Source organism: Uranotaenia lowii, chromosome 2 (genome assembly GCF_029784155.1).
Source record: "Uranotaenia lowii strain MFRU-FL chromosome 2, ASM2978415v1, whole genome shotgun sequence".
NCBI lineage: Eukaryota > Metazoa > Arthropoda > Insecta > Diptera > Culicidae > Uranotaenia > Uranotaenia lowii.
This window is the reverse complement of record NC_073692.1, coordinates 325,472,821-325,607,429: the sequence shown is the minus strand read 5'-3', so window position 1 is coordinate 325,607,429 and position 134,609 is coordinate 325,472,821. Positions and strand designations below refer to the sequence as shown.

Here is a 134,609-nt window from a genome sequence, read left to right as displayed (position 1 = left end):
TTATACATCGGATTGTGACGAAAATTTGCACATAAGTGTTTTGAGAGACGAGCAATCGATTCAAGAATCAAGAGGTGGTATGAAAAACCCCTAGCAATTGCTTTTGCTAAACTAAATCGAGCATTCGAGCAGTCGCAGAAAGCAATTGCTTCGGTTGATATGAATAAAGTTTTTTCTGACAGCTGTTTTCTCAGTCAGGAGCTTTTACTTTTAGAACAAGCTAGTTCGGTATGAATAAAGCCCAAATCTGAAGCAATCGCTCGAGAAATCTCCTAGCAATTACTTTATTTTCTAAGCATGCTTGGTAGCAGACTTTTCCAATAAACAAATTCTTCAACAACGTCATGAATTTATAAAATTAGCAATATTACACATACAATTTAAAAAGGCATTTTCAACATAGATAAAGAACAGTTGAAGTGATAACCCAATTTTTTTCATATTCCTGTTGTTGTATGAAATGATTCGTCTAAGATGAAACAAAACAAATCAATTAGTAAATATTTCAAATTAAAAAATCCGGCTACAGTGGAGGAAGTCCCAATCGGCTTGAAGTTGGAAGAAAGTTGTAATAATTTTAAACATAATTCAGATCTCCCAAATTCATATGATTTTTTTATAATTCAAAGATAAAAAAAAACATCTAAGTTAAGATGCGCGCCTATTGCCTATTTTTTTTATATATCGGATTATCCCGATCCGAAAACGTGTGGGAGAGCTTATGATAAATGTTAAAAAGCTAGGCCAATTTTTGTTTGACAATATTCAATTTTCTTTAAACATCAACATGCGAGCATGTATTGACTTTAATTTTTCCGCTCGTTCTTACACCCACCACCCGCACCGTCGATTTCATGGCTATTTTAGCCGTACTTTTCTATTTTTTGATCGTCTTCTTTCATTTTACTTTAGAAAATTTCAGATTCTGCTGGTTGGATAGCTCTTTTTTTCGAAGCAAAAGCTATGTTCTAAGACTTTAGTACACATCTGCTAAGCCAACGTTTATTCATACCAAACTAAGCAAATGCTTTGGGCTTTTGCTTTGCTTGATTTCGAGCAAAGTAAAAGCTACCGAAGCAATTGCTAAACCTTATTCATACCACTAAAGGTGTTAAAGTTATGAACAGAGGTCGGCCAAAGGGGTCTTCCATATAAACTATTCAATGTTTTTTGCGTTATTGGCGTTATTTTACATCGGATTGGGTAGAAAATTTTCACATAGGAGTTTTGGGTGACGGAAAATCAATTCCAGGTATTAAATTTTGGGTCAGGGGTCGGCCAAAGGAGTTGTCCATATCAACCGTTTAATGTTTTTGAGATATTGACGTTATTCTACATTGGATTAAGATGAAAATTTTCACATAGGAGGATTTTTTGTGCGACGCTCCATTGCTTTCAGATTTCAAATTTTGGGTCAGGGGTCGGCAAAAGGGGTCGTACAAATTATATGTTCACTTTTCTGCGATATTGTCTGTACTATGCATAGGATTTGAATGAAAATTGGCACATGCGAGTTTTACAGTAAAGGTACATTATTTCAGGTGTCAAGTTTTGGATCGTGATCTAAGAAAGGAGTCATCTATGTTAGTTGTTCACTGTTTTTATGATATTGATGTGGTTATTAGACTGAGTCGATTTGGGGTCATTTTCGAATTTCTCAAACCCTGGGGTCTCAAAAGCTTCGTTTTGGTCCAAAACTCATCCATGATTTTTTGCAGAATTTTTAAGTAATGTTTACATGAGTAAATTTGAATTTTTAGGTTTGTATGGGAAAATTGAATATTTTGTACTGAAAAATCAACATAAGTTTTGTTTCTTCTGTGGAACCGAGCCAGCTGATGGTTTTTGTGCCAATTTATAAATCTCTTACAGGAAATTTTCCGCTGAACAACTTTGTCGAAGACCGTAAATTCGTATCATATTAGACAAAAAAGTTATTAGCTGTTTAACAGGGGTATGTCTTTTGGCATTGATAAACAATAAATTCAATTGACACCACTGCTTGTGCCCCGCGAAGTATTGCGTGAAAAGTAGTCATGCAATACCTCGCAAGGCACACAACAGTGGTGTCTATTGAATTTATTGTTTATCAATGCCAAAAGACATACCTCTGTTGAACAGCTAATAACTTTTTTGTCTAATAAGATACAAATTTATGGTCTTCGACAAAGTTGTTCAACGGAAAATTTCCTGTAAGAAATTTATAAATTGGCACAAAAACCATCAGCTGGCTCGGTTTCACAGAAGAAACAAAACTTATGTTGATTTTTCAGTACAAAATATTCAATTTTCCCATACAAACCTAAAAATTCAAATTTACTCATGTAAACATTACTTAAAAATTCTGCAAAAAATCATGGATGAGTTTTGGACCAAAACGAAGCTTTTGAGACCCCAGGGTTTGAGAAATTCGAAAATGACCCCAAATCGACTCAGTCTAGTGGTTATGCATTGGATTGAGATGAAAATCTGCAGATGGGGGTTATAAAATATGAGCAATTGATCCCAGGAAGCATGTTCCAGGTCACGGGTCGGTAAAAGGGGTCGTCTTTATTAACTGTACACTGTTTTGAAGTAACTAACGTTATTGAAAGAGGTGAAAGAGGTCGTCCACAACAAAATTGTATTAAAAACCCATTCAACTTCTTGATTAGAATTTCAACTTGAAGTACAAGAAAAAGTGGCGACTTTAAACACTGTTGAATGTTTTACACAATATTGTCAAAAAAATGCATCAGATTAAATACTCTGAACTCATCTTGACGCATTAATGATTGAAAGCGAAACGAAGTTCGTACGGGATCAGCTAGTTTTTTTTTTATAAAATCTTGAACTATTGTTTGGAATCTTTATCGATAATATGAATTTCTCATAACTGCCTTATCTGAGACTATTGTTTAAACTACGCCTGCAACTGTTTTAGAAACTCACTAATAATACAACATTTCTTTGCAACCAAGTTTCAAGGTGAAATTTATTGCAATCATATTCAATTCTCAATGAATAACAACTGAGTGGTCGAATTTCTTTGCGTTATAGGAAAATTTTACAAAAAAAATAAATGATGAATTAAGGATTACAGTGAAGTAGTTCTAAGTTATTAATACAAACATAATGCAATTTACCGGAAAAGGGCAGATAAAATGAAGTATTTCTAGTGCAAGTCGCTGAAGTGCGAAAGAGGGCTCTGACTACGCCATCCGGACCAACCTTGGACGAAATTCTTCGTGCAGGAAAAGCACCAGATGAAATTACAATACAATTTAAGTTTTACCTAGATAAAAATTTAACAATGTTTTTGGATTTTGAAGTCAGAGCTTATTGACCCATGTGAACTGTGGGCAAAATTGCCAGATAAATAAGGAACGCAAGTTTTTCATTTTCAGGGATGCAAACAAGTTTTGGCCATGTTAGTGTAAAACAGGCATGTCAAACTGGGGGTTTGCGGGCCGCATGCGGCCCGTGGCCTTGGTCAATGCGGCCCGCAAAGCCCCGTCTTGAATTGTCACAAAAAAAACTCCACTGATTTTTATGTAAAATATTACTGCAAAAAACTTAAATTGAATGTAACGTTTTCAACTTAATGCAAATGTCTTTCGATGTTAAAATTTCCTCTCAGAAAATCACGCATAATATTGTTGCTCTGAACCACAGTTTGAGGTGTAAGATTGTGTGTAAACATTCATAGCGTAAACAACATAAATATCTTAATTTTGGTTCAATTATTTTGGCTTACCGAAGGAACAACAGACATATTGTGATATTTTTTAAATTGAGAATGTACGTAAGCGTGAATATCAACATTATTCATTGTAAAAAAGCACATCCTAAGTAATCAAAAATTTTCCGTGATTGAATTTGTAGCTCTGAATAATTTAATTTCAGTGACCACTTGTCTAACGTTCAGTTAATTTTGCGGTAAGTGTGTTGGTTGCACTGGAATTGAAGAAAAACATATCCCACCGCTGGAGTCTTCTTATTGTCTCAAGACCTATCTAAAGACGTGAGTATAAACAGCATACATTTTTAATAACACTAGTTAACAATATTTTTAATAAGTAAGTTGAGAGTCATTTTTAATACCATATCGTTCACTGAATCAAAAAAATCCGATGATGATGATGATTAGAGCAGTTTTTGAAATACTGTAAAATGAAAAAAATAATTATGTTTTTTTTTAATATCTGCAGCTTCTGTTCATAAAATTATCTTTTTTTCTATTATCTGACCAATAAACTGCTCTTCGCAGATAGTTTTTGACTACTTTCGAGATAGCACGCTCCAAAGTTTCTTTGTTGTGCGATTTTCCATAGACTTTTTGGGAAGTAGTAGTGTTTGTCTGTTCAAAAAAGTATGAAGATAACATTGTAAAAATCGCCAATTTTCGACATTTTTGGAAGACATTGGACACGAATTCGATTGTGTTCCCTACTACACAGAAGTACGCTGGCTTTCCTGTCACAAAATATTAAAAAGATGTTTTTTTGCTACGAGAGGAAATAATATTATTTTTGGAAATGAAAGATGAACCTATTGAACATTTTCAAGCAGACGACTGGGTTCAGGATTTGGCATTTGCTGTTGATCTCACTGGCCACCTGCAAGATTTGAACTTAAAACTTCAAGGAAAAGAAAGAAATATCATAACTGCTTGTGATGATGTAGAAACTTTCAAGCGAAGTACCGTTTATGGATCAACCAAATTTCCAAAGAAAACTTTGTGCACTTCTCTATGTGTCAAGAACTGAAAAGATCAAATGAGGCTGCATCATTTGGTAAATACGTACTTCACCTAGAATCGATACTAGATGCATTCAAAAGCCGTTTTCGATACTTTAATTCATACGTGCAAGATTTTTCATTGTTTTTATCTCCATTTTCGTTTGCTCCTGAAACTGCTGCTGATATTTTGCAACTAGAGTTGATAGAGCTGCAGTGCGATTCTTTATTAAAAGCGAAATACATTGAAGTGGCTGTACCAAAATTTTACAGCTATTTGCCTGAACGCTACGTTGAGTTACGGAAGTTTGTTGCCAGAATTCTAGCTATGTTTGCAAGTACCTATCTATGTGAGTAGTTTCTAACCATAATGAAAGCTACAATAACTCCTCATCGTTCGAGATTATCTGATATAAATTTATCATCAGTAATGAAAGTGTCAGTGACAAATAAACTTCAACCTGATATTTATAAACTAGTATCTCAGAAAAGATGTCAAGCATCAGGACAATAGATATTACAATATAAGAATGTTAAGAATTAAAAACTTTAACACAAAATTTCATTCCAAGTTTACTTATAACTACATTCTATTGTATTGTATCTAATCTCCGCGAAACTAATATGTTATGTTTTCTAACTGATTTTGGCTGCGGCCCTCTACGTCATAAAAATTTTTCAATGCGGCCCGCACACCTAAACGAGTTTGACATGCCTGGTGTAAAACGAAGAAATAAAAGAAGAAAAAAAAAATCCCATTAAATATCTAGTAACGTCCAAAACATTTTTGTAAAGGCAAAAAGCATCTTCCTCAGTTTAAAATGTTGCTGAATGATCTATTGCGGTATAGACTCTGAGCATTTTACTCCACTATTTCTGCAATTACCTATACAAAATATTTTCATGCAACCATTTTTTTTTTGTTTTGAAAGATACCGGTTTTCCGATTTTTTTTTAACAAACTAAAAAGATCTGATTTTGTTCTTTTCAAATGCCGAAATACCGGATTTCCAAAAAAAAACCGTAAAACCGACCACCCTACAGTGGCTTAGCCCCAAGTAATGTTGATTTTTCAGAACTAAATAAATATTCCATTTTTCCATACAAACTAAAAAGTTAGGATTTTCCCTTATAAACGTTACTTTATATTCAGAAAAAAAAATCGTTTATGAGTTTTGAATCAAAACAAAGCTTTAAAGACCTCAGGCCCTGAAAGATAAAAAAATTAACCTAAATTTACTCATTCCGTTCAAGTACCCCAGTGACAGTTCAACGCTTATGTTGCTCCAGTTAACAATTAAACTTCAATAAATGACACTTCAGAGTTATGTAATGAGAGAACATGAACATCGTTTTATTCAAATCATTCGCTCATAATTGTCACCGTTCATCAGCATTACACGATCTTGGCACATTTAAATCGATGATCTGTGTCAAATGAGGCGTGATCTGCAAGATGCATGCACTGCTGCATCGCTTTTTTTCCTACTGCTAACGACGGATACCCGTTGGCCATCTGATAAACATCCGATAATATACAGTGACACACACTTGAAATCAAGATAGAAGGAAGGAACGGCGCAATGAGAGATGCTGCCAAAGATGACATACCTCAGCTATGTAGTTCAACACGGCATGGAATGACGCAGAGTAGTGTCGTGGCCAAGATGTTATTATTTATCGGCCAAGAAAAGTCTGGCAGACAAAGTTTAACCTATATATGGGTCCACCTTCTTCCCGGTCCCCGGTTCATGGTGCCACATGGAATCCGTACCAGGCTACATCATAGATACGTGAAGGGCTGCGGAATCATTTCTAGCTGCAGTTTTTTCATCATGTAGCATCATGATCATCTGTAGACCCATTCTCGATATTGGACGGGGTCCTTTGGAAATGGCAAAGGCGAGAAAACTTGTTTCCCCCCACTCGGCGGGCCATTTCAAATGTATAACTTTCCAAAGGGGTTCTGCGATGTTGGGCTACTGAACATCTTCAAATGATCTACCGCTTCCATCGTTAGATGGAAAAATGTAAGAGAAAAATAATCTAGTGTATAATGTGAACGCACTTAAGACGCTCGTTGAGGAAGATTGCAACCTAGTTTTCTAAATTCAGCGTAGCATATTTCTAAATGGTAATTTTTTCAAACTTTATCTCTTCCGTATATTTCCCATGGGCTTTTAGCGTGTAGGTACCAAGGCATGATATACTTTTCAATGCGGGTCCTGACCCAGACGTTTTCATTGATTTATTTATCAAATCCCACTTGCTCGCTTCTCTTTTGGATTTGGCGGCTGCAAGTGCTAATATCTTTCGAATGCGTTCCGACTAAAGTGTGAAATTCCTGCGGCACTCTTGAAGTTGAAGTTTAGTTTGCAATCAATTCTGAAGCCAGGGCAATGTATCCAAACCGTTCCAAGTGTGCCTTTAGGACCAGTTTTTCCGCTCGATTAAGGCCAATCGTTGTGGGACGACCTGGCTGGCTGATGGTTGGTAGTTTCCTTTCATTAAAATCCAGTTGAAAGTAGGTTCGGGCTTGCAGTTGGCCCAGGCAAGATGCAGATTAGAAGCGGGAATTTCGCGAAGACGACGACGACGGTTTAGAATAGGCTGCGGAAAACTGGCTATACAGCGAACAGGGATGGTTTCGTTTTCAACGAGCGTCTTCATACAGAGGTTCTGCTTAATGTAAAGGATCAGAAATGCCGGTTTCCAGTGAAAGTTGTTAAATGATTTCCAGATAGTAAAAGTGAAGTTTATTTAGTTGAATGAGGTTCCCATACAGGTTTATCAAGGCAGTAAATAGTCGTGAAACCTAAATTTTTCATATTGAATATTCCAAAAGTGTAGCTGAGCTGAAATACTGAACCAACTAAATATCAAAAATAAAAACACCATTTTGGAATTGTCCTTTGTCTTATATCAAACGTAAACCATTATAGTAATTTTGAAAGGGTTTAAAAATCTGAGCTTATAACAAAGTGAAAAATATGGTGATTTTTAATCAAGAACTTTAGTGCATTTAATCAAATATCGCAATTAGAGATGTTTATTTTTTTTATTTATGTTTTTATTTATAAATTTGGGGTAAAATGGAATAAAATTTTCAATGCAACACAAAAAATCAAATGTACGAAAAGTTATTACAAATGAATGCGATTTATTTCAAATCGATTGAATATAATGGGACTGATGTACAACACTAGACCGCATATCAAGGCTCCTCTAGAAAAAAAATTACTTTATTTATGATTGTGTTAAAATTTTATTTTATTTATCATGCCTTTTGGAACACAAGCATTTGAATAACTTTTCACGGTCTTCGTACTTGAAAATGCTAGATAGTTGTCCAATAATAAATTGGAAGGTTCAAATCGGCAACCGATGGCAGTGTAATCGCTTAACGAAAAATCTGCCAGAGTATCCTGTCTGTTTATCTGTGTTTCTATATCATTAGGTCAATTCGAATCAAAAATTAGTTTTTTTTTACAATGAAATATTTTGTCGACTCAAAAAAAATATAACGTCTAAATTTGAATAATTTACAGTAATAACCAGATTTTGAAAAAGAGATTTTCAAAATAGGTAGACTTAAGAAAAATATCTCCCATTTACATTTAATACAATTGAAGAATTACCAGGTTCATTGCTGTCACTTAAACTATTAAATTTATTGTGACGAGTTTTATAAATATGCATTTACTAAATAAATTCATGTATACTTAACCTTCCAAAGCTGTTCACAAAATATCCGTTTCGAATTCATTGTGTACGTAGTTTATTCTAGTTTCTAAATATTCTAAAATGAAGTGAATTTGTTCTACCAGGTTGTCTGTAGTTGGTTACGTATGAAAAAAGTCCCAAAAAACAATTTTATTTTTAAATTGCATATAATTTCTGACAACTTTGCAATATTTGAGTGCTTTTTCGATTTCTAGAATTATCAAGAATACAGCTATCCGACGATGTATGAATATGTGGGGGTCCAATGAACATTTTGACCGTTATTCCGGATTTTCCGGTAGAAAAAAAATCTAACTCAAATTAAAGACATCCAATTTTGTCTTTGCTTCACTGTATTTCATTTTTCAATGAACCGATTTTCTAAACTCAAATTTTAGTTTTTTTTTTCGTTCATTTGATTATCATTTTAATAGAACATATTTGTTCTCTAAAAAATCTCAGTTCTTCTGTATATTGGAATGATGATTAAGATGCTTTGAATCTGCGCTTCGGATCATATTGACCCGAACGGCTTTGGAGGGTTAAATATTTAATAATTTTATCCGGATCAATATCGGGTATTTTTGAAACTTGTCACTTTTCGATAGTCATTATTTTAATTTGTGTTAGTTTATAAATGCTTTATTGTTTGTCTCCTTTTTTTAAAAAAAAAATCCAACATAAAAAAGGCTGTAGTTGTTCAAATTGGACCAATCGGTATTAGTTACTCTATTGACTTCCCATTCAAATTTCAGTCTAAGATTTGAAATTCTAATTGTAATATTTTCAACTGACCGAAGTTTTTTACTACTGAATGAAGTACTTTTATTTTACAGTTGTTCTCTACTGAAGTAAATATCCTGAATTCAGCTTATGATTTTTCGATTCATTATATTTTTTTTATCAGAAAAACTGAGTTCTTTTGTTGTTTCTTCAGTAACTAAAGTTGAGTTTCATGATTTTTATGACTTTTGAGAACTCGAGATCTTTGTTCAAGGTACTAAACTAATTTGGAGTCCTTATCCTTATTTTTTTGACATATAATTTCTATTTTGAATTTATTTTATCAAATGAGACCCCTGGAGTCAAAACGAATTAAAGTGTAGGGGAGAGTGGGGATACTTGATCCCCTTTTCTTATTTTCACCATATCTTTTTGGAAAAATTTAGCAACTCGTCGTCTTTGACATTTTCTGACAGCTTGTAACTTCAAGTTTCTATGCTCCAAAAATAAGAACGATACTTGAACTCGTTGATGAACAAGAAGCATTTTCGTGGGAGTAAAAAAATTGCGATTTTTCTGAAGTTAGGGGAGACTTGATCCCTTTTTGAAGGAGACTTGATCTTTTATTCAGGAAGCCCTAATCCTTGTATAAAAATCAAACAAAACCCCAACATAGAATGTTAATTGACTATTTTGGTCATGTTTGTTCTCATTTCACAATTTATAGCAGACATAAGAAGAAAATTCTATAAGTTCGTCTCGACGCTAATAACATTGCATACTTAAAGGCGCTATTTTTTATAATTAAGAGAAAATTAATTATTTTTGCTCTTTTCTGCAGACAATTGTTTGATAAATATTAGTTTTTGGATAAATATTAGTAATTTCGTAATCACCAATCATAACGATCAATTCAGAAGAAGAATATGCCCTTTGGAAGGGGGATCAATTGTACCCAATTCTAGGGGATCAATTGTACCCATAGCCAACATTTTAAAAACTTTTTCTGAAAAAAGTCGAGAGTTTTCTATTACTTTGAAAATATGGCATTATGAAGTTCATTTTACGCTCGAACGATTGATACATTGGAACAAATATTTTTTTCATAATTTTCCCATGTAAGGAACATTTCAAAGTGATGAAAAAAGATCTTCAAGTTACATTTTGTGAAATTTTTCAAACAAAGTTCAATTACTCAAACAATTATTTTGTTAAATTTTTTTAAACTAGAAGCATTGTTATTTTGCTCATTTTGGCACATTTTTCTAGAACATTTGATCTTTGTAAGACATTCCAGTTTCGAGATATAGCTAAGGAATCAAGTATCCCTCATTCTCCCCTATAGAAGCTACATAATTCGTAGAAATACGCTATTTTGCCAATTCCATACATTTTTTTTTTAATTTTCTTAGCGTAAAATTATGTAAAAAATTTCAAAAAATCTGATGAAATCACTTAAAAGATATTCAGATATGAAAAGTTGTTAGGCATTATTATCTCAAAATTGATCTTACTATACCCCTTTGGATCTGAGGACTGTAAATGTATCTCTGGTCACATTTAGAAGAGCAATTTGACCAAATAATCTGTTTTTTTATCTGATGAAAATTATTAATAATATAAAATTTTAAAAATTTGAAATCTCATTATCGTTGGCTTAGAAGACAAGAATGCTATCCTCTTGGCCACGATCTGCTGGCATGGCATGGGTTCGATTTCCATCTTGGTATTGGGTGTTAAATGTCAATCTTAAGTTGTCCACGATTATTCAGTCTGAAGTGTATGTCTCTTTTTTAATATTAGGTTCTGAATTCTAAAACTCTTACAAATATCTGTATCTCCATGGATTTTATTATTAATTATTATGTTTTTTTTTTTTAATTTTGTTTTCTAAGTCTGAAATCGCCATTCTACTTGTAAATTGTAAAAACGGAAACATTTCTTCTGTTTTCGATCAAGCACAAACCTGGTAATCAATAATGGAGTTGAAAAATTTAAAAAAAAAAATCTGTGAATTTTTTCTAACCCAGATAATTCTAGTTTACAATAGAGGTATAAGATAAATTTATGAATTTAACTAGCTGACCCGGTGTGCTTTGCTACACCCCCAAAAATTATTGAAATTTGTGTTAATTTGTTATTTAAATTTCCTTTTATTTGCAATAAAATTTTAATTCAATGTCAGAATCATTCAAATGTTTTTCCAAAATAAAATTGTAACCTTTTTTTTATTTTTAAATCTTAATTTTTTTTTTAAATCCGTGTTCGAATCTTTTTTATGACTCTGGGTTTCTTTGCTTCAAAAGTTTATTGCTTATGCCAACATATTTTTTATATATGGAATCTTCATTGTCCAGTCACGGGACACTTTTTTGACCTATTCGTTCTCGAATCAATATACAAATTGTGAGAGTGACCCCTCCCCCATTCCTTTATCTTTAATGGAAGGAAAGGGGGGTCTTGTAACATCAGAACATACCCTCTCATGACACTACCTTCATGAATTGTTCGTTTGCTTCATTAGTTGTCAAGTTATGCTATAAAATTTGTATCGGAGTCCCACTTCCAATCTATCTTCTACCTGGAAGGAGGGGATCAAGGTCAAACATTTCGTGTATTTAAATACACTCCCATGCCAAATTCTGTTCCATTTGATCGTTTGTATGATTGTTTCCATGTCATATTTGGTTTTATTTGTTAGATAAGTTCTTGGTTTGTGAAAAACAATCGAATGTGAGCTCCCGTCTTCCCTAACTGTATCTCCAATTGAAGGAAAAAGAAGTCTCAAATAAGCAAATAACCATTTAACGTATCCAAATGCTTTCCCATTCCAAAGTTGTTTCCATTAGCTCTATTAGTTCTCGAGTTAGCCTCCATCTCCTTCCTACCACCCCAATGGAAGAAGGCAGTAGTACCAAATATTCACAGAAATATACCTTGGGCCTAAATACTCTCCTAAGCCAAATTTCGTTCCATCTGCTGGGTAAGTTCCCAAGATGTAAGAAATTGTATGGGAGCACTCTCCTCTCTTAAGATTTTTTCTTACTTAAAGAACGGAGGTTTCTCAAAATATCATAGAAACATTTTTCGTAATCAAATACCTTTCCTCGCCAAATATGATTCCATTCGCTTGATTATTTGCCCAGTAATGCTGAAAATAGGAAAGAACCCCCCTCCCAACTTTCTCTCTTCTCACTGGAAGGAAGGAGGGGTACCAAATATTCATAGAACTATTAATCGTACCCAAATACCTTTCCAAGCCAAATTTGGTGCCATTTGCTCGAAAAGTTTTAAAGTTATGCAGTGACAAAGAGGTTAAACCCCCTCCCCCCCTCCCTTTTCCTGTATCTCAACTGGATGGAAGAAGGGGTCTGAAATAGTCATAGAACCATTTCTCGCATTCCACTACCCTCCCATGCCAAATTTGGTTCCATAAGCTTGATTAGTTTTCCAGTTATGTTAAAAATTATAAGGTTGGGCCCTCCCTCCTTCGTATCTTACCAGTGGAAAGAGGGAGGGGTACCAAACCATCATAGAAACATTCTTCGTACCAAAATACACTCCAATGCCAAATTTGGTTCCATTTGCATGATCAGTTCTCGAGTTATGAAGACTTATCATTTTTATTTATATGGCCCCTCCCCCCCTTCCACGAAGAGGGAGGGGTCCCAAACTATTATAGGAACCTTCCCCGGCCTCTAATACATCCATCTGCCAAGTTTCGTGCAAATCGGTTCAGTAGTTTCCGAGTCTATAGGGAACAGACAGACAGACAGACAGACAGAAAGACAGACAGACAGACAAAAATTCATTTTTATATATACCTATAGATTTAACATTAAACAGCTCTAATCAGAGCTTTCATTTTTGATAACTTGCTTTATTTTCCCGCACTGTTTGCACGTGATGAACAATTTTTATTAGAAGATATCAGAAACTATCTTCTACGGAGTTGGCACATGAAAAAAATGAGAAAAAGCTGTCTGTTTAATTTACAAAAAAAATATATCGATTAGGTTTTTTGCTATAATATATCAATTTTTCAAGGTGATGGATAATTTTAGAGAAACATGAGGATCAAAGAATCAAATTTCTCAAAAAAGATACAACGGCTCACAGAGTTATCGATTTTTTATTGCCAACTTTAATGTACAATTTCGAAAAAAAAAGTGGGAGGTTTTAAACTCTTTTATGATTTTTTGTTTGATTTAATGCCAAAATAAGACAAGGTCATTAAGATTAACTTAGGATTTACACCCATAGAAGAGGTTGAAAAAATTAAATGCCTATTTTGCAAATCTATATGCCAAAAATGCGCTGAAAAGTGTACTGTGCCAAAGATGATATGATTGGAAAAGCACAACTGGCATAAAGACTCGAGCTCCCAAGCAAAATGATGTATGACCACTACATTCCATCGAAACATGCATAACATTTTATGGGATTTTATCCTATTGGATAATTCTTCCCAAAAAATGAGGTAGGAATCGAACTCACTGCAATGTCTCATCTCAGCTTGCCAGTCCGATATCTTACCCAGTGCACCATCTGAGTCAGTTAGCAAACGACCGCCGATTACAAAAAAAAAAAACGCACTGCATTGGCTATCTGCCGCTTGGCCGGTGGTTTTTGTTTCATCCTCTTTTGTCTTTGAGGAAAAGGGATTAGCATGGAAGGGAAACGGATTTTTGCAATCGATTGGAAACAAAGACAGTTTCTTTTTTGTAATACCGGTTTACATACACACAGCGCTTGCTAAATCATTGGACAATATTCTTACTGGCTAATTGTTTCCATCCTGCTTAGGATATGGAGTATGTTTTATTTAGTTTCTTTCAAACAAATGCAATGCGATTGCGCTGGGTGGAAGATGCCAGTTTTTAGAAAGCTTGTTAATGCCGGTCCGGCATAGAATCTCATAGCGATAATTCCACCTACGAGGAAAAAACCTCCGATCAAAAACATTCTTAAAGTATACTGAATCTAATTCACGAGTGATCTTTTTTTTTCACAAGTGCACTCTTTTTGATGTAATTTTAGTCTTCTCTCAAAAAGCGAGTAGACATAAATTGTTTTGCTATAATTTTACATTCCGTGATGTAAAAATGAAGCGGTTAGTGAAATTGATATAGCAAACAATTTAAAATTACTTCTCTTTGTTAGAAGGTGTATGAGAATTTCAAACTTGTGCTATTTGTGTTCGTTTTTGTACGAGAATCCAAAAAAGATCGAATCAGTTTGCGATAGTTCGGCAAGAAAATCGATGGTGGAAAAAGCCCAGAAAACAAAATTCCATATGGAAATTGGAAGAACATTTGGTAAATAACGTTATGTTAGTGAAAGATGTGGAACTTAATTATTATTTTTGTTTTAACAGATTTACGCAGTGTAGTGGAACCATGATTATCCGAAAAGAAATGTCAACCATTCGAACAAACTGATGACGACGCTGTCGAAAAAAGGCAGTAGTAGTCACGTCATTCTGATGGTGGATGGTTATGCTTCGTTTCGAAAATAAATGAATTTAGTAAAAGTTATCTGAGTGTTTTAATTATTAAAATAGGTCTCATTTACATCTTTTTTGCATGAAATTTACCACAGCTCCCAAAAACGTCCAATAACCGAGCGTGTCCAAATATGGTTCATGCCCTGACTACTCGGATAAGTGGGGTTTAAGCTCTAAATAGGAATCTCTGAAGAAATTTTCTAACTACTTTTACAAAAGTTTTTTGCACTCATCAAAAGAATTTATCTAGATTACTAAAAAAAACGTTTCAGAAATAAGTTCGCAGAATAAATCATTCATAACATAATAAGTTAACCTAATTTTTACACATCACACACTTGGTTTAACATGCAGTGAGCGCTGATGTGGTCGTACTGGGTTCGATTCCCGGTATCGGCAAGAAAAACTTTTGGGATCGAATCCCATAAGTTGCCGACAGGTAAGATGTGTTTCATTGTATAAATAATCATATATTTAAGAGGGAATGCATCTGAGGTTAACCTGAAGAGACTATACACTATTGCAAGCGGAGTGGATTGCCAACCATTGTAGGTCTCTGAAGGTTGGATGCCTTCCCTCGACGAACCATCGGCCGTGGAAGCCTGAGAAGCAATTCGAAAGCCAAGCCACACAGACATAGGCTGGACCTTGCTACCGATGGGGGAACCATACATACATACATACATACATCACACACTTGGTTTAACATACTGTCAAAAGTTCCTCACCTGAAGCGACTCCTGGAATGGAGTGACTCGAATATCGTCACAAAACGCGCGGCACAGAATCAGGGCCAGAAACTGTTAAAAATTGAGTTTCAAAATTTATTCTTATATGTTTTATTCCTAGAAATATTTCAGAAGGCTTCGAAATTCTAAATCCAATGAAGCATTCTGCGGTTATTCTGCAAGATGAAAAAAAAAATACTGAAAGCATAACTATTCTAAATAGCCAACATGTCAAAAAACCTAATTTATTCCTAACTACAAAATGTATTTCTGAGCTGGACAATGGCTGATGGGAAGATTTAAGACGCACATCGAATCTTGAGCATTCAATCTTGACACCGTCATAGTCACGTTGGATTTCTAAAATTTCTTAAAACTAGCAATAACCAGTTGTAATTAAAAAGAAATTTCGGATAAAATATAAAAAATACAGCATTAAACTTTAAACGTCTATATTTCGTAAATGTCATTTTGTTCTCCTTCATTTCGATCGGTCTGTCGCGCCAGGGTTACCTGCACGCCTATTTATTCTTTCTTAACCTTAAATAAATCAGCTGACTTTCGAGTTGAGTTGACTTTGTATCTGTGTCTGTCTGTGTTTGTGCTCTATTTCTGTGATCAGCAATTTTTTATTTCTTGATAACTATTCATAGTATTGTTTGAGCGTACAGTGTGTTTTTGTGTAATTGCAGTTAAGCATTCATTTAACTATTTAAACTTTTATCCATGGACTGGGTTGGGGTGTATGCTGCATCTTTAATTGAGTTCGATAATAATCTGAACTTATTCTGGTTGGTTCTACACTTCGTTTAAATTATACGGAAATAGAACTACTTGTCTTTACCAACAGGATCTGCTACCAAATTCTCTAAGATCGTTAAAACAACGGAGATTTAAAGATATGTCGTTATTGATTCGCTAAAGTAAAAACCCAAATGTCTAACATACACAATATTTTCATGGACATACAATAACAAGCTACCAACATGCATTTGGGTCGATAAGTGGGCAACTTTTCAAAAGTTTCCCATTTTGTATGGAGTTCTATATACAGTGAATGCAAACATAAATAAACAGTTGAAGAAAGATCGATAAAATCATAGAAAAAGTCACCTAGCACAGAGATCACACTTATTCAGTTTTCAGGTTAGAAAACTTTCACCTAATCAGTTCCACTTGTTCACAAGAATCAGTGACTTAAATTTTTCACAATTTTTGCTCTAGGGTTTGGCATTTCTTACTCTGTATTGGTAGTTTAGCATTTAACGTTATTCAGTGTTTCGTTCGAGGAGAATAAATGCTTATTTTTTCTGTTTTCCCGAAACAGGTATTGTATGTTGAGTTATTATTACCTTACAATGCTACTCACTACAGACAAGTGGGAGTTTGCTAAATAGTTGTTGATTGTTGAATAATGAACCACTTTCAAATATCTGTCATAGGTTTTGAAGCCAACTGTATTGCGATGCGGTTAAGCTCATGATTTTTTCTTGATCGCAATCCGCACCTCGTTTATCAGGATATCACCTTAATAAAAGCACCATTTGGAACAGTTCGAACTTAACCATACAAGAAGTATTCTGTTATTTATTGAAAACAAAAACTTAATCTAAGCATGGAACTAAAGATTTATCTTATCGCACAGACAAACAAAACTGGGTTTGACTATTTAACTTCTGGTATACTGAAGAAAACTGGCTTCGAGCTAGGGTTTTGATGGTGTTTCCTGACGATGAGCTTTCCATTTGTTTACTTTTCCGTCTTCGAACGTGTTTTGACCACCTTATCCGGCTTCTTGGAACGAGGTAATGTAGTGCAGCTGGCGGACATTTTTTCCTGGAAAAGAAAAATTATTTTAGTTGTTTCGATTGATTTTGATGCGAACAATAAGGAAGGTATATTATTCACAAAAACTTTTACAGTTTCATTCAATAAATGGAGCTACGTTTCTTTGAGCCATGCTTAATATTAGATACCAAGACTGTTTGAATTTTTATTCGGCTTTGGAAGATTTAGATGAAATACATGAATTATGATATCATATTCTGTATGGATGTATTACAAAAGATGCCTTTTGAATTTGTCACGTTAATGAAAAAAAATTTGATCTACAACGATAATCGTTGCTTAAATAATGCGCCTCAGATATAATAACAAACAGTTAGAAACATAAAATGATCAAACAAGTTGAATTCAATGGTTGTTGATCGACTACAATTCCTTATTCGAAACTCTAGATATTAACTCTTGTACAGTCGAGCTGTGATCGGAAAATTATTCTTCTAAAAAAAAAGAGAAGTAAAACAAGAACATGGGAACCAGTTTACTTTACAATGTTTCCAAAACATGATCAAAAATAATTTCATTTATAATATCTTTATTTGAAACGGATCAACAAAAATAATTTTGAAAAATGATTAAAATTGACAAACGTTGACGAAAAATGACATTAAAAAATGTTTATTTTTAACAACAAGTGAAGAAAAAATTTGGGAAAAAATCCGTTCAATTTAGGCAAAGTGGGACAAAGTGTTCGGACGTGTTGCCAGAATCGAGTGTAGTCGGTACATATGTACCATACATATGTACCTAAGTTAAAAAATTTTGAACTAAATAACATCAATTTAAAATGTGCTGTCGATCACCTCAACGTCCCTTTCGAGTAAGAATAACAGTATTGTTGATATTTGTAATTTTATGATCGAAAAAAAAAACGATAAAAAAGCAAGTTACAAGAAAAATTTATTGACGGTTTTAGACTAGCTTTTTGCATTTTCAAAATTTGATTTTCATGGACCTTAACTGTTAGTTCAAAACGAAAGTATCAAGAGATTATTCATCAGAATCGGACGAAAATTGTAGAAATTATAATAACTTTACTATAGCAGTTATGTTTGCATTTATAAATTCTACAGATTACAACTATTAGCTATTACTTGGGAAAAATAGAACATGAGGGTGGTCAGCAAGTTTCCATTTTTAAATTCCCGTTTTTTTCTCGGTTGTTCGATTGATATTTTATGATCATCCCAGTTTTAAAATACACAAATTAAAATGTTTATCAGGGTTTTTATTTAACTAAACTAAGACATTTTTTAAAAGTGTGAGAAGACTTGAAATTTTTAGTTATTCGAACTTCAAATTGAAAGGTTATTCAGATAACGAAGCTGGATGTTGGGATTAAAATGCAAAGGAGTAGGAAAATAATTGAAGCCCTTAGGATGGAGAAATGGATGATGTGCCAAAATTTCAATTTTGAGTTAAGTACATATACCAATCGATTCTTCATATCTAAATCTATATCTGGTGCAAAACTTATATTTTTCAAAATTTTGTCAACACTTTTCGATTGCATTAAAACTATAATGTAACAATTAAAAATTAGATTATCGCGTACTGAATTTGACAATTGAGCTCTGGTTTCTAAATTCTGAAATTTGAAATATAATCATCAACGATAAATTTCGGCTGAATTACGAATCTATACTCAAATCAAAACTTAACTTTAAGTTTGGATTATGATTTTAATTTTTATTTCTTATGCTTAGCTCTAGTTCAGCAATTAACTAGATATTCTAATTTAAGAATTTTCTCAGCAATTTAGAAAACAGAATCCGCTGAATCTTATTCCTTCTAAAATTTTGTTTCGATTCTCGTCTGGAATGCTGTGTCATGTTTTTAATTATATTATTTTAATATTTTTAGAGCCTGAGTTCTGGGTGCTTGATTCTGGACATGGCATGTTAACACATTGCGGATCAAATACGAAATATCTCGTTTTTTCCGCTCGTCGCAAGTGTGCTACACTTAGAAGCATAACTCAAAAGTTATCCATTAATTCATTCAACTTTCTTCGACAAAATTTAACACATCACTTGATATAAGTTTGTGGAATTTGGTTCAACGATTTCTAAGATATAGAGAGCCAAATTTCTGTGTTTTTCGGCTATGATATTTTCGCGGTCCCTAAGGTGTTAATACTGTTAATCTGGATTTTGAGTCTGAATTTGCAATCCACACTGAAAAAAATGCAGGTATATCGTAGATTGAATTTTAAATTTTAAGTCTTGATTCAAATTTTGAAAATTCTTCAAAGGCTTCAATTTGCTTTTCCATTTCGATGTTTTTATTGTGATAAACGCGCAAAAAGTTTAATAGAATCACACCAAAATTATGTGATTTGTCCTACCTTTTGTGCATTCATTGATGAATTATGTATGTATGGCCATTCATTTTAAATTTTTCTGTTTTTTCGCATTTTTCTCCTCTCAGAGCAAGGCCGTGCGATTTTTGATGAATTGTTCCCTCTATTACCACAATTAAAAACAGTCAAAATTAAGAAAATTTACAATAAAAATTCTCCAAATATATTGGAACTGGAACACTTTAGAGCACTACAATATATGCACTAAACTCAAAAATCACGATTTTCAAGATAATTTTTTCTATGGAATTTGGAATTCGATTTTATACCACTTTTGAGAAAATATTTATAATATGATACCAATGAACCTTAGAATTCAATAGGTTTATTTAGGGGAAAATGACCCATATAGAATTTTCCTGGTTTTGATTTGAAATTCCAGTTTTTTCCCGGTTTTCCCGGTCCCATTTTCAATTCCTTGTTTTTTCCCCGATTTTCCCGGTTCGCTGGTCACCCTGAATCAAACGCGCTCCAGGCAACAATTGATCTTTGAATTATCAGGAGTTCACATGCCAAATTAAAGCTTCATGGTAAATTAAAATTAAAAAAGGCAAAGATCGACTCCAAAATCGTCGATAAATTAACCGGTTCTTCGATCATAAAATCACAAAAAACAACAATATTGTTAATCGTACACAAAAGTTAATATTAGACGATTAATAGCTAATTTATCCACTTCAATTATGAGAAAAAGAAAGAAGGGTGAAACATTTTAACACACAAGTTTTTTTTTTCTTTTAGTAAAATTTTATATTTGAAGCAAAAATCAAAACTGTTCTATTTTTTTCTATTTTCAGTTTTATGTTTAGCGCCCGATTTTACAATTAAAATGTGGGTCGATCAATTAAGTTCACGATTTCTTTGAAATTCTGTAAACTAAAGATCTAACAAACCTAAATGAAAAACAAAAACTGATTTTGATTTTGAATCATTTTGTTATCCTCCATTAAATCAAGGGTAAAATCTTCTGGCAGGATATTCTAGTTTCAGAGATACTAGGCCTTAAATAATTAAATTTGAATATTTAAAAACAATTGAATAGATAACATTTTAACTACTTCTGACATCACTAAAGAAAGTGTTTGAGTATTTGATAATAAAGATTAATTTTATGGCTTAAAACAACTACCTACAAAATTTCATAAAAATTCCCGATTTTAACAGAACAGTTTGAAAAAAAAAGGAAATATTAAATTGCTTTTTCCTCTAAAGTTGAAATTACTCGTCGCAGAACAATATTTTTGAAAACATACTATAACTTTAGCAAAAATTGCACATGTGAATTTTTGCGAGTTTACAAAAGTTATCAAAAAAAATTTAGTATTAGGGTTCTACTCCCCCAACCAGCTTGTCAATCTGTCGAGGCAAATCGAGATATGTTCATTAGACCGCTGTAGAGTGTCCATTTCCCGGGCATTTTTCCGTTCCCGGGAATCGGGAAATCTGATGGCCTGTTTCCCGGGAATTCCCGGGATCCCGGGAAATGTTCAAAAACATGTAAAATATATGCACTTTGATTCAAATATAGCATACAAACCCATAATTCGTTCAGAATTTACACTGTATAATGTTTTTTTTCTTATTTTTAATCAAATTAATCAAACTGTTTTCAACAATGATAAATTAAAAACAGTCAAATTAACTATAAATTAACCTGAATTATTCAAATGAAGAATTCATTCATGCAGGGGGATCGGGAATTCCCGAATTTTTCAAATTCCCGGGAATGTGTTGGGACAGACACTCTATGCTGCATGCTTTGTATGAAAATTTCAAATATATACATTTTTACACCTCCCATAACACTTTTTGGATGATTTAATGCCACACATAGTAATAAAAATTTTGGAAGGGATTCATTCAGTCCAGAATTAGCGTAACGAATTTTAATTTTGTATAGAAATTTGTATGGGATAACAAAATTTTTCATTCAAAAATCGCCAGAGATGTACTGAATGTTCTAAAAAAAATATATTTTTGGATTTTAAAAATTTCTTAATTCTGGTAGTACAACTTTTACCCCAGTAAAGATATTCAATGCAATATAAAAAAAATCAAAATGTATTTTTTATTTAAGCGATCTTGACTGCTCATTTTAAAGCTGTTTAACCGTAGGATAACAATAAAAAATTGCAAAAAACTGCTTTGCATAGCCATAGCGTGCATAGCGTGAAAAAATCATTACAAAAATTTTACGTAAGGAATGTTACATTGATAATTCGTTATAGCCATACGAAACCATAATACGCAGGTCTTTTTTTTCTCACTACCTATCCGTTGATTATTTTTAATGTTTTGTTATTTATCTTTGAATGTCTTTGAATTAATAAAAAAAAATACTGGTTCAACAAAATTTATAGACAATCAATTCAAACAAACATGCCGCCAAAAACACTAAATCACATCATTGTAAAGATAGTCTCAATTTTCGCATTTTATCATAACAATCTTTTTAATTGAGAAATTTATAAAAACAAAAACGGAAAGTGGCGCGTTGTGACACCACGATTTAAATCCAACATATTTCGAAAATGACTTTATCAAGAAAAATCTTTAAAATTCAATACGAGGCGCTTTAAATAATGAACTTCTAGACAGTTATTTTCAGTGATAGACACAACCAACTCTAAATTTTACAAACGATTTACCAAAAAATCATAAAACTTTATCGCTTACCGCTGAAATGAGCTTTTAGGTTAGTTTACAACGTAATTGTCGTTAAACAGTTTTGCACCAATTCTAGTAGTATAGAATGATTTTTTTTTTAAATTTTCATGATTTTCAGGTCAAAAACATAAAAAAAATTATGGAACCTTGTGCCAACCTGATCTTTCACTTTTTTTTAATCGAAATTCAGATTATATATTGTTTCTTCGATTGTGAAAATTTATTGCAGATTATTGTTACCCCGAATATGCATTAAATAATATTTTCTATATCTAATCGTTAAAGACATTACATCTGTTGTTTTGTATAAATTGTGCTCTTCAATTCAATTTAAGTTTTACTTTGAAAGTGCTTTGCGTTGAAGCAGGGATGTCACAATTTTAAAATTTCCAAGCTATTTTTGAAAAAAAAAACCTGTCAATTTCTCAAGGAATAAAAATCGGAAAATCTTACAAGGGGGGGAGGGGGGTTTTGAAAAATCTGACTTTGTCTAACCTGGAGGGAGGGTGGCTTGAAAATTACATACAAATTTTCTTACAATATTGAATCGCGTTGCGCTAATTCAGGAATCAACAAGGCCGGATTAAAGGGGGGGCAAAAGAGGCAATTGCCCCGGGCCCCCCGGCTCAGGGGCCCCCCCGAGGGAAAAAAGTTTCAACATTACTTAAATCATACTACTTCAATTTCTTAAAATCAAAACTAGAAAATCGGAATGAAAACTTGAAATATAAGAATTAAAGGGGCCCCCGTAAAATAATTTCTTGAATATTTTTTCTCAAACATAAGTTGAGGCCCCCCTAAAGTTAGCAGTGAAGGAGATCTCCCGCATTTTGCGGACTGAGAATATCAAAATCTTGGTATTGAATTTCAAAATTTTCAACCCAAAATCTGGACAAAAATAATGTAAACCGAATTCGAAAAAAACGACGTTTGAAGCAAAACATCATAAATTTTCATTTTTTTTGTTCATCCAAACATGTCAGTCAGGATATTCTGTACAGAATAGGTAAAATGAAGAAAAATATCTTCACATTTTCATAACATACAAACGTCTTGCACGATAATAATATTTATTATTATGTTAACTTTCCAAGTAATGGTCACGGCACTAAAATAGCAGCTAATTTTTCCAAAATTGGCTCACAGTGCTGAGGGAAAAGGGAAGCTTTATTTGAGAATTTTACCAGGGCAGTATCCGGGTTGATACCGAATATTTTTATAACTTTTTACTTTTCAATTATTACTAATGAAATTTTCGTTGGTTTATAAATTCCAAACCGTTTTCTCTACCAATTTTTGAAAATAAAATTTAAAAAAAAACTATAGTTGGACCAATTAGTTTCTTTATTAAATTTCCATCACTGACCATACTGACTGGATACTCGATTTCGTTTTCTGGATAATTGTTCCAACAGTACGCAATATCGATTCCAGAGTGCGCATCGATCGATTTGAAGAAATGCTATCCCAGTTAAGAAATGCCACCCAGCTTTTAAAAAAACTGGCAATTTCTACGATAAAATCGAGCTAAACAGGTACATTTTTCCTACAGGGAATTTTTTGTCACATTTTTCAGGTTCGCCACCTGCCGTCGGTATTGCGAACCTACAAAATATGACAAAATAAATTAGACAGAAAATGGTTGAATTTTTGTTCTAAGTGTCATGTCAGTGTGATCAGTGTTTCCATCCCAATTTCTGTCTTAGACTTGAAATTCGTACTTAAACACTTTTAACTTAGGCTGGAACAAATATCTATTTCTTCTTTTGTCTCCCCCCCCCCCCCCCCCTTCGAAATTTCCAAAATCCGGAAGGGGAGAATAAATAAAGTTTGAAGTATTTTAAGTAAATTTCAAACAAAAATTCAAATATCCGAAAGATTACAAGACCAAGAAACTAATTTTGGAAGATGGAAGTTAATTCACATTTTGTATTCTTGATTTTATTTAATTTTTCGATAAAAAAATACTTGATTTATAGGTTTTATGCAATAATATAGATATGCAATTTGGTTGCATTCAAGCTTTCGTGCAATTTATTCCAATTTATTTGTTTTTCGCATTATTTTTGATTGCCCCCCCCCTCGCGATGTTCCAACTCCGAGTGACAAAAGAAGGATTTGAAATTTGTTCCGGCCTTATTTAACAAAAGTAAATATCCTGAACTCAGCATATCATTTTCCAAATATTCATTTTCAAATTATCATAAAAACGACCTCATAGTTTAGTTGCTTATATCATTGAGTGATTCTCTTTACATGAATATTTCTATGTCTTTAATATTCTCTTTTTCCAGATTCAATCCATTGAGATTTTCAAGTATTGTGTTTATTATTCAGTTACTCAGGAGATCAGTTTAATAATTTTTCTGAATTTTGAGAACTCAAGATCTTTGTTTAAGGAACTAAACTCATTTGATTCCTTATCTGACTTTTTTTTAATGATAATTGATTCTCTGTTTAAACATTTAATCCCTATTCAGATTATTTCTTTCAAATAATCAATTTTGCACTTTTACCCCTCTGGCTTTGAGGGCATCGAATAAAACTTGTGTCACATTTGGAATAACAATTTTATAACATTTTTTTATCTGATTAGAATCATATTCTGAAACATCTCATGGTAATGTTTTTTTTTGTTCCAAATATATAAAATTAAAATACAAATTTGGTGCAATTTTTACTTTGGCTCTGATTGTAACTTTGAATCTCTTTTTTTTTTAAATTGCATTGATATTTTTTTCTTTAAACTTAACTTGAAATTATGATTGGAATATAAATATTTTGTTTTCATGTTGAATTTTTCTATGTTTCTAATCTTCATGATACAATTTTTGTTTGAATAAACCAGAAACTATCGTCTACGCAGACAACATGGCTATTTAAGACAATATACTTAACTCATCTTTAAATCGTTTACACGTTTAAAATGTTTTGTATTCTCTTGGGTAGCATTTGAAAAAAAACATAAGGGCCCCCCGAGAAAAAATTGCCCCGGGCCCCCCGATGGCCTAATCCGGCCCTGGGAATCAACCAAATCATCTCAAATTTTACACTGATGCTTGGTGACCCAAAAGAAATCAAAATAACATATGGGAGCAAAAAGTCATATTTTTTTTTGCAGCGGTCTAATGTTCATTGTTAAGGCTATGATCATTTAGTATCCGGGCAGTTACAAACGATTGTATTTTAAAAACTATTCATTTGATCGAAAAACTTTCTATGGAAGAAATGAAGGTGTTAATATGACATTTAATATAAAAATATAAAAAAAAATATTTATCAATGATTTCAAGAAATAATCTTACTTTTTCATAAAATCTCTTTTTTATCTTTGCACACTTTTTTAAGTCATGTATTGATCTATTATTTTTACCACAGAAGTAAAACCTTTGCAAAATCATGATATTTTACACAAACTCACCTGGTAAAAGCATTTGGAATCTGGTTGGAACCTTTTCATGAGTAGGCATCTCGAAAAATTTGATCTCTTAAATCCGGTTTTAACATAAATTTCTTCGTCCATCAGGACACATCTGTCACTTTGCGTAAAAACCGGTTGCACACATTGCAATCTAAGGAACTGTTCACTATAAGTTATTTACTTGGTATCTACTAATCAGACAACACTTTTTGACTGACGGAAATGAGTTAATTGCATTATCTAAGGGGTCTGCATTCAGTTATTCCCAATAACCATAGACTTTTTACCATATTTAAGATCAAGGGTTTCATTCCGATGCTTGATTTGAACTTCGTGTGGATTCTAGAGTGGCTCCTAATACTTCTTAACCATTCGGTCCAAAAAAGAATCAGAAAAAAATCAACAGTTTATGAGTTTTCAAGTCGACAATGAAGAATTTTCGAGGCGCAAAATGCGTAAAAGTAGCAAATTTGTGCAAAATTATTTTTACCATGTCTTTTTGCATCGTAAATATCTCAAACACACATTAACTTAAAAATCTGGCAAATATAGGCGAGATAGTCCTTTTCATAACCAACACAACGCTGCTAAAGTTTTGTATATCCGTGCTCTAATAACGTAGTTATCACCGAAACAAAGTGCCCGGATACTAAATGATCATAGCCTTATAACGTGAAAGATATGGACTTTAGGCTCTTAAGATAATCAGATGAATTTATCTACTTTAAATTTTCTATTTTCTGCCCAAATTTATTAGGGATCGGAGATTGATCTTTGCGGACGAAAATCCTGGAAAAAAAATTGGTACAGGGCTAAATATAAGAACTTTGAAATTACCAGATGCCATAGTTTCGCAAAAAATATTTTTAGTTGAATTGTCTTTTTCTTCATGTTTTTTGTAGGTTTTGTCGTAATTTCTCGATCCATTCTGAAAAGATTTCAGGATTTTTCGGGATCCTCCTTCGAAGATCCAAGGTTTGCCGTTTTTTGGAGGATGTTGGAGAAATCGCTTTCTTAAAGTATGTACAAGGAACCGTCTTCTCAGCCATTCTAGAGGATTCTGGGGGTACGGACTGTTTGTCTGTTCTGAGGATGCTTTCACTTTAAGATTAGTCAAACGAATGAGCCCAATCGAGCTGGGGGAGTATTTTTCGTTCAGAACCTTTTCCCCATTGAATGCATATGGATGATCTGTTCTATTGAAAAACTTATATTTTACGCCCTCTTCTATATTCCCTACAGGTTTCAAAAGCGACTCCGAAAAAAGCTTCAAACCTGAATCCGCGTACTTAAATCTCAATTTTTTAAATGTAAAGACAACATGTAAACTTTAACCAAAAATACTTTTTTAACACCATGTATTTCTAAATTTGAACACCCCAATGTTCATTAATCGCCAAAACTCTTCAATAACACTTTCAACCGTAAAACACAAATATGATTTTTATCAAAATTCAACTTAAAGTCCAAAGCAGATTAAAATAAGCACTGGAGGATTCGCATTCTTATCCGATAAGTTTTGCCAATCCGCAATAACAATACATAAACTAAGTGATGAATTGGATATGAAAAGCAATATCATATCAGGTGCAACGATACTATCGAAATGATAAATGAATGAAAAGTAAAAATAAAATAAAGCGAATTAAGCATCAACCACTCAATTTGTAATCACAGGAAGTTGCTCGGGTAAAAGTTTTAAAACTAAAACACAAAACGATCGAACTAAACAAACACATGAAAAACTATATGGAAAGAAAATCAGAAATTTTCTACGTACAACTGAGGCAAGACTCCAAAACAAAAAACTGAAGAAATATCCTGGTTACAACGGCCTTGAATCACCCACATCAATCGAGGGTCTACAACTTGAGAGGCGCAAATTGCAACATGATTTGCACTTGTTAACAGGGGTTCTCAGGTTAAGATTTGGCAGGGAACTGTGGAATTCGGTTGTGATTCTTAGATGACCAATTAAATTTCAGTTTCCTTAGGAAGACCGGAATCGACGGATCGGTTTCCGGTGCTAGAGCTAGACGCCGATGATGAATGATCATGTTTGAACATTCCAGTAATCGAACTCATCAGTTTATTCGATTTCGTCTTTTTATCCTTTTCCTGAGCTGGAACATCAGGGATTGAAGGCTTTTTGGGCCTTGGAGGAGCCGATACCGATGGGGTTTGCTTTGTGACCCTTTCGGGGGGTTTTGGAACGACCGTTGGCTCCAATGTTGGAATTATGGGTTCAATTTTCGAAGCTACAGGAACGGGAGGTGCCTTTCGTTTTCCATGAGATATTGGTTTCTTAGAATCATCCGTATGGACGCTGCTAGCTTCAGAGTTTGCCAACGAAGTAGTGGAAGCTGTCAAATTAGAAAGTGATACGTGAATTTCTCCAGCTGGTGTTAAAGGTACAAGAGCATCCTTTTGAGTTTCCAAATCTGATGGCGAGTCAACTACAAAAATTGGCTCAAGTGTTCCAACATTGTGTGATGATTTGTCCTCTGAAATATGCAGTTTACTTTCCAGAAAAGTTGCGTCTTCTGAAATATGTAATTTTTCTTCCAGAAAAGATGTGTTTTGAGCTTTTGATTCAATGTCAAAATTATCAGTAATTGATTCTGGAATTATATCTGGAACTTCCTCATTGATTTTGTTTTCCGAAATACTCGCATTTTCTTGAGAAACATTGGAGTCAACTACATTTTCTTTATCTAGAAGTGTTTCATCTTCTAACTCTTGGAACTGATCTTCTCCTACAATAGCTACATTTTCCGATAGACTTCCATCAACTTCGAGTTCCATAAATTCATCGTCGTCACTAGCGACTGATATGGTATCTCGGAATAAATCTTCGGAGAAGCTATTCTCCGACTGTTCCTGTTGCTCAGTTTTTGGGTTCTTTATAGAACTAACTTCATCCGAAATCTTTGCTACATCATGAGCTTCAATGACTGGTGAGATTAAAGGAACCGAAGCAGTTTGATTTTGTTCATGAATCTTCTCCACAGGTTTTTCCTCCAGCACTTCAATCGTCTTTTCACTGTCATGCTTGCTCTCGGGTTCATCTTTTTTCTGAGATTCCATCCACTGCAGAAACAGCTCATATTTTTCATCGATTTCCGGTAGCCCAGAAAGAGACCCCGTTCTTTGGGGTGTATAAATTGACGCAGGAGGGCCCTTGGTATCGAAAACATGACTTCCCTGGGTGATAGCTGGCAGAGGGCTTGGAGGTATTTCGTACAAAGTAGCCGATCCACCAACTCCACCGCCAAACTGAGAACCACTGCCCCCGTTGGCATTGTAGACAATTCCCGAGGAACCGTCATAGAAGACATCGTCGTAGTCCTCCTGTAGGGTGATTTTGCGTTTCGTTGCAATCAGTCAGACACAGGAACACAAAATAAAATAAAACAAAACTGCTATCGTAAGGTGCACGTAGAATCATAATGGTGTAAATTTTATTCAATATCACTAAACAACAACTAGATATTCTAAAATAACTCGATTGCTAGTTTTAACTTGACACGATCACTTTTTACTTAAAACTTAAATGAATCATTTGAGGATCCCTGTTGGAAGCGCGTGTACTTGGGATATTTAAGGGAAGTTAAAAACACTATCCTCGGATCAGCTGAAAAAAACTGAACATTCAAGAATTTTAAGTTATTGGATCTTAAAACAAAAAAAACATGCAACAAGTGAAAATACTGGTGCATGAATTCTACGTTTTTTGTAACACAAATAAAATCTAAACCGAAATAAAGTTCAAGGTTAACACATTAACGACCGCGGAGAAATTTGAGCCAAGAAACACTGAAATTCGTCATTCTATATTTGTCAATTTGCTGCACTAAATTTACCAAGCTTAATATCTTTGAGTTACCGAAAGTGTTGTCGTTATGCTCAATTTTGTAGAATAGAGTTTGATTATTACATTTAAAACATTTGAGTTATACTTCTAAAACTAGCAAATTCGCGGCAAGCGAAAAACAAGAATTCCCGTATTTGGTCCGCTATGTGTTAACTTCTTAAATACTGCTTTCACACAACTTTAATACTTCATTTTTTAATCAAACTGATTTAAGTTGAATGTTTGAAATTCGTATTTCAGGTCCTTTAAAGGGCGAACATGAAAGTATTGCTACACATTCAACTTTTTTACCATTGGGTAATAATCAACCAAATTTTACACACTTTCTCATTAATGTGTATTATTTACATGCTGTCAAACTCGAAGTCGTGTCGTGTCAACGAAAAGGGAGGTGAACCATCGCGAGTCGAGAGAACTTATTCGTTCCTGACCTGTCACACCGGCAGTTGGGAAAAATGTTGAACATTCACCATTCCATCGTCTCCAGAGTGTTCAAGCGGTTCCAGGAACGGTTGACGTTGGACCACGGCAAAGGAGCTGGAAGAAAACCGGTACCAAAGAACAAAAAGATGGAGGGAAAGGTGAAGCGGATGATTGAAGCAAATCCCAACGTCTCAAGCCGTGATTTGGCTTAAAAGATCAGCAGAGCTACGTCCAGAATGCAAAGAAGAAAGCTGGACTACATACATACATACAAGGTACAGAACTTCCCGAACCGCGATGAGCGGCAACAATCGACAGGCACGGAAGCTCTACGAGAAAATGCTGACAAAATATGGCTACTGTGTGATGGACGACGGAAGGTAAATAAAAGCCTATTTTAAGAAAATTACGGGGTTGGAGTTTTTCACCGGCAAGAGCAAGTTCGATGTGGACGACAAATTTAAGAAGAAAATTTCGAAGTTCGCCTCCAAACATCTCGTTTGGCAGACCATCTACTCTTGCGGACTGAGGAGTGTGACTTTCGTGACGAATGGGCACAGTAAATGGCGAGATCTACAAATCTGAGTGCCTCGAGAAGCGCCTTTTTCGTTCTTGCAGCAGCACGACGAAGCTTCGCTATTTTGGCAAGATTTGGCATTCTGTCCATTTTGTTCCAAAGACATGAACCCGCCAAACTATCTGGAGCTGCGCCCGGTGGAGCAGTACTGGGCAATAATGAAGCGTAAATTTTGGAAGAGCAAGAAGACAGTCATAGACAAGAAGGACATGTTAAGAAAATGGGAAAAAAAACTGAAAAACTGGTACCGGATGACACCGTAAAGACTTTGATGGAGAACATCAAGCGAAAATGCGTTCAATTTTACACTCAAGGCTCTATCGAATAACTTTTCTTTTGATTTTTTATGTAAATATATGTAGCTATAAAATTACTCTAAAATTTTGGTTTGATTCTAAACATTATAAGAAAATTAGCATGACATTTTCGATGTCGCAATAATTTCGTGTTCGCCCTCTACTCCACGAGAACTAGGCAATCAAAAATCAGAAACTCTATCTCTTTCCTAAATAATGAATTTTTAAACCGTGTCACATTGAATGACTTATTTTCAACGGTTTAGAAAATTAATTAGACCTTTAGGTTATCGAATCTATGTAAAACAGCGAACCAAAATACTGCTAAAGGTCTCCCTTTTTCCATACTTAAGTAAAAGCAAAACATTATTTAGTAGCTTAGCTTAGCTTGATTAACTACTCTTGCCCACATTAAATCATTAAACCCGAAATTCATGTATAAAAAAAATGAAGGTATGCATTACTTATACGAAAATCAAATTATGATAACAATCTCTTCGAGTCCCACGCATGAATGCCGAACAAAAATTGGTGTTTTGGCGAAACAAAAATTCTGGCATTCTTAATTCATGAAAAATTGGGTCTTTTTTACATTTTAATTGAGCAAAATCAAATAACTTTACTAATCTTATCATATTTTTTCAACCTTAACTTAGAAATCCAAAATTTATATTGACATCAAAAATCAAAATTTTGGAAACACATACAAAATTTAAAAAAAAATTATGAAATTTGTGAATATTCCCAAAATTCTGGATTCTGTGACTCAGATTCTGTGACGAAAATTTGCTCATAGTTCTATGAAATTACAGATTGTGATTTCGTGAACTTTGATTCCACGATCTCTAGCGAGGCTCAGTAGAACAAGTAACGCCAATGGTTGCTACTCCTTGATTACCGAGGCCATCAATTTTGTTCTGAGTTCAAATGAATGATTTTTAGGATTAGCAGCTCTATTACAATGCACAAAACCCATGTTTCTCCCTTTTAACGTCAATAACGGCGTCGGTCACGTTCTAGTAGTCAATGGCAAAACATTATCGAAAAGACTTTAAACAGATTACACTTTAAATGCCAAACTCTGTGAAGCCTGTTTGAATAAATATAAATATAATTGAAAAGGACGAATGCGCCAGATGTAAAGAAATCAGGTTATTAGCCGACTGTATAGTACGTTCAAAGACCTACATTTTGATTCTTAAAAGTTATCTGCAGGATATTTGGTTTTCAAGAAATAAAGAAAACAAAATAATATTTTTGTTTCGAGCCTATGGGCTGTTGAACTTCGACCTCTTTTTCCTCGAAACAGTGATGTGTTTATTATTCATTACCGAAATACCGATTTGTTCTCTTTTTCTATCCATTATATCTTGAAGGTAATTTTGGTTAAAAGCAAAAGCCTTCCGGAAATGGGTACGGGTAGTAATGAGCGCGTAATGACGAGGCTCGGACATTTGGACAAAGATCGTCAGGCCGAAGTATTAGGAAAGAAAGTATCAGGATTGATTTGTCAATCGTTGCACAGCTAAGCAAATGATTTTTGCTTTAATGCAGTGTTTTAATGATTTTACTGAATTCGCTCGATTTTTTTTCATCGAGTGTACTCATACATGCTTGGTCAATAAGATCCAAAAGTTCAAGTGTTCGAAAATAGTGACATCAAAATTCAAAAAATCATTAAAAGCGAAGAATGCCACAATGTGCTAAATTTCTGGCAAAAAAAAAAATTAAAAACATAAATTTTCCTAATAGTTGCACGGGAAAACTTGATGTCGTGGTCCGATTTTTTCCAATGGTTGCACATCTTCAAAACCTTCAAAGAGCTCAGCCACCATACACAGCAAAAAATTTCTATAAGTATACGGAATCTAAAACACGAGTGATCTATTTTTTCACAAGTGTAATTATAAAAAGATGTTATTTTCCACTCCTTTTGATGTAATTTTAGTCTTTTTTTCGAAAAGCGAATAAAAAAAATTGTTTAGGTATAATTTTACATTCCGTGATGTAAAAATATAGCGGCCAATGAAATTTATATCACGAGAAGTGTAAAATTATTTCTGTTTAATTTAAATTCAACGCCAATCGAGTCATTTTTCGGAAACCGAGTGTCTTCGTACCAAGACGAAGCTCCATCATCTCTATGGTAAAAGTGGTAGGTTTTTAAATTAAAAAACAAACGAATGATGTTATTGAAATTGATTATTTGTTTCTCGATTACAACGACGGCAGATTTTAAAGTGGTGGGGATCCGAAATTTGATTGCCAGGAGAGGAATTTGCCTGAACAATCCGAAGCATTTGTAAGCAAAAACCATCCTGACCCGACAGTGATATATGGATCCGGACCATGACAGTCCGGAACGGAATTTCCTTCGGTCCCCCAGTGACGCTGACCGGTTAGAATATCAGCAGAATGCCCCAGCCTGGCGGTGCTCGTGATGGTGGGTGTACTTTGTTTTTCTTCACTATGGAAGTTTTTTTTTAAATAAATGTTTATCAGTACATATTTAGTAAACTAGTGTAATTTTTCTTTTCAAAAGGCTCCTTATATCTCAATATTCCATGAAAATGCAAGTATCCCGGAAAAAATCTAAAATTTTACATCGCCGTTTATTTTTAAACGACAATAAGCTGTTCCCTTTCCGTGCATAACTTTTGGTCTAAATTTACACGCCCCAATGCATGTTATGATGTTGTAATTTTAGATTATAAACGATGTTCCGTTTTCGTGCATCGTTTTCAATCTAAAATTACACAAATTTTTCTTGCTGTGTATGGTCTAAGGTATTTGTTAAGGAAGCTTATAATGAGAACTTCATGTTCATAAGTTATTGTATTTGGAGCCGGCCCATTTTGAAAGGAGTGCAACTAATGCACAATGAGACATTTTGAACCCAAAATTCCAAAAATGTCGAAGCTGTCGGTTTGAGGGCCTGGAATAGACTTATTTTAGGTGAGTTTTTTTTTTTCAGAAATTCTAATTTGCCGTCGAATTTGAACAGAGCCATCTGAGTGGAGTGTTATTCTACCTCATTTACCCAGTATTGAGCTTTTTGCTTTATTGAAATTCCATAAAACGAACTTAAAGGTTCTTTAACATCTTCAAATTTTTAAAAGGGACTATAAACAGATTAAAAGATAAAAGGACGCGATCTATATTGCCTTTATATACCCCTATGAAGAAAATGTCATTTAATAAAACAATTGTGTTAGGTCTCACTTGGAAGTTGATCGATTTTTACGAAATGAATATTAATTTAAATCTTAAGAATGCACCGAATGTTTCAGATCGTCCAACTTTATTCTTAAGATATGCAGATTTGTTTTGTTGTTTTCTTCGAGTTTTTTCGGCAAAATTAAAACGAAATTACTTGTCAGTTGGTTCAAACGTTTCGAGCTACTTTTGGCGTTTCGTTCCTCCTCAGTGGATCTTTAAATTAAATTTATTAATTGTATAATTCCAATTTTACAAGAACTAATTATCTTACTTTATCTAGCGATCGTTGAACTGTTATTCGCTGTCGGTTGTTTATTTTTGATGTTATGTTTAAATTGATCTGTCAGTGTCTTGATCTTTGGTAAAATGGAGTTGTATGCTGATTTGAAATTAATTGGATTTTTTCTGTTTGTTAACAACGTCGTTGTCGCCCTATTTTTAATGCGAAACATTTCTACACAGATTCTGGTGATGTACTTCGAGACTTTTTTCCAAAATTTTGGTAATTTTAAAATAAAAAACATGACCGTACTCGATACTATGTTGTGCATATCCAGTTCCTCCTTTTTTTTGTTTTTAACATCGTTTACGTTAACATCGGAGGCTTCCATACAATTTTTATTGCAAAATTCGACAACTATTCGAGCAAATGGAGCCAGATTGGCTTGGGAGGATATTTGAATATGGGAAAAGGTTCTATGCTTGTTTGAAACTCCTCCAGATTAGTATTGGGAGGATAGGAAAAGGGGAGGGGACTCTACAAATTTCTACAATACTCGATAACTGATCAGTCGAAGGGAATCAAATTTGCCATGCGAGGATATTTGGGTGAACGAAATGCTCCCAAGATGGTTTGAAGCTCTTCTACCTTTCATTAGAGAAACATAATAGGGGAGGGGGCTACCATACAATTTTTTACATGACTAGTGTACTGCCCCTACTTTCATAACAGTCCCATATGCAAAAACGAGCAAGCGAGAAAATCAGCTGTTTCTGTTTTGGAAAACATCTTTAAATTCTGATCACAACTTTCAACATAAATGAAATTCGTTTAATGGTATGTGTTCTAGGTTGTCATAATAAATCATAAGACCTGAAATTTTCGAAATTGGGCCATTGGTAAGGTCGGGAGCTTAATTTTTATTTGTTATGGGGCTGTTATGCGGGTATATTCGAGACCTTTTCAAATCTACTCGCATAACAGTCCCATACAGAATATGTTTTGCTCACCAAGCTACTTTCTTAGACTTCAATTCGATCTTTTTTTATCTTCTAAATAAAGAATCAAAAAAAGGAACGAACTTTTGGAAAAATTTCGTTGTAAGTGGACTCTTATCATGATTTTTAGTTGAAATTTCTTACTTTCTTTTAAGCCTGCTTTCGAAAATTATTGTGCATAATTGGCATCAAGTGTGTTAAAACTTTTCGAAACTACTTAGAGCGATAAATCAATGATTATTTTACCGAAAGAAACATTGTAAAGTAGCTGTATCCGTGGTATTTCACATATGGGACTGTTATGCGGGTATATTTCATATGGGACAGTCACGAGTTGATATTTTTTTCGAAATTTCTAGAACAAAGTCTCTTTTTTTATTGTTTTATATTGAAATCTTATGTTCAAAATGACGAACTGTCAGGCTAGATGAAAAATGACGAGAATTCATATGGGACTGTTATGCGAGTAGGGGCAGTGTAATAATCGAACAATTGGAACTAAATTTGGCATGAGAGGATATTTGGATACGAAAAAGGCTCAATGGTTGTTTGAGACCCCTCCCTGATCCCAATAAACAAAAAGGAAGAGAAGAGCGGGCCACCACAGTTTTTTCAAATACGTCAAAAGTTAATCAGTCGAAGGGCACCGAATCTTGTATGGGATTGTATTTTGATACGAGTAATGTTTCTATAATTTTTTGGGACTCTTCCCTTCTCCCATAAAGTGAGATAGGAAAAGGAGACGGGAGCCTCATACATTTTAATTACATATCTTTAAAATTAGTCATACGAAAGAAACCAACTTTAGTAGGGGAGGGTTTTTGGGTTGGAGAAATGTTTCTATGCTTATTCGGGGACCCTCCAGTGGGGGGATGGATAGGGAAGAGGGGGCTTCTCATACATTTTTTGCCTAACTCGATATCATTTTAAACAACTGGGGTCAAGTATATGAAGTTCTTATTTAGGCTCCTCCTTTCTATTCAGGGGGTAGCTTGAAAAGGGGGTGGGGTGCATCCATACTTTTTTTAATACCTCGAGAAATAATCGAGTAAATTTTGCAAAGAAGGGATTCGGGTACGAGAAACGTTTTCTTGATTACTAAACAGGGGGATTCTCATATGTTATTTTCAATGACTTGGAAAGTGATCAAGCAAATAGATTCAAATTTGGCTTGGAAGAGAAATTTTATACCAGAAAAACATTAATTGACGCATAATTCAGGACCTATGAATAATAAATACAGAGTCTTAATTTGAGATACAAAATAATGAATATTTAAGTAAACAAAAATTAATCTCTTTTGTTAAATTTCCAGCAATTTTGGGAGGTGTAGCAAAGCACACCGGGTTAGCTAGAGTCATATAAAATATGATATTTTGCTAAACAGAAAATACTTCCAGTTGTGCACTTTTTGCTGTTTTGTTGATTATTTCTGTTTTATGTTCGTTTAGGCGCTCAGTATTGCACTGGTAGTGAACTGAGCGCGGAAGTTGGCAATTTCTGAGAATGTCCAATGTTGCTTGTGTCCTCACCAATACTATCGTGAATTCCGACAAGTCATGCTTCCCGATATCAACCAATTGTATGGGAGCGAAAACAAATATCAGCAGTAATCGATTTTTGACAGCTTGATGTTTACAGTTGGCACTGCCGATTTCACGTGAACAAACGATAGTTTAGTGCTCAACTCGATTTTGTTTGGTTCAGTACAACACTGAGCGAGTGGTGAAAACAAATACGGTAATATTTAGTCATTCGTCCGATTTGTCTGCTAAAGTTATCATACAAACTCAGAAATTTATTAAATCACGAAATGGGTGGGAAGGAGTGGTAGAATGAGGAAACTCACACTCTTGCTGCACACATATACAAGAGGTCTGTTGGGCACACATCAACGGTTTTTATATGCAGCAAAACCAAAATTTAGCTAAAATTTCGCATTTTGCGTGAATGTATGCGCATTTTTCCAAAAATAAATCATTTGGTATATTTTGGATCATCTGCTAAAAAGTGGACATAATTTAGTACAGGCATGTCAAACTGGCGGTTCACGGGCCGCATGCGCATGCGGCCCGCGTAGCCCCGTCTTAAATTATCACAAAATTCCCTACTACACAGAAGTAAGCTGGCTTTCCTGCCACAAAATATTAAAAAAAAAATTTTGCTACGAGAGGAAATAATATTATTTTTGGAAATGAAAGATTTTTAATGCGGCCCGCACACTTAAACGAGTTTGACATGCCTGATTTAGTAGATATTTAAAAGAAGATTAGTCCGGAAACAAGCAAATTTAAAAAAAAACCCCATCTATGTAAGGCACTAGGAACGGTTGCCCCAGATTCTTTGTAGGCAGACTCTGGTCTATCTTATGGAGTTTTCAATCAATTTCATCCTACTTAAAAGCTTCCGTCGTAAAATTTAGCAATAAACTGGTTTAGCAATATTTGGTCTGCCTCCACTGAAATTGATCGAATCCATCATAAAATCTTCATTTTTTTAGCGAACCTCACTCATAATCCGAAATTTATCTTACAAAAAAGAACACAAATATTCTGGCTTCCATATAATGTGCTGTACTACAGAAATCTTTCAATAGTTTTCTTGAATTACGCCAAAAAAATTACTTTCTTCCGTCGAGTCGTATTCATTTTACATGGAGCCGTCACTTTTGTTTGCCCAACGGCTTACTTATACTAATGCACTGTGCAAATGCCCTACTGCACTCATAAACCAGACTACTCCAATGATGAGCTTCCTTGTAGGTGGAATTATCGGTATAAGATTCTATGCCTGATCGGCATTAACAAGCTTTCTAATAACTGGCATTGTCCTCCCAGCGCAATCGCATTGCATATGTCTGAAAGAAACACAATAAAACATATCCCATATCCTATAACAAGGCGAAGCAGGACCCTATCTACGGCAAAAAACCACCAGCCGAGCTGTGCTTGTGAATGTTTCTAGTATCCCATTCTCCCCCCATTCCACTCATATTCTCATCCTTCTTCCATCAAAGACAAACAAGCAAGAAAAAAAACATCGGCCAAATGGCAGACGGCCTATCGGCGGTACTCGACGGTAATCGGCGGTGGCAGAAAGGCTATGATAATAAACTTCGTTTGTTAACTGACTTAGATGGTGCACTGGGTAAGATATGCCGTACTGGCAAGCCGAGTTCGATCTTCACTATATTTTATTTTTTAGGATGAATTATCCAATAGGATGAAAATCCCTTAGAATAGAATGTTTACTTTGTTTCGCTGCATGCATCATTTTGCTAGGGAGCTCGAGTATGTATACCAGTAATGCTTTCCACTTATATATTTTTTGGTAAAGTACACTTTTGAGCGAATTTTCGGCACAGATATATGCTCAATAGGCATTGGATTTTTGGAAATTCTCCTATGGGTGTGTTATTCATTTGAGCGATAACTCGAATCTTTATGAACATTAACTGTAGCCATTACTCTGAGCCTCAGGACATGCTTATTTGCAAGAATTTAGTTATTTTAGCCGTTTTGATAAAAACCAAATTTATTATTTCGTTTAAATTTTGCTCTGATCAGTGTGCTGATAGAACATTCTTCCGTATTTATTTTCATAAATAAAAGTCAGTTTAATTTGGCGTAGTTTCTCAAAAAATGCGAAAAACAGTTTGACAAGTTATTTACACATGGATATAGAAAATTCTTTTAAAACTTCATAAATTTTTAGCTGTATCTCGTTTAAAATTTCAATGGTGATCGTATCAAGTTAAAACACAGCATTGCCTACACTACATATAAGAAAAGAATGTAAAAAGACTCACCTCACGCGTTTTGGATTTCACCCTCGGTCGGGCCGCAGTATTACTCATCGAAGCCGTTCGACTCAATCCGGGCTCGGCACTTGAATATCCTGAACTGATATCGTCTGAGGAACGAATGTAGCTAAAATGAAGAAATTTGTTTTAATAATTTAGCTATTTCGTTAAAGGGATGAAGAATCTAAAAGGAGAGGGGGCAGGGTCTTGGAAAACCTACTTGTAGGGCGGCGGCGGTGGCTGGTGGTGGTGTGGTGTCCCCGCCAGTTCCACCTCGGGAAAGTACATGTCCATGTGGCGACCACCGGAAGAGGACCGGGCGCTCTTGGAACGCAACACCCGCTGGGATGGGCGCTGGGACGACGACGCTGAGGACATCATCAACTCCTCGATTTCCTCCTGGGTGCGGTGAGTGTCCGGTTCCGAGAGGTCGCTCAGGCTGTAGCTTTTGCGTAGCGTCTGCACCAAACCGCCTCCACCCTGCCACGCACCCACGCAACGGTCAGAATGGGCGGAGTAGACAGGCAGCCAGGCAGGCAGTGTGATGGGTGAGTGAGAGTGAGATACAGAAGGCGACAAAGAACCAAAGAGTTACACGGGTTGAGATCCACCGAATCCACAGTGGCAAGGGTTGGAAATCAACGGACGAGCAGCAGACAAAATGATTCGATCGATTTCGGACGAGGTAACAAAAGAAACAAAAATAAATAGAATTAAGCTCAGTAAATAACGGCTGCAGAAGCTATTCCTGTTTCTTGACTTCAAGGTTTTCTAAAAGGGTTTAATAGGCGATTGAGTTTTATACAAAGCTGAATAGCTGGCATTTGATCGGAAGAGTATGATAGAAAGTTGTGCGTGAAATAAATTATTGAAATGAAAACAATAAGTTAGTATGGGAAGAATAAAATAAATAACAAAATGAATACATACCAACAAATGGTGAAATAAGATCAGGAACACATCAAGTCAGGGTAACTTAAATTACAGTATGTGCAGGGCTTTCGAAACGATTTTGGTAGGCCAATTTCACATCAACTTAACAAGTTTTCAAATCCTTCAATCGAAAATAACCTAACAAACACTAAGTTTCTCATAAATTCCAGTTAAATTGGTATTTTTATTAATTTCATGAATAAAATAGTGTAAAACTGACAAAAGTAATCTAGATTTGAAAAATTAAGTACGCAATAGATTCACTAAACGCTGGTATTCATAATTAAACATTACATAGACAAACAACATGTTTTTCTCCAAAACGTTGCATAAAACAAAATACAGTACTTGTTCGTTAATCGGAAGCTGTGGGAACCGAAGGGTGCATCCGACTACCGGAAACGTCCGATTACCGAGGGTGTCTTGACAGAAACATTATTTTGGTCAAATTTTTTGTCTCAAAACACTATTTGGCATTATAATTGATGTGTTATTGAAGGTTGAGTAATAAGTAGTGAGAAAAACTGTATCGAAAGAGTTTTAAGAGCTGTATTAATCGATTAACGAACAGGAAAAATTCCGATTTATGAAATATTCTAAAAAAAACTTGAATTATAGCAATTATTTGGGTGGCCAGCGGGTATCCATTTTCAAATTCCCGGTTTTTACCCGGCTTTCCCGATTGAGATTTAATGGATTTCTCTGTTTCAAAATGCGAATGAATATGTATAACAGGTTTTTTCACCAAGAATGAAGTAATTTTTGAGCAAGTTGAACGTAAAAGTGTGAGTGGACTTAATTTTTTTGGTTTTATCTTGAAACTCAAAGGTTATTCATAATAATACGTAAAAAAAAAATAATTTTAGTTGTCCTAACCTTAACCGAGAATTGTTACTTTCTTTTCAGTCTTTCAGAAAATCTTCGCCTATTATAAGGGAAAATGTGTATTTTTAATATTTACATGAGATAAACTATAGTTTTGATAAAATTTCAAGTTGAAATACTGAATTTTTCTATAGAAATTTTGCTTCTGATTTCTGAAATTTGAAACATTATCATGCGCGATGAATTTCGTATTGAATGACCGATCTTTAAATCAACTCAATTTCAAGTTTGGATTCATTATTAAAATTTCATTTTTAATTTCAGACGCTTATTTTATTTTCGATTAAGAAATCAAGTTTTATTCTATAGCTTGGCTACTGATTGATATTCCAGTATTTTTTCTCAAAAAGTTTTTGAAACAGATCCCGATGAACCATATTCATGCTAAGCAATCTAAAAAAGCAAAAGGTTGTCATATTGAATACTGAATCATGTCTTTTATTGGATACCTATAAATTTTATTTTAGAATACGCTGAGTTCTTTATGTCTGAATAGATTTACCTGATTTCTGGTAAATATATCTTAATTTTTAGTCTGAATTTTCATCCCTATCATAAAAATTCAAGTTTTTTTTCGATTTTAAAATATAAAATCCTACTCCTACTGGTTTAATTGAAAAATGAATACAGCAATCACACATAAACTTGCTAGTTTGTTACATCTTCTGCCTTCTGTGCGTTAACTGATCAACCAAATAAATTGGTGGCATCTTGTTTTACTTTTTTGTTTCCGGCATTTTTCTGGCATGGGACAAAATGAGAAGAAAATATTTTCGAAACCAAACAGGGTAAGTACCGTTATGTTTTTTTGTTAGAAATTTGATGTTTGATTTTTAAACTTATGTTCTGATAGTTTCTGACAATAAGTAGTGTGTTAGCACATATAACACAAACAAAAAATTACATTTTTTAAACTATTTTATCAATGAAATGAAAACTTGAAGTATCTATTTTATTTTCGTAGTATCCTGTTATGTATGTATCATGATGATTGTTTTTGAATTTTGATAAAGGTACCGTAAGCTCAGTTGAAAACAGCTGAAATTAAGTAAAGTCACGTTATAAATTTCTTAAAGTTAAATTTATTAAAAAACAGCATTGGATTATAAAATCTTTGTAAAAATAGCTTTTCAGAAAACTAATTGACCGAATTAGGACGAATAACTGAATTCATATCTCTTTTTCAACGTTCTATTAATATTCAATTTCCGTCAAATTTGTTCGATATTTTGACGCAGACTCTTCAAAATAATTCCCTCAGTTTAAATGTGTTTGTTAGATTTCTATAAATTTTTCAAGTAGGGGAGAATGGGGATACTTGATCCTCTCTTCTTATTTTCATCATATCTTTTTGGGAAAATTTGGCATTTCATCGTCTTTTGCTTTTTATTTATTTTTTTATTTTAACTTTTTCAGACAGTGCCTAAATTCAAGTTTATATGTTCCAAAAATTAAAACGATACATGAACTCGTAGATGATCTAGAAGAATTTACGTGAGACTTAAAAAATTGTGATACTTTTTTAATTACAGGAGACTTGATCCTTTACTAAAGGAGACTAGATCCTTGATCCTTAATTCGAAAAGGCCGTTGGCTATTTTTCGCCATATTTGTTCTCAAATCACAGTTTGTAAGTGTCCGACAAAGAGAATTCTATAAGTTTGTCTGCTACGCTAGAATCATTGCATACTTTAAGGCGCAATGTTTCTAGTTTTTAGATAAATATAGTATTTTCAATTCTATTTGAAGATAATTACTGTATAAACTAGGATTATCAGATCTTCTGGAAAGGATCGATTCCCCAGATCGATTCAGCTGAATGGTTCCAGGATCGATCCACCTGAAAAATCGAAGCAAAAGGATCGAACTCTGCAAGATCGATCTTTTAAATTTTTGTTAAGAGTGCTGCATGAGGGCTGCTTTATGCTAAAGTAAATAGTGAAAAACTATAGGAAAGCTGGTACATTTCAACATCAAATGTATGAGCAATAAAAAATGTGTTTTCAAATTCAACTTAATTATATTCAACTTATCGTGACTTTGGTTGAATATATATAAAGCTTGCCAGATTACCCAGTTTTTTAGGGTTTGTCCGGATATTTAATACAAAATTAAGGAAAAATTCGGTCCGGTTCGGTTGCCCGGTTTCTTTGAAATAGTCCAGATTTATTTACTCTATTTGCCAAACCAAAAAAAGAACAATTGAGCATTTTTTGAGAAAGTTTTATAAAAAAAAACATGAAAGATTTTTTGGAAACCTTAAACACGATTTAACATCTGCTGATAAGTTTTGACGAACAAATTTTGAAGTTCTTTTTTTATTTTTGTTGAGTTATTCCTGGATTTTGACCAAATTTGCCCAGATATGGCCCGGATTTTCGGTTGACAATTTTGAAATCCAGTGCTCGGTTTTTGCCAGGTTTTAAGATAAAACAGCCCGGATTTCTCCAGCGGATACGAGCTGAAAAAGTTCTGGCAACCTTAGTGTATATGACATATCAAAAACAGAATAAATATTTGCATTTTTCCATACGACATACTTTCAAGTCTAAATTATAAGCAAGTTAGATAAGAATAAGTCTTAATGTTGTAATTTTACTGATCAAAACAATTCTATCATTTTAAGTTAGTTCATTTGCTCATGATAATGCTTATTTTGAAAAGCCTCCGGATTTTTATTTACGCTGGTGTTTTTAATACCATCAACTCAACAGGTCATGGCACAAAAGTATTTGGAAGGCTAAATTTCAATTCTTAGAGCATCCAAATTTTCAAGTATAGTTTTCATCAATAGTAGAAGCAATATTAAAATATTAATTTCAGGAATGTTAATATTCAAATTTGAATGCTTAATTTTTCAACAAATGATTTTTTTTTATTGTGGTCTCATTTAAATGCTGAACAGCCTTCTGCCGAGTTTCAACTATAAGACAAGGTTGCCGAAAAAATTCTGCGACGGTTTTCTGTGATGCTGTTATCATGAAATTTATAGAAAAAGTTAAGCAAATATTCACAAATTTAATAGTATTTTAATAACGTCATTGGAAAAATAAAATATACATACAAATGCAATAATATCTCATGAATAGATTAAACATATCAGGTTAATAGTGATATCAAAATAAATAATTTTAAAAGTATTTACAAAATGCAGAAATTCTATAACTTCTGTAAAAATTTGCAGTATTCTGCTATCTCTGACACAGATTCTGTGACGAAAATTTGGCAAAATTCTTGGAGATTTCAGATTATTCTGTGATTTCGGCTATGAGACTTGAAAGTATCGATAAGAAGTTGGATCTTGAGCTTAGTAAAATACTACAGAATATTGAAGCTTAATTCAAGGCTGAATAAGCTTTCAAGTGACCGTTCTATGGGACCTTCGATTACTTGAGTTTTTGATAAAAGTTCTGGTGTACCTCAAGAATATAGAGGTAAAACGCTACCTATTAGTAGGTCTCGATTTTATTGGCATGGAAACACCAATAACGAAGCAGTCTTTAGGATGGTACAAACCGATTTAAAAGGTTTTTCCACGGCTAAAGAATCGATTCAAAAAATCAGAAATTTGAGTTCAAAAGATCGATCTAGCAAAGATCGATCCAAGATCGACCAATCCTAGTATAAACATTAGTTATAAGAAATTTAATGATAACCAATGATCACAGTGTATTCAAAAGAAAAATATGACTTTTTTAACTCTAGGGATCAACTACTATACCCATGACATACATTTTGGAAAACTTCTCCTTAAAAAAAATTGAGAGTTTACTATTGCTTTTAAAATACGGCATTATGAAGATCATATTATACTCTAACGATTGAGATATTGGAATAAATATTTTTATCATAATTTTGTCGTGTGAGAAACATTTTGAAGTGGTAATAAAAGATTTTAAAATCACATTTTGTTAAATCTTTTAAACAAAGTTCAATAACTCTAAAAATAAAATGTTTAAAATTTGTTGAGATAGAAGCATTGTTGTAGCTCCTGATGCAGATTCGAACATCATTAATTCTGAATTAATGACCATAAAATAATTCTAGTTATAAGATAGATGTTAAGGTTAAATCTTAGGTTTCGAGATGTGGATGCAATCGAAAACATGTCTGATTTCAACGTATGAATTTACATCAGAACTAAAAAGTCGCAGCAATTCCATTTTTTTTTTTAATTTCCTGTTACCTATATCTTTATTCAGGTTTTAGTGGTATATTTTTCCAGATATTCGTAAAGAAAGTTCAGAACGGTACTTTTCTTTTAATTAATTAGCTCTATTAAAATTAACTACCAAGACATAACGTATTAAAACTTGCGAAAAGTTTATCTAATTTAAAAACTTTTTTTTACATTCACAGCAGTGCACAATATGCGTGAGCTAAGAAATAGTTTATGATCGAGAAATTTTTCTACGACGAATCTTTGCTCGACAAATGTAAAGGGTGATACGGTCAAAATTTGGTCAATATCAACTTGACGTATTTCTTTCAATTTTGCATTTAAAAAACCTGAACACCCCTCATTTTGAAGGTGTGTGTTTGAGTAGAATGTTACTCCTATTTTGATTTTGGAATTCACTCTTCAGTTGTCAAAATGCCGTCCAAGAAAGAAGAGCAGCGTATCATCCCGGAGGCTGTACACGACGATGCTGACGAAGTTTGACTGCGTGGTAATGGACGACGAAACCTACGTCAAAGCCGACTACAAGCAGCTTCCGGGACAGGAGTTTTATACGGCAAAAGGAAAGGGGAAAGGTAGCAGATATTTTAAAGCACATGAAACTGTCAAAGTTCGCGAAGAAATATTTGGTTTGGCAAGCTATCTGTACCTGTGGCTTGAAAAGCAGCATTTTCATAGCTTCCGGGACTGTTAACCAAGAAATTTACGTGAAAGAGTGTTTGAATAAACGTTTGCTGCCTTTCCTGAAGAAACACTGTTGTTCCGTACTGTTTTGGCAGGATTTGGCATCTTGCCATTACGGTAAAAAGGCCATGGAGTGGTACGCCGCCAACAACATGCAGGTGATTCCCAAGGACAAGAATCCTCCCAACACTCCAGAGCTCCGCCCTATTGAGAAATAATGGGCTATTGTCAAGCGGAACCTAAAGAAGACCAAAAAACTGCTAAGGGCGAGCTGTAGTTCTAGGCAAACTGGCTTTCTGCGGCGAAGAAGGTGGACAAGGTGGAAATCTGATGGCAGGGGTTAAGCGTAAGGCCCGGCAATTCGGATTTGGAAAGCGGAAGCCTAACTGAATATTTTTCCTAAATTTTATACTAATTAAACTTGAAAAAGAAAATTAATTTGATTTTTTAAATAAACGATTTCACCGATTTACACGCGTTTTCCCTTGACCAAATTTTGACCGTATCACCCTTTATGCGCTGAAATCAAAAATCTTTATTTTCAATTAAATTCCCGACTATTCCCGGCATTTTACTGATGAATATAATATCCCGACATTTTCCCGCTCTTGCTTCACAATCCTGAAATAAACGACCATGGATTGTAAAGTTTCAGTGAAAAAGTTTCGTCATGATGAAATGAAGAAATGTATGGGAAAAAATAACCCATAAATAATTTTCCCGGTTTTGATTTGAAATTCCAGTTTTTCCCGGTTTTTTCCGGTCGCATTTTCAATTCCCGGTTTTTTCCCGATTTTCCCGATTCGCTGGCCACCCTGTTTCAACAAAACATCCAATTATTGAGTAAAATTTGCTTTAGAATCGGCTCCCAAAAACGTCCGATAACCGAGCGTGTCCGATCAAAAAGCGTCCGATTAACGAGTGAGTACTGTAGTTGTGAATTGGATGGAATTATGGATTTCTGAGGATGGCTGAAATTCAGTAAGCCGAAACGTAAAAACAACCGTACTAGTAGTTTTGTCGTAAATCATCGAAAAATATCAATTCAAGAAGACCACAAGAAATTGCGGTGTTTAAAACCAAATAAGGTTTCTCAAAAGCAAAACAACAATTTATTCGTCATGTTGTTATGAAGATTGATGAACTTTTTTTTTTGTTTTTGTGAGGATGGCTGAAATTCAGAAAGCCGAAACGTAAAAAACAGCAGTTTCATTTTTCGTCGTGAATCACCGAAAAATATCAATTGAAGAAAACCACAAGAAAATGACATAAATAGATCTTGAACCTTAAAACCTTAAATTGATGGAAACATTTCATGAAATTGTCATCGAGCACTCAAGAGTAACCACAATAATTCTTAATAATCAAATCAAACAAACACAAATCGGCTAAAACAAAAAAGGATTTTATTGTTAACTGATTCTAGTCTAAAACATTCATTCATTCATCCTCATACATATTTGGACAGTTCGCGAAATGGGGGTTAACATAAACGGGCAAAAAAAATGTCATGATGTGCATTTTTTTCTCTACTTTGGCTGATTCTTGTTAAAATAAATGTGCGTGTGATTTTTTGTTTCCAATTTCAATTGTGCTTCATTGTGATGGCTGCTGATGGCTTTCATGTAGATTTTATGATGTTAAAGCACGCTCTAGTTAGAGGGATTCGCTACATGGCAGTTGTTGGTAGTTGCGCTGAATATATAATCGAAAAAGTCCTTTTTAAATAGTCTTTATTTTTTTTAGGTTCTAATGATAAATTTGTACGAATCAGCATTGTTACTTTTCGGTTTTTGGTAGATATCGAGGCTAGTGTTGTCACGTTTCTTAGCTACTAACACTTGGAGGTATTCTAAAGGATGGTGTTTTCATGATGGATTCGTTCCTAGTTTCTTTTACACAAAAACTGACAGTACAATACAATCTCTAAAAATGCCAAACTAATACGTAAGGTTATCCTGAACTGAAGCTTCATTGCTCAATGGAACGAGTATTCTGAAAAGTTTCAAGATGAAATTATTTTACTGTTTTGATGTTGATTTGGTTATTGTTAGCTCGATCAAAACGTTTACAAATAAACGAATAGAAATCTGAACCTATTTTCACATTCTGGCCAGACACGGGTACACAAATTGAGTAAAGAAACTTAAAAAAAAACCTAGCTTAAATTTGTTAGTTGCGCATGACACGTAAGTAACGAAGCTAATCAGTTCTTGGTATTTAAAAAATAAACTTGAGCACTTCAACTATTTTGGAGAAAAGTAAGAAACTTGTCCTGTCATGAATCTTGATTCCTTATTCCCCATCAACGTCCATCGAGTCCGAGTCCTTCCGGATTTTTTTACGACCTCGGGTAGTCGCAGCAGGTTTTGAGGTCACACCAGTAGTAGTTTTTCGAGCAGCGCGTGTATTACTGCTGGCGGTACTGCCACTACTACTACTGGCAGTGCTGCCAGCAGTAGTTCTCCGTTTGGTAACCACCCTAGATTTAACGGAACCATCGTCGGTTTCGACCGAGCTTTCCTTATCGAAATCGGCTGCCAGCGCAGAATCAATGGCGTCCGTCGCTAGTGACAATTGATTCTGCTCAATGGCGGCCTGAGCCTCGGCCAGCATCTGCTCTTCCTCTTCCGAATCGATTTCGTAAATTATACTATGGTTAGCAAGAGTGTTAGCGCGACCAGAGCTAGCGACCTTATTCAGGGCAGAATCGGCCGAATGCGAACGCCGAACTCTGGAGGATCCCCTCGAGGGACCATCGACCTGACTACCACTTCCTGAACCCTCCTCGGAATGATCCCGCAGGAACAGAGGGTGCCGCGAATCGCTACCGGCAGCAGCCGATACGAGTATGTTATCCGAATGGCTTTTGGGCATTAGACTCGGCAGTGCAGATGGATTGTTAAAAGCCTTCAAAAGCGAGCACAGGTGGATACAGTTACATGTGTTGGGAGTTTTTTGATTGAACATTTTGCCAATGGAAATGAAACGAAAAGAAAAACACACAAATCCAAAGATGTTAGGTTGACTTAAGTCTAATTTTGATTTCACTGCAAACTAAATCGGTATCTGACAATTGTGCTGCTCAGAATCAAGAAAAAAGTGGTTGTTGTACATATTTGAAAAATAAAACGAAACTCAAAAATTGAAATTAGTAAAAAAAAAATTAAGTTAAAAAAAAACTCAACGATTGATGAGCGTGATATGAGGTCAGATGAGTGATGATTTTGTTTCAGATAGAGGCGACAGGCAACAATTGCAGAACACAAGGAGAGATTTCAAGGGACAGAACATACCTTGATTGCTGTCTGCATAATCACGTTGGTGGCATAGTTGACACCCTTGGATCCGAGCTGAAGAACGGCTGTGTAGCCTTTCTCTTTGGCCTGATTGATGTAGTCATCGATTTCCTGCGAAAATTGAGAGTATTGATTAGTGAAAAAAAACGCAAAATATTTCATTGACATACATATGTGCATTAGACTGCCCCAAATGACCCGACTTTTGAAAAAGTTATACGCTGCAGGCTAAAATTGGTCCTGGGCCTAGTACAAGATCTCATGCCAAATTTGGGCCAGATCGGACCACGGGAAGGGGTCGCTCAACGAGCCTGAAGTTTGTATGGGATTTTGAGACATTTTGTTCGAGAGGAACATGAAAAACCAGTTTTTCGTCAATAACTTTTGTCTCCCTCGACCGATTTCTTTCAAAAACGGGTTTTCTTAAAGCCTAAATTATGACCAATATTTCATCCGAAGGTTGTATTTCAATTAAGGTTAAGATAAAAAAGTTATTAAGCTTCAAAAATTGGTTAACTTTTTTAAGGGTGATATTCATCACTTTTTTAATGAGGCGAATAAAGTCCGACCAGAACACTCAATGTGAAATGCATGCCGTTTCGTCAAATAATGACCGATTTTAACCATTGTTGTTGCGCTCGATTGCACTTTTTAATGTTTTTCAGATATTTGAATTTGGATGATATTCACTTGATAGTTCGGAAAGAAGTAAGGGCGGAAAAATGCTTGACAATTTAAATAAATTGCATAACCACAGGGGCTTAGGAACATGACTGGACGATTTGTGATGCCAATTAAAAGATAAATTTAAATTAAAAGATGTTTAGAGTGTTTTTATAACCAAAAATTATGAGATTGACACGTGAAGTTATTCAAAATCTTTTTTTTATTCATAAAGTCATTAACAAAGTTCAAATTATACACAACATCGTATCAATTGCTTCTTTTCGAAGCATGCACGGTAACAGAGTTTCAAATAAATTTCTTTGAAACGTAATGCGTATATTAAAAAAAAAAGAAATTTCAAACTTAAACATAATTCACTCTAAACCGAATGAAATACTTTGTTGAAATCAATTAACAATATTAACCTTCATTCTGTATCAAAAGAAAGCCAAAGCTAATATAATAAAAACGTGAGAAAAATATAAATGGACCTTTTTTCGAAAAATTATCATTTCATTGGCATCATAAAGCGTTGGTCCATGTGTTTTTCGATCTAAAAAAAATGTTGGCGGTTGGTTCTGAGAATAACAACAATTCTGAATAGATTTTTTGAGAAAAAAAAAGATTCTGAGTTAGGTAGAAAAGATGAAACATAAACCCCGCCCAAAGGCGGATATATGTACAATAGACTGCCCCAAATTTGTGTGGGAAATTTAAAACCTGTGCAACATTATGCGCTTTAGGTTAAAATTGATTCTAGTCCTAGTAAAAGATCTCATGCCAAATTTGGGACAGATCGAATTACGGCAAAGGGTCGCTCAACGAGACTGAAGTTTGTATGGCATTTTGAGACATTTTGCTCGGAAGAAACATGAAAAACCTGTTTTTCATCAATAACTTTGGTTTCCATTGGCCGATTTCTTTCAAAAACGGTTTTTCTTAAAGGATGGTATTTATCACTGTTGATGAGTTGGGCCGGTCGAACGTATTGACGCCTCATTAACAGTAATGAATACCACCGTAGAAAGTTAGCCTATTTTTGAAGTCTCATCTCATAACTTTTTTTTCTAAACTCTTATCGAAATGCAGTCTTCGGATGAAATATTTTTCATAATTTAGGCTTTTAGAAACATTGTTTTTGGAAGAAATCGACCGACGGGAACCAAAGTTATTGATGAAAAACTGTTTTTTTATTTACATCACAAATCGTCCAGTCATGTTCCTAAGCCCCTGTGGTTATGCAATTTATTTAAATTGTCAAGCATTTTTCCGCCCTTACTTCTTTCCGAACTATCAAGTGAATATCATCCAAACTCAAATATTAGAAAAACATTAAAAAGTGCCATCGAGCGCAACAACAATGGTTAAAATCGGTCATTATTTGACGAAACGGCATGCATTTCTGGTCGGACTTTATTCGCCTCATTAAAAAAGTGATGAATATCACCCTTAAAAAAGTTAACCAATTTTTGAAGCTTAATAACTTTTTTATCTTAACTTTAATTGAAATGCAACCTTCAGATGAAATATTGGTCATAATTTAGGCTTTAAGAAAACCCGTTTTTGAAAGAAATCGGTCGAGGGAGACAAAAGTTATTGACGAAAAACTGGTTTTTCATGTTCCTCTCGAACAAAATGTCTCAAAATCCCATACAAACTTCAGGCTACTTGAGCGACCCCTTCCCGTGGTCCGATCTGGCCCAAATTTGGCATGAGATCTTGTACAAGGCCCAGGACCAATTTTAGCCTGCAGCGTATAACATTTTACAGGTTTTAAATTTCCCATATAAATTTGGGGCAGTCTAATGTGCATTAGGGAGGCTGCGAGAAGGGTTATTTCGAATTTCGAAAACCAACCTTATACATTTTGTAGGATGGCCCTAAAACTGCCCTGTGCAATATTTCAGTTCAATCGAACTTGATTCAGAGGTGCCTCCCCTAAATCTAGTGCTACCCTAATATAAAACTATATTCACGAAACCTACATCTTCTTCAGACACACAAAGCTATTGGTAGAAATCTCTCAAAATATTCTCTCATTGCACCACACTAGCTTGATGAGATAATTAGTAATATTTTGAATGTGCAGCAGCTTCACGAGCGAGTCATAAATCGTCGCAAAATCCCTCCCTCAAAACAAATCTCGTTAAATGCCACCCATAATACCATAATCCCAATCATCGAAAATCGTTCTGTACCCACCTGTTCTCGCCTGGTCAGCATCGGATGGACGAACTTCCGGTACAGGGTCGAGCTTCCGCGGGTGGCCGGCGACAGCAGCCACAGCACCAGGATCACTTTGATCTCGTAGTAGAAGGGAAACCATGACAGCAGTATATCGGTGAACGTTTCGATGCAGGTGAAGAGCGCAAACACGATCCAATACATCATCCATTTGACCTGGATTTTTTTTTGGTTGATGGTGATTTTTATTTGTTGGCAGATGTCCACGTGTTACATAATGTGAGCCATTGGTGAAGCAGCAGACGATGGGGTGCCATGAAAGAGAGAACATTAATGCAAATGCAATTAGAAACGAAATTCAACGGTCACAAACGATTAAAAGGTTGTTTATGAAATTCAATATTTTATGATGGGAATAAGTTGCAATCTATTATCATATTGCCTATTCTTAATTGATATAATTTACTGTAAACATTATAAAAATATGCCTGGTCATAAAAAGATAAAAGATTAAAAGAATCATATGACTTATTTTTAATATTTGCTTAAAAATTTAAATACTAATGTAATTTTTAGGTTATTTTCAAGGTGCAAAATATATTTAAGTTCTTTTTCACGTAGCCTTTCAAAGAATTTTTCGAGTGCATAGTTTGATTTAGTTTGAACTGGCTATCCAAGAATTTGTTCAAACTCTTACGGCAGAGGACAAAAATTTAACTTCTATATCAAGAATCATGAAAACATAGAAAATAAAAATAAGTGTATCATTTTTTTATAGTTTCAAATTAAAAAAAAGTTTTTAAAGTAGATTGAAAAAAAAACGCTGGATTTCGATGAGAAAAATGAAAAATAAAACTTCAGAACCAAATAAGGCCCTTAGATCTAGAGTGCTAGGTGCAAAAAAGCTTATTTTGAGAAAATGTTGTTGCAGTTGGCGGACAGTTATTGAAAAAAATATTCGGTACAACTGTTTTCGATATTTACACTTGGACTCGCGGACATCGGCTCAGGGGGCAACTGCCTTGCAAACTGAGCTTTATCACAAGCCCAGAAAAGTTTCACTATTTCACTATAATTTTACTGATTTAAAGATTGATTAAAGTAAAAAAAGGTTTTCTGTTTTCGATATTCTTCTTGGAAACCTTAGTTTTTCTACTGAATAATTAGCTAAAATTTATAAAACAGGGCTGATAAATGGTTTATAAAACAAAACATGAAACCTGATGGAAACAAACAAAATTTTAACTTTTTTTGTGTTATTAAGAACCGCGAAAAACATACAACGAGAGATTTCAGAAATTCACTGTGCTATTTTGCAACCTAAAATGGATCAAATGTGCAGACTTAAAATTCTTAAGTCAATTTCTATTTAGTCTAGCCTAGTCTATTTAAATTCTATGATTAAATACTTAAATTGGTCACCCTACCAGTCACTTCATTATTACTACACCTTTATCGATTGGAAATGAATGTGATTGAACAGCAAAGCAATTACGGGATGGTGGTGGGATCGAATGAACGGAAAAATTCGTTTATGGACTTACTCTTTTTAGTACAGTTCTGACGTCATTGTCTTGTTTGGAACGAAAACTTTCGGTTTTTTGCTACAGCTGCAAATGCCCTGCCAAATCATAAATTTTTGAGCAAATTTGTAGGCAAAAAAAAATAAATTTGGTCGTGTAGATAGGTCGTGGTTTCCTCTTAATCGTCTTCAAAACCTTACCACGCAGTTTCCGGTTGACAGTTTCACTTCGACGATTGGCTTGAGGCATCCGAATCGTCGTCAATGTTTCCTTATACCGTTTGATTTTTTTTTGCCAGGAATTTAACACTTCGTTGTATTCTTCCCTCTTTTGTTTAATAACGCGCCATACGGTATTTCTGGATAATTTCAACTATTTAGCTAGCATAGATGCAGACCACAATGGATTGCAGATCAAATGACTGTGCACATTTTTTCCCTTCTTTCGGCTTACATGTTTATTGTTTACAAAGTACAGTCGCGCGTTAAACCATTAGACCACGGTGAATGTGACAAAATAGGCTCCAGCATGCTTCAGAAAATGGGTAGGGTCTGTCAGATTTTCCAGACTTTTTGAACTTCTGCCAGACATTTTTTCAGGTTTCCATACTTCCAGACTTTTGACATATCTTCCAGACAATTCCAGACTTACGAAAATTCAAAATGTTTATGGTGTAATATGACAGGAACTGATAAGTGTTTGAAAGCTACTAATAATGGCAAGGCTTCGAATATGTATGTTAAATTGAGAGTCAGACAGAACACGTAACTGATAGTGACACAGGAACAAAAGTTTGTGGCTATATCTGCAACATTAAGATCTGGCGACCAAAAAATAAGGGTCACCCCTTTGAAAAGTAAGCTATCCAGACATTTACAGACATTTTTTTCAAAATCTTTCAGACTTTTTCGAAAAACAGTTGACAACCCTGGCACCCACCACTCATCGACTCGGGACTTTAGCCGAGCGAACACATGGTCGATTGCTTCGGGTTTGCCGCTGCTTGACGCCCTTGACGATCATGTGAAGAAGCAATGCTGCTCAAAAAGCGCTCGGCTAAAATCCCGAATCGACGGTAGGTGGGCAGGGTTGCCAACATTTTTTTTTTCAAATTCAGGAAGCCTTGAGAAGAAAAATCAGGCTAAAATTTAATAGTCAAACTGATGACCTGTTTTGCCTTTCTTACACACAGAAATAGTTATCGATCACGGTGAAATCACCAATAACGAGTTTGAGACCTTATTTATAGGAGGTACCTATGGATTCAGCTCGATGATTTATCAAGCTGTAAGTAGCGAGGATGTTTGTTCATGTCTTTTTAGAACTGGGCTGGGCTAACCAATTTTAAATCAGTCTTCGAAACTTATAAACGATATTTTATAAAAATTAGTGGATATTTACTTTTTCATCTGAATACAGTAAGTACTCATGATGGCTCCAAAAAAAGGTAGCCAATCTGGAAAAGTATGGATGCCGAACTTCATAGGTGTTGATTTTTTTTATTACTTTTATTTGATCATCTAATCATACATTCTATACATAATCAATGCCAGACACCATTGCGGAAGTATCGGAAGTACTACGTTCTATGCTTAATTCTCTGCTTTACATCCTTCTCCGTAGAACTCTTCACTTTTTAATTTATTTTAGAAAACGAACACAAAAAATACATGAGCATCTCAATGAAACTAATGTTTCTTTGAAGATATTCCTTTTTCTTAACTCTAAGCGTTCATCTTTCGAGGATATGATGGCTGGCATCTTACAAATACTAAAACCACCAACCCACAGAAAATGTACTATGTGTGCCGTGACCGGGATTCGATCTCATACCCGCTGACTTTGAAGACTTGAAGGCTATCCTCTACGCCACGGGTAGCGGCAAATTACTTATTCGAACCTTTTTCTATTATTTTATAACGAAAACTCTGAATGATTACTGTTTTGTTAAAAATGTCATGTCCAAACTCAAAGGTTTGGAAAACAGGTCAAAAGTCTGGAAGTTTTGAAACCTAAAAAATTGTTTGACAAAAATCCAGAAAATTTGGAAGATCCAGACAAAATCTGGAAGGTTGACATCACTGATCATGCCCCATCGACAACTTTTTTTTTTTTTAAATTCAGGAACATGTGAAATAGAAATCTGGATACATCAGAGAAACGGAAATCTCTGTCAAAGTGAGGAGTTTTTTTTTTGGGCGTCGCTCCACATTTGTCCTGCTTCAGTGGAATCTTATGCAGTTCAATACCACCTATTTCTATCGCATCACAAATATCAAGGAAAATCAGGCTAATTTTGTTGTCAGGCTGAGCCTCTAAAAATCAGGCAAACTTTGATAAATGATGGATGATAAATAGAGAAGCAACAAAGAGATAAATATTGGGCAAAGAACACATGCAAGATATACATGGAGTGTATCGACAGATGATCTCGACACGTACGCATGCTGGAGCCTCGTCACGTACGCCGTGGTGTAATTGGCTAACGCGCCGTTGTACTAAAGCGGAAATTGCGGATTCAAGTCCGGTCGGTGATTCGTTGTACCTTTTTCGAAAAATTCATGATTTTTACGGCTTATGTTCTTTCTTTGTTAGATATTTAATGTTTCTCTAGTAGTTTCCATCACCTTTGAAAATGTGAATTTAGAAATTTTTGTTGTCTTGTGTAGTTCCTAATTAAATTTTTGGTAGCTGATTAGAATTGAATGAAGCCTTTGCACATCAAATTTTCTCCTTAGACTAAATTTGTGTAAGTTGGAGTTTTCCAAAAGTTTAACGTCCTGTTTTCTTCAAATGTTATGTTTTGATAAAAAATGAAGGTATTTTTTAGATAAGTGGGGTTTGTTCTGGAGTTTGGTAAGAAACAATAAGCTTGAATTGTACATATCAGTTCTACCTATTACTAAATAAGAAAAGGTTACTGTTTATCTTAAAGCATCAAACACCAAAAGCACTTTTGAAAGGGAGCGCTTACATTTCACTAGAGTTGAAAAAAAAAAACAAATAAACAAATGATTTTTTATGAAATTGGTCCCTCCTGTTCGGTTTATAAAATCCTGCACAGTGTTGTTTGTATTTTTTTCAATATTTTCCAGACAAGTGCTCGATATCTGAAAATATAATTTGCCTAATAGATTAATTTGAATGAAAAACCTGTGGAGTTATAATTTAGAAGATAGGTTCAATAAGTCAAACTCAAAATATATAGCATAGATAATAATATTAAAAAAGGTGTCTTTAAAAATCTGTGTTATACAAGACAAATAACCAGTTTTGCTGAAGGTTTAATGAAACAAAAAATCATTGATATAAATTCAGATAACTTTTATATGAAAACTAGCTGACCCGGTGTGTTTTGTAGTTTTTTTTTGTAGGTACAATTTTAAATCAATTTCAGCATAAATCAGAAACAACTATTTAAAGTGAGAACTGCAACTGGCGGTTAGAGTTTCAATACAAAGATTTCATCTTATTAAATGTAACTTGATCTTTAAATTTGTTTTGAGGATCTGAAGTTATTACTTTGTGTTTGTAAGTTCCAAGAGTTCTCTAATTATGCCAAAATGTATGTTTAATTCTCATTTGTTTGAAAATAATATGTTCACCCTGGCAAATAACGAAGGGTCCGAATTTATTCGCATGCAAACAGCCTCTCTCATAAAAGATGGTCGATTTTTGATTGATAAGGGCTCGATCAATGCTAAAAAATGACATTTTCTCTTCTCAAGCCTACTACTTGAAGGAGGCAGATGTTTCTTATAATCATACATATTTCTTCGTTCCCAAAAACCCACTCATATTAAAATTGGTCCCATTGGATGATCAGTAGATTGAGTCGATTTGGGGTCATTTTTGAATTTCTCAAACCCTGGGGTCTAAAAAGCTTCGTCTTGGTGCTAAACTGATCCATGATTTTTTGCAAAATTTTTAAGTAACGTTTACGTGAGTAAATTTGATCTTTTAGGTTTGTATGGGAAAATTGAATATTTTGCTCTGAAAAATCAACATCATTTGTGTTTCGTATGTGGAACCGGGTTAGCTGATAGATTTTGTGCCAATTTATAAAATTCCTTAAGGAAATTTTCCGCTAAACAATTTTGTCGAAGACCGTAACTTCGTATCTTATTAGGCAAAAAAGTTATTAGCTGTTTAATAGGTGTATGTCTTTTAGCATGGATTAACAACAAATTCAATTGACATCAATGCAGGGTGCCTAGCGAGGTATTGCGAGATTACTTTTCATGCAATACTTCGCGAGGCTCAAGCAGTGATGTCAATTGAGTTTGTTGTTAATCTATGCGAAAAGACATACCCCTGTTCTACAGCTAATATTTTTTTTTTTTTGTAATGAAATACCAAGTTACGGTCTTCGACAAAGTTGTTCAGCGGAAAATTTCCTTCAGGAATTTTATAAATTTGCACAAAAACCATAAGCAGGCTTAACTCCACAGAAGAAACAAAAATGATGTTGATTTTTCAGTACAAAATATTCAATTTTCCCATACAAACCTAAAAGTTCAAATTTACTCATGTAAACGTAACTTGAAAATTTTACAAAAAGTCATGGACGAGTTTTTAACCAAAACGAAGCTTTTTAGACCCCAGGGTTTGAGAAATTCAAAAATGACCCCAAATCGACTCAGTCTAATGATCAGTGTTAGGGCAGGCCAAGACTCGCCGTTATTTTAACGTTTTCTCGCGCGATTATGCGGACATCTATGATCCGAAGTTCACTTGAGCTAATTTTGTCTAAGCCGTACAGTAGGGGAGAGTGGGGATACTTGATCCCCTTTTCTTATTTTCACCATATCTTTTGGGAAAAATTTAGCAACTCGCCGTCTTTTACATTTCCTGACAGCTTGAAACTTCAAGTTTCTATGCTCCAAAAATTAGTACGATACTAGAACCCGTTGATGAACTAGAAACATTTGGGAGTAAAAAAATTGCGATTTTTCTGAAATTAGGGGAGACTTGATCCCCTTATGAAGGAGACTTGATCTTTTATTCCGGAAGCCCTAATCCTTGTATCAAAATCAAACAAAACCCCAAGATATAATGTTTATTCACTATTTTGGTCATGTTTGTTCTCATTTCACAATTTATAGGAAACATAAGAAGAAAATTCTATAAGTTCGTCTCAACGCTAAAACATTGCATACTTAAAGGCGCTTTTTTTCATAATTAAGAGAAAATTAATTTTTTTTTCCCTTTTCTTCAGACAATTGTTTGATAAATATTAGTTTTTGGATTAATATCAGTAATTTCGTAATCAGCAATCATAACGATCAATTCAGAAGAATAATATGCCGTTTGGAAGGGGGATCAATTGTACCCAACTCTAGGGGATCAATTGTACCCATAATCAAAATTTTAGAAAACTTTTTCTGAAAAAAGTTGAGAGTTTTCCATTGCTTTGAAAATATAGCATTATGAAGTTCATATTATGCTCGAACGATTGATAAATTGGAACAAATATTTTTTTCATAATTTTCCCATGTAAGGAACATTTTAAAGTGATGAAAAAAGATCTTCAAGTTACATTTTGTGAAATTTTTCAAACAAAGTTCAATTACTCAAAAAATTATTTTGTTAAAAAAATTTAAACTGCAAGCATTGTTATTTTGCTCATTTTGGCACATTTTTCTAGAACATTTGATCTTCGTAAGTCATTCCAGTTTCGAGAAATAGCTAAGGAATCAAGTATCCCCAGGGATCAAGTATCCTCATTCTCCCCTATAGATTAATCGTTCACTTTCCACTTTAATTTCCGGATAACCTTGGGAAGGAACTTCAGGGATAGCACCTTAAACTTTCAAGCCACTTTCCGGTTAAATGAAGTTGGACTTTGTTTAGGGGAAACAACGAAGATGACTTCTATACTTTATTAATCTCAAGTGAACACTGATTGCACATATCGATATTAGCTTTTAAGAAGCTGTTCTTTTAGAAAAATGTAATTACTCGCGAGAACAATCTTTTTCTACGTATTACGGTGGGTTCGGCCGTATTCATATAAAAGTAATTACACCGAATCCTAACAATCAGTACTTCAGCGATACATCAAACTTCTATGGAACCCCCTCCTTCTCCGGGAGGTTTTATAACAATCATAGAAAAATATTTGGTACCCAAACAACTTCCCATGCCAAATTTGATTCCATTCGCTTGATTAATTTTCATGTTATGCTAACCAAAATTGTATTAGGTCTCCATCGTACTCCTGAGAAGAAGGGTGGTACATTTTCAGACACCACCAAAAACAATAATTGTTAAAGTCAATTATTGACTTCTTCGTTCAAGTCGTAAGTAGTCTTTCAGACAATTCTTAAATGGCGTTATTTACGTTAATCGGAACTTCGTTTAACATTGTAAATGTTTTGACTTATGTTTTATAACATTACCAACATTCGTTCTATTTTTTTCAAAATTTCCTCAAAATTCTCCTTCTACGAACAGGGAAAACAACGAAAAAAAAATTCAAAAACTTTTTTTCTTTAAAGTCAAAGCTACTCACAAATTTTTAGAACGTTATTGATTATTGAATTAAAATCTAAAATATCCTGATAATATTGCTAAAATTTGTGTAAAAAAATAAATTATGTCCATACATGTTTTTCCTATTATGAAAAGTTTAGCCATGAATGAAAGAAAAACATGTTAATTGCATGTTTGGATCCAGCTCCTCCAAATCAGTTGAAATTAGCTATCAAGTTCTGGGCACCACGGCAACAGACAACTTTTGTGGACCTGTGTATCGTGAATATAACGTTGCTAAAGAAAGGGGAAACAAATGATGAATCACTCAGATTTCATCATTGAAATAAGGATAATAAGAACATTTATTTTTTGATAATGTAATAAATCGGTTTTTGAGAAATCACGTGTTCTAAAACACTCTAAAAAAACGCACACTAACATTTTATCCCCTGAAATAATTTTTTAATTTTTTTTAAAGATCATCTCTCACGAAACAGACCCGAATGACCCGGGTGGTTAAAAGGTCTCTAATACATTATAATAATAATAATCTCTCACGAACCTAAAGTAGGTATATGAATAAAATTAAATCTCTTGTCAACATAATTCACTGATTTGTATCTGTTGCTGCAATCTTAATCTAGGACAAGATAAATATAAAATCAAAGGGGTACTTACATATTCTTTGACATTTTTGGTCCGCACCGCTTTGTAAGACGCATAGGCCGGGTAGAGCGTTCCGAACAGCAATCTGAAACCGGGAAACAGAACGTTGGCACCGATTGTCCTGGGACAGATGAAGATTGCGACCAGAGAACAGAGTCCGAGTCCGGTGACGGATAGGCGTGGGAATGGAATTTTCGACAGCATCTGCAGAATGGCTCCGAAGCGCGAAAGGGAGCTTGCCACCTGTTGCTTGTTTATGATTTGTGGAGGCTCTTCCGACCGATATTCATCGATCATGGGCTCGTAGCCTCCGTAGTCGGATTCGTTGAGTGACGAAAGCGATTCATTGAAGGTGTAACGGTTGCGGAATCGCGTTTGTGGCAATCCGTCGTTGCTTTCGTAGAACACACCCGAATCGTTGACGTAAATCGGAGGATCTCGGGAGTTTCGACGTCTTGCCCGGACGAACACTTCACTATCGTCGAACTGAGGCATTGCTGCCATTTTGCTATTCTTGGGATAGTTGCGTACCTCGAACTTATTGATTAACAAGCCGACATTATTGTCGTAGCCCAAAAATGGTTTCGGTCTGTCCATGTTGATGGAAAAGACCGATTAAGGGACCATTAGCGATTGATTAAGGCAACTGCAGGCAATGGGTTCAAACGAAGCTAATCAAACCAAACGAGCAAACACCCCGAAGTGTTTCAAAACGATAAAGCTTTAATAATGGGCAAGCGGGAGAAAATGATTGGTCCAATTTTCCACCAAGCACAGAACGCTCTAGAACGAATCAACTAGTCGATGATTTGCACTACACTAAATGGATTCAGCAATGAAAGGGAAACTGCCGGCAAAACATAGAGCACACTAGTCCAAACACTGGGGCAGTAGTAGCTCAGTTGCATTGCACTTTAATCCTGTCGGCCTAGCTCTAGCTGTTTGGCATTATTCCTTCATGATTGGCCTGATTTTCCCGCAACAAAACCACACAAAACACAGAACATATACGAGTGTAGATGTAAACGGATCCCGGTTTTTTCTCTTCATTGGTCGAGTTTTCCCAGCTGGTTTGCATCGCACATTCCCGTTCGACGACTTTTCATTTTCATTCTTTATTTATTTTAGACTACAGACAGTCACGGAATGCAATCATCTGTGTTGGATTTGTTTTCCTCCACATTTTCTTCATAGCCGACATAATGTTCGAAGATCTGGGAAAACTCAGCCGGCACACTACTGTGGTGAGGAAATTATATTTTGTTTTCCGTTTTTCGATCGTTTTCTAGTCGTTCTGTTGTTTTTTCTTTCCTTTACTTTAACGCCGAACTAGCAACACATGTGGGAAACCTGTCACGGCATATTCATCTCCGCTTTTCAGTTAACCGGATTTACAGGCAGCTGAAGCGCAGACTGACAGGGCCAAACTATTTAAGCACTAATTTTAGCAACCAAACAAAAGAAAAAGCAGGAAAGCATTTTTTGATACATGAACGACGGATGAGCTGCCTGCCTGCCGGATGCGATGGATTCTGTTTATTACGATTCCTGTCACATTTTACAACAAACTAACGAGAGAAAGAACGATTGAAAATTTTAAACATAACCCATAGTTCTTTATTTTGAGAAAAAGAAAAAAGCTTGCAATTTTTTTTCCACATCGATTTTGAAGTTTCCAGACAAACATAATTGTTTAATTTCAGATTTCGTCTATTTCAAACCGAAACCGAAGTTCAAAATTATTCCCCAGAAACCGAATCTGCCTCGTAACCATTTCACATTGGCTAATCAATTTTTATCAAAGCGGCAGACTCGTGTGTGGGTGTTAAGAGCTGAGAAAAGGCGAAAGCCGCACACAAAAGTCATGTTTGGTTTTCTTTGTTTTGTTTTGTTTGGCTGGCTTAAAGATAGTACCCGACAGCGCCGGTCTTTTCCAAAGGTTGGGAAATTATTAAAAGCTTTTCCAAGTTTATGTTGGTTTGTTTGTTTGTTGTTTCTAGTCTAGTTTGAAATTAGTTTAATCATGGGATTACGGCGGATAGCCTCTTTTGCCGAAGAATAGCAATATGGGGATACCTTCAGTGGGTTTTGCAAATGATGAGAACTTCAGTGAAAGGGGAATAAGAATACTTTTTTCTAACTTTTCCGAATTTAATTAATATAAATAGTATACTATTTGATATATTATAAGACAATAGCTTACAATAATGCTTCTCCAGAATAGGTATGTCACAAAAATAATCATTGAATCAATGATTTGATGCATTCTAAAAAAAATGTTGAAAATATCAGTTAGGAAAATCTATCCAAGATAGTACGTAAATACGTAAAAAAATTTCATCATCAACAAAGTTTTATAGAATAAAATTCTAGGCAAGAGCATCTGATCTTGTGTGACATTGAAGAGCACTGGCAATATTGAACCGAATATCATGAATATTGGTATGAAGAAATGTCACAGACTGAACCGCCGACCCAAGAAAAATTATCCAATGTGATAAAATTTAATTTTTTACTGACAGTTTAATCGTAGTAAATAGTTCATGATGCTCAATTTATAATTTAATTTGCCAAAAAAAAAAATCCTTTAAAAAAAATACCTAGGCCATTACAGCTAAAAACGATTCTTGTGACATTTTTGGGTAGAATACGGATATGAACGGCCAACCGGCTATATTTTAACAACCATTTCAAACTTAATATGGTAACGGACCTATTTTGGACCACTTTGGGAAGTGGCTGGAAGTGGAAGTGGTTTCTTGAAGTAAAAAAGTATATGTTACAATTTTTTAATGCTCTATCCATTCATTACGAAGATAAAGGCTTTTTCTATCGGATCATATCGTCGTTTATTACAATGCAACAAGATGTAAGCTTAAAAACTCGTTTATTCGATAGTTCCTTTGGTCAGTATTTTGGATCACCGTCAGGACCTATTTTGGACAACCCTTAAACTTGATAAAATATTTTTTTCGAATTTTGCTACAGTTTCGTCAGCAAGTGATTTACCTACGCGTATAATTCATAAAACCTTTTTATTTTTGATTTCGTTGTCAAGTTTTGTTCACGTTAATTCTTCCGTTAACCAATTTTCCTCAACTCTTCCTCATCCTCTGTCTACGCTTGTTTGTTGGGTATTTAGTACTAAATAAAATCATACGTTGTTTGTTTGTACAACTATGTTGTCAAACTAAAATTTATGATGAGAAGAAAGAAGCTACCAACTGAAATCTCATTCATTTATAAAGTTCGTTTCGCATGTTTTTGAAATTCCGAAAGCACATTGCAAACTCAACTAAATTTGTCGTGCAGTTCAAAATACTGTTCAATTTTCTATGGCCAGTTTGCTTAACTTCAGGATAAAATTTCAAAGCACGGCACAACTCACTTTCAGGCGATGCAATGATAAGTTAAGGAAGTCCTTTATCATTAGCTCCGCGACAATAATTGATCTATCTTTTCTTCCAAAACCCAAGGGGATTTGGTATGATTTTAGTACTTTAGCGTATCTACATACATAGATCCAAGCAACTTAAATCCTTTAAGCCTAAGGTTGCCAGATTGCCCGGATATTTAATACAAAATTTGGGAAAAGTCCGGTCCGGCCCGGTTGCCCGGATTTCATTAAAAACAGCCCGGATTTATCCACTTAATTTGCCAAATCAAACAACAACAAAAGGAATTTTGTCGAACTTTTTTTAATTTATGCGTCTAAATCGAAATTTTCTGAACTATTATTATAAAAATAATGTTGTAAGATTTTTTGGAAGCCTTAAATACGTTATTAAAAAAACTGATGAGATTTAATGAAAAAGAAATTAATTCAGGTTTTTTTTTCTTGATTTTTGTGAAGTAATTTCTGGGTTTTGAACAAATTTGCCCGGATATTGCCCGGATTTTTAGACGACAATTTCGAAACAAAGGCCCGGATTTTGCCAGGTTTTTAAATGAAATTGCCAGGATTGATCCGGCCTGTGCAGCTGCTAAACAAATTCTGGCAATCTTATTCTAGCCAAGAAAAAAATTTCGCTGAAAAATTCACAGAAAATTTACTTTTATTATAAACAAATAACTTTTATTTCACAACGATCCTTAACGGTGTGGAAACTTTTTTTTTAAATTGCATTACTACAGGACTGAAAAACTACATTTTCAGTACTTTTTCGGTTGAAGTTTTAAACATTTTCCACATTTTTTCTTTAATTTTGAAACATTTAAGGATTGGATAGCTATAATTTTACATCATATTTATAACAAAATTTCCACATATAACTGAGATATTCCAACATGCACAAAAATAAACAAGGTACATGTTTGTCGATTTATTGTCGTTATTTGTCAACCCCTCCTTACGATGGGGTTTATATTTCATTACTTCAACCTAACTTAGGATCATATTTTACTCAAGCCTGAATGATTGTTACTCTTAGACCTTAATGTCAATAATTTTTCATGAAGCTACCAAAATAATAATTTTCGGAAAATAGGTCCATTTCCAGATTTCAAAAGTTTTTCTTTCTTTCTCTAAGCTGTAGCTTTTGTGAACAGCTTGTGAAACAGCTGCTATGAGTATGGATTGTGAGGTTTGTCATGTTTTGAAACTTTCTGCGCAAAAAGAAGGATAAAACAATGATTGGCTTTGGATTTATGCCGATTATAGTAAACCCCGTCTATAAGCATGATTGGATTATAACATATTTTCAAATTTAATTTTTCATAAGGAAGAGTAAAGAATGAGAAGTTTGAACGAATTCTTACGTGATTTTTAACTGTTTTTTTAGTTAATTGTGTGTAAAATTTAAGCCTTGTCAAGAAAATCTAAGATAAACTCATACAATCAGAATAACTAGCGCTTTATATTTTTTTAAAGAAAACTGTTTATAAACATTAAAAAAATATCCAAATATGAGGGTTTCCATGCCGTGTCGTCATAACGCAAAACTTGATCCACATTTTCTTTGTAAATAATTTTATTTTACAGCCGCTCACCGTGGCCTAGAGGATAGCGTTCAAGTATTCTAAGCCACGGCATACATAGTAGTGCTCTTTCTCTGAGCTGGTGGTTTAAGCATTTGTAAGATGCTAGCCATCATGGCTTTGGAAGATGTACGCTTAGTGTTAAGTGAATTAGATCTCTTCAAAGAAACATGAAGTTTCACTTAGATCGTATGTGTATGTGTTCGTTGAAAAGCTAACGTTCTAAAAAAAACGAAAATATCAGGGTGGCAAAGGGTGTATGGGAAAAATTTCACGATCGCATTTTGAAAACCGATCATATACATTTTGTAGATTAACCAAAAAAAAAAAAGATCTGTGCTAAATTTCAGCTCAATCAAACTCGATTAAGGGGTGCCGCAAAGCGCTCAAAATTTCGGTTTTTTTTACCTTGACTTCCCGGACGTTTTTCGGAAAATCCAGTCCCAGTGAAGTCCATCGATTTTTTTTTTGAAACAACACTAGATCTCGACGTTTCATGCATTTTTAAGTCATTTGGTATCAAAATTAAAAATTAAAATATGATTTTTCCGATCTCCCTTGGTCCTTCCTTGGGTGATTTGTGAAATCCTAAAGTCGATTTTGACCGAACATTTGTTTTTCGAGGGAACATGTGAATACGAAACTTTATGCAATTTGAATTCATTTGGCATCAGAATTAAAATTTCTGATTTCCTTAGGATCTCCCCTCATTGGTGATATTTGAGGGTCAAAATACTAAAACTTTGAGCACTTTGAGGCACCCCTAAATCAATTCCTATTGAGTTGAAATTTTGCACAAGGCAGTTTTTAAGTCCAATCTTCAAAATGTATATGGTCGGTTTTCAAAATTCGACATGCCGCCCTACTAAATATATTTGGTTGGAAAGTGAAACTTAAAAATTGCTTTTCAATTAATCTACACTTATGATTATAATCTGATGATTATATTTCATCGCCGTATTTTGGTGAAGTTTTCATCGATCTGATTATTTTTTATTATATTTTTCACTTTTGTTTAAGGCCTGTCAATACTACAAACTGTTTTTTTAATGCTTCAGTCTTAACAATTTGTTAAAGCAACATTAAAAACCATCAAATAACTAAAATTTTAAAATACATTATGTACTTCAGAATAAAAAATAAAAAAAGCAAAGGATTTTTTTTTTAAATTAAACCAAAGTGAAATGTATGTCTTTTTTACATTCATCCACAGTGTTTTTAAATCTAGTCAGATTAAGAAAGAAGCCATTTCTTTGATGTGACGAATTCTTTGGTCCAACGTTAAATGTAGAATGTATTTCTCTTTTTTGTTTTGGAAGCAAGTAAAAGTGTTGGAAATCTCATGGGCTTAGATAGAGTACATTTCGCAGAAACTACTCACTTAAAAATATGTAAATATCCCATAGAGCTACTTTAGATAGATGCGATCTACTTTTGTCCATCAGTGTATAAAACGTGTGGCTTCGATATAAATATAATTTAAAAAAATCATGACATTTAAGTCTACGTTTTACCCTTCTTGATTTTCATGTTTTTTTATTTTTCCGTCACTTTGGGAAACTTTAAAGATTTAATGATTGCCATTTTTTGTCAGTCTCGAATTTTCTCTTTCATGGCATACAAAACAAAGTTCAAAATATGGATAATACCTCTAAGTTTCAAAGAAGACGATACAAAGGATTCGGGTTATTTCAGACAAATGGAATTCGTAAAATCGAAAATTCAATTTAAATCATATCTGCTAATTCTAAACATGTATATGGGATATACTAAGATGATTCAACGAAAATATAATTGAATGATGTAAAATTCGTAATATAGAAACTGGTTTGCCAATCAATGACCTCATCTGAAAATGAAACCCAACTTCGCAAAAATAATCACCACAATGTCCACCTACCGCAAGCAGCTTGTATACATAGAAGGATGTGTATAACCTTTAAAGTAAATATTTTCTGTTTTCGATGCATTAAACGCTCAACAGTCCAACAATATGGAACGCACTGGAAAACGAATATTTCATATCGCTAGCTCACATTCGCACCTTCAATTTTATTTTCTGCCAATGGTGTAGACAGTGAAAATATCTATTGCAGCTGTCATGAGCAAAACAAATTATGACCGAATATGTATCAACACGAGCCAAGTCGTTAATTTTAAATCACACGAGATTTTTCTTTTACTCATCCACATTTTCGTTCTGTAATACACAGCAGCGATTGTTACCGATGAAAACTAAGTAAGAATTTTAAAACCTATGTAGGTGATTCACTGTAAGACAAATATTATCGGATGTTTTTTTCGCTTATTTTATTAAAAACTTAATTTATCCTCTTTTCTTTTGAGTCGAATGAAATTAATTAAAAAAACTTCTTATTTTAACACTGTCATGGTGTGTTGAAATTTGCGCGAATTTCCGAGTGCATCACAATTCTATTCTCATTAAAGGATCCGACAGCAGCTACGCCACAGAGTGCCTAAGTAAATCTCCTTGAACAAAACTATTTTTAACCTCATTCTTTGCAGACGGGTGGAGCCAGGAATTGCCATCACTTGACACACGGCAGAAGAATGTAGGCAAAAGGCTATTCAAACTAATCGAAAACGAAAAAATACTCGTCTGTCAGACGGTCTAATTGCTGATTCTAGCAAACTCAGCCCTGGCGCTCATTTCGATAAACTTGGTTGCGTGATCGTGATTCAAGCACCCGGATTGAGACATCGAAACTTCCCAATGCTTCAATCGATTTTCTAAAATCAGCATCACGCCGCGCGCTGCAATTTCGAAACCAGCCACAGATCATCGTAACCTTTTGCAAGAATGATGATGAGCAACGGCACAAAGCATTTTCCACGCATACACGCGTTAAATCAAACGAACTTGAACAAACAACAAGCGTTGGGGGAAAATTCACTAGCCAAAGAAGTAGGCATGTAGGTATATGCAAAGAAGAAGAACCGAACGCACGATTTTCTTGCTCAACTTTTCCGAACGATGAAGCGACAGCAATCAAACCGAACAAACCAAGCGATCGAAACCGAACCGAGGCGAGTCGAAGACTGATCGCTCCCGAAAAAATCTGCTTTTCATTTGGGGTGGAAAAGTCCCGGGGCGAAAAGTCCGATCTATAGCGAAGTCGTGCGTTTGGCCAATTTTCCGGGTGGACTCGAGGGATCTCGAGGGAAAATATTTCAAATAAGAGAGTGAGAAACTATTGTATCTCAGCGTTTTGAGTTTGGCTAATTTTTAATATACTCAGATACTGATCAGATGTTTTCGCTCCTTAGAACATAGACTTGATAAGAAGGTGGTTGGTCAGAAATAACGCACCCGTTTTAATAAAGCGGGGTGATTAGCGAATTGCCATTTTCAAAATTCCGTTTTTCCGGTATTCTCTATTTTTTCGATTTAAACATACTCAGATAAATACGTTCAAACATCGATTATGAACTGAAAAAGAAAACATTTTACAGATGTTTAATCCCAAGTAACAAAGAATAATCCGACTAGCATTAGAAAGTTTTATTATGATTATATTATGGCATTTCATATGCAGCTAATTTTATGACTGTTTTATTATGGCTTAGATTCTTTATTCAGTCATTCCGGTGGTTTCAGGTGGTTCCGAAAATGCTAATAAAGCATTTATCAAATATACCTACTGAGAGAAATAGATATGAGTATAGAGTTCTGAATACTCTATTAAAGCACCAACGGCTTTCGCTTTTCGTTTCAGAGCTGTAAATTAGAGAAATATCATGAAACATCCACAATATTGGTATTGGATGAACGGGCCAAACGAGTAGAAGTAGAAGTTTTCCTGCGATAGATTGATAGTTATCATAAAAAAAAACCAGTCAATAAACCGGAAATATTTGATATGTCGATGACTTGTTTTAATATGTACCTTCACGTGTTTTCGTTTGGATTCATCCCTCAATCATTCAAATTGGTGACCTTTTTCCCGAATTTTTAACATTCAATGTGCTTTTCAAAGAGATATACAATATCTCTGTCAAAACCGTATATTGGAGTTTTTTTCCAATTTAAAATAAAATTTTCCAAATTTTCTTGAAGGCTTTTTAATTCGAAATCAATAACTAATAGCAAGTCTCAAAGGCAAATAAAAAAATCGGAAGAATATTGATTTGCATATGTTGATAATTTTTTTATATATATTTGTCAAAGATAAAGTTTTATGATAAATTAACTCAGCAGATATTTTTTTTGAAAATTTAATTATTTTATCAAATTCAACAAAAACATCAATTTTGTTGGTAATGGAATTTAAATTAGGATTTTTTTCGAAAATCTATTGTGTTGACAAAACTTATATTGTTATTTTGTATTTGGTCCAGGGTGACCAACGAGTTTCCATTTTCAAATTCCCGGTTTTTTATCAACATTTAATAATCATCCCAGTTTTGTAATAAAAAAATTAATATGTTTATCAGGGTTTTAATTTAACCAAAATTAGACCTTTTTTTAATGTTAAACGTAAAAACGTGAAATAAAATTTTTAGTTATTAAAACTTTAAATTCAAAGCTTATTCAGATAACGATATTGTTGTTTGGATTTCTACAGAAAGTAGTTTGAGCATATTTAAATGCAAAGGAGTTGGAAATGAATTGAGGCCCTTATGGGCACAGGGATGAGGATATACTAATGTATTCTTCATATCCTAATCTTAAACTGGTGCAAAACTCATTTTTATATAATTTTGTCAACACTTTTCGATTGATGAAAGATGATGTTAAAATTAAAAATTAGTTTATCAAATACTGCATTTGACTACTGAACTCTGGTTTCTAAATTCTGAAATTTAACATATAATCATCAACGATGAATTTCGGGTGCATTACGGATCTATGCTTAAATCAAAACTTAACTTTAGGTATGGATTATGATTCGAATTTTAACTTTTATTTCTAAAGCTCAGCTCTAGTTAATTCCTCCTGCCTGATTGATGTTCTAATTTAAATTTATTTTTCAAAAATGTTGAAAACAGAATCAGCTAAATCTTATTCCTCCTGAGTATTTTGAAATTTTGTTTCGATTCTCGCCTTGAATACTGAGTAAGGTTTTAATCAAATATATTTTTTTAGAGCCTGAGTTCTGGGTGCTTGATTCTGGACATAGCATTTTAACACCGGGTCAAATACAAGATATCTCGTTTAAACTTTCTTCGACGAAATTGAACACAACACTTGCCGTAACTAAGGGCAGTTGAATTTGTGGAATTTGGTGGTTTGGTTTCTCGGTTATGCTGTCTGTGTTTTACACTTTCTGTGCTAAACATTTTTTTCCAATTAAATGTGAGGAATCCAAAATTTATACAGCCATAAAAAATTTAATTTTGAGAAAAAAAATATAACAGATCTGTAAATTCTTTGATAATTTCAAAAATTCTGTGTTCTGTGACACAGATTCTGTGATAAAAATTTGCTGAAAATTCTGTGAAACTATAGATTTTTCTGTTATTTCGACGACCTTGCTGTTAATTTGAATAATGATTCTGAATTTGCTATCCAACCAGAAACAATGCAGGTATATCGTGGTTCGAATTTTAAATTTGACGTCCATGTTACATGGTTGCCATTTTTCTGTTTTCCCGCATTTTTCTCCTTTTAAAGGATAAAAATGATAAAAATAAAACTTAATAATGAAAAACTATTTTTTCAACCATAAAAGAGATAAGTTCTTCGCTCTTTTTCCGCTTGTCAATTATTTGAATTTTCATTTTTTGACAAATTTTTATCATAGTTTTTGACATGTAGCACAAACCAGAAAATTTTGATTTTATTAGAATTTTTTCATGTTAAAACTTGAAGTATGGTTATTATAAAAATGTGTACTGAATATTGTGATTTTAGATAAATTGTTGGTTCATTATTCCAATTCAAAACAAAAAAAACTCACAAAAAACTTCCTCAAATATTTTGGAACTGGAACACTTCAGAGCACTAAACTGTATGCACTGAGCTCGATTCTCAAGATATTTCCGACTTTTTCTCACATTTTTTCTATGGATTTTAGATTCCGATTTTATACCGCTTTTGAGAAAAAAATATTTATACCAATTAACTTTAGAATTAAATAGATATTTTCATAAATTGGCGTTAGAAATCCTATCCTAACAGATCTATTTTTATTATCTTAAATCAGTTTAAAAATGTTTAAAAAGTTTATAAAGAATGTAAACTCTAACCTAAGTTCTTTGATAAAATTTGCTTGGAAATCTGTGATTTTTTTGTTATTCCCAGGGTTTCAGCAAATTTGATCAACATGTTATGCTAAAAATATTTTTTCCATCAATCGCAGGAAAAAATCAGGGCTTTGAGGGCCGATTTAAACTGTGGAAAGATTTTTTGGAAATGCGTACAAGAAATCGAAATTTTAATCAGTGAATTTTAACCACAAAAATTAAAAATATATATCTCTCGTTTTTAAGGAATTGCTGTGATATACATAGCTCCAGGAGACTTTTGAATGAAAGTAATGAGTAGCTACCGCCGTCTTAAAGAGATTTTTATATGGAAACGAGTTTTTGTGCATCGTTGAAAGATTTTGAAAAATATCCGATTCTAGGGAAAATGATGTCTATGATTGGAAGAACGAATGTTTGCGAAGAAGTAAAAGTTAATTGAAATTCAATGATTTTCAACAAACCCTGACTTTGATTTGTTGACGTAACCAATTATTTTCGGCAGATTTGTAAAAACGATGTTAATTTCTTTTTAAAGATTTGAAATAAATAACATCAATCTTAAAAAAAAAATCTCTAAAAACTTGCAATTATTACGATTTCACTTTTTTTACCTAGAAAACCTTTTTGTTATTATCTATAGAGTTCTGCAAATAATTGGCGAGAGTTATTTTATAAAGGTACGACACACCGTGAAGATTTTGAAATAAAACTGGCCCGTTGGTTTAAAATGTTTCTCCCCCCTGCTGTAAGACTGAAAATCGCATAAAGCCCCCTGAATATGGATATTAGTTGCAAGGGCTCAACAAGTAAAAGTCGTATTTTGCAATCCGACGTCATTTTAAAATCCAAGATGACGGCTTCCAATTAACTTTAAAAATGCTACGAATCTCTGAATATCACATGAAAACTCCACATTTTGTGTAATGGATAAAAGGACTCACCGTCAAACAAAAAAACGCTACAAAAAAAAAAAAAAATAAAAAAAAAAAAAGACGAACTAGGGGCTTCCACATAAGTTTAAAATGATGTGAATCACTGAAAATTGAATGAAACCCCCACTATATTCGTATGGGGTGAAAACGCTATACAATCAAGAAGAAGTCAAATTTCGAAAACGCTATCTTGAAATCTAAAATGGCGGCTTGAGCTTATCTTTTCAAACCTGTATTATATTATAGATAACCGCTTGAAACCCATAATATGAGTATAAATTAAAAGCGCTAAACTAGGAGAAGTCAAATTCGCTATCTGACATCATCTTGAAATTCCAATTTCAAGAATTTGCGGGCTTCCGTTGAACTTTCAAATGCGGTTAATCACTGAAAATCGCATAAAAGCATAAAATAAAATAAGGGTATATAACTAAGTTATATTCAAGGCTAAGATGTCAAAATAGTTTGACGATGTATTCTAGAGGAAAAAAACAAAATGGGATATAAGAGTATAAAAGATTTAAGATTCCGACGTCGGAAAAAACGCCAATCAAATTGATTTTCCAATCGTGCTCCCTGATTTTTATTGTATTTGAATATTGAAAATTCTACTAAATTTGAAGGTTATCCACTAATATCCTATAGCTCTTGTCAAGATCTTATGGCAACTTGAGATTGGAATTTTCAGGCAAGAGATTCAAAATTTTAAATGTGTTTTTTAAAGAATGCACAAAGATAAACCAATTTTACCATACCAGGTGCGCTCGATACGCTCAATAATTTCGGACACAAATTAAACTCACGACAATTTTAAATCCACTCGTCAGAATTTATAAATCTTTATTCCAATTGATAGGAATTTAAGAATGATAAATAACACTAATTATTTAAGCCATTAACCTTCATCCGTCCCTGAAATTTTTACCCGTTACAGTCCCTGAAGTGTCAATTTGAAATTCCTCGCTCCAAACCGCTACATATCTCTTGTTGGTAAACAAAATTTGAAGTTTTGGAAACCTCGTAATGTAACTCAAATATGTTTCTCAGACACTATTCAACCAGTTTTCCGTTATTCAAAGTCTAAGAAAAAAAATCCTAAAAAATATGCTTCGGGAAATAGCCTGTAGATTAGCTACGGAATGCTCAAAAAATTTCACTCAGTGTCCAAGAAAACTTAAGTTAGAAGTAGAATACGTTGCACATAACAATATTTTTTTTTTTAATTTTAAGAACATGAACACAAAAAATGGAAAAAAAGCGGTATAAAAACCGTACATTTCAATCAATGAATCGTCAAAGTCACATCAGATAAATTTTGAATAGAGGATTGAAAAGTTAACGGAATTGGGCACATTTTTGCATTTTAAGGATATTTAAAATACAAAACACAGAAATTTGACGAGTTTTAAAAAGTTGCTGTTTTTTAACCTTTTGTAAATTAGCAATTTCTCAGATTTTCTAAGACTTAAATTCAACTTTGCACTGGATTTTGACTATACTAACGCAAGTTTTCCGCAATATATTTATATGCACCCGAATAAAGTTACAAGCCGCCAAACTTCCAATAGTGTCATAAACAATCAAAAGCGGATTAGGGTTAACTTGCTTCACACGTTTTTCAAATCCATCGTATGCAGCACATTCTTCTGTTTTCCGTTCCATATATGGTGTATTCGAACTTATTGAACATCCTGTAAATAAAATGCAAACCAATAAAAATAATTTTCAGCACTTTTCAAAACACCTTTAAACTTTGTAATACTTGATAGGCACGTTATTTCAATATCAAACTCTTTAACACACAAAAGGAAAGTCACTAAATTGCAATAATTTACAACAACTTTTGGTTTATCCCCTAAAACAGATTAGAATAACCGCTAACAAACAATGCGATAATTGCCGGCAAAAAAATATAGCAATATTTGGCAAAGCGCTTAAAAAAATTTGGTGACAGGCAAACGCGCAATATCAGACACCAAAGCTCACACACATCATGGGTATTTTTCGGTTCCGTCATCGATAGGCCAAGTAGAAACTTGACCGAAAATAGTGCTCTGCTCATTGTGGAATGAAGCGTGTAAAGACTTTTATTGAGCCATTACTCGGATGGATGCATTTTGGACAGGTTGACGAAATTAAGTGGTTTTAGTTTTCGCTTTTGTCTATTGAATAAATAACGATTTAAGGAAACAGGAGAATAACCTGAAATTTTTCACCTTTTGAATTGCATATCAACCATTTTGAATATTATGCTGGGAATCAAATGTATAAAAGTAGTTGAATTTACAATCAGAAGTGTTAAGTTAAACGTGACTTATCCACATCTAGCTTTGAACAAATACGAAATTTAACAGCCAACTTAAGACATCCTACATAGGTAATGATGATCATAAACTAGAAACTAATTTGATTTTTTTTTCCCAATTTCAACGAAATTGATACATTCGGCCATCGCTGAAATTTCAATAAAAACTGAACACATTTCTAGAAATGATGAGTAATCATTTGCATTATTATTATTTATTCCTCTTCTGTTATGACCGGTTAAGTGAAAGATCTTCCGGCGTTTAACTCCATCGTTTCCTCCCACGGAAATAAAGAATAAGTAACAAACCAAGCGAACGTTCGTTTTTTATCTTGTTTCTTCTTCAACCATATAGAACGAAACTACCACAGGGCATAAAAGAACAACAAACCATTGAACCGCAAACGCCAGACACATGCAAATCGATGGTGGTGGATACTTGATTCTAGCGTACACTGACTGTTCTAAGAATAATATAATATGTAAACTGTACATTGTGTAGATACAGGTAATACAGTCATGCATCATTAGTCGCATGAAACAGGGGATCTTGTCCCACTGCCACGGTCATGGTTCTTTGTGACTTTACCTCAAAGAGCCAACAAGATCAGAAAAAGGCGGAAAGGTGTGAATCAATTATCATACTTCTCCGATGTAGGTCTTTTCGGTTTTCGCTGAACCAACCGCTCCGGAAAAGGGGTTTCATGCGAACCGACTGAACGATTCAACAATCGGATACCCATCGTCGTCGTTTACAGCCGCCGCATATGAAGAATGCGGAGGAGGAAGTTTCCCAAAAGGAAAAAATCAGCTGAAGTTCAAGACTATACGTCTCATTGTGCTCTGCCACGAGTTACTCGTTCCGAGAGTGTTCCGAGTGAAGGTCGATCAACATGTGAACCAGACTCCCTGATTCTTGTCTTGTTCTACGCCATAACTCGAGACTACCTTTAGCGTCGTGTATCTATACAGTTCGATGCTAATGGAACATAACCATATAGACACATCGTACTGCACTTCACTGGAGTTAAAGCCGAGACTAACGAACTTGTTGTCCGCAGCGAGGGAAAAAATCAATATCAGCCAGGTTTCCATATATGGAACATATTCCGTCCGACTCAATGCCGGGTGGCAGAGCGCTGAGGATGTACCGACTAGATGTAGTAAGAAGGGAAACAACAATCAGCTGTTTGGAATCGGTAAAGGTCCGGTACAAGTTTTTAGTAACAAAAAGGGAACGTGAGTAGAGTATGTACAGTAAGGTAGATCCCCATGCAGGCCTACATTTTGCAGCAAACTCGGACAACCGGATCAGCAGCCCGGGATCGATTATTTTGCGGCAATGATGTAACTTCCTCCTTCCAGAACTAGCAGTAATTGTAACTCAAAAAGTTATGTTTCTCGTAGGGTAGTTGGAAAATGCTTTGTCTTTTTTACACAAATTAAAACTTGTGTGTAGAACAAGTTTATATCTGTTTTCTGTTGTTGTCCTGTTTTCAGATACAACTGTTGTATTATGCATTTATTTATAATTTACCATATTGCGATAGAGTGTGTCCAGGTCCACCTGTCGTTTATTTCTGTACAATTAAATAATGTTTGCATACATTCTCGGTTCTTTGGGAATAAATTTTGACTTGTTTAGACACCTGGAAGCATACAAACAATATGTTCTTGTATGTACACAAACAGCCTACCAAGTAGATACATGATGCGAAAATTTTATAAATAAACTAGCTGATTTTACCCGGCCTTGCTCGGGTTCCCATAAAATATAAATCAAAATTAATCTTTTGACTTTTCGAAATTTTCCAAGCTTTGTTTTCATTATTATACCAAATTTGGTCCATGTTTGGCCATGTAAACTTTGTAAGTTTTGTAATTCATTTTTAATTTTTTATTGGGATTAAAACTAATTGTTTGTATTCACTGAAATTCAAAAATATTTTCCCTTCAATGCTTATTCATATTATAGCAAAGCTTCATTTTTTATCTTCAAATGATAACAATGTTTTTCATCTTTCTCATGTGTTATCTAATGAAAATCCATTATTTTAAGCCTGTTAATATATGCGAACGATCGCTTCTGAAGATGAATGATCTCACCGTAGGATGGTTTATTCAAGTTTTATTTACATAGACATTTTTAAAAAGACCTCCGCTGAAAGCTTGTTGAAGACTCACTTAGCATGTTTTCAATTGTTTGCTGTTTTATTTCACATTTTGTATTATTAGTTTTTCTTAGACGTTGGAAGTTCCACAAATAGTTTTTTTTTTAGTTTTCGGGATACTTGATCATTTAATGATGTTATTGAAAAGGAGCTATTTGAGTTCTATTCAAATTTATCTAGGACACAATAATCACAATCATTATTGTGAAGTGTGATCAATTTAAAAAAATAGAAATCATTTGTTTGAATTGAACAGTTTTAATTTTCTCATAATTGGATGGAATACATTGATGACCAATAATAACTCAAAATAAATTAACCAATAGCATTGAATTTATTCAACTGAAAACCTCAGATTTAATTACCAAAAATTTTTAAATTTAGTTTTAAGTTTTTTTTTTCAATAACGCACGTTCAATTTTCTAATCCTCCGTTTGAATTCCTCGACGGCTATCAAAGCGTTGAAATAGTAGCCTTTAACTTATAACTCTAAATTTAGTTTTTTATTCATTCTCTGAGAGAAATTCCGAAAATATGAAAATGGTTGGTTCTTAAAAACTGGAATTTATGAAAATCGGTTCATTAGTTTTTAGCGCTCAGCTCAGATAGTATTTCAGCTGAAGAAGTCAATTTATTATGAAGATGAATCATTGCATCCGTACTCTACATAATGCATATTCTTTAAACGTCCCCCAGGGGCGGAAGGGACCACTTTTGAAACCGCGCTACAAACAGTAGAATGAAAAAACGCGCCAAAATTTCCGCTTTCAAATTTAAATCATTAGAAGGCTTTGATTTGCTATCCAGAACACGTGAACTCTGAATGGTCGTTTCTAATGCCCGGCCCATGGTGATGGTGAAAACAACCCCGCCAAAGAAAACGAAAATCAGTAGGCAAAATAGGTGCATGACTTTTGGTTCGTGGGAATAAAAACGAAAGTTGTATGAGAGGGTCCCTTTTCTGAGGTGGGAGGGACTCTTTTTTTTCTTCTTCTTCTTCTTACATCAACATGGCCAAAACATGTAGGCATCCTGGAAAATGGGAGACTTGCGTCTATCATTTTTCTTTTCAGCGTATTACCTGTTACATATTCCTATGCATTGCAGATATTACTACGGCCAGGCCTACCATGTGATAAAAACCGCGAAAGATACAGGATACAGGGGTGGAATGAAGCGTGGAGATCCCTACCAAACGCTTCATATAATATTTTTAATATAGAAATACCTAAATATGAATTTATGTCATTTGGGAAAGTATATATGGAATATTGATACATTAATAGTTATTAAGGACTTGGAAATTACGATACCTACCAACATTATACTCACCGCAATAATAATTAGAATATAGAATATTACATTTGGGTTTCTGTTTTCTGAGGTGGGAGGGACTCAAAAGTATTACTAAAACCTTACCATGGTCCAAAAACATCTCTGTACCAAATTTCAGGCTGATCGGTTAAGCGGTGTGGATTTGTATAATGTGCATACAAACATATATAGTCCAACTCATCTTTATATATTAGATTAATTTTCTGTTATCCGCTAGCTTCAACATAAGACTCGTTTGCCGAAAATCTTGACATCCATAATTTAAATTCTCCAATGCAAAGTTAAAAAATTTTTACTAATGAATTGTGCCTTCGAGCATTATGAATTGTTTTTTTTAATCGAAATTACGTTGTTTGAGTAGTGGACTGCAAATTATGTTTGCTCTTCAAATAAGGTAAAGAAATCACTACACTTAAAGGTTTCTCTGTTCAATTTACATGTTAACAATTAATCTAAAGTGAAACTCAGCTTGACTCGCAGCGCAAGGCTTCCTTTTATTAGCGCATCAAACTTTCTAGAATGTTCCCGGCACTCCACTCTTGAAGATAAAAGGGGATTCTAGAACTTTTGAGGATGCGGAACAAATAAGATTCCAGAAGCTTCGAAAACACGTTGCCAAATACAGCAAGGAAATTCTTCAATATTCTAGAATAAGGTAGCAACAATTTGTTTAGCACGTACCCGGGCCGGGCAAATCCGGGCTATTTCAACTAAAAACCTGGCAAAATCCGGGCTTTTGATTTGAAAATATCGACCAAAAATACGGGTGATGGAAAGTTGGCGTCGGTTGAACGTGCATCACGCGTTTTTTTTTTCTAGCTCCGCAATTCTTATCCAAAACTATTTCATTTCAATTTAGAAATTTTTACTTTTCATAATTTAATGTTGTGTGTTACAGTGATGAATTTCATTTTAAAGTTAGTGGCTTCTAGTCTTTGTGAACTGCGAGGAGTATTACTATCCGATAACCGGAGCCCCCAATGGGAAATGGTTTTTTTTCTATCCAAACTTACGTGATGAATTTTAAAATTTGCTGCTCCACAGTGGGTCCGGCCATTTCATGTTCTCTATTATTTTAATGTTTTTATGTTAACATAATAGAAAACATGAGCAAAGACAAAAAGAATTTTAATAATCTTTTATTATTCTCCGGGATCGGACATATGTTCTGGCTGTGGAAGTACGATTAGTGATAAGTGATTAGTGAAAATATCGACCAAAAATACGGGCAATATCCAGGCAATTTTTTTCCATATCCAGGATTTTTCAACACAAATCAAGAAAAAAAAAAACTTGAATGAATGTATGAAATTTTTTTCATCAGCTGTTTTTTAATTGTATTTTAAAAATTAGACTATTTTGGTCGAAATTTTGACCACCTATGATTTTTTTATTAGAAAATTAGAAATACGAACAAAAACTTGAATAAAAGTATGGAACTTCAGAATAATATTTCTAATTTTTAAAACAGTTTTGCTATCTAAATAATCATCTAGCAAAATTTTTTCTTTATAAAAACGCGAGTACCCAAAATTCAGCCTTTACTCCAGTCTTGAATTCTCAATATGTCAACGCCACTGGCATAAGATGGGAACGCCAGTGGCGGTGATTCGATTTGAGACCACCGGCATTAACCTCCTAGCACAACCGCATTGCATATGTCTGAAAAAATCCGTGGCAAATATTTATTTTTTATCAAATTTTGAACTGTTCTTCAATACAGTGGTCGGCAACCTTTTGAGTAAAAACAGCCAAAACGTTATTTTTTTTTTCAAAATTCCGGAGTTTGAAAGAGCCGCATTATCGTTTTTTGGCAGAACTAAGTAACACGACAACATTAAGTAATAATCATTCCTTAAATTCTCCTAACTTGGTTAGTAAAAGTGAAACATATGGACTATGAATATGTCCATATGTTTCACTTTAACTAAAGGGCCGTTCAGATACCACGTGGACAGAAAAATGAGATTTTTAATCCCCTCCTCCCCCACCGTGGACCAGCGTGGACATTTGGCAAACCCCTACCCTCCTTTACGGATGTCCACGCGGACAGATTTGAAAAAGTTTTTATTTTAAATACCTAGAATTTGAGAGTTAGAAAACACCACTTTTTGCCTTTTTGTTATAGAATTGGCTGATTTTGTAAATCCGAATAAGAATTTCCTGATATAAAAAAAATAAATTTTAAATTTCTTATTCATCATTTTTATCACTTGCTCTCAAGATGCTACTTATTGTTTAAACTTAAACTGGAAAGGTATGCCATTTTAAAGATTTTGATTTAAACATCTTAATATTTATTCACCTTTAGAAAATATTTTGAAAGTAAGCATGTCCACGTGACATGACCCCTCTCCGTGGACAAGCGTGAACATTTCCATAACCACCTCCCTACCACCACCTCCACCCCCCCCACCCCCCCCCCCCCCCTATATTGTCCACGTGGTATGTGAACGGCCCCTTATCAAGTTAGGAGAATATAAGAAATTAGGATTATTTACTTTTGCCTTAGTTGAAATTTTTAATTTTTTTCTCCGGCAAGACAATAACAATATTTAAAACAACATTTTGAACAACAATGATCAATTATAACATCTCCTTAATTTTAACTAATCATTTGATATTAATATACTTTTTCGAAAAATTTCATCTTCTTAAATTATTCGCTGAGAACTTGTTGTAATAATCAGAATTAACTTCAAGCATGTTTGCCTGCAGAATTTATGCATCACAAAAATTTGTGTATTTTTATGTCAGTATAGATTACACAAGCAAAAAAAAACCCATTTTTCGGAGGTGCAAGGACAATAAGAGCTAACCTTGAATTTTTGGGCACTGTTTCCAAATATTCATATAAATTTTTATCGCGTAAACTTTGAGAAAAAAGTTTTTGGAGTATTTTTTTTTTCAAATATCTAGTTTTTTTTGTAAAACCAAATCTTCAAAAAAACCAGATTTTTATGAAATTTTGAAGAAAATACAAACTAAATTGAATCTTTGAGATTTAGAAAACCATAATTCAAATCGTTTTGCAGTCTTCAACAAAGTTGTTGAATGAGTTAAAATCTTAAATATCTAATACTCAATAACATTCTGGAATGTAGCAAAAAGCTATAATACTATCTATTGGAATTTCAAAAAATTGTGAAATTTAAATTTTTTAAAGCGTTGTTGATTTGAAATTGTTATTTAGCTTTCAAATAGGTTTCTGTAATTTCTTTTGTTTTCGTATAAACTAATAACTATGTATGGCCTAACTAACTTTTAGTCGGTCATCGGTTTTGTTTATCAATCAATTTTATTTTATAAATATTTCCATTGTAGCAGATTTTTTGGGAACTTGGAAAAAAAAACTGTGATAAAAAGTATTATAATATCAAGTTTTTCATAATCGGAAAAATCTTTTAAAAAAATATGATCTGTTCTAAACTCAATATTCGAAGCTGATTTGCATTACAGTCACAGTTTATTTTTCTTAATGCAATTCGAAGATACAGTTATCAGGCTCGTTTCTCTAGTCATTCTTGTATATGGCTTCGACGTTTTTGGTTCATATTTTTAATTATTAAAACATGAGCAAAAATAGTTTTTTTTTATATGACAACATGAATTGAAAATTTTAATTTATCATTCAAATTTCAAACTTAATCACTAAATTTAATACTGAAATGCAATTAAAAAAATTTAATTCTCGATTTTTAATGTGAATTAAATGATAACTACATAAATTTTATATTTTTATTTCATGTGCTGCATTTACTGTTTTTTTATTTAAATACATGTAATATGTAGGTACAAATCGTTATATCATGTTGTAAAAAATTAAATTCATTGATTCAAATAACACAATAGAAAAAGATTGAGGTATTTTTTCTGTTTTAAAGTTATTGCTTGTAAAAAATGAAAAAAAAGATTTTAATGAGTTATTCCACAACGATTTAACCCTTTTTACCTATCAGAATAGCAGAATTTGCAAAAGTTACCAATAGTTCTAAATATAACAAAACAAGATTTTTTTTTCAAAAATAAAAAAAAAATGAGTTTTATAGTTTTCCACACACTAAGCCAAATTCCTCATATCAGCATACATCATGGTTGAGTGAAAATTAAAATCCTTCATGAGTTTTTTTTTGTCTTCCGCAGTTCAACTTTCTTAATGGAATAAATGGAAATTATACACGCGTTTTGGAGACAATTTGATTAAATCTAGCGTTGTTTCAAAACTGTTTTATGCATTAAAAGGTTAATTAAAAATAAAATCATTAATATTGATGTTTATTCCGATGCAAAAACAGCGTAAAACAAAAAAAAATAATAAAGCTTCAATAAAATCTGAGAAATTTAGTCTCTTCGGATTGTTTCTAAAGCTATGTCAATCCTTGAAGTTTGTCTGACCTATAAAAAAACGAGGTATAAAATTCTTGAATAAGATTACAAAACTCAAATTTCGGCTTAACTATATTTTTTGAAATATATTTTTCAATCAAATAAATAACATTTAAGCTGTGATTCGAAGAGCCGTAGCCTAACATCCAAAAAGCCACATGCGGCTCGCGAGCCGCAGGTTGCCGACCACTGATAGCCTAAGATTGCCAAGATTGCCCGGTTTTATCCGGGTTTGCCCGGATATTGAAAAAAAATATTGGGAACAGTCCGGAACGGTCCGGTTGCCTGGTTTTCATTGAAAAATGCAGGGATTTTGCCCGGATTTGTTCACTTTATCAAACAAAATCAAACAAAAAAACGCCTCCACAAATGAAGTTTTTTAAGCAAGTTTAATAAAAAAAAATCATGAAATGTTTTTTGGAAGCTTAAAATACGATTCAAAATCTGTCGATGAGTTTTGATGAAAAAAAAATTTCCCGGATCTATGGTCGTCACTTCAAAAATAAAATGCCCGGATTTTGCCAGGCTTTTATATAAAATTGCCCGCTTTGTAAGGCCTCGATACGTGCTAAAAAATCTGGCAACATTAGTATAGCCGTATGAAGTGGTTTGAATCCTGAAAGGATTCGGCAAGGCAACATTTCTGTTTTCTTTTAAACTTCCTTCACCAACGTACTATACTGAATTTATTAGCGAGAACTAAAAATATACTAGATAACTAACATATTTGAAGACGCAATATGTTAGAAAAACTGTTATGAACATCGCGTATCATTTCTGCCAGTAAGAGCGGAATCATTCCGTGCAAATAAATCAAACGGCACAGATCAAATAGTCTGTGCCCGTTTACTGGGCATACGTTTCTAAACAACCGTCCAACGACGAAGTTCTAACGTCGTCACCGTTGATATCGGTACATATTGCGATATAGAATAGGACAGCCTGTCCGTAAACACAAAACTCGAAAAGAATCGTACAAATATCCCATGGCCCATTTAGCACGTCAAATGGGTTGTCAACCTACGAAGTAGTCGGAATTTAATGGAAAATTTACAAATGGATAATTGCACCGGTACATTTATATCGCCAAAGATAATTGATCATCGTTGAGAATCGTTATTCAAGTGTTACCTAATCAAACTAAAATGCATTTATTAGCTTGTCAGTAGAACGCCGTAGCACTAAGGTGTAAGTTCGTAAACTGACAAAAGCAGACCTTTTTCCAGGCATTCTAAACATCAAAGCTAGTACTGATAAAAACGTTTAAACGTTTTCAAGCTCAATTCTGTGTCTCCAAGCAGAACGTCAATTTATCAAAAGAGGTCATAACGGTTCTTCTTGGAACCATTCATTCCGTTTCAAACACCATGTTAAAATTATTGAAATTAAACACGCACACGCTAAGCGGCAACAAGCGCCTTATTTAACCGGCGCGGCCTATCAACAGAGCAAAGAAGAAGCAGCAGACAGCATGAACCCAAACAACAATCAAAGGGGAGACATATTCAAAAGCAATAACAACGCATTCAGAACATAGCAAACTACCATAGATAGATGAACACAGGCATGGTGAATCTGTTGAATTCGTTCAATGGTCGGTTGCACGTGGTAGCAAAACAAAAGCCCACCAAAAGCCGGTTGGCTGACTTTAAAAGCTAATATGAGCTAAAGGGTCCAGCTGCTGGTCACAACAAAACAAAACAATAAATGCACGGTGGCTGTAAAATCTGCTTCACCAGCATTTTCGAGGTACCTTCGACCGACCCAACAAACCAAAATACTAACCGACCAACCAAATAAACAAACTCCCCCAACCGTGCACCTGATTTTGATGTTGATGTTAATGCTTTGGTTGTTGCCATTGACGATGTTGATGGGCTGCCACCTACGCGTGCCCTGGGACAGGTGATGCAATTGTCTTTGGACCGTAGTGGTGGGAATGCCGGAGAGGTTTCCATTTATATAGACTGAGAATTTAATTGATTGTCGATTTTTCTGCCACTGAAAAAGCATACCGACATTAGAGGAGAAACGAACACAGTAAACGAAAATTACCGAGTTCGGTAATTTTTTTACTAAAATCATAACATGTGTAAATCGTTAAACTGTTCGGTAATTTTTTCAAATCGAACATAGGTAAATGAAGAATCAATTTACCGATGTTCGTTTATTTTTTACCGAAAAAATTACCGAAAAGTTTAACGATTTAAACATGTTAGGATTTCGGTAAAAAAATTACCGAACTCGGTAATTTTCGTTTACTGTGAATCCAATACGATCATTAGGGAGATCAAAAAAAGGTGTATGAAGCCCCATGCCAAATATCAAATTGTAATTCACAATTTTGAACTTCAAATCGATTGAATTCCGAACCCAAGAAGTTCAAGATAAAATTTGCACATATAATTTTAGAAATCAGAGATTAGTTTTTTGAATCAGGAATTCAACACAACTGTACCGGATATTCGGGCCGAGCATTACCCAAATTTTAAATTTGTCGAATATTCAACGCACCAAATAATTACGTCTAGTATTCGGTAAATATGGAAAGGAATTTGATTTTTTTTTTTTCAATTTGTTTGAAAAAGCCATAAAAGTTTTAAACAAAACATTGTAGAGCATTTCTAAATCCCCTACTGTATTCGACGCCATATTTGCAGTTTTTGAGCTTTATTCAGTACTGCAAAACATTGCAAATTGTTTCATAGTTTAAAAAATTATTTATATCTTAAAGAATTCTAATTGTTTTCTCAACCTATTCATAATTCATGCAGAAGAGGGTTAGCTGTATAATGTTTCAGTGAAAATAGTTACAGTCAACATCTGTTTTTATTTTATGTTAGTTCCTTGGGGTAAAATTTATTAAAAACAACTGTGCCGGTTAATGATAAAGTTTTAACATTTTGTGTCATGTTTTCTTGGAAACGAAACTATGAAAGCTATGTCATAAAATGCAGATTACAATAAAAACGCGGTATGTGCGTGTTTATCAATCTGTTCACCAACGGAAAAATAAATTATTACGGCATCGGCAAGGAACAGTGGTACCGAAGTTTAAAAAATTAATTTGAAAGTTTATGACGTTTTGAATTGGAATCATTTGTTAGATTCTGTCTTAAACCTTCAGTTCTGATGATATTGCTTTTTTCAATTTAAAAATTTCAAAATTTTGAGTTTATTTTATCATTGAATGTCAATGAACCGACTACACTTTAGAAAACAAAAAATGATTTCAAATCCTATTACTATTTTTCATTTGATCGAGGATCAAGATATAAACTAACTAGTCTAGTTTTAGTGAACTAAATAAAATAAACTAAAAGAAACCCCCTGTTTTCTCAAAAGTCAAAACTACTAGCATTCGAAAAAGTTTGACCATTGATTCAAAACTTCAGATTTCATTCTTCTTGCGAGTATCTTAGAAATTTTTTAAACATAGATATTAAATAGGTTTTTACCTTTTTTCAAAAGTTGACATAAGAAATTGGAACTAATAAAAAAAAAACAAACAGAATATTTGAATTCCGCGCCCTCAAATTAGTCAAATGTAGCTTTAAAGCCTTTTGCACCACGGAAAAATGTGAATTATTTTGCCTTGTATTATCGAACAAAAGGAAAAAAAAAGAAGTATAAAGAATCAATTCTAATGTAATAATTTTTTAACCTTTGTTTAACATTCAAATAAAATGATATTTTCCTGAAATACTGCTCTAAAACACAAAAATATTTCGAAATGCTGAATAATTATAACAATTTTAAAAGAATTTTAAGCTTTGTGTGTAAACACACTGTCATTAAGAGGCTCTTATAAATTTCCTACTGTGTTATTAAAATGTCCTGTTTCAAGGCGATTTCCAGTAAATTTTTACTGGGAATTTTTCAAAATTTCTTTAATTTTTTTTGTTACAGATCAGGTAAAAAAGTCTTCAGTCATTTGAAATTTTTGAAAATTACTCGGAGTTGGAACATCGCGAGGGGGGGGGGGGGAGGGGTTTAATAAAAAATAATGCAAAAAACTGATAAATTGGAATAAATTGCATGAAATTGCATACTATATCATTGCACAAAACCTATAAGGGGTCGTTCACTAATTACGTAAGCACGATTTTGAAAATTTTAACCCTCCCCCCCCCTGGTAAGACAAAGTAAGATTTTTCGAAACCCCCCTCCCCCCCTTAGTACCCCCAAGTAAGATCTTACGTTTTTAATTCTATAAGAAATTGACACGTTTTTTTTTCAAAAACCAGCTTGAAAATATTAAAAATGTGTCATCCATGCTTCAAAGCAGGGCACCTTTTAAATAAAACTTAATAACTGTATTTGAAAAGTATAATTTATACAAAACAACAGATGGAATGTCTTAGACGATTATAGAAAACATTAAATTTTAATGACATAGCATGTTCGGGGTTACAATAATCTTCAAAAAATTTCCACAATCGAATAAACAATATAAAACCTAAATTCCAATTAAAAAACAAGTGAGAGATCAGGTTAGCACAACGTTCCATCAAAATGTATTATTTTTTAACTAAAAATCATAAAAATCTAAAAAAAAATATTATTCTATGCTACTAGAATTGGTGCGAAAATGTTTAACGAAAATTACGTTGTTAATTAACCTAAAAGCTGAGATTCACTTCAGCGATAAGCGATAAAATTTATAAATTATTTTTGGTAAATAGTTTGTAAAATTTACAGTTCGTAGTGGCTCGATTGGTATCACTGAAAATCACTGTCTTGAAATTTATTATCTAAAAGCCCCCATATCGATTTTTAAAGACTTGTACTTGATGAAGTCATTTTCGAAATCAAATGTTTTCAAATCGTTGTGTTAGACCGCACCATTTCCCTCTTTGTTTCTATAAATTTCTCAATTAAAAAGATCGTTATGCTGAAAAACGAATAGCGACGATCTTTTAAAATAATGTGTTTCAGTGTTTCTAATGACATGTTGTTTGAATTGGTTCTCTTTTAATTTTATAGAACCAGCAACTTTTTTTTATTAATTAAAACAGATTAAAAGATTAATAACATAACATTAAAAATTACCAACAAATATGTAGGTAGTGAGAAATAAAAATCAAACCTGAGTAATATGGTTTCGTATGGCTGTGACGAATTATCAATGTAACATTTCTTACGTAAGATTTTTGGAAACCCCCCCTACCCCCCTAGTAAGAGATCGTAAGCAAATGTGAAACCCTCCCACCCCCCTATGTGCTTACGTTATTAGTGAACGGCCCCTAAATAAAGTCGTTTATCGAAAAAAAAAAATCAATAAAATTAAGAATACAAATGGTGATAAAGCTTCCATCTTCCACAATTTGTTTTTTGCTCTTGTAATCTTTCGGATATTTGATTTTTTTTTTTCGAAATTTCAATAAAACACTTAAAACTTTATTTATTCCCCCCTTCGGGATTTTTGGGAATTTGGAAGGGGAGGGTGGGGGTTTATTTTGGTTTCGATTGAACTCAACGGAGCATGTAAGTAAAGCAAAATAGTAATTTATTGGATTTAAAGCAATTATATTTTTTTTCTGAGCTTGTTGACAAGGTCGCTTAGAACTTACAGCGATGCATCAAGAAAGCAAATAGAACTGCAGATAGGAAAAAGTTTCAATTTTCATGAGAAATCATCAATCAACGTGGCGATCAACGGTTTACTGTAAGTTATTATAATAAATCAACCATTATCATCATTTTTTTGTATTTTTCATATTCTGATACAAATTAGGTGCCGGAGAGGCTTTTTGTGGCGATTATTGCTTCTCGGATTCGGAACATTTTTTCTGCTTAGAAACTGATGGACAAAACAAATAAACTTAAATATAATTCTGAACGTCTGATTGGTTAAAATAGATTTAAATAAATACATCCTTTAAGAAAAATCATTATTATCTGCTCGAACTCAAAAAACATGACAAAAAAAATCGATTTTACAAAAAAAAATGGATGACCTGAGCATACACTTATAATTAACATTCTCGATCACTATCAATTCACTTGGCCGCTCACTCGAGAAAATTTTCACTTGATGGTCACTTATAATTCACATGAATTTACGTATGGCCAAAATTCTGCAGTGGTCACTTGTATTTTAGGTGAAAATTGTTTCCAGTGTATCACTGCAAAATTATAATATTAGGCTCTTTTTACTTTTCCAGGTTTGCAGCAAAGAGTTTTAAATTCAAAGTTTAAGTTTATTCACTTGTTTTTATATGATTAATAATTTTTTTAATGATTTAAAGACATGCGATACTTGAAAAAAATCAAGTGACATTAAATTTTTTACCTCATTTTTCAAAGCAGTTTTGAACTTTAGGTTCCGGTGAAAAATGCGTTTTTTTTTCATTTTGAAGGTAATTGAAGAGAGACCGGAGTATTCATTTTACTGATTGTGCTAAACGTAAAAACATATGCAACGCAAATAATACACGACGTATTACAGGACACGACACTTAACCTTTTTACTTACGGAACAAGGAATTAAATTCATTTTTTCGTTAGTAAAAAAGTGTCGTGTTCTGTAATACGTCGTGTGCTATTTGTGTAGCTCGGAGTAATTTTGAAATTTCTAATCTTATGATTTTCTTCCCACACATATTTTGAACTGTTGTATTCTGACATAGAAACTTAAATAATAATTCTGAGTTTTGAATTTCGGGTTAAATCCTTGGTCTTGGGGCCAAATCTAAATTTTGGTTTCCTTTTAATATTTTTTTCCCAGTTCTGTGGCCATTTTGTTAAACGTTAGAACTGAAAAAATGAAATTTACATTTAACCTGAACCAATGATGTCAAATTCCGATGCCAACTTGAGCGTCGTTGATCGACCCTTGAGAGTTAACGAAATGGATTGTAATTTCTGCAAGGAAATAAACTGTATCAACCTCCAAGGTTTTGATTCCGGATCAAATCACCTTTTTGAAAAAAAACGTGATCATATCATACACCTTTTAAGATTCACATTTTATCTGTTAGGTGTCTTCGAGGAAGTTTTACAAAAATATGAGCTCAATAAGATAATTTAATTATATTTTTGATTAATTTCCTTAATGAGCGAGAAAAAAAATCTTACGTGTAAACCAATTTCTTTGCCGTCTACGACAAACTTGTCTTATAATGGAGGCATTTTCTGAAGTGAAATTTGCTATCCGATGGGTTTTCGGGTCAGAGATGGTTTGTATAATATATTCGAGAATCTCACTTTTTATGGAAGGGTTCTCCCATAAAAAATTATCATTCTTTGACATCTTCTTTTGTATAAAAATGGAGGCGTTTTCTTTGTAACACCATCACGTATTTTTCGGGTCAAAGATGGTTGGTATAATAGTTTCGAGAATCTCACTTTTTATGGAACTAACTAACGGTTTATTTAGTGAAAGGCAAGACGAAGTTTACCGGGTCAGCTAGTGTAAAATAGAATTTAATGAAGCTTTGTCTTGAATGTCGAAGTTTTTAGAACATTCCGAGTAACAGTGTAAAAACGAAAATAATTTCTAAAAATAAGTTTTTTTTATCAAAACTTTTATCTGGAAATTTTGAAATATTCAAAATATTCTACAAAGATGTTTCAATGAACAAAAAAAATGTTTTTGTAGAACAACATAAGCATTCACAATGTAAGCTGGACTGCTATTTCAACCTCAATTTTACGAACATAGCATAGCATAGCATAGGGTGACTACACACATCTTGCATTGGCTGATACACGAGGTACAACTGATAATCAAGAGCAGCGCAAGATGCCAAAATGAGTATTTGGATTCAATATTCATTCCAAGTGCTGCTTTTGAAGATCGGTGTGGTACCATGATGCACACCGTGACAAGTCAATGTAATCATAGAAGGGATTATCTGAAACAGCAAAAATAACTCTTTAGGTGCAGAGAACTCATACGACCCATATTTCAGCCTCAATTTTACGAACACCCGGCAAATTTCGGTAGCTTGCACTATATGCAAAATGATCATCGTTTATGAAATACCGTAAAAACCATTAGTATTCACACCTACAAATCAGATACCACTCGAATAATAAACTTCCTTGGAGGTGGAATTATCGGTATAAGATTATATGCCGGACCGGCATTAACAAGCCTTCTAATAACTGGCATTGTCAGCCCAGTGAAACCACATTGCATATATTTGAAAGAAACCAAATAAAACATATCCCATATCCTATAACAAGACAAATGGAAGAAGAATGGGAAACTGATTTTTAATGCCAGCCACACAGATTTTTTGCCATCGGCAGAAGTGTGCAACGTTATATAGCTCCTGTGACTTATCTCTCATATTTAAGCTCGTTCTGGTCAGATTTAAGCTTATTTGATCAGATTTAAGCTTTTCAGATGTATTCCCATCTCCAATGCTATCAATGCATAAAAAAGCTTAAATCTGATAAAAAAAAGAATCTCTTTTTTGATCAGATTTAAACCTTTTAACTATGCCTTGATAGCATTGGAGATGAAAGCTTCAATACATCTGAAAAGCTTTCATCTGATAAAAAAAAGCTTAAGTCTGACCAAAACTAGCCTTAATCTGAGAGATGTTCGTCACAGGGGCTGTATAACGTTGCATACTTCTGTCGATGGCAAAAAACCATCAGCCAAAATGAGCTGTGCGTGTGGCCGGCATTAATAATCAGTTTCCCATTCCTCTTCCATTCTCATCCCTTTCCCATCTAATATTAGGAATGTTGAAAAAACACCGGCCAAACGGCAGACGGCCAATGTAGAACTTTTTTTTTACTGTGAAAATAAACTTTCGATTGCTAACCGACTCAAATGGCGCACTGGGTAAAATATCGGACTGGCAAGCCGAGATGAGATGTTGCAGTGAGTTCGAGTCTCACTATTTATTTTTCTTTTTTGATGAATTATTCAATACAGTTTACTACAAGACGTCGAAGAGCACAGTTGCTCAGTAGAGTTCTCTTAGCTTGAGTGAAAATGTATATATGTGATAAGGGATTTTGATTTTTTAGGTTAGAAAAAAGCTATCACGTGGAAAAATGTCCGAATCCAAGATCCGGATCAACACTATTCGATTTTCTTTCGGAAGTGATGCAGCAGAACCAACGGAGGCAGAAATGTTCAATTTCTGCCAAGACAAGTGTTTCAAGCCAGAAGACTTGTATTCTGTGCACAAAGATAAGGAATCTCGATCAATTTTAATCAAATTCAGGAACGAGGCGTTGCTGAATTCATACGTGCGGAATCTTCAACCAGTAGTATCTTTTGTGTATGCGAATGGAACCAGAACTGAAGTAGAAATGGGTGAAGCAGGATCTAACTTCAAATATGTAAGGATTTTTAATCTTCCTCCAGAACTGGAAGATCGGGACGTTTACAAGGCTTTGTCATCATTTGGAGTGATCAGACATCAAGTTCGTGAAAAATATCACCCAAGAACAGGTTACCCAGTTTTCTCGACAGTGAGGGGTGTGTACATGGAGATCAACAAGGAGATACCTCCCCAACTTCGTATCAGTCACTTTATGGCTCGTTTGTACCATGATGGAATGTCAAGCAAGTGTTTTTTGTGTCAAGGCACTAATCACTTGAAAGCCAATTGCCCACGACGGAATGTCCCACGTGATTCGGTTCAAGGTCGTTTGTTTAGCAGTGTCGCTGCTGGAACTCATATAGTTAATGTGCCTTTACCAAAAGAGAATGATGATCGAACAAAGGAAAGCCTAATAAGTGAACTCCCAAGTGCCGAAAGCTCTTCTCGCAGAACAATAGCAGCTGTCAGAAGAGCTTCACAGGAGAATACAATGCAACAAGGAGAACCGGAAGAACCTACCAAACAGGAGAGCGTCGGAAAGAGTACAGCTGAGAAATTGGAAGCCAGTTTAGCACCTGGAACGGAAGCTGAGTTACCACCATCGCAGCAATGGAAACGTATTCAAAAGCGTGGAAGGAGACCCCAGAAAAACGAAGACGCTGAGAGTTACTCATCAAATGGTTCTGACGTTGGAACACCGATATTTTCACCAGACACAGTTTCAACATTGGAAGTACAACAAAAAAGAACAAGAAGCAAGTGCAAACTGCTTAGAACGGAAACGAACCAACAACAAAGCCGAAGTATCAAATCGTACCGCTCGAAAAGTAAATAGTTTAGCACTAGAAACAATTAGTTCATTGATTGAGCTTATTTAAAAAAAAAATAATAAAAAAAAATATTTGCTCTCTGTATTCAGCATTGCTGAACATAGTTGAGGTAGTTGTGAAAGTGTTCAGAGTACTAGAATAATAATTGGAACCTTTTTAAAAGCGGAAAATACCCTAAAGTTATAGTAATAATAATGATTTGTAGTTATGTAAGGTTTTATTAAATAAATAAAAAAAAAAAAAAAATATATATATATATATATATATATATATATATATATATATATATATATATATATATATATATATATATATATATATATATATATATATATATATATATATATATATATATATATATATATATATATATATATATATATATATATATATATATATATATATATATATATATATATATATATATATATATATATATATATATATATATACCTCTATGCAAAAAAAAAAAATTAAAAAAAAATAGAATGGAAATTCCATAAAATGTTTTTCTTGTTCCGCTTGAATGTAGTGGTGCTTTTTCAATAATATCATCTTTGGTATAGTACACTTTTTAGCGCATTTTCGGCACAGAGAATGGTTAAATATCAAAAACAAACTATTCTAGTAATAGATCATTTTTGTAAATAGGCATTGGATTCTTAAAACCTCTTCTATGAGTGCACTTGTATCTAAGCAAGATGCATCTTTTTTGCTCTGCCATATTTGTTTGTTTTCCTGAATAACAAAGAAGAAGGAAAAAAAGCACGCTCGGTCAAATCTCGCACATTAGAGCAAGTTTTCACTCGTGTTGGAAAAAAAATGTTTTCGGGATATGGGATATACCCAGTACCCTAGACTTGCTCGGATATTTTATACAAAATTTGAGAAAGTCAAGAAAGGTCAAGTTGACCAGTTGAAAAATCGTCTCAATTTATTTTTAAAATCAATTTATTAAACTCAAATTGAGTTAGTATAGTTTCTTGAGTTAAACTTAGTCCAGCTGCCTTTTCATGTACGGCATTGTACATCGTAGAGCGTAAAACTGATGCTTTTAAGTCACAGTTTGGGTGAAACTGATAGTCAAAAAAAACTCCAACTATGTTATAAGACTAGAAAAAGGTTGCCAGAATTTGTCCAGCATGTATGGCATAATCCGGACATTCGATTTCAAAATTGTCGACCAAAAATCCGAGCAATATCGTGACAAATTTGGTCAAACTCAAAAAATTCGAGAAAAATCAAGGAAAAAAATGATTTTCTCCACAGATTCTAATGCTTAAAAAATCGGTTTTGGACATACAAATAACAAAAAGTATATCACATAATTTGTTTTTTTTTTGTTCGATTTGCGAAATTAGGTGAATTAATGCGGGCTTTTTTCAATGAATTCCGGGCAACCGGACCGGATCGGACTTTTCGTAAATTTTGTTTTATAAATATCCGGGCGAACACGGATAAAACCGGGCAATCTGGCAAGCTTAGGCTAGAACCAGACAGCAATGATACTTGTAAAATCAACGAGGTCGGGTACCCTGATTTTTTCTTTAATAAGAGGTATGGTTTCATGATTATTTATTTTTGTTTCGAAACAGGAACCTTATTTTTTTAATTTCCAGTACCAGCACTCAACACCGAAATATTCAATATAACTCGAAGTGCTTATCTTATAAAGTGGACAAAGTAACAGCCCTCAACCGTATCGGGTAATTTTTTTTTTCTGTTTTCGGTACGACCTGTCAGCCCGCCAGGTGACCATCGGCTTGGAACGGAAATGAGCTTTTGAGCTCACCTACAATCTTGGCGTGCCAATTCGACTGAATTCTTTAAACAGCTGTGTAATAGTCGACCCTATCTCTGCATCCATCCCATTGCTACATGTCTGACAGCCATAAACTTCGCAGGCCAAATAGGGCAATTACGGTGGGTACTTCGGAAACATTTTAGGTTTGATATGACCAGAAAGTCATAATTTACTCAGGCGTCGAACAATGACCGGAATACTATGACTAAGGCAAAATCATTTCAAGCATAGAGTTTTGCCAGAATGGACTCTATTTTATTATCTGTTCATGTTGTTATTTGCGTTTACTAGAGCGCCGATGTGGTCTAGCGGATAGGCTGGCGCGAGTCTGGTATTGGTACGCCAGGCGTACTGGGTTCGATTCCCGGTATCGGCAAGAAAAACTTTTGGGTTCGATTCCCTAAAGTTGCCGACAGGTAAGTTGTGTTTCATTCTATAACTGACTATATAATAGGAATGTTCAATCAGTTGCAAGCTGGTCAGGTATATACACGGATGCCGGAATACCTGTAAGTAAACTAGCCCACCTGATTGATTCATTCTTCCAGAATATACCTACATCAACACAATACATTCATCCATAACAGTTCATACGAAGCCATGGGGTCCGGGTATGATGGCGCGCTGCATTGGAGATTTGTCGGACATAATAATCTAAGGGATGCATGTGAGCACATACTTTGGCAGAAACTGCGGTGAATCCGTGCACCCATGGTGGATTACCAACATTACCAACATGTTGTTATTTGCGTTTACTCTTTGATGGCATCCTTGAAAAATACTCTTTGTATGATAAATATTAGAGATGTACCGAATATTCGATCGGCCGAATATTCGGCGCCGAATATCGCCAAAAAACCGTTAAGCCGAATATTCGGCACACCGAATAGTTGAGCTAAGTATTTGGCCGAATAGTTTTGTCCCAGATTTCACAGGAACCTAATCTGCTTGTTGATAAACGCCCTAGAAGCGACAAGTCATCTGATGTCCTTCCTGGTTGAAAATAATCGACTCAGAAGGGCATTAAAGTGGGAGAAATGGAAGGAATTTGAAATAATCGCTTTTGTTTTTTCATTAAAAACTCAATAAAATATTCGTTTGGCCGAATATTCGTTTGGCCGAATAGAATAGTTGAAAAGGTCAATATTCGGTATTCGGCCGTTCGCCGAATACCACTATTCGGTACATCTCTAATAAATATCAAGGTTCTTACCAATTTTTCGATGATTTGTTTAGTTAAAATGATTAAAACCAATCGAAATTATCTTGTATCTTATCCGTATTTCAATCATATAATAAATTTTTCCCAAAATACCAATCGCACTTGAGGAAAACAACGTCGTCACAACGCAGCGTTTGTTGAACTGCAGCTGAAGAAGGTCGCTAATCGAAAACCCAGTCAAAGTTGGTTCTGCGGCACAATCGGTTCCTCTGTTTATGGCAGACTGTATAGTTCATTTGAATATTGCGCTCAGCACAAACACAAAAACCAGAAATATTCTATTTGCCCCTAATAGCTTCCACGACGTACAATATCGTTTTGGTGGAACCACTTGACTGACACTAGTTTCCAGGTCCCATTGCAAGTGACCGATATGGAGAAGAAAGTGACCGAACAGAGCTTGGAAGTCGAAACGAAAGTCACTATGGCTTGATTAGGAAACTTGTTGCTAAAATTAAACATATTACGTAGCCGTGGTCCAGACCAACTGTCGCCTGACATTTTGAATAACTCCTAAGGTAAGCGATGGATCGATCATCGGGATATAAGGAAGTTTAAGAGTTCTTGATTAACGATTACAAACGTAGTCAAAGTTTGTCTTAAGTTACTAAAACTATTTAAATGTCAAGTATAATTTATTGATAAAAATATGGACTCGTGTCCCATAAACTACAAGACAATATTCCTGATCGTTTGTAATCCACAAGTACAAGTGAAGTACATTGCCAAGCCAACTACAGGAACACTCTGCCTAAACACTTGCAGAACGATTGTCTTTGCATCTTGGCGTACGAAATTTACCGGCCAGGCGAGGCAAGGCGTGGGATGACCTCTATTGAGCTAATAATGTCGAGGACTGGACTCGGAGCTGAATCCGGCAGAGTTTATTGGCTTTTTTTATTATAATAATATTACTGCGGCGGCAAGGAATCGTGACAACCCCAGTAGCACTTTTGTTCCTGGAGACTAGGAAACTGACTGCGTTTATATTGCTGAGAGCTTTCAAAGGTTCTAAGACATAAATTTTGAAAAACATTCGCAGATGCGTTTGATCACACACAAGGAATAGCTTTAATTCTTGAAATCGATGAATGGTGTTTTGTCAAAAAACAAAATGTAAAATTAACATTATAGTTAAGGGCACTTATATTAACACCTTCACGATTGCTTCAAAAAAAGGTTATAGAACTTTTCTCATTTTTTGTGAGGTTTTATTCGAACAATTTGAAGAGCTATCAACGAACTTTCGTTGCAACTAAAATGTGAAATACAAAAAAAAAATATTAAAACGGATGAATAATGAAGAGACTGATAGGGTGATCAATTCTAGTATTAAATCATAGAATTTAACCCTCATCCGCATTACATTTTGACACTATTGCAAGTTTGAAGGCTTGTAACTTTTTTCAGAAGTTTCAAAAAACAAAAATTTCTTCGGGGACCCTAAATGAATTCAAAAGTTCTTTAATATTGCATCTTTACTTTTTTTTTATGGACGAACCCTGGAAGCCTGGACAAAAAAACTCCCTTTTCCGACTTAGAGTGTCAATTTGACACCCCAAAAGTAAAATTTATCTAAGTCGTTTGAATTATAAATAATTTCATATAAATCTTAAATCAATAGAAACCTTGTAAAATGTTTAGAACATTATATATAGCTAAAGCTACAAGTTTTCTCGTTATTCAGCATGAAAGAAAAAAAAAATCCGAAAAAACATGCCTCAGGAAAACTGCTGTAGTTTACGTCCAAAAAAATATTTGCATATGATGCATATGAAAGCTGAAGTTAAAGTCTACGTCATGAAGCCAAGATATATTTTTTTAATTTTTTTTTTTAATGAAAGAGTCACAAAAAGTTCAAATAAGTGACCTGGAAAAACTACTTTTCATTCGATTTGCTAGTAAAAACTGTTTGAGCGATGGTAGAGTTTTTGAAAAAATATGACTACAAAATTTATTCTAATTCTAACATTTTGTTGTGTTTACATTTGTGATTTTGTGATGCAACAAAAATTGAATTTACTGAAATTTTTCAAAGTTGACTACTTTGCGTGATTTTTTTACAAATTGAAATTTCATCTGCTCTTGCTCCACCGTCAGATTGTACCCGGATTTTTAGTGCTTTTACTTTGTTTGGACCCATAAAAAGTATATTCATTGGATAGCAAATTTAATCTACATTCTAGTGAGGTGCAACAATTTACGCTGTGAGATTTCACAAAAATATGAAAATTATAAACCTAAAATCATTCCTGAATTTCTAGAACCACAAGCAGCACGTTCAGCTGAACGTGTTTGTTTGCTCTCCGAGTAGGTACGGTGGGGGGTGATTCGGGCAGAGAGCCAAGCCGAAAACGAAATAATGATGGGTGTCGTGATTAGCAAACGCGAACTACTATCAATAGAAAATTTCCAACCAAGAAACACACGACACGCATCATTATTTCTTCTCTCTTTCTTTTTGGAAGTCACGTGATGGCATGTGACATGTGATGTGATGTGATGACGTACATAACATGTGCCAAAATGTGAACATACGACATAATCTGACCATGCGACAAATTTTGTCCATGATAATAACGTTATCATGTCACATAATCCGACCATGTGACATAATCTGACTACGTGACGATTCGATCCTGTGACATAATCTAACCTTGCGACATGCGATGATGACATGTGACATGTGAGAAGATACTATACTGCCCCTATTCGCATATGAGTCTCATGTGCATTTTTATCGTTTTTGAGGTATCGATGGATTCCAATCTAATTTACCTATAAAACAGGTTTTCATTCGAAGTTTGTTCCCAAAATTTCGTTAAAAAAAATGAACCTTGGTGTGCTCATGGGAATAACATTCGCATATAAGTCCCATGCCCAAATTCAGCGCTAAAGCATACAATTGAAGGAAACTGTAGTTGGGAAATGAAGTAAATCTATAATCTTATGTATACAAATGGAGGGTTATCCGAGGGTTTTTTTTTCGGCTCAGAGATGGTTTTTCTAATAGTTTCGGGAATCTCACTTTTTATGGAAGGGAGGCTCCCATTTTTTTTCTTGTGGGGGAGAGCCCACTCTGACCAGTAGTTTATCTTTAGTGGTAATTACCCCGCGTTAATATAATGTGCTATCAGGCTCACCTGCACTATGGGTTGAAGTGACAGTTGATTGCTGACTAAGCATTTTATCCGAATCGGGTATGACATCTAAGATATACGATATATCCTTCTTAGGGCTGATATGCAACCGTATGTCTTGTGCGCTTATTAACTTTGCCCCAAGTACACGCTCTTTCCTATTTAGAATGGCGCAGCAATTGCATAGGAGATGCTCTGCAGCTTCTTTTTCGAACCCGCAGAACCGACAGTCATCGTTTTGAATAATGTTTATCCTTTCGAGATGCTGTTTTGTTGGACAATGTCCGGCCGAGAGAGCTGTGTAAGTACTTAACTCGTGCTTATTTAAGTTCAACATGTTTTTTGAGAGTCGAGCGCCTGAGATGCTGCTGTTCTCCAGTTGGAGATAATAGTGGTGCTTTCCCAGTTTTTGATTTCCATATTCAAGGCACTCTTCGATACTCCGCAAAAAGGTTCAGGTCCAATTAACCGGCCCTGAGATCCTTCTCTAGCTAGCTGGTCTGCTTCTTCGTTCCATAGGATACCGCAGTGGCCTGAACCGAGAATTAAACATACATGTTCCGTATGGCCAGGTTTCATTAGTGCAAAGATACACTTCCATGGCTTGGTGTTACATGTGAACGAGGCTCCCATACAAAATCATCTTTTCTGCCTATCTGTTATGTACATGTATAAACGGGCGGTCGGAATAAAGTGAAGTTTGGTATCCGAGGGTTTTTTTTTGGTTAGAGATGGTTTTTATAATAGTTTCGAGAATCTCATTTTTCATGGACGGGAGGCTCCCATACAAAATCAACTTTTCTGCTTATCTTATGTATAAAAATTAGGGCGTTTTCTTCTTAAACCATCACGTAAAAACGGACGGTCAGAATGAAGTGGAATTTGGTATCCAGTATAATCTCTGCTCGAGTGTTAAGAATATTCGCATATGAATTACAAGAGTATTATATTGTAATTTCTCCGTAAATACTAGTTAAAGTATTAGCGCAGAAGTAAACAAAAGTATTCTTTGAAGTGTTTTCTATCCGAACTATTAATAGGTTTTACCAACAAATGATTCATACGATTGTTTTCATAAAAACAAGTTTTAAACTTTATGAACGTTTTTCTTGGTTTGCAATTTTTACACATAGGATTAAGATGCGAATAGGGGCAGTATAATATCATGAAATATGGGAAAGTCAATGTTTGGTAGACCTTTCCACTGCGACCTTCCCGCACTCTGCAGCTGGTTCATGCTGCTCCACAGGTTGCTACTGAAGTAAACTGCAAATTGATATCGTAGTAGGAGTACCACTGGTGGGGTTCAAATGCCGATCAAAGATTTTTTTTATTTTCGACCAGCCAATCAACGATGAGCAGGCTTTATAAATTATGTCCTTCAATGAAGAAAAACAAATAAACGCACTTCAATCAATCAATCAATGAAGCTATTTTCGTAACGCGGGATCTGATCGAGAATTTCTATTTGCCCTCTAAAGTGTTGCCTTTAGACGTAATTCTACGTCAAGAATCTTTCACATAAAATACCGTTCATAAATCGTTGCGGAATCCTGAAAATCGAACCAATCGGATCTCATATAATACTCCTCTGCGTGTATTCATCTTTGATATTTTATCTGGAAACATTGACAGTACCAACCTGATCGAAATGATACCATTCCATGCCCCTCCCGCGCTTTGCGCAATTACGAACCATTAAGGATGATGAATTACAGACGAAATGAATTTTATAACCCCTTTGATATTTCTTGTAAGCTTTTTAACCAAGTGTATTCATGTTTCGACTTTAATATAAGTAAGGATAGTTTTAAGCGTAGATTAAGAGAAAATCCCTCTGTGTGATATTGAGTTATCGTAGACCGTGAACAATAAATAAAATAAATAAATAAATAAATGTATAGAAATGGGAAGCACGCACACTGTCATTTTTACTTTGAACTTCTATAACCTTATACCCTGATTATATTTTTCGATCGAATTTCTGCGTAAGATAGATCAACTATTATTTGACACAATCTTAAGTTTGTGTGGCGTGAGATACAGTTATTTGCCATTCAAACTGCAATATCTCAGGAACGACGCAACGCCTATTATCGGAATGTTTATCAGAAAACTTCAAATGCTAGCTTTTAAGTTTAACAAATATTCTGCAAAAATTCCAATAATAGGTGTTGCGTTGTTTTTGAGATGTTGCAATTTAAATGGCAAAAGTCCGATTTCCGTAGAATTACTGTATCTTAGGCCACACAAACTTTAGAATGCTCACATTTTGTCAAACAATAGTATGATAGGTGATCTTTCTTAAGCAGAAGATTTGATTAAAGTTATAGAAGTACAAAGTCGAAGTAGATGTTTATTTGGTTGTTTGTCGTTTGTGCGACATTGGTGATATCGCTTTATTTAAATAAATATCGCTCAAGAAAAATGAACAAAGCAATTTCTATTAAATTTTATACATATGACTGCCATGAGGGTTTAATATAAGAATTTAAATTCTAAGTTGTAATCATAAAATTTCAGGTTGCTTTTTCTTAAAAATAAGCTTATTTCCAGCAATTAAGATTTTAATTTTCTTTAAATTATCAACCTTGTTGTCCAGTAGATAGTCAAATTGCACAATTTATTTTTTTTCTTCGTAGATATCTACTTACTCTCAAGATGTTTTTTGCATTTTAATCATTCGATATATTCCAGCCTCACTATGAGCAACATATCAAACATTTATCAAGCCACCATTAAACAAACAAACCATCACATGAATTTCAAAATTTAACGATCGAACTAAACCTGTTTCTAGAACCAAACATGCACCATCGGCTTGGTGGAGAAAGAAACATTCGCCTAGGCCAGAGGTTCTGATACGAAGAAATCGACGGCTCCTGCCTGAAGCTTTGCGAGAGCATTGGGGGTATGAGGGGCCATAGAGACCTATTTCCCCGTTCATTTATCGATCGATTGTGGGCTCCATTCTTCTTCGCTGTTCCGTCAGGATATCCACTGACTGGGCTACCATTAGATAAAATTCCTCCTGATTTCGCCGAAAATTCCATTCCACACAGCCTTCACGCCATTGTATTCCATTTATTCGGGAAGATCCAAACTCCATCGCAATCTTCATCGAATTTTTTTTCGATTATTTTTTCACACAATTTTTGGATGCTTATCGCACCAACCGAAAACATTACTCACATCACAACACGCGAAACGATCGCCGTAATCATTTTCACTAACGACAATTGTTCATCGATTAACACAAAAACGCAATAACTTGTTAGTTACAGAAATACCCGACTCGTAACTGCGACGAAGGACCAAAAAATCCTTTTTTCACCGCGAAAAAAAATCTTAAAAGTATTGCACCAAACACTCCTTCCTGTCGTCGTCGTCGTTACCCGTCGTCAGCATCAACATCAGCAACATAACAGAGAACAAACGCTTTTGCACAACGCTTGCTTGCTTCGAAAAACACCAAGAGAGAGAGGAACGAAATACCGCGCGGCGCCCGGGGAATTCCAGTGCAAACCGAACCCGCTCACGATGGAAACACAACTCAGCTCTGGCAAACAACAAAGCAAAACATCAGCTTGCAGCCAGCCTTGCCAGATCTACGGATTTCTCCGTAGTTCTACGGACTTTCAGCATTTCTACGGAGCTACGGATCGATGCTCGAAATCTACGGATTTTTAACATTTCTTACGGATTTTCTACGGATTATCGCGAAAATTCAAGGGATTCTGCGGATAACTGAAAATTCTACCTGACGACCAAAAAAAAAAAAAAAGGTCATCAAGCTTTATTTTGCCGAAATCAGTACATTTTTCGATTTTCCTAAAATCTACGGACTTGAGCGGTTTTCAATCTGGCAACGCTGCTTGCAGCTGGTCTGGCTTGACGCTCTCATTCATGCTCATCAGGCAGGATTCTCTCTTAAAACTGACGAAACCGACGAAACGATCGTTGTAGTTTGAGGGTGACCAAACATACTGACCAGTTTTGTGCAGCTTATTTGAGTTGTAATTTTTCTAGGGATGCCTTCAAATCAATTTATTAAATTGTTGCAAGTTGAGTCATTTCAGAAACCAATTCTGGAATATTTCATTCAGAGCCTTATATCCTTTTGGGTCTGAAAACATATCTTTTTGTTTAGTTATATAGGTAATTCCATAGTACATGGAAAATAACAGGTAAGCCATTGCGCTTAACCTCACTTCAAAGCTCCGTGTATGCTTGCATACCAAAAAAATAATTATGAAAATTTGGCAGTTTTATATAGAATTGAAATCAACATTATTTATTGCTTCGAAGTTCGTCGTTTGATTCTTTCGAAAAGTGCGTAAGATGACTGATTCTTCGGGTTCATCGGAAACAAATTTTTGAATTGATTTTTTTGTTCCGGACCATTAATAATGAGCATTAAGGGCCAATTCTCATCGCCGTCCCTCTTTGTTGTTGATATTTTCTTGTATTTATGGTTAAGATTTGATGAATGATCTAAAAAGACTTTATATTTTTGTGATGAGAAGTCAATTTGAACGAGTTTTTATTTAAATCGCACAAGAAAAAGACCACACAAGACAAAAGTATCAGAAAATTTTGATTTTGGATCATCAAAAAAGCTCATTGCACATTACTTTTAGCTGTGCTGAAAAGCCAAATGTTGTTTGTTACATTTAAATGCATCAGTGCATATTTTTCTCATAATTTTAATGATTACCAATTTGTAGAAAAAATTGTTTTTCTGAAAATTCCATACTGTTGTGAACTGGGGTAGGTACGGATACAAAGACAGAACGCACGTAGTTACCTAACACTACATATTAAAATATACGATTTATTGGACGATAAAATACGTCGCGACTTAACGTTCAAAAAACAAAACATAAAGTGATTGGTTGTTGTTGTTGTGTTCTACCCGCTGGTTGGCGCGTCGATCAGCTGACAGAGAGGCTGCCAGCAGTGAGCCCAGCGGTATTGTTGTAGGGTGTTTCACGCCCTAACATCTCCTCCCTTAATACAGCCGGTGCGGGGTGACCGGATCGTCGGTCTTCTGGTTCGCGAAGAACGACGAGGCACCTGCACAGCTGTTCGTTCGCTAATATGAACTCCACATGGTCAGCAGAGCTTGATGATGAGGGAGAAGGAGACGTGGAGAATAACGATGACATCGGTGAGAAAACTTGAGACAGACTTGGGTCTCAACCAGGGTTGCCAACATTTTTTTTCAAAAATCAGGGAACTGGTGAAATAAAAATCAGGCAAAATCAGGCTACGTTGGTAACGGAAATTTCGCTTAAAGTGATGATCTTTTTTTTTTTTTTGGTCATCACTCTACATTTTCACTAAGGGATGAATATCCCGCCGTAAAAAAATTGTGTTGTGAGCCTACTTGGTTGAATAATTCTACTCAACCATAGAAAGATTCCTTTTAGTTCCCATTTTTAAATAATAATTAAAGGGAATCTTTCGATTGCTTTGATTCAGCCACATTTTCACTCTTTAACTTCAGCAATGGTACCTAATCCAGTTCTTCACTACCCATTTTTCATCACATTCGTAAAAATCAGGCAAAATCAGGCATATTTTCAAAAAATCAGGGAAATTCAATGGCTTATCAGGCTGTCAGGCAGAGCCTCGAAAAATCAGGCAATGCCTGAAAAATCAGGCACATTGGCATCTCTGGTCTCAACCGACATGCGCTGGTGGAAGCCAACGATGATTATTTTTAAATCAGTTCCAAGCGTGCAGCAGAACGAACAATGTAAGCTTTGGAACATGCTGAGCCACCGGGTTATGGCGCTTGAAGCTCCGGTTGCGTTTGGCTGATGGGCCTACAGAACATGGCAGGGCATGGTAGGGCATGAAGAATTGTGCACCGGTAGGGCAAGAAGAATGTGCACAAATCAAAGCTTCGCTGATTGGTACGGAACTTCTCCCCCTCGAATTTTCCGTATGGCTGATTCAAAACTGTCCACGAATCGTTCGATTGTGGGTGGAAAGGCGCTGTAGTGAAGTGCTAGATGCCGAAAACGAAGAAATCGGCACTGACCACAATCCAAACGCGTCGACCAAATCGATACCGAGTAAGTTGAGCGATTGATCGACCACGTAAAATGTGCCACGGCGCTGCAGACCGTTAACGTTGACGTCACACTCGAACTTACGAAGCAGTGGCAGAGGGGCACCAGAAGCAGTAAAGGCTTGTTTTCGTGCAGGGGTGGTGGGAGGCTTACCAATTTTCTCCCACACACGCTTCGATATAACGCTGATATCCGATCCAGTGTCCAGCTGGAGTTTCACCTCTGCACTGTTCAATCTAGCTTGCACGAATTTTCTTTTGTGTTGCACGTTGTTCACTTTCACTGTTGTTGCCCAAAAAGTTTTAATTTTTTTCTTGTGGTGGGGCTTTTCACTTTTTTCCTCGTAACAGTAACCTTCTCGGTGTCCACTGTTGCCGCAATCACTACACTTGTGGTCCATGTAGGGGCACTCACGAGTGTAGTGCATTGCACCGCACTTCCAACAAGGGGTTGGGGGAATGTTTTTATTTGCACTGTTTTTCTTCACCTTTTTCGGAAAACTTTTCAGAATTCGCTGCTGATTCCGCTTCACTAACTGCACTGATGATGATGATCCGGATGATATTTCGATCATCGCTGTGTCTCTCTTTAGACACATCAGCCGCTGACAGTCCTCCGAAAGTTGCTCCAGGGTAACCTCGTTCCGGTCCTCGATTTTCGCCAACAGCCTAGTACGCACCTCACCATCACACTCCGATTTCAAACCGCAAACAAACAATAGGCATTTGAATTGCTCCTCTGTTAATTTGCTCAACTCAAAATCGACCGCGTTTTTGTTAACACGGCATGAATAGGAAATGTAATCTTCGGTGGACTTTTTCGTTGTTTGGAGGCACCGGTAACGCTTGCTGATAAGGGATTCGGCAGCACCAAACAAGACCCCCAATTTCCGAACTGTTTCGTCGAATTGGTGGTCTTTCGGTAGTTTCGGAAGAATGGAATTCACATACCGTTCATGTTCGGCTGAACCCATCTTCCGGAGGAGCAAACGTACTTTTGCATCGTCATCGAGCCGGGAAGCGTCTTGCTCGAATAAATCTTTGCACCTCGCGTACCATGCCGCGAACGTTATGTGATTGTCCGGATCATACCTGAACTCCTTGATATGGTGAAAAAGTGAATCAAGGATCACCTCAGGGTTGGACGGTACCTGCACATTTATCGATGCCAGCGTGCGGAGGAACATTTCCTGCTGTTGCCGCATGAATTCTTGCTGCTGGTTCAGCATTTGTGTCGCAAATGCTTGCTGCTGTTGGAGGAGCTGGGTGAGGAGTGCGTCGGATGAAGGTGAAAACTGGTGCGATGATTGCTGCTGCTGCTGTTGCTGCTGCTGCTGCCCGGGGAACTGAAGAGTAAGTCCCGTCGGTGGCTGTTGACCGAACTGTGTGGGGCGAATGAAAAGCTGCTGCATGCCAGCTGGGTGAAACTGCTGTCCACTGGGGAGCCCGTTGATGGTCCCATTTGATCCAGCGGATTGATCCAAAGTTTGGTTAGGATCACTCGAATCCATCACACACCGACGTCTTTTCCGCGTGGGGAACGTAATTTCGCGATTAATTAGCGTATTCCGCGATAATAACGAGACCGACTCGTCGCCACTGTTGTGAACTGGGGTAGGTACGGATACAAAGACAGAACGCACGTAGTTACTTAACTCTACATATTAAAATATACGATTTATTGGACGATAAAATACGTCGCGACTTAACGTTCACAAAACAAAACATAAAGTGATTGGTTGTTGTTGTTGTGTTCTACCCGCTGGTTGGCGCGTCGATCAGCTGACAGAGAGGCTGCCAGCAGTGAGCCCAGCGGTATTGTTGTAGGGTGTTTCACGCCCTAAGAGCACCTGTATCCGTGGTCCAAATAGCCGGTTTAGACCCAAATTCCGACCCGAGCAACCGCATTGGTGATCCATTATACCAGTTTCAACTCAACTTTTTTTAGAGCTGGTATAAGGATTGATCCAAAACTGATGAGATTTGGATCCAGTTTGACGCAGTTCTAAACCGTTTGACAGTTAATGGAACACGAGTGCAGTTGCCAGTTTTTTCATTGGATCGGATCTAATTTCTTTGGTTCAATTCTTGTATAAATAAGACTCAAGAATAGACGACGAATACAGATCCCGCATACTAAAAAACTATATCCTAAATAGTCAATACGATACATTTACGGCTCCAGAAAAAGTAATTCTCTCTGTAAACGTAGCTATTAATTTAAACTTTACTTCGACAACGATAAGAACTTAAAATTAACGTAAAAGTGAATAAATGATGGTATCTGGAAAAGTGAATAAATGGTTGAACGATTTACTTCAATTTTATTAATAATCGTAGAACTGTTCTCAAACCATATAGCAAAGCGTTCATGTCTTCTGTCAAAAATGACCGACACGCGGGTCAGAGATGCCAGATGATTTGAAAAAAATAAAAAAATAAACGCAGATTCATTATAGTTGATTGCAGTAAAATGTAAGATACAAAGCTACTTTTTTTTTGTTTCGATTAAAGTCGTTTTAACATCTTTTTGTCATTCGCGACTTATATCAACGATTCAATTGGCGGACAGTCATTGGAAAACTTATCCAGTACAACTGTGATCGATGTTTATAAACTTAATTGCTCAATTTATTAATTAATTAATTACTTACTTAATAATTAATAAAGCTTAATTAAATTTAGTTGTCTACTCTCAGTTTTATCATATAATATTTGACATTATTCACATTAGTTTCATTGTGATTTATTTACGTAAAGTTTATTTAAAAACCTTGCGGCTGAATTGAAACTATTGCAACAAGGTAATCGATATTGTTTAAATTCAAACACAGTACTTCAAAGAAAACTTTTAAATTATATAATTCGCTCGGTTACTTGATAGCATTTATTTAAACAAAATGAATAGTAGGTACATGTTACAAGACATAACACATTATAACATATTGTATAAACTTCATCCTTCTCAGATTAATAATTCGAATTGCTGAATAGGAAGAATAATTATTTATATTTACTCATCTTAAAATAGGTGAAAACTCATAAAATCTATAAATCTGGCATCACTGTCTGGTTGAGTGCAGTTTGTTTTGTTTTGCTGCTGTGCAAATTTATTTACGTTATCACCTGTTATCAAAATTTTTGTCGGCGTTTCTAGCCATGAATCAGCCTCACCTTTACCCAAATAGAAGCCCCGCAGAAGCAGCTACATCCATTTGTGAGAAGAACCCAAACGGCGTGAGGAAAAAAAACCAAATAATGGATTTGTTAGTGAACGACCCATCATCCGGGGCCCGAGTGTTTCAGCTATATTTGGTTCCCTTTAAGCTACCGGAAGATCCCGTAAGTTGAAAATGTTATATTATCTCTAGCGTAAATTTTTATTAACTGTTAATTTCTTATTTCAGTTTCCCGATCAATCGTTATCCAAAGGAGGATAGTGCTGGAACCAATGGCAGGATGGGACCGTCGTTGGCGATCTCTGCCACTTTCTTTTCCAGACGGGTGAGACGGTTTGTAGCCAATTGGAACCTAGATCAGTTTCCGCGCATATTCATCGTATGAAGGATGATGAAAAATAAGGTTCCCGGTAGCACAGGAACAACGATGGCACCAGTTCCCTGCACCTGTTGTCGGGTGGGACGATTGTAGGCTTGCTATCAACTACAAATTCTGGACAGATGATTTTGAAGCCGATACATTTCCGTTGAGAGAAAGAGTAAGTGAGAAATCTAAGTAATAAATAAATTTATTTCATAAAACAAAAATGGCTTTATGAAAAGATCCGAAACCCCTGTATACAAATTTGCACATGTGTGCGTGCCACATTCCCGTATGATTCCATTAAACGTAGGAAAAAACGTTTTGCCTAATCGTGTTATACCTATTACTGGAAATGTTCGGTTACAAGAGAACTTTAAAAAAAACTGTAAAGAAAACAGTTTGATAACCAGGATACGTTTTACACGAGCGTTTTTTGGATGTTATCTCAACCTTTTGCAAAACAGTTCTTTCATATAAGTGTTTTAACAGTTTTTAACAGTAACATAACTTAACGCCATATTCAACAGACCGTCGTTTTGGAATTCACAATTAGTGGAATGTTTTTTACGATGTCAGTTATCGTTTTCTAATAGTTTTTTTACGCTATTCCGAATAATTATACAACTATTATAGTAACTGTTTGGTAACAGTATTTTTCTATTCGGGATGCCCTAACACATACATTTGCCAGTTTTTTCCATAACTTTTTCCGGGGCCTCTTACCAATACGTTTAAAGAGAGAGGAATAGCCTACCTTGTATATTAAAAAAAAAAAAACTATGAGGTAATTCTGTCTTTTTTTTATTTTTGTTTGTTTTGTTATTTTATGATTATGTTGTTTTTTCACGTTTGCGATTTTAAATTTTTGTGTTTTTTTATTATTTTTGTCCTTTGAACTTTTTGATCATTTTGGACATTTTGTTATTTTTGTAATCGTAATTGATTCTTTATTCAGTGACAATAACGTTTTTAAATACTTAATATTTTTTAAACTTGAAACAAATATAAAAAATATAGGACGTTCGACCTCTTATTACTTTTCATAAATTTTTACTTTTGTTATTTTTTTTTTAAATTTTGGTCATTTTGCCATTATTATAATTTTTGAAATTGTTATTAATTTTTCATTGAAAAAATTCTTTTTTTTATTTTGTTTTTTTTTAATTAAATTTTGAAGAATAAAATTTTAATAAAATTTAATGATTTAATATGGTTTAATTCTTTCTCCTCAAACTCGTTATTCTGGTCACTCCATTCTGTGTGTCCATCTCGCTCATTCTTTTGCGTTTCGTCTAAAACGAGAGAAGAGCGTTGATTGATTGGTCGTTTTATTGAGATTCGCTCTCGGCAATAAAAGCTGAAAATCTGAGAGCGTTTGTGGAAATAACAAAAACAAAACAAATTTGAGAGAATCTCAGCTCAGCATTCAGCCAGAGGAAAAGAGAGGGAGAGCCGAAATACAAGAAACGTCAAAATATGGCAGCTGGCGTGGTGTGTTTCAAAAATTAGCAAATGGAAGCGGGGTTGCCAAATCGACGGATTTTGTTTTTAAGTTGTTCGGTTAAGAAGGGAATCTATACCAAAAAAATTCAAATAGAAAAGCTGTGATAAAATTAAATCTTAATCTTTAGCGGTTTCAAATTTACAATTTTTAAACTCTTTTACGAGTAGAAGATGAAAAAACTACTGATTGAATCACGTTGATTTTTTTATAAGATTAAAGGAATTTTAAACAATTCTAACCAAACAACATAAAAAATATGTGATAGCTAGATTTTAATAAGATTTCGAAGAAAACAATAGGTATTCGATCATCAAATCAAATCAGTTGTTAGTTTTATAGTTTTTGTGTAAATTATAGTTTGCGTCATCTGTAGAAAACGCAATCAAAAGGTTCGAACGCTATTCTAACGTTTTAGAAAATAATGTTAAATTGGTCTCTAGCATTGGTTGCTAGCATTAGCGTTGATTTAGTTTGAGAAAGCTAATAACAATTATTGTTAATGCTTTAGACTTTTTCTATGAATATCAATCTACAATTTTAAAGGACTATTATCTCTATAACAAAACCACGCTCAGTTCATAATAGTTTTACAATTGTTTATTGTATTCGCATTTCTGCCATCAATAGTGTTTTAATACTATTCAAACAGCACAGTCACAGGAAAAGAAAATATGTTTGCCTTTTTCTAACCACTAGGGGGTACTCTGTTCAATCAATAAAACGGTTGCATTTTTTTGTCCTTGAATCTAAACGACTTAGTCGCCTAAAACCTTTGTTTCATCAAACTTATTCGAACTAGCTTTTAAAAGAAACTATCGATCCTGGATTATCTTTCTTTTTTTTGTTATCTAGGTACCTTCAACTAACGATAAATAAATTTCTTATTTTTAGATTATGCTTTCCATACTTTTTTAAATAGATATATCAATTGTACACGTAATGCCGGGGTGATGAAGTGCTTAACACTGTTTTTTTCAATCCTGGTACACGATCCATGTGTTTCGATAAACCGGTGCGCAAAAATCCATTCACCAGATGTGAACATATACCAACCAAATGAGAGGTTCGTCAGCTCGGGCTTAGGATAGGAAAGTTCGAACACGTCCCTTGATGGCCGCACGACAAACTGGGCAGCTGGAAACGGCCGGCGCACATTGAACGCAGGAAACTAAAAGTTGAAGATTTTTTAAATAATATTGACATCTATCGGGATATGATTGATATTGAAAGACTTACCAAGATGACCGCATGGGCAAAAGACGACACCCACTTCGTCGGACATACAAATTTTACATTCACGTGCGTCTTTTAATCGTTTGTTTTCTTCCGCAAGTCGCAGAGTATCATTGAGCTCCCCGGTGCCACTGATCTGGCGTCCGTCGGCGGGTTTTGTTGCCGATGGATCAGGTACGATGGTTTTATGTTCTGAGGGTCGAGAATCCTCTACTAATCTACGAGATGTTGTAGTTGCTAGGAAATTATTCTCTGAGTTGGAAGGTGCTTGATCTGTTGCATCTTCAGCTGGAGGTGATTCGGGGGTCGTATCTATGTCGGTAGGAAAGGTGGATTGGAAAGACGACATGTTGGGATTAGCTGAAGATGAGATTGCATTCCACAAGAGTCGAGAAACTTCGTTTTCAATGCGTCGATCCATACGAGAGGAAGTTGTGGGCTCTAGCTCTTCGTCTTGAATTTGACCATCCAAAACGGCTTCGATGAGGACTTGCGAGTCCGTAAACGGTCGTCCTGTAGTTTCCAGTTGTCTTTTGGTAACTGCACGGATACGACCAGCGTTAAGTCCCATTGAAAGAGCTAGCTGAACCGGTTCCGTTGAAAGAGCCTCATCCAAGGTTATCACATTAGAAACTTGACCCGAAACTTGTAAGTGTTGCTGCTGCTGATTGCTGCCGCTGCTGCCATCGTTAATCTGTTTTTGTACGTTTTCTATGAAAAGTTGACCTTTGACCAGCTGGACAAACTGGCACTTTGGAAAGCACCGAGCATGCTCGAACCAGGGATCATCATCTGCCAGCCAAAATCGTAGCCCTCCATCACAGTAGAAGCAGTGAACCTCGTCAGCCCTTCCTAAATAATAAAAGCCAGCATGAGCCAAATTCTCCGGGTTCTGAATGTGCCCCATTGTCCACGTTTCGAAAGATCTAATCCTCGAGTCTAGGGAGCTAAACTGTGCATTGTGGGGTGGTTTTACCGGCTGTATTCCGATACTTGCATCCAAGATAGGATTTGGGCTTATGTTATTGGCAATAACTTTCTCACAATTTGGGAAAAATTTCTTATGTTCCGTAAAAGGGTCATCGCCGATTTCCCACTGGCCGATGATACCTTCGCACCAGGCACATTTTACCTGATCAGCATTGAAGGTAAAGTAGAAACCAGCTTTGGCCAACGCTGCCGGGGTCACGTAAGTCACCGGCCAATTTGCGAACGTTGCCAAGCGACATTCTTCCCGTTTCAGTTCCGTCGCGCTGTAGTTTTGTACGTTGTCCGTGCGTTCCGGGTGCTGTAGAAAGTCACAGTTTGGGCTCAGTTCCCGATGCTTTTCTTCGATCTGTAAATTGCAAACAAGAAATGAATGACAATGTAGAAAGAACTGGTTAAAATTGGAACGCCATCCCTATGTAAGACTAAGAACTTAGCGAAGCTTCGAACATTTCTAAAATTTACTGGACTTTTGATAGAATGTCTCTTAAACTAATTCTCAATGCATGCATAAATGAAAAAGGTTACAAACGAAGAGAAATATAATCTATCAATCAAGTAATCTAAAACCAAGTTTCACAAAAACTCGAATGTTTGTACCAAAACTTTTACGTTAACCTCATCTGTATTTCATATATTGAATTAAGTACCTAGTAAATCTGTGATGATTTATATTCCTCGAATGATAGTGAAATTTTAATATACACTCAGTTAAAAAAAAAGATATTAATTAAGAATATTTTCCAGTTATTTTAAAAAACTTTTTCAAAACAACAGGATTTCAAAGCATCCTTTTTGAATAATTAGTGAAAAAATTTGGGGCAGTGTTAGCTTACAAAAAGAAGATGAATTTTTTAAGTTTAAATATTTTTCTGAAATGTTAGTTAGCAAACTCAATAAAAATTGAAACTTACATTATCGGAAGAGTTCCCGAGGAACACGATGACCCCGCAGAAGTGGCACCGAACCGTGAGGGATTGCTCGGTCGCGTAGAATCCGGCCTTGGCTAGCACTTCGAACTGATTCCCGATGGCCCATTCTGCGTGTTCCCAGCTCGAAAATGTTCTCAGTCGATTTAGTTCGATGTTCATTGCCTTTTTCCTCTTCGGTTTAGTTAGCTAGCGAAGGGATTTTTTTTTGTTATTTGTGATACCCTTTTTCCTCTTCTCACTTTGAGCTTTCCAAAAATGGCCCGTCGAACGACCTTAGGGCGAACTTGAAAACCTAAAACATAATCATAAGGAAGTTATTCAAACGTTTACTAGACTATCTCAAACCCAGTAATTACCACTTGTTAGCGAATCAATTCGATTTCACTTCTGATAACAGCAGATTCGATAAATGGAATCCCCCTTCACGATTGAGTGATTTTCTCACGCACAAATTGGATCGGTAGAACGTAGATTCCAATTTTGACCAAATTCATCATCATCAAAAGCGATCAATTTCGATCCCTCATCGATCCACAAAAGCGTTCAGCTTAATTCACCATACTTGAGCCTCTGTTCAGCAACTATTTTGAACCATTAAACTATGCTTAAATTTAGATTTTCGAACAAATCAATAAAGGAGTTGTTTTTCTTCGTTCCAATAATAACAGGAAAAATCCCCACAAAACAGACGAACAATTTTCATTCATCCGCTCACACACAGAACACCACTTCCACTTTTCCACGAACTTGCTGTAAGTTTTCTCTCTCCGTCAGAGAAACTGTCAAGTCTGCTGTCTGTCAGTTTCTTTGAAATAGGGGTGTTGTTTAATTTTAGATTTTGGATTTAGATCTTAAATCGAAATTTCAGAAATCTGGACCAAAATTTTGAATTGAGTTTTCAGATATAATATTCGATATTTCAGTTCAAATACAGCAAAAATCAATAATTTATGATTAAGATTTCAGATTCAGATTACAGATTCAGTTTTCAAAACCAAATTTGATTTTCAGATTAGGATGTGTCAAATTATGTTGTATAATAAATAGGCCGATGATTTATACATCTAACATATTAAAAACTTTATTACACGATTGATAAAACTAAAAGAATAAACGGTGTGGTTCTTGATTAGAGTGGTGAATTCGAATGTCTTGCACAATTGGTGTTCTTGATGGGTGGTAGACGTCAGTCGCTCTGACAGAATGTGTCAGACGATGAGCCCACTGATAATGATGATGGTGATAAGGTTGTGTAGGGGTGTCCTCCCAACAATTAAGATTTCAGATTCTAGATCCAGATTTCAAATTCAGATCCAGATTTTAGATATCAAATTCAGATTTAGATTAGAGATAAGATTTCAGAAACAGTCTTATTCAAATTTAGATTTAAAATCTAAATTCATTTTTAAGAATCAGTATTCAGATTCACACTTCAGATTCAGATTTCAGATTTATATTTCAGACTAGATTTTAGATTCAGATTTCAGATTCAAATTCAGGTTTAAAATTCAGATTACAGATTCAGATGATTCAGATTCTGACTTAGATTTTATAATCAGAAATCAGATCTAAATTCAGATTTCAAATCCAGATTCAACTTTCAGATTCAGTTTTATAAAGCAGATTCCAGATTGAAATTTTAGATTTAGATTTCTGATTCAGACTTCAGTTTTCAGATTCAAATTTAAGATTTAGATTGAAAACGGCCTTAAGAATCAAATCAATGCATTTTCATCCAGGAAAAACCCCTGCAAAACTTTGCATGTGTGACATTGAGGTTAAAGAAACGACCATGAAGAGAATTGAATAATTCAAATTATTTTTCTCTATCCAAAAATTTAAGGAAAAAACACTTAAGAAAAGCCTAGTGACGTCCCCTAATCAACCGAAAAAGAATGAATCGATAAGTAAAAGGCGAAATTCCTGCTCTCCCGGTGTTGGTAACTTCTCAGTTGCTTGTCTGCATCTCACGTTGCTCCTAGTGCTTGCTCGGCCGAATAAATTAATATCAATTTGGCCAAATTTCCCTAACCATACGACGTAGATAAGTTCTGTTTGGCTGATAACGACCTGCCCACAAAAATCCAGGAACATCTCATAAGTTTTTTTAGTTAAAAAAAAGATCGAAATGTTACTGAAACTAAATCAGGTAAGAATATGGTATAGTTTTGCTTCCTAAAGTCTTGTTACTAAGGCCGGTTTCAAATCTGGTTTAACCTCTTAGCATTACTATGTAAGCTTATTATTATTCGTTTTGACTTGTTCCATTTGTATCGTGGCGCGACTGAAGATGTTTATGTAATCAATCAAACCTGGAACTAATCGGGTCTGTATTGTGTTTTTCAGGCACTGGCCCAGGGAGTTCGTCGTTATTCGACCAAACGAAACGATGTGGTCATTGTGGCCGCTACTCGTACTCCGATTGGGAGCTTCCAGAGTTCTCTTTCGTCGCTATCGGCTACCCAACTTGGGGCTGTTGCCGTTCAGGGGGCAGTGAAGCAGGCCGGAATCGCTGGAAGCGATATTGAGGAGGTTTACATTGGTAATGTCAATGCAGCAGGATTGGGTCAGGCTCCGGCTAGACAGGCCGTTATTTTTGCTGGACTGCCCAAGAGCACAATTTGCACCACTGTCAATAAGGTGTGCTCATCGGGTATGAAAAGTATTATGCTCGGAGCCCAGACACTGATGTTGGGTCACGGCAGCGTGGTTCTGGCCGGCGGCATGGAATCGATGTCGAATGTGCCTTACTATTTGAAGCGTGGTGCGACTCCCTATGGAGGAGTCCAGCTACAGGATGGAATAGTATTTGATGGGTTGACTGATGTCTACAACAAATTCCACATGGGTAACTGTGCTGAGAATACGGCTAAGAAAATGGGTATCACCCGACAGGACCAGGATGAATTTGCTTTGAGCAGCTACAAACGCAGCGCTGCAGCCTGGGCTGACAAGGCTTTCGATGCCGAAATTACTCCGGTGACAATCCCCGGCAAACGTGGTAAACCAGATATCATCGTAAAGGAGGATGAAGAATACAAACGGGTTAATTTCGATAAGTTCGGTCAACTCGCTACTGTGTTTCAACGAGAGGGTGGTACCGTGACCGCTGGCAATGCCTCGACCTTAAACGACGGAGCTTCAGCCGTAATTCTGATGACCGCTGAAGCTGCCGAGAAGTTTAAGTGCAAACCTCTGGCTCGCATTGTTGGATTCGCTGATGCCGAAACTGACCCCATCGATTTCCCAATCGCCCCTGCCCTAGCTGTACCGAAACTTCTTCAACAAACCGGAGTCCGCAAAGAAGATGTTGCCATGTGGGAAATCAACGAAGCTTTCTCGGTAGTCGTTGTGGCCAATCAGCGCAAATTGGATCTGGACCCATCGAAGGTTAACATCCATGGGGGAGCTGTTTCCTTAGGTCATCCAATCGGAATGTCCGGAGCACGTCTCGTTACCCATCTGGCGCATTCACTCAAGGCCGGCGAAATCGGATGCGCTTCGATCTGCAACGGAGGCGGTGGCGCTTCCTCGATCCTGATTGAAAAATTGTAAGATTTCCTTTAGCCTCAAACACACACAAGTGCTTCCACTAGATGCTGTACAACAGCGTTCTAGAACGCAATCAGGGATTATCAATTTGATTTGAAAGTGCATTTATTACCTTATCAACCTTCTTATGTAACCGTGAAATAAAAGTTTGAATTTTATAACAAATTAAAGCTGTTTTTTTCGTTCTCTCTTCTACCCCTAATCCTTATCAACTTCCTCCGAAATCCATTTTTTTCAGAGCTAATCCCAGCCCGAAAGATCCCCAGACAGGTCAGCAAACATTGCCTACTCTGACGCTGTTCACCCACGATCATTGCAGTCTGTGTAACGATTTAATGCAGGAATTGGAGGTGCGTTTTTCCGGCCGTTATCGCTTGGAGAAGGTGGACATTACCAAGAAGGAAAATGTACGGTACCTTAGGCTTTATCGGAACGACATTCCGGTGCTGCATTTGAATGGTCAATATCTCTGCATGCACCGGTTGAATGCGGATCTGTTGGAGAGGAGGTTGCAGGAATTGAAATGAAGTTTCACAGTTTCTGGCAACCGTTGATTCCTCAATCTTACTCAATCTTTGTCCAGAATGTATATGTTTGTTTTGATTCTCTTAAAACATTTTGAAACACCATTTAAAAAAAATCTTTTTGTTCTCGGTTTCTCAATTACCTATGTGTTTTTTGGAATTTGATATTATCAGTTGGAATTTAATTGTTATCAAGAATTGTTATTGAAATATCGAAAGTAGTGGAAGTTATAATGATCGAGTTCAAGATCAGTTCTTATCGAGTACTGCTCGATATCGGTTGTGTCTACCTTTGGCTTAGTTTTTTTTTTTGGTGGTTTTCAAGTGTACTAATCTCTGTTAAGAGATTATTATTTCCAGAAAAAGTCATCCCTTCGTTGGGAATGTTAAGTTATTCGAAAAACCGACTTAAATAAGTGGAAGTTTGGCTAAAGTCGTGAATCATTTTCTTTTGTGGCACTGATCAGCTACAGAAAAACACGCGGTGATACAACTTCAAGGTCAACTGCCTAAGTTGCCAGTTCTTTAGTGTCCATCTTTGATTCTGAAGCGTACCGCTGCAAACAAATCTACTAAGAGTGGTGTAGTCTAACTAAAAAACCCGTCATGGCGGGTATAGGAATTGGTAGTAATGATGACCCTCCTGACCTCGATACTAGCAGACTCCCGTCATATTGCAGAAGTCCTCAAAACGATGGAGTGCTCCGTGTTCTCCAGCTCCGAATGAGATTTAACGAAGATGGCTATGATAGTGATGACGTGCAACGAAAAGGGAACCGCCCTTCACTCCCACAGAACCCTTTCTTGAGAGGGAATTCCGTCAAAACAGCTATTGGTTACTCGAACGCGAGGCATGTGCGAGCGATCAAAGAAGCTCGAGGTGCCATGTATACCCTCCGCACATACTCTCCTGAAATAGCCGAAAAACTGATGAACATGAACACTTTGATTGATAACCCGCATGAGCCAATACTGTACGCTGAATCTTCCGTATCATTCTATTCTGATAACATTAATAGTAACGTTCGATATTGCATCTTGGCTAAATGTGCCTTTGCTTGAACGGATAAAATATTATTCCCGAAAGATACGATGAATATTCTTAGGAACAAAATGATTAATTTTGCAACGCAATCAAATGATAGAGAACTATTTAAGAAAGATACAATTAATGGTCTTCAGAATTAATTGAGTATTTTAGCAACACGCACACACTTCTTCGCTGTCACATCAACACGCGTTGTAAAACTGTGTAAAAAAAAGTTTCTCCCGGATCAGGTCGGGCAAATTTTATTATGACTCGTCCAGTTACGAAACTGGAACCGGAAGACGAAGGCTTCGAAGAAGGATATATGAGGGTAAGTAAAATACGTTTTTGTATTCATTGTGGAAAACTGAAATTGTTTTTTTATTCTCAGGCACAAGCTGGAGGAAAAATCCGAAGAAACTTTTTCTTCCGGAGGCAGAACCAATGCAAGGAAAAGCATCACTACCCGCCGACCGGTTTGGCAGTGATGCAACAGCAGGCTGCAGTTCGTAAGTGCTGCAGCGATGGAACATCCGGAAGCTGTTCCTGCAAACATCCGCGGAAGGTTTGTTTTTTTTAATTAATCATTTTAGAGGAATAATAAACTATAGGTATGTGAAATAAAATGAATAAGAGTACATTAAACTTTTTTTTTTATTTTTTGCGGAGATCCAATTGCAATTTATAAAATTAACAAATCCCCAAATTGGGTTTGAATCTTTTCATTATTGGGTGACGATATGCTCTATCGTTACCTTTTTATGAGAGGATCATTAGATAAAGATAACACGAATGATCAAACCGTTTTAGAACGAGTAGAAAAAAGCAAAAAAAATGAATGGTTACTCTACTTAACGACCCGTTCGCTGTATCGTAAAGTGCGTCCAAACGATTCCATTCCATGGAAAAAAGACTACCTTAATCGTACATCAATAATCCAAAACTATAAAGCTAATCTTTCGTGTGTCTTAGGAGGAAGATAATGGAAATCGTTATTGTATAATACTGTTCTATGCGGGAAGACCCCTGTTGAAGTGGTACCACATCCTACACTGAGCATAACACAAGGTGTGATAGTTGATTACGACACGATTGATATGGAAGAAGAAGAACTCCTTGAAGAACTAAGTGTTCAAGAAATAGCTGCAGTCCGCCGAATTAAAAAACGCGATGAAAAAAACCAAAATAAGTTTAAAAATACTCCAACTCTTGTATTGTCTTTTCGAAGCACAGTTCTTCCAGAATATGTCAATTTCGGTTTACTTCGGATTAAAACAAGGCCCTATTATCCCTCCCCTATGATTTGCCGAAACTGTGCAGCTTATGGTCACACCCTTAAGCGATGTACCAGCCCGGCCATTTGTCTAACCTGCTCGGAAGACCATACCATGGAAAAAGACAAGCAATGCGAGAAAGCGTCGTTTTGTAAACACTGCAAGGGGGATCACTCACCGATTAGTCGCGACTGTCCTGTTTTCCGGAAGGAAGAGGCAGTGATTCGCCTTAAAGTGAACAAGGGCATCACGTTCCATGAAGCACGCACGGAAATCAACAGCACGTGGGGTAAAGAAACCTATGCCAGCAAAGTTCAACAGCGCCTCAACATCACAGTCGAATCCGAAAAAGATAATCTCATAAAAAAGCTACAATCAGAAATGGACAAGATGCGAAAAGAAATTGAATTGCTGAGAACGCAGATACCAACAACGGAATCTAAACTCACAGACAAACGGACTGTCTCACAGACTCAAAAAAACGATGTCAATGCAACAACTCCTACTCCCAGATACTCGCGGAAAGATCTCATTCACCAGCAATCTAGGTTGGAAAAACAAAAATTTAGTAAAAATAACAAAGAACCATATAATCCAAAAGATACTTTAAATCGCAGTATGAGTAGAAAACGTATTTTACATTCGCCACCGCTGCATTTAATGGATTCTAAGAAATCGAACATCAGGTCGAACTCCGATGCTGACGCTATGTCTGAAGATGAATAATTACCAATTTCGAAAAATCGAATGCCCACTTTGCTTATACATTTATTTATTTATTTTTTAATGATGCCAATCTCTAATAATAAATCCGATAACATCCGAAAATCTTTCAAAAAGAAAACATGCGATAATCCTATTGAAGAAATGGGCAATACAACGTCAAATAATACCAACAATACATGCACTACTGAAAAATCAACTAATAATGACATCCTACCGACGAACCTAGAAGAATCAAATTCATCTACGGTAATCATCCCCGAAATCGAACACGATGACAACTTGAAGTCAAATTTTGCTCTACAATGGAACATTTGTGGCTTGAGATCTCACAGGAATGACCTCCAAATATTGCTGAAAAATTACCAACCCATGATTGTATGCTTACAGGAAACAAACGCCAACGAAAAAAATGTAGGATCAAACTTCATTGGGAACCAATACACCTTGCTCCATGGGACATGCTCAATACATGGTCGACAAGGTGTAGGGTTAGCAATCAGAAATGATACACTGTTCAACAGACTTCCCGTAGATAGTTCGATTCAAGCAATAGCCATACGTATGTACCTACCGACTGAAATAACTGTAGTATCAGTTTACTTACCACCATCGCAAACTGATGCCGCCGAAAACCTTCATAATATGTTACTTTCACTACCTAAACCTATACTACTTCTTGGTGATCTCAATGCTCACCACGCAGCCTGGGGAAGCCGTATTGTACCTATCAGAAACGAACCTCAGAAAAGAGGAGAACAGATCTTTTCAACGATAGTCGAACAGGAAATGCTAGTGCTAAACGATGGGTCCCACACTCGTCTGGATCCAGTCAGCGGAAAAACTCAGTCACTAGACGTCTCTTTTTGTTCAACATCAATAGCATCTAAATTTCTGTGGAATATTCTACCCGACACAGCGGATAGCGATCATTTTCCGATCATCATTTCCTTGACTGGAAAAAATAAAAGTATGTCTCACAAAAACAAATGGATCTACACTAAAGCTGATTGGAACAGTTTCGGAGAACTCACACGTAACTATCTCAACCCAAGAGACACCTTAACAGCAGAAGAATTTTCAAAAAGAATAATCGAAGCTGCAGATCGTTGTATACCGAAAACAACTGGCAGAATTGGTTCGAAAGAGGTTGCCTGGTGGAGTGCTGATGTCCAAAAAGCAATAAAAAAACGACGAAAATATCTCCGTGCCCTACGTCGTATAGACGATAATGATCCTGGAAAAATTGAAGCCTTAAAAAAATTCCAAGAAGCTCGCTCAGAATGCAGAAAGGTAATAAAAGATGCCAAAGAAGAAAGTTGGAGCCAATTTGTCGAAAGTATCAATTCTGAAAATTCCTCCGCTGAATTGTGGAATCGAATCAATCGACTCCAAGGGAAAAGAATATCCAACAATATAACTCTGCGATTACCGGACTGTACTACCAATGATGGAAAATTAGTAGCTGAAGCTTTAGCATCGGAATACGAATTTAGATCCTCAGATGCACAGTATTCAGAAAAATACCGAAAAGAAAAAAACCAAAAACAACACTTCACTCGACCAAACCCCCGAAATTCTGACAAGAAGTACAACGAAGATTTTAGTATGAACGAACTGAAATGGGCAATTTCACGTCGTGGAGGATCCTCGACCAGCGATGGAAACGAAATGATTTCGATTCGATCAACGCTTAGTCGCAACGTCGCAAGATCTCGGTATGTTACAAACCAAGAGCGAACTCAATCCCGTCGGCAGCTGAATCGAGTTGGCATGATGATGGTTGAATACCTACATGCAACATTTTGGGAGTGATGTAGCTCCGAGAAGGATGCTACTCTCTATGCTCGGACTTGAATAAATTCCTACGTACGCGTCGCTCGCGTAGAGTGAGTGTCACTCTTGCACACGATTGGACCCGTTCGCAAGTTGTAACACACCGTGATCGGGGAAACTCGAGACTTGTACACTTTGGGATTTCCTACATCTTGTTGCAACCACTCCCAAAGTTCGGCACTTGTTGGTTAGGTAGGATGGCTAGGATTTGTTTTGCTCTCGAGTTACCCAACCGCCCGGGTATGGATAGATTAAAAAAAAAACATACGCACGGGCGTTGTTCTATGAGAAATTTGTTTGGAACTTTTTAAATCTTCCCATGCCGTTTGCAAAGTTTCCGTTAAAACTGATGTCGTTTTTTTATTTTATTCGTAGTTTGTAGTCGTTCCACTTGCTATAGAATGTGTTCAATATGTATGATGTTAGATTTATTGGGTACGTAATGTATTCTTGTTTCTCAACATTTAAAAACTGGTTCAATATGTTTTAGTAAATTAGCCGAAGCTGGCTTTGAAAAGAGTACCAAAAAAGAATCACTTTAAAAAATGCAAACAACTTTAGACAGTCTTATTGTATTAAACTGATTTTACAATAATTGTAATTGTTAAGAACAAATTTATACTAAGGTGCATAAATGGGCGAGGGTTCAACGGAAATTTTGACCGCTATTTCAGAAAATTTGGTTAAAAAAAATTCAGACAAAAAATCCATTCATTGCTTTGCTTCACTGTATCTCATTTAATTTAATATTTTGTCTATTTTATTGGTTTACCAAGTTTGCCAATGTTGTGAATTTTTTAAATTTTTTCAATAGGTTAATTTCCTCTATTTTATCAATGCTGTCATTTTAGTCAGTTTGTTTACTTTTGTATTTTTTTTTCAATTGATTCCATTTTGCGAAATCGGCCAATATGTATTATCAAAGCAGTTTATTTTGTCCATTTTTTTTCAAATTCATTCAACTAATTAATTTGGTCATTCTGATGGTTTCTTAATTTATGGTCATTTTTAAGTTCTAATATTTTTGTCATTTTTAAAATTCTTGTCAATTTTCACAATTGGGTCAATTTTGTAACTTTGTAAACTATGAAAAAAATATCAATTTGTCCATTTTGTCTTTTGTAATACTTGAATTTTTTTCTTCAAATTTTGACGATTATGTTAATTTTGTCAATTATGGAAGTTTTGTCAGTTTTTATTTTCTTCTACATTTTGAGCATTTTGTTGAATTTTTTAAATATGACCCATTCCAGCATGTGGTCACAACGTTTGCAACGTTCATATCACACATTAAAAAAAACATACCTCTATGTTAAGAATTTAATTTGCTACAATATGAAATCAAATGAATTTTTCTTGAACAAATAGTTATCCAAATTTTTGCAAAAGAAATCGTAACGTCACAACGCGTAACTTTTTCCACTTTTCAGTTTTTTAATAAAACCGCATTTTTCTGCTCTTCTCTCCGATCAAATTTTAATGAAAATTTCGGAAAAGTATCGATTCATTATAATCAACGAATCTCTGTAGTATTCCAAGGCCCCATTTCGATAAGGGTTATGGTAAAAAAAGATAGTGTGTTCGAAATTAGACGCTCATATACCTATCTAAAAGCTTAATAACTGTTTTATGATAACTCTAATCGAAATGCGTTCTTCAGATGAAATATTGTCATAATTAAAGCTTAGAACATTCAGGTTAAAAGACAAATCGGTTGATAAAGCTCAAATTTATTGGTGAAAAACTGTTTTTTTTTTGTTCTTCCCGAACAAAATCCACGTAATTCTATACAAACTTTAGGTTTCCATAATATACTCTGGCCCTAATTTTGCATGGAACCCTGTGCTAGTGCCTTCATTTTATTGTTTTGTTATACCTTCAAAAGTCTCTCCGTGGTATTTAATGTGAATACGGGGCTCGATTTGGATTTTCTAGTAATATTCTTAGAGTTTTAAGTTTCAATAATGGACACTTAAACAAAAAAAAATATATGAGAAATTTATTTTCCATCAAAGTCTTATGAATTTGTTAGAAGGAAAAAATGTATCTATAAAATTTATCATGTATAAAGATTTTTGAATTTTGTTTGCATTTAATCCATGGATACTTAGTTATTTTATTTGAACATAATGTCAGCTAGTAATAGAAGCTATTAGCGCGGTTTTTCATTCTAATATAGAAGATCATGATCTTTTTGCAAGATTTTTATTCAAGCCACAGATAACTATCTACAGTCACAACGCTTAAAAATACATACCTTTATCACCGGTTCTAGAACGTGAAGTTGCTGTAGTTATTCTTATAGTTCAGCTTTAAAAAATCATTAAAAAATTAGCAGTGGGTCAATTTTGATAAAATCGCGTTCAATGTGATGAAGAACATGTTGTTTACAAATGCTGAAGAGATGAGCTTGATAGTTACAAAGCGAAAAAAGTTTTCACGTAAATTGTTATGGACTGCTGGCGTCTTCACTTACCCCGCTTTATGGGGTAAGTGGGGACGATAGATTTTCCCTTTGATTTCTAAGGAAATTTTCAACAAGTTTTTTTTTGGTTAAATACGTTACTTTATTGCTCGAACCGTCCGAAATTTTGAGAAAAGTTCATGGTAATATTAATATGGCAGCTTTCAATGATTATTGTGTGTAACCCGATATTATCGAAAATATATACTTATTTTAGAAAAACCAAGTACTTTTCCCAACTTTTCATGATCTGAATGCTTAATATAGCTAAATTGTATTGAATGAACAGAAAATTGAAAAAATGTGTAAACATCAAGTATGTATAAAGCCGTCCACACTTACCCCAGGTAGGGTTTGGTGACAAAATTTTAGATTTTTGCAAATAAACCCTTTTTCTCAATTTTTAACCGTCGTTCCTTTTCCTAACTGGTTGTTTCGAATGTAAGGATTGTGTCAATGTAGAGTTTTTCGTCCAGAGTCAGCTAGTTTACGAGAAACTTGCGATTGAAAAAGATGCACATCAACTTCACATCGTAGTTGAAAATAGAAAATTTACAAAAAGTTACCGTAAACATTCGCAATTGCCGGAACCGTATCTCTTTTACAGTTATTGGATAGATTACAAGTAAATTTAACATTCTGCATTAAAAGCTTGAAAAAATAGTTCTCAGTATTGTTTTAATAGCCACCGTCCCCACTTACCCCGGTGTACCTTAGTTAGTTTTTTGACAAAGTTTTGTTTTAAAAAAAGAGTAATTGTTGAAATCAGTTAATTTTCATACTAAAGTTCTTAAATTTCAACAACAAAAAACTCAATTCTAAAAAAAGGTAACTATTTTATAATGGGAAATTAAGCTCAAGAAACAGCCATTCTAATGCTGTACAAATTATTTTTAAATAATGAAAAATAAAAATAGGTTCTCAAGTTGAGAGGCGCTTGGAATGGGTCATATTTTTACCTGTTGCTATGGTCATAAAACAGAAACTGCCCCACCCCCTCCCACCCACAATCGGAGGGATTTTTTTTTTCAACAGTACAGCAATAACACTCCATGTCGCAATCTTTCTAAATAATTGCGAACGAATCGATTCCAACTACTAACGAACGAACGACCAAGCAACAAACAACAGAGCAGAATCATTCAAAAAATCATGATTATGAACACCATGATTCGATCCGATCGCAAGTTGTAACACACCGTGATCGGGGAGATTCGGGAGTTGTATCCTTCGAGATTCGTAGCTTGTCGTAACCACGCGCAACAAGCCATATAGAAGATATGGGATAGCGTTGCGAGTGCACGCAACATGATTTTTTCTGTTCTTGCATCTTCGAATCTCTGGTCACTCGTCGCTCTCTGAGATCTCTCCATGCAACATAAGCAGAACACACGGCGTCGTCTGCCAGCAGCAATTGGAACGAGTCCGAACGTTGGTCGTTCGCTGCTCAAAATCGTTAGAAGCGATTTTTTTCCATCGCTGTCCTCGACTGGACATGATGGAATCGGATATCCTTTAATCCAGAATCTTCATTTAACTGCTAAAATCGCTTTACTTCAGCTGTTCAATCGTATATGGCACAGTGGTAATTTTCCAACCACCTGGAAACACGGAGTGGTCATCCCGATTCCAAAGCCGAATACCGACCGAAGCAAACCAGAGAATCATCGACCAATCACACTTCTAAGTTGCCTCGGAAAAATTTTCGAACGAATTGTGAACCGACGTTTGATAACAGAGTTAGAAGACAGTAAAAGATTGGATCAAAGACAGCATGCATTTAGAGCAGGTCATGGAGTTGATTCGCATCTTGCCTCATTGAATACACTTATCGATTTCAAACAAGACACTGAACACGTGGAAATAATATCACTAGACATATCTAAAGCTTACGACACAACGTGTCGACACGCCATCATGAGCACTCTTAAGAGTTGGCAGATATCAGGACGCATGTTTAACATTCTAGCCAGCTTTCTGCAAAATAGAACTTTCTCAGTTGCAGCAAACGGTACACTCTCAGATATACGAACATCCGAAAATGGAGTTCCACAAGGTTCAATCCTCTCGGTTACACTTTTCTTAGTTGCAATGCAACCAATTTTCAATGTTATTCCCCCAGATATAGATATACTTTTATATGCAGATGATGTTCTGCTCATAGTTAAAGGTGATAACAATCGTGACATTCGCGTGAAATTAAGAAAAGCCGCAAAACACGTTTTCAGTTGGACTGAAAGTGTAGGTTTCACTATAGCACCAGAAAAATCCAAAATGATGCATATTTGTAATATCAGGCATCGCAAACGTGGTAGAGCCATCAAGCTCAATAAAAAAGCTATTCCAATTGTGCGTAAAATGAGAATTTTAGGTATCCTTATTGACCAAAGATTGAATTTACTGCAACATTTTAAAGCGGTGAAAAGAAGCTGTAATAACAGATTGAATTTACTACGCATTCTAGGCTATCGGCTTAGGAGAAGCAGTCGGACTGCTTTACTCAAAGTTGGCATTTCATTGATAATTTCAAAGCTTCTATTCGGATTGCCCATAACAAGTATTGCAATTGATTCACTCGATAAAGAACTCGCCCCAACATACAACGAAATAGTACGTATAGCTTCTGGAGCCTTTCGTTACAGCCCCACGGAATCAGTCTTGGCTGAAGCAGGTTGGCTGCCTTTCCGATCAATTATTGTACAGCGATTGTGTCAACTATCAATTCGACTGAACGAAAAAGGATTCAACATTTCCTCCCTCAACACAAGAAGTGTCGAAAATTTCTTTCAACTGACTGGTGAAACACTTCCAAGCATAGCACCCCTTTCACGATTATCTGACCGGAAATGGTACTCTCCAACTCCAAGAGTAGACAATCGAATTCGAAATTCGATCAAAGCTGGAACTACCAAGAGTATGGCTATACCAATATTTAGTAACTTCATCGAACAACATTATGCAGCACACGAACAGGTTTATACAGATGGATCCAAATTAGGAAATCAGACTGGAGCTGGAATTGTGATTAAACATAATAAGTTCAGTTATGCTCTTCCTGGATTTTGCAGTGTGTTCTCTGCAGAGGCTTTTGCATTGAAAATGGCCATCAACAAATGCGACAATGATGCAACGATTATACTCACCGACTCTGCCAGCTGTTTGGATGCGTTATATAGTGGAAAATCTAAACACTCATGGATTCAGAATATTGAGACAGTCCTTACGGAACACAGCCTTACTTTTGCATGGATACCAGGGCATGCTGGCATAGTAGGAAATGAAGAGGCCGACCGACAAGCGAATATTGGACGAATGGAGTCTCCGAGTAATATTGAAATCCCATCTCAAGATGCTATCAACTTCGTTATAAGCACAATCTGGAATGTTTGGCACAATAAATGGCACACCAACAGATCGTTTTTGAGGCAAATTAAGAACTCCCCATCCAAAACTTCCGATAGAAACTGCAGTTCGGAACAACGCATTTTAACTCGTCTTCGGATTGGAACCACTAGACTCACCCACTCATATGTTTTTGAACGCAAACCACCACCTATATGCACTTTCTGCGGTGTACAGATCACGGTTCAACATATTCTTGTGGACTGCAAAGGATATGAATCTTCCCGGATCAAACACGGAATACAGAAAAGTTTAACGGAAATACTTCAATATAATGGACACAGTGAACTAGCTGTACTGAAATTTCTAAAGGAATGCGACTTGTTTCTGAGTATCTAAACACTTATTGAAAACCACCATCTTTTAAAAGACACGAACGACATGAAAGTGTTAAAGTGTCTCTAATCAAGCCAAAAAAAAAAAAAGAGTTCAAGATGAAGGTTTCAGTTTCAAATTATTAGGAATTAGATTTGGATATCAAATTTAATTAAGGTTCATAAATTTAGATTTTATAACTAGAAACAGATTGGAGATTCGGATAGAGTGAAATATTAATATTGGTCTAAGTATTGAATTCATCTGAAAGCATTACTAAAAAATCTTAATATGAATTGTGTAAAATTAAGATTTGAAATCCAAATTAAAAACTGAAATTCAAATCTGAATCAGAAATTTGAAACTGAATCCGAAATCTGAATTTGAAATCTGAACTTGAAATCTAAATCTGAAGCTGAAATTTAAAAAAAAAATCGAAGTTTGAAATTTAAAATCTGAATATGAAATAATGACCTGGAGTGAAAATCTCCATTCTAAGTTTGAATTTTAATGTGTATTATGGCAAAAAATTGATCTGCATATATCTGCATTAACACATAATGCACGTTTAAAAACAGAAAGCCATTCCCACACTCTACTGAATTTCAACGTTCATTAAACACAGAAAAAATATGGAATTTCTCTATACTTAGCTGAACGATAGTTATAAATCGATAACATTTATTGCATCTCTACCTCCTCCATTCAGCGCTTCTTGTACAAGCAGGGTTTCAAACTGAAATGTTTACCTTTGATCGACGCCTTTTCCACCGTTCGTACCTTTTTGAAATTGAAGAAGTAGAACAGCTTGTGCTTCAGGTCCTGATTCTCCAGCAGAAAGCCGCACTTCTGAACGCAATCGATGAACTCTTTCACGTTGTCGAAACGCGACGAGACCTCCGCCACTTTTAGGATGCCTCTGAAAATATTTAAAAAAAAATCTCATTAGCAAATTGTTTTATTTAAAAAAACACAAGCATAAAATCTACCCTGTTTTGAGAACTCGATTAGCCTCAAGTAGGAAATCTCTCAGGTTGGTTCCCATCAGCGATAGACAGAAAACGGCAACGTTTATCGAGTTTGTTTCTAGCGGGGTGTTGGCCATATTACACGCTATCACACTCCGGTTGGAGGCCACCAAATCGAGCGAATAAACTTTGTGGGGAATCGATTCGGCTAGGCGAGCCTCGCCACATCCGAAGTCGGCAACTATGTGGTCCTCAGGACTAAAAAAGATAAAAGTTTGAAATCATTTCATATTTTTAACGGAAAATTTCTTTTCAGCCATCTTACATTTTTTGAAACGCCTTAATGATTCGATCCAGTGGGTTCATGGCCCACTGAGCTATCTGGTGCCGGTACCCATCGTGATAGGCTTGGAATGCTCCAGGATCTTCTTGAAACATTTTGCGTGCTTCCTCACCGGTGGTTCGGTACAGCTGCTCATTCAGAAACCGAAACCGGGACCCCTTTAAGCTATCCATCAATCGATCCCGAAATGAGCTCGGTTTTTCAATTTCTGGGGAACCGTTTTCCGCGGCCTTACTTGGAAGAGATTGATTCAACTTTTCAGTGCCCTTTTGTTTTTTGCCTTTCTTAGATTTGGTCCCATTTTCGTTTTGTGGCTGTGCCCCCGTCGGTTCCGATAAAGTTCGTTTCCTTTTTTTAGACTTGCCATTTGTGATTTCCGGTGATTCAGTCTGTTCTTCGATAGGAGGAGGTGCGCGGACAAATTTTCCTGGTTCGGAACCGTTTTCCTCTCGGGTTGATTTATTTTTGTTTTTCGGATTTTTCAAAACCTGGAAAACAAACGAATGTGTGATTGAGATTGAAGTTCAAATTGATTCTCCACATCCGAACTTACCTTTTGTTTGGCGAAATTGAAAGAGGACTCTTTATCATCGTCCCATTCGTATTCTTTGAATATTTTGTCCATCATTAAGACAGCAATTGGTTGAACTTAGCATAGAATTACACTAAAACGTGAGCAGAAATAGTAACCAACGTGCTGTAAAGCCGGGCATGCTCGAAAATTCGAAAACATAAAAATGTAAACAAGCGTGCTGTCAAATTACACGCTGATGCAAGAGACTTATTTTTGGGTTATAATCCGCCTAGAGTGGATTCGAGAAAACAGAAGACCGTGTCACATAATCAATTAAAATTAAGAATTTTGGTTTGAGAATCCTGAAATTTGAAATTTAAAATTTGAATTCTGAATTAAGAATTTTGAATCTGAATTCTGAAATTTGGCATTACGGATCTCAATTTCAAAATTCTTAAAAAAGATTTCTTATTTTTGAATTAATAATCTTTTTATTGCATATTATAATGTTGTTTTAAAACAACGTTAATTAAAATCCAAATATCTCAGAAACACGTAAATATCTTTAAGTATCAAATTAAAAAAAAACTGTTTTTGAGTTTAAAAGAAATTAGCTCATTGTGATTTTATTACAATATACTAAAGAGACTCCATACATGTTTACTATATAGGCTTGTTACAATATACTATGGGTAATTTTTATTAGTAATTTTTTTGAGAAAAGTAGTTTTTGAAAATCTTTGTTATTTCTTCAGATTTGGAAATTCTAATAAGTGTTTAAACCTGAATCAATCACTAACATCTTCCTGCACCCTATGGACAATATTTGGAAGAAATATGCTGAATCACATTGAAATGAATCAACAACTGCAAAAATTATTTTTTCAACTTTGATTGGCCATAAATTTTATAAGGCTCAAAATAACGGCTTCAACCAAACCTGCTCAATTGGAGAAATTCAAATTCGGAATTCATAATTCAAAATTACTTAAGAATTCGAAATCCAGGATTAAGAACTCGGAAAGCATAATGAAAAATTAAAAAACCGGTATTCAGTTTTCAAAAATTAGAATCCAGAATTGAAAATTCAGAAAGCAGAATTCAGATTCCAGTATTCTATGAGGAGATTAATTACCGTAATTTTATGTTTTGTTACTTAATTTTTCGATGAAAAGTGATTTTGGAACAATTTAGTATCCATTTTAGTATTCAGAATTCTGAAAAGTCGCGAATGCCATAAAAATGGTAAAACGACTATAATCGAAACAAAAAAAAAAGAATTTTGAATTGTGTATTCCAAACTCAAAATTCATAATTTTGAGTACTGAATTCAAAATACCACTTTCTAAATTTTAAGTCAACGCTTTAATGCATGACTTTTTTTTTAAAATGAGACTAGCAATTACTGAGGCAGTGAAATATTTAATAACATTTTCATACGAAAAACACAACTGAGCAGGTCTGGAGCTGTTATTTTGAGTCTTTTAAAAATTATGGCTCATCAAAGTTGAAAAATATTTTTGAAATTGTTGATTTATTTCAATAAGATTTGATTCAAATTAAAAAACTTATTAGAATTTCCGAATTTTGAACTCTAAATTCCATGTTCTTGATCCTGGATTCCTAAGTCTGGATTCTGAGTTTTGAATTCTTAATTCAGAGCATTCCAGATTCAAAATTCTGAGCTTCACCCTTCTCGTGGCAATGAGTGTGAAAAATCTTATTACGTCGATGACAGTTTTCATTCAGAATCGCCCACAATGATGAAAATTCCGCGGAGAAAACGGGGGGAATTGGAATGAAAACAGTTCTAGGAGGTCTTAAACAAAAAGACCAACCAGATAATTTTCACGGGAAGTGTAAACCAGGCTTAAGATGGTGATTTAAAAATATCGAACTCAGAATTTGGAATTCAGATTTAAAAATCCAAATTATTTAAAATTTTTAATGGAAATATAAGAACTTCAATATCGAAATTCATAAAATAGTATTATGAAGTAAGTATTCAGAATTCTGAATAATGAATTCTGTAAAAAATCAGTGGAATTAAAAATTTAGAATTGAAATTTTGCAAGTAAAATCATGTATTCAAATATCAGAACGGTTGATTCAAAATTCAATTTTTTTTATTATGATTGCAATACTCAGAACACGAATTGAGAAATCCCCATTCATACTGACACTGACTTTCATATATGTAGGGGAGAGTGGGGTATTATGAGCCACTTTTTTTCTTTGTTTCATAACTTCTTTATTAGAAAAGATAAAATGAAAATAAAAAATTGTATGATTTTCTATATTTTTAAGGTATCATAAGGTTTTTTTTTTAATTTTTAATAAGTTATTTTCCCCAAATTCTGACTGTTTGAAAAAAAGCAATATTTTTTGGATTTTGAAAAATAGTGGGGAATCGTGGGCCACCAAATCCAAATTGACCAAATAACATGCAAAGTTCATGAGTTGACCCAAAACTGTGATTTCCTAATTCATTTTGTTATTTTAAAGCAATTTCAGATGACGAAATAAAAAAGAGAGCTGTGTATGATCTCATAGATTCCAAAACCTGGCTCGCGAACGTTTTGGCAAAATTTATTATATAGGATGGACAAAATATTTTTCATAACTCTTCATTTGACATAAGAAAACTATACAGAAAGTGTATAGTGTGTATAAAAACATAAAAATATAGGTGGTTCAAGATGTGTGGCCCACAATTCCCCACAAGCTATGATTTGCAAATTGGTTGCGTTTGTGTGACTTTTCGATGTTTCATCAAAAATTCCTTTTCCACGTGAAAGATCATGACAAAACTAAGATCATAAGCGTATGAGCATATTTTTGTTATGTACTTTAGGTTCCCTATCGATGAAATTAGCGGGAGTTTTTTTAATTATGTAAGTAAATTGTTCTAACTTTTTTAAGCTTGAGAAATAAAAGAAGCATATGATGCGTATTTCAGTTAACAACATATAGAAATATATAGTCACGCAAAGCGACGACGATGACAGTTGGTTTGAGATTTTTATCTCAACACACATCAGAGATATAAAAAGTGGCCCACGTTTCCCCATGGCCCACGACACCCCACTCTCCCCTACTAAATTCCAAATTCTGAACATTGAATTCTAAATTATTTATTTCAATTCAATTCAAAAACAATTTCGAACCAGGAATTCTAAATTCAGAACTTAGAAATAGGTGTCCCTACAATAGGATTTAAAAATCTAGGTTAAAGAATGCACAACTCAAAATGAAGAATTCAATTAAATTCAATTTATAACTCTGAATTATGTAAAAATTCAATAGAATTCACATTCAGATTTCAAAATAAAAAATTTCGAATTCAGCATCGTTTACAAAGAATTCCGAGATAAAAATTAAAAACTTGGAGCTCAGAATAGGTCATTCAAAATTCAGTGCTCAAGATTTTCATATTTCAAGTTAAGAATATAACAATCAGAAGACATGATACAGAACTCTCTATACAAAATTTGAAAATTGTGAATCTGAATTGAGGATTCAGAATAAAAGACGATCATAATTAACAATTCAGAATCAAAATGATTAATTATGCATCTCATAACTCACAATTAAGAACTTCAAGAATTCTGTAGAAATTCTATTGAATTCATAACTCAGATATCAGAATACAAAATCTAGATTTTTCTATTTGTAATCATTTTTTTATCATTCGGCTCCAGGAAATTAAGAATTGGAAATCCAAAATTCAGAACTCAAAACTCAAAATTAGATATACAGGTTTCAGAACACAAAATTCTATATTATGATTTTAGAACTTAGAATTATCAACCACGAATTCAAAATTTTGGATGGGTATTTTAAATTCTGATTCCAAAAATTTACAATCCTTAACTTTGATTTAGATTTCAGAATTCAAAATTCAGAATTATTTATATATTATTCAGAAATCCTTAATCAGAATTCTCTACAAACGAATCAGATTTCAGAATAATTCATTCAAAATTCAGTACCATAAAACGGGGTAACATTTATCACCTGGGTAACTTTGATCAACATGATTTTTTTTTACATAATCATTAATAACTAAGTCTAAAGTTAAAATATCTCAAAACGTTTAAATACCTATATGTTGGGTTTAAATTAGGAAAACTTGGTTTGTTTTCGAAAATTTCAAATGTAAATAAAAATGTAATACCAAAACTGGG

The 134,609-nt window shown here is 34.9% G+C and overlaps 6 protein-coding genes across 13 annotated transcripts; 2 read left to right on the top strand and 4 right to left on the bottom strand.

Moving 5' to 3' along the window:
- Positions 1 to 15,834: 15,834 nt before the first annotated feature.
- On the bottom strand, positions 15,835 to 102,737 carry LOC129746169 (receptor expression-enhancing protein 4-like). 7 transcript variants are annotated; one of them, XM_055739694.1, is made up of 8 exons: positions 102,395 to 102,737; positions 60,610 to 60,682; positions 51,950 to 52,147; positions 49,079 to 49,192; positions 39,321 to 39,580; positions 39,107 to 39,227; positions 27,472 to 29,042; positions 15,835 to 17,235 (listed from the first exon to the last, which is right to left on the bottom strand). In XM_055739694.1, the coding sequence occupies exons 1-7, from the start codon at positions 102,424 to 102,426 to the stop codon at positions 27,666 to 27,668; spliced, it is 2,175 nt and encodes a 724-aa protein (XP_055595669.1). In that variant the 5' UTR covers positions 102,427 to 102,737; the 3' UTR covers positions 15,835 to 17,235; positions 27,472 to 27,665. The 7 variants fall into 7 exon arrangements, with proteins under 7 accessions (XP_055595669.1, XP_055595666.1, XP_055595667.1 ...); XM_055739691.1 differs by lacking the exon at positions 102,395 to 102,737 and adding an exon at positions 68,543 to 68,628 and having other exon boundaries at positions 60,610 to 61,186; XM_055739692.1 differs by lacking the exon at positions 102,395 to 102,737 and adding an exon at positions 68,543 to 68,627 and having other exon boundaries at positions 60,610 to 61,134.
- Positions 102,738 to 105,163: 2,426 nt separating this feature from the next.
- LOC129742937 (uncharacterized protein K02A2.6-like) lies at positions 105,164 to 106,792 on the bottom strand. The gene is made up of 2 exons (XM_055734874.1): positions 105,616 to 106,792; positions 105,164 to 105,564 (listed from the first exon to the last, which is right to left on the bottom strand). The coding sequence occupies exons 1-2, from the start codon at positions 106,790 to 106,792 to the stop codon at positions 105,164 to 105,166; spliced, it is 1,578 nt and encodes a 525-aa protein (XP_055590849.1).
- A 4,145-nt stretch (positions 106,793 to 110,937) lies between these two features.
- Positions 110,938 to 114,215, bottom strand: LOC129747188 (baculoviral IAP repeat-containing protein 7-A-like). The gene is made up of 4 exons (XM_055741237.1): positions 113,837 to 114,215; positions 113,463 to 113,772; positions 111,565 to 112,897; positions 110,938 to 111,496 (listed from the first exon to the last, which is right to left on the bottom strand). Exons 2-4 carry the CDS (start codon positions 113,637 to 113,639, stop codon positions 111,408 to 111,410), a joined length of 1,599 nt encoding a protein of 532 aa, XP_055597212.1. The 5' UTR covers positions 113,640 to 113,772; positions 113,837 to 114,215; the 3' UTR covers positions 110,938 to 111,407.
- A 1,207-nt stretch (positions 114,216 to 115,422) lies between these two features.
- Positions 115,423 to 117,598, top strand: LOC129747189 (acetyl-CoA acetyltransferase, mitochondrial-like). 2 transcript variants are annotated; one of them, XM_055741238.1, is made up of 3 exons: positions 115,423 to 115,629; positions 115,827 to 117,031; positions 117,271 to 117,598. In XM_055741238.1, the coding sequence occupies exons 1-3, from the start codon at positions 115,609 to 115,611 to the stop codon at positions 117,557 to 117,559; spliced, it is 1,515 nt and encodes a 504-aa protein (XP_055597213.1). In that variant the 5' UTR covers positions 115,423 to 115,608; the 3' UTR covers positions 117,560 to 117,598. The 2 variants fall into 2 exon arrangements, with proteins under 2 accessions (XP_055597213.1, XP_055597214.1); XM_055741239.1 differs by lacking the exon at positions 117,271 to 117,598 and having other exon boundaries at positions 115,424 to 115,629; positions 115,827 to 117,202.
- A 2,283-nt stretch (positions 117,599 to 119,881) lies between these two features.
- On the top strand, positions 119,882 to 120,583 carry LOC129742936 (uncharacterized). The gene has a single exon (XM_055734873.1). It carries the CDS (start codon positions 119,882 to 119,884, stop codon positions 120,581 to 120,583), a length of 702 nt encoding a protein of 233 aa, XP_055590848.1.
- An 8,702-nt stretch (positions 120,584 to 129,285) lies between these two features.
- Positions 129,286 to 130,648, bottom strand: LOC129748127 (ribosomal RNA-processing protein 8-like). The gene is made up of 4 exons (XM_055742622.1): positions 130,462 to 130,648; positions 129,891 to 130,396; positions 129,587 to 129,823; positions 129,286 to 129,516 (listed from the first exon to the last, which is right to left on the bottom strand). The coding sequence occupies exons 1-4, from the start codon at positions 130,534 to 130,536 to the stop codon at positions 129,303 to 129,305; spliced, it is 1,032 nt and encodes a 343-aa protein (XP_055598597.1). The 5' UTR covers positions 130,537 to 130,648; the 3' UTR covers positions 129,286 to 129,302.
- Between the last annotated feature and the right edge of the window lie 3,961 nt (positions 130,649 to 134,609).

Coding starts and splice junctions, on each gene's coding strand:
- LOC129746169 (XM_055739690.1), bottom strand. CDS start 61,194: ATGGACAGACCGAAACCATTTTTGGGCTACGACAATAATGTCGGCTTG. Junction 52,148..60,609: donor CCAAAAATGTCAAAGAATAT/GTAAGTACCCCT, acceptor AAAAAAATCCAG/GTCAAATGGATGATGTATTG. Junction 49,193..51,949: donor TGCTGACCAGGCGAGAACAG/GTGGGTACAGAA, acceptor CAATTTTCGCAG/GAAATCGATGACTACATCAA.
- LOC129742937 (XM_055734874.1), bottom strand. CDS start 106,792: ATGGATTCGAGTGATCCTAACCAAACTTTGGATCAATCCGCTGGATCA. Junction 105,565..105,615: donor TTACTGTTACGAGGAAAAAA/GTGAAAAGCCCC, acceptor GGGCAACAACAG/TGAAAGTGAACAACGTGCAA.
- LOC129747188 (XM_055741237.1), bottom strand. CDS start 113,639: ATGAACATCGAACTAAATCGACTGAGAACATTTTCGAGCTGGGAACAC. Junction 112,898..113,462: donor TCGGGAACTCTTCCGATAAT/GTAAGTTTCAAT, acceptor TGCAATTTACAG/ATCGAAGAAAAGCATCGGGA. Junction 111,497..111,564: donor TTGCCCATGCGGTCATCTTG/GTAAGTCTTTCA, acceptor TTCAACTTTTAG/TTTCCTGCGTTCAATGTGCG.
- LOC129747189 (XM_055741238.1), top strand. CDS start 115,609: ATGTTACTGAAACTAAATCAG. Junction 115,630..115,826: donor TGTTACTGAAACTAAATCAG/GTAAGAATATGG, acceptor TGTGTTTTTCAG/GCACTGGCCCAGGGAGTTCG. Junction 117,032..117,270: donor TCGATCCTGATTGAAAAATT/GTAAGATTTCCT, acceptor CATTTTTTTCAG/AGCTAATCCCAGCCCGAAAG.
- LOC129742936 (XM_055734873.1), top strand. CDS start 119,882: ATGATTTGCCGAAACTGTGCAGCTTATGGTCACACCCTTAAGCGATGT.
- LOC129748127 (XM_055742622.1), bottom strand. CDS start 130,536: ATGATGGACAAAATATTCAAAGAATACGAATGGGACGATGATAAAGAG. Junction 130,397..130,461: donor TCAATTTCGCCAAACAAAAG/GTAAGTTCGGAT, acceptor TTTGTTTTCCAG/GTTTTGAAAAATCCGAAAAA. Junction 129,824..129,890: donor ATTAAGGCGTTTCAAAAAAT/GTAAGATGGCTG, acceptor TATCTTTTTTAG/TCCTGAGGACCACATAGTTG.